Below are 139,872 nucleotides of genomic sequence, written 5' to 3'. Positions count from 1 at the left end.
ATTTCACTCTTTCTCATTGCCATGTAGTACTCCATTGTGTATATATACCACATCTTCTTGATCCACTCATCAGGTGATGGGCATTTAGGCTTTTTCCATGTTTTGGCTATTGTTGACATTGCTGCTATGAACATTGGGGTATACTTTCAGATACCAGACTATAACTTTATAATCTTAAGATTTTATAACTTTATAATCTTTAGATATAATTAAGAAAAAAATGTGAGCTTTATTTTTTTTTAAGTTTATTTATTTTGAGAGCAAGAGCAAGAGAGAGAGCACACAAGCAGGGCAGGACAGAGAGAAAGAGGGAGAGAGAGAATCCCAAGCAGGCTCCGTGCTGTCAGCCCAGAACCCAATGTGGGCTTGGTCTCACTAACTGTGAGATCATGACCTGAGTGGAAATCAAGAGTCTGTCGCTCGGGGTGCCTGGGTGGCTCAGTTGGTTAAACCTCGACTTTGGCTCAGGTCAGATCTCACGTTCGTGAGTTCGAGCCCCACGTTGGGCTCTGTGCTGACAGCTCAGAGCCTGGAGCCTGCTTCTGATTCTGTGTCTCCCTCTCTCTCTGCTCCTCCCCATCTCATGCTCTATCTCTCTCTGTATCAAAACTAAATAAAACATTAAAAAAAAAAAGTCTGTCGCTCAACTGAGTCACCCAGGTGTCTCTGTAAATTTCATTTTGATTTCACTTTTCTTAGTCATTTATTTATGGCTTAAATAAGCAAGATATTTTTAAATTTTTTTTTATGTTTTCTATTTATTTTTGAGAGACAGAAAGAGACAGCACAAGTAGGGGAGGGTCAGAGAAAGAGGGAGATACAGAATTTGAAACAGGCACCAGGCTCTGAGCTGTCAGCACAGAGCCTGAAGCGGGGCTCTAACCCATGAACCACGAGATCATGACCTGAGCTGAAGCCGGACGCTTAACCGACTGAGCCACCCAGGCGCCCCAGGAAGATATTTTTTAAAGGAGTGTACTTGCTGTGATAATCACCAGGTATTGTATGTAAGTACTGAATCACTAAATTGTACACCTGAAACTAATATTACATTGTATGTTAAGTAACAGGAATTTAAATAAAAAATTTAAAAGAAAAAATATCTTCTTGGTTTTGTTAATGTTAAAAGCATATATGCTTATAGAAACCTACTAAGTTACTGAAACATGAACTAAAGTGTAAGACTCACCCACAATTCCTTTACAGAAAGACAGCATATTCCTCTGAAGGCCTTTTTAAAAGTTCATAGACTTTTGGGGCACCTGAGTGGCTCAGTCAGTTAGCGTCCAACTTTGGCTCAGGTCACGATCTTTTGTGGATCATGGGTTTGAGCCCCACCCCAGGCTCTGTGCTGACAGCTCAGAGCCTGGCACCTGCTTCAGATTCTGTGTCTCCCCCTCTCTCTGACCCTTCACCACTTGCACTCACTCTCTCTCAAAAATAAATATTTAAAAAGTTCATAAACTTTTTTTACATATGAAATTGTATCACACAGTCTGTTCTGTCAACTTTTTATTTAATTCAATAATTTTTATTTTTTTGATTCCTATTGTAAATAACACAATTACTATACTTGAGTTTTATTTTGAAATTGTTCTTTTGATTCTGTCTTAACTCACAGCTTGGGTTGTAAAAAATATGTAAGATAATATAGATAAAACATGTGGAAACAAATCTGGCAATCAACAAAAAGTAGCTGTTATATCCCCCATCCCACGCATTTATGCAGCACCAAATAATGAGGTGCTAATCAAGAGACGCCAGACACAGATTGGCTAGAATTTAATAATTCCTTCCGCATGTGATATTAGCTATCCCTAAGAAATACTTTAATGACTTGTCAAAATTTCTAATATATAAATCTGAATTAGATACATTTCTTGACTCAACTAATTCTAATATAAAACATACCCATGTAGAATAAATAAGTTTTTGAAAATTGTGTTTTGACTAAATTGTGGGTCCTAAGATCAATTTTGTGAATCTTAAACAGCATTTGTTTTTAAATGCAATGGAATAGAACAGAAAAGGCCAGAGTGTGCACAGTATTTCAGTTATGTGTCTGTGGAGTCAGGACATAAAATGCATTAAAAAATTCTTTTAAATGTTTGTTTATTTTTGAGAGAGAGAAAGAGAGACAGAGTGTGAGTGGGGGAGGGGCAGAGAAAGAGGGAGACACAGAATCCGAAGCAGGCTCGAGGCTCTAAGCCAGCAGAGAGCCTGATGTGGGGCTCAAACCTACAAACTGTTAGATCATGACCTGAGCTGAAGTCGGACATTCAACCAACTGAGCCAGCCAGGGGCTCCTAAAATGCATTTTCAAAGCATGGTCTGTGGTCAGAAATTTTAAAAGATAGTGAAATAAAATCTTTCTTAGGTTACTAATAAGTGAACAAGATAACTAAAACTTTTGTTATTAATAATTCGGACTCAACCATTTATGTGGTAGGCAGAACTGGGAACCTGTGAATACGTTATCTTACTTGGCAAAGAGACATTTTAGATGCAATTAAGTTAAGAACCCTGTGATGGGGAAATTATCCTGTATTATTGGAGTAGGCCTAATCTAATCACATCGGTCCTTAATAGCAGAGATACGACTATAGAAGAATGGTCAGAGGGATGCAGCACTGCTAGCTTCTAAGATGGAGGAAAGAGATCATAAGCCACAGAATGTGGCTAACCTTTAGAAACTAAAAAAAGGCAAGGAAGGGCGCCTGGGTGGATCAGTCAGTGGAACATGTGACTCTTGATCCTGAGGTGGTGAGTTTGAGCCCCACATTGTGTGTAAAGATTACTAAAAGAAATATATAAACTAAAAAAAATTAATAATAATAAAGGCAAAGAATTGGATTCTCTGCCAGAGCCTCCAGAAAGGAATTAGGACCTGCAAACACTCTGACTTTAGTCTAAACGTCTAACCTAAAGAGACATGTGTTGGACTTCTAGCCTACAGAACTCTCAGATAGTAAACTTGTGCTTTTTTAAGCTACTAATAAATTTATGCTGATTGGTTGTTGGTGTTTGTTTATACTAAAGTATAATTAACACACAATGTTACATTACTTTCAGATGTACAATGTAACAATTCAACAATTCTCCCCATTTCTCAGTGCTCATCAAGGTAATGTACCCTTAATCCCCTTTCTCTCTTTCACTCATCCACCCTCCCTCCTTCCCTCTGGCAACCACCAGTTGGTTTTCTGTACTTAAACCTGCACATTTTTGCCAATTTGTTATGGCAGCAACAGAAAACTAATACAATATAAGTCGTATTAACTTAAATTTTCTCAGAAACCACAGGACGCAAAGTATAGTTCAAAATCTGGGGATACAAGAGACAAATAAGAAATTATAATTTTGTAGGTCTCTAAGAATAATTAACAATTTACTATAGTTAATACTAGAGGTTATGACTCTTACCATAGGTATCCATGGAATATCTGAAATGTGGGAAAAACATATTTACGTTCTTTAGTTCTTCCACAGTTAGGTCTCTGAACTTGTACTGAAAAGAGAAAGAAGAGAACCAAGTAAGAACCAGGCTACAAGCAGCCGAACAATTACAATAAACATCGCACAGGCACCACGTGCGAGGCCCCGGGCTCTGAGTTTTATAAACATCGAAAGTATGTGATTTACTCTTTTTAATAATGACCCCATGAAGTGGGCAGCAGGGCTTATGAATGCTCTACTTTCCAGAGATGAAAATGGAAGCTAGAGAATCAAATTAACTTTCTGAGTTAGACAGTTAAAGAGTGAAGCCAGAGCTCAAACTCTGGACCTGGGCCTTTCATCACTAAATCAGACTAAATCTCTAAATACCTCCTGAAAGCTTAAGAAACAGGGCGGAGCACCACCCCTGTCACCACTGTTCCAGATCCAAGACTCATTCTTGAATACCTCCCTCAAGGATTGAGACACCCTGAACTCCCCTCCTAACCCTCCTGGAGTTGCATCCTGGGTTTCAAAGGGAGAACAGAAAGCATTCAAGGGTTTGCGCTCAAGCTGAGTGAACTGCCTTCTCATTTGTCCAGATGTGCTCCCAGAAATGCTGCCTTGACAAAATCATTTAACGTCTTTGAACTTATTTCCTCGTTTGCAAAGAGAAAGAGCCTCCTAGACTTGTGCTGAGGATTAAATGAAGGAAAGAAAAAGTATGTTTAAAATCTATTATCAATCTCAAAATGAATTTGGGGAACAGTTGCATCTGCAATAGTATCAAAAAGAAAAAACTACTTGGAGATAATTTGACAACAAGATGTAAAACTTAGTGGAAAAACTAAAAAACATTGTTGAAATAAATTAAAGTATATCTAAGTAAAAGAAAAGCCATCCCTTGTTAATAGGTCAAAAGAGGGGCGCCTGGGTGGCTCAGTCGGTTGGGCCTCCGACTTCGGCTCAGGTCAGATCTCACGCTTGTGGGTTCGAGCCCCGCGTCAGGCTCTGTGGGGACAGCCAGCTCAGAGCCTGGAGCCTGCTTCCGGTTCTGTGCCTCCTTCTCTCTCTGCCCCTCCCCCTCTCATGCTCTGTCTCTCTCTATCAAAAATAAATAAAACATTAAAAAAAATTTAAAAAAATAGGTCAAAAGACTTCCTATTGTTAAGATGGCAATATTCCCCAACAGAATTCAACAATTCAGTAATTCAATAACCAACAATCCTTATCTATATCCCAAATGGCTTTTGTTTGTTTGCAAAAATTTACAGGCCAATCTTAAAATTCAAAAAATTAAAAACAAAATTACCCTATGACCCAGCAACTGCACTACTAGGTATTTATCCACAGGATCAAAAATGCTGATTCAAAGGGGCACATGCACTCCAATGTTTATAGCAGGGCTCCCAACAATAGCCAAAGTATGAAAGAGCCCAAATGTTTATCAACTGATGAAAGGATAAAGAAAATGTGGTGAATGTATACCATGGAATATTACTCAGCCATCAAAAAGAATGAAATCTCACCATTTGCAACAGCGTGGATGGAACTAAAGCGTATTACGCTAAGCAAAATAAGTCAGTCAGAGAAAGACAAATATCATATAATTTCACTCATATGTGGAATTTAAGAAACAAAACAGATGAACATAGGGGAAGGGAAGGAAAAATAAGATAAAATCAGAAAGGGAGGCAAACCATAAGAGACTCTTTTTTTTTTTTTTTTTTTTTTGAGACTGAGAGAGACATAGCATGAGCGGGGAGGGGCAGAGAGAGAGGGAAACACAGAATCCGAAGCAGGCTCCAGGCTCTGAGGGCTCGAACACAGGAACTGTGAGATCATGACCTAAGCTGAAGTCGAATGCTTAACCACCTGAGCCACCCAGGCACCCCAAGAGACTCTTAAAGGCAGAGAATAAACTGAGGTTTGCTGCTGGGGTGGTGAGGTGATGGGCTAAATGGGTGATGGGCATTAAGGAGGGCACTTGTTGGGATGAGCACTGGGTGTTATAAGTAAGTGATGAATCACTGGGTTCTACACCAGAAACCAATACTATATTAACTAACTTGAATTTAAATAAATAAATTTTTAAAAATTCAGATGGGAATGCAAGAGACCTAGCACTGCCAAAAACAATCTTGTAAAAGATCAGAGGAGTTGGAGGATGCATACTATAATTAAAAGACCAGGTATAATAAAAATACAGAAAATAACAAGTATAGGAGAGGATGTGAAAAAGTCAGAATTCCTGTATGCACAAACCACTGCTGGTGGATAAATGGTGCAGATGCTTTGGAAAAGTCTGGCAGGTCTTCAAAAGATCAAGCATAGAGCTACTGTATGACTAGCAATTTCTCTAAGTTATAGAACCAAGAGGAGTGGAAACATATGTCCACACAAAAACATGCACAATATTGTTCAAAGAAGCATTACTTCTAACAGCCAATAAGTGAAAACAAGCCAAATCTCCATCAACTGATTAATGGATAAATAAAATGTAATATATCCATAAAATGGAATATTCAGCCATAAAAAGAATAAAGAACTGATACATACTACAACATGGATGAACCTTGAAAACATTATGCTAAGTGAAAGAAACCAGACATAAAAGGCCACATATTATATGATTTGTATATGGAATATCCAGAATAGGTAAATCGGTGAAGCAGAGTAGGTTAGTGGGAGCATAGGGCTATGAGATTAGAAGGAAATGGGGAATGACTGCCAATGGATCCTGTTTCCTCTCGCTGAGTCTAAGTTTTTCATTTGCAAAAGACACACAGCTCCAATGCCTACCAACTTCAATAGGTACATATGAGGACCTTATGATTGACATATGGAAAAGTGAGATATTAAACAAAAACGTATACAATAGTAAGTATAGATAGGAAATGATGAATCCACATAAAGCATATATAAGTAAGGGAAAGGCCTCCGGCAACAGCTGTCAACAATTTGCATTAGAGTCTAGAACAGTATAGAAGGGGCGCCTGGGTGGCTCAGTTGGTTGAACGTCAGGCTTCGGCTCAGGTCATGATCTCACGGTTTGTGGGTTTGAGCCCCGCATCAGGCTTGTGCTGACAGCTCAGAGCCTGGAACCTGCTTCAGAGTCTGTGTCTCCCTCTTTCTCTGACCCTCCCCTGCTTGCACTGTTTCTCTCTGTCTCTCAAAAATAAATAACAATAATTTTAAAAAACATTAAAAAAATAGAACAGTATAGAAAATGAGAGGGAAGGGGAAAGAAAATGAGAGAGAAGGGGGAAGATCATTTTAAGATGGGAAAGAATTTGGCAGAAGAGAAAACCCAAGATTATTAACAAGTTGAGGGCAGGAATCCTCTCTTACTCATCTTTGTACCTCCCCCCAGCACTTAGCACAGGGTATGCCTCTGATAAATACAGGCTGACTGGCTGGGAGTTAGCAAAGAGGTAGATTTATATGAGTATGATCCTCAGGACTGGGCATCAAAACTAAGAACTGACCAGTATTAAATACAGCAGGGTGAAATGAGTCCCAGATTCAGGGTCCCTGACTCAGCGTCAACAAAAGTGAATGAAATCACCCCACAAATGTACAGAAGGTTGCACTGCTGTCAGCTGAAATATTCATTTATTATGAATGAAAACAATGTTATGTTTCCTACTTAAAATTATAAGCTGTTTTCTAGATCTTTAGTCCTATGAGAATGCGATTATTAAAGGCTGCGTAAGGATATATACCAGAATTGATTTAATTACAAAACTGCTATAAAAGTTTGTCAATAGAGGGCAAAAGCACTCTTCCTTAGGGCTTGAATACACAAATGTCACTAGTCATATATGTGATTTGCCTTTTTGACATCTAAAAAGACAGACCTATTTTATTTGTCCTAAAATTTTTTTTCACATCATTTTCACTATATATGAAAGAGTATATCTTCTTAGTGTAATATTTAGACATACATTCCATTACTGTTCCTATATCACCTAAAAGAAGTCTGCATAAATTCTCTAAGGAAATATGCCTCAGACAATCCCATGTGCTTTAAGGGCAGAGGCATGCCACTAAAGAGGAAAATTGGGGGCACCTGGGTGGCTCAGTCGGTTAAGTCTCCGACTTCGGCTCAGGTCAGATCTCATTCGTGGGCTCGAGCCCCACGTCAGGCTCTGTGCTGGCGGCTGGCTCAGAGCCTGGAGCCTGCTTCCGGTTCTGTGTCTCCTTCTCTCTCTGCCCCTCCCCCTCTCATGCTCTCTCTCTGTATTAAAAATAAATAAAAACATTAAAAAAAAATTAAAGAGGAAAATTGGCCTGTGAGATTCTAAAGCTAAAGCAATTATACTGTTATAAAAGTCAGTAACACTGAAAAGCTGAGAAGTTACTAAAAGTTTAGCTTTATCTGCTATACTACAGTATTTTACTTAGTACACTTATATTTATAAAAAGTACATAAAAGGATTCTTATATGACCTATGTTCAAATGTAGGACACAATGAGAAATACTTTGTGGCATCATGCCATTAAAAAAATGTTAACAGGGGGCACCTGGGTAGCTTAGCTGGTTAAGTATTCAACTCTCTATTTCAGCTCAGGTCATGATCTCACAGTTTCTGGGTTTGAGCCCCCCTTTGGGCTCTGCACTGCCAGTATGGAGCCTGCTTGGGATTCTCTCTCTCTCCCTCTCTCTCTCTGCTCCTCCCATTAGCTCTCTCTCTCAAAAATAAAAACAAAAATGTTAAAAAAAAATGTTAACAGGAAGGTATCTTACAGATACTAATCCAATCTTACTATTCTATGAGGGAGCAGAGAAAATGTAGGTTACCTGTCCAAGGTAACCCAACAAGGGATGTGGAAAATAGGAACTGGGGAACCAGATAATCTTTCTACACTTAATATTTAAAACAAAGTAAACAGTATATGCACATGTGTATACATATATAGATAGATAGATGCATACACAAACATACACACTAATTTTTAAGACTGAACACCCAAGCACCAACTCACTGACACATGGCTTAGAATAGTAATGTCTAACAAAACTGTCTGCTATGATGGAGATCTATGTGTGATAGATCTAATTTAGTAGCCACAAGCCACATGTGGCTACTGACCATTAAAATGTGGCTGGTGTGACTGAGAAACTCAATTTTTAATTGTATTTACTTTTGACAAATAGCTGCTTGTGGCTACTGGATACCATACTGGACAGCACAGACCTCTCCAACACCATTACATCGTCTGAGTCCTCCTCTCACCCATTCAACTGCATCTCCTGAATTGTATATTCACTTTCCTTTGCTTTTGTCTTCTGGTTTTATCATGCATGTGTGTGATCCCTAAACAACACAGTATTTAGTATTTATATTCATTGTTTAGTTTTAAATTTTAATTTTGTTGGCTTTATCAAAACATAATTTTGCATATAGCCTCCAATTTTTTTCACTCAACATCATGTCTCTAAGATTCGTTTGTATTATTGCATATTGTAGCTCACTCATTTTCACTGCCATATAGTAGTGTTTTCCATTGTGTGAATATATAACGAATTATCCTTTCTTCTGTTAATGTACACTTGGGTTGTTTCTAATTTTTAGTTAGAATAATTCAGCAAATATCTGTTGCTTCATATACTCTGAATTCTTTATGGTAGCCACCTTGATGTACAAGGAATATAAAACCCACATAATCAAATTAGCAAGGCCAACTTGTTCTTCAAAATGGTTAAATAACCATTTAACCACCAGCAGAGTGGTTGAGGCAAGTTCATCCTCCAAATCATCTGAACTATCTTAATATGCTAATCTAATGAGGGAAAGATTATGAAGTTCTTTTTCTACTCTCAACTTTAACAGTTCTTCCCACTGAACAATAAATACATCATGCTCCCCTTAAAAATCTTGATAGAGCGATTCTCTGAAGAGGAGACACAAAAGGTGTAATCGTAAGTAAGATACTTCTCTTCCTACAAGAGGATACATCTACACCTGTCACAGTAGATAAAATCATTCAAATCAATTAAATAAGCATTTCTAATCTTGAGGCTTCACAACCTCGCACAGATGTACACTGCCCCGACTAAGTCAAATCCCACAAAACCATACATGTATGGTTTCTGCATGGGGAAGTTTTAAGGAAGCATTAAGAGTCTCTTAACTAGAAGCTGGTGAAAAGGGAATTGCCTCAGAACATGCGTTGGTGGGGGGAAGTCAAAGAGACTGGACCAAAGAGCCTGGACTAACCTGGAAACTGGAGCTAGTCATGCCCTAGAAACGTAGGTTAGACATCTGGGTCACGCCTCCCGCTCAACCTTTTGAACATTAAGAGGATCTCTTCTGGGCCTTCAAGCCCTGTCTTCATTCCTGTATCTACTCAAGGCTTTCATCACTGCGGTCAGGCATAGTGCTAGGGAAGGGCCGTCAGAGTCCATCGCATTGAGTAAATAATTGTAAATAAATAATTACTCCACGATGTGATAATCCACACTTCTGAGGGCGAAGGCAAGCAGGGCGTGATTCTATCTTGCAGGGAGTGACACCTGATCTGAGTCTCAGAAAGGAAGAGTGCAAAGCAAGAAAAAAAGGGGCAGGCCAGGTAGGCAGAGAGAAAGGCGTGGTTAAAGGCACAGGCGCGAGCTGGGAGCTGATCCCGAAACACTGGTGGCGTGAGATCTCACACCTGGTGGAGGCCAGGGGGTTCGGTGTCGTGGGTGGAGCCACAGCCCCGGCCCCGGGGAAGCGGGGCTCCGCAGGGAGAGGCCCGCGGCCTCCCCCGGGCCACTCCCCAGAGACTGCTTCTGGTCAGCCCGCCTCCGCTCCAAACGCCGCGACTAGAATGGGAAACCTCAGGAGGAGATAGCCCAGTCCCGACACCCCGGACCCCCAAACCCGGTCCGGCGGGCTGCCTGCACCTTGCCCAGGAGCCGTCTGAGACCCTCGCAGTCGAACTCCATCTCCATCCACGTCCTGGACCCAGGTTGCGCGACCCGAATCCGTAGACCTCCTTCCGTGCGGGTTCCCGGACGGAGGCCGCCGAGGTCCAAGTCTCAGAGCTGTCCAAGGCCACGCCCCTTCCCAGGCTCCAAAGTCCGCCTGCGTCCAACGCCCAGGCTCCGCGGCCGCTCCGCCCGGTAGTCGAACCAGCGTCCCAGCGTGGACCCTGAGCGCCGTCGGAAAGGCGTTAGCGCCCGGGGGCCACAACCCAGCTTGCTGGAAGGAAACTTGGGGACATCCGTAAGGAGAGGAATAGGAAGGACCCGAGGAGAAGCAGTAAAGGAGGTAGAAGCAACTCGCGCTGTTTTGGAAGAGTTTCTAGAAGGGTATGTTAAATTCAGCGGAGTATCGAGAAAGATCAAGACCAAAAATTGTAGTTAGATTTAGGAAGGAAGAGGTAACGGAACTTCAAAAGCAAAATTTCAGGGAGCTAGAAAGGGAAAATGGAGTCAGGAGGAGCCTTGTCGAAAAACTGGGAGATAATGAGGGTTGGTGTAGCATGCAGGGAGGAGTTGCTTTTTTTATTTTTTAAGGTGGGCACCGTAACTGTTGGTGGGAGAGAGAGGAAAAAGGTCGGAAAGAGTTTGAGAACAAGAAAGGAGGTGTATACAGAGAGAAGGCGGAGAGAGGCAGTTTGCTGGCAGTGTCTGGTGTCCTTGATTTGTGAATTACTTACCTGCATTATCTCTGGCTTGAACCAGTGGGCTTAAAAGTCTCAGAAGATAGGTACTGAAACTGTCAGGAGGGTGGGTAAGCAGGACTGTGATTTTACTTACAGAGAGAATCAAAGGCAGGAATGCTGTGACTCAATTAGGAGAAGAAAATAGGGACTGGACAGGGTATTTATTCATTCAACAAACTTTTGCTCAGCATTGACTACTTGCTAGATATTTTTCTAAGTCCTTGGATATGGCAGTGAACAAAATAGACAAAAATATCACCTGTCCTAAGACCATCATTCTTTTATCAGGAGGAGAGCAAAACAATACATATAAGTAAATTAGACTGTGTGCTGGAAGGTAATCAAGTGTTGTGGGGAATAAATTTTTAAAGGCAGGGTAAGGAGATCTGGGATGTCTCCTTGAGAGGTGAAAGAGTAAGTGTTCTATATTACAGGGCATTCAAAGCAAAGTCCTAAGACAGGTGTGCGTTCAAAACAGCAAGGGGGCCCGTGTGGCTGAAGTAAAATGAAGTAAGAGGTGAGGAAACAGTAGTAGGCTAAGTCAGAGAAATAAGGGTGAAGCCACACATGGTGTAGGAAAGTGATTCTTCCAGTGTGGCTCCCAGACTCGGCCTCAGCATCACCTGGACCTTGTTAGAAAGATTCTAAGACTCCATCCCCAGACTTAGAGAATCAGAAACTCTAGAGGGAAGGGTGGGAGGAGGGGGGGGGGGGCTCAAGCAATTATTTTTTACAAACCTGGGTGATTCTAATGCTTAGTGAAGTCTGAGAACCACTTTGGTGCCTTCGTAGACATTTGTGACTCTTGTCAATGCCCTCCAGCCAGAGTGCATCAGGAACACACCCACACTTAAGCTGGTTGGGCTGATTACTCCTTGCAGTGAGAGCGGGGACACTATGGAAAACCCGCGGGATTGCTCTGTAAGGCAGTGCTAGAAGGACCTAGCATAGGATTGGGGCTTTGAGTCACTTGGGTGAGGGTTTAATGAAGTGACTTTTCACTCTGGATTGGGGGCTCTTGGAAAGCAGAGGCAATTCTGTGATTGAATATCTCAATAAATATTAGATCGGAAAACTGGATCAAGGATAAAGCAGTAATTGGTAAAGGAGTAACAGTTAACTCATTAGCAGAGAGAAGAGGATGTTTGGTATTACATGGGCTGCACAATGACCTTGATTTATCTCTGCTTAGAATTATGAAGTGGCCTTATTTTGTCTCATTTTATCATGGTCTGAGTGACCCTGTCTGATGTTTATGTTCTGTGAGATTGTTCTGTCCATCAGAAGAATAACAGCCCAGCTGTGAGTGCCAGCTTCTAGCAACACTGAGAGCTTTCCTAGCGGAGTCAGACCAGTTCCCAGATGTTGGGGGGCTGCTTTATTCTTTCTTAGGCTTTTACCTTGGGAGAAAGAGGAATCCACTGTAGGATTTTGAACAGAGAAGTGATATGATCTAAGTTTTAAAAGAATAGATCTGACAGCTGCATTGAGAAGAGACTGTATGTGGGGCAAGAGAGGAAGCCAGAGGACCAGGTGGGAAGTGAGAAAAAGAGAAGATGGAAAGATAAGAGACTTGTAAGAGCACTTCAGGCAGATCTAACATCGCTTGGAAACAATAGGACTTCCTGGGCCTCTAGGATCTAACAGATCTTTTCAGAAATCCATTAATCAAAGGAAAAGATATCACATTAGAAGTGAGGTTTGAGCAAGGTTCTTCTGTCTTTTTTGAAAAGAGCCCCTTATAGAGGACACCATCCATCCAAACAGCTAATTCTCTTCATTTTGTTACTACAAATGTCTTCTAAGCACTGTGAGCACTTAATCTCAGTGTGTGTACGTGTGTGTAGTCATCATTTCCTGTGTGGAAGGTACATTGCTAAGAGTTTTATGTGCTTTATCATAGTCAATCTTCACAAAACTTTATGACCTAGATAGAATCACCTCACTTCCACTGGTGAGGAAACTGATGTTTAGTGTTGTATTACCTATTTCCTTGTTTCTGAGATCCTGTTGAATAAGAGATGTATTGAGAATGTTCTAGGAGAGAAAATATTACAAAATTAAATACAAACGCCTATTTTAACACTTACACCTATTTGAAAAGAGCTAAAATGTGAAATGGTATATCCCTTAAAACAGAGGATATGTGGTATAATTGGCTCCATTTTACAGTTAGGGAAACCAAGACTCAGAGAGGTTAAGTTATTGCAGAAGGTGATGTCAGAGATCATGTCCCTAATCTCTGCATTTTGCAGCTTCTCTGTGTGTGTGTGTGAAATTGTGATAAAATTTTGTGATTAGTATTCTCTAGAAAACTGGAATTCTGTGCCTATTGGTACTTAGTCATAAGAGGAAGATTGGGTAGTGCAAACATTGGCTGACTTCTGGTAGAACCCCCTTCACATCCAGAAATTGTCATTGTTAGGTCCTGTAATCTAACCAGGCTGAAACTCACTTTTCCTCAAGCAATTGTATCTTCCTTGCTTTGTGCCCTAATGCCTGCCTGGGATATTTTATCATACCCAACTACTTCCATCTCCTCCCCTCTTTCTGTCCGCAAAGACTGTAAGATCCTGGCAGATAGCTGTCAATTCCCATTTATCTCTGTACTCCCAGTGCCTAGCATGCCTGGATTTATGCATGTCTTCATTCTTCTGATATTTGGTAAGTTGGCTGAGTGAATGAAAGTCTAGGGTGACCACACCCATAGGGAGAAGATTGTATACTGCACTAGTTCTCAGCCTTATTTGAGTTTCAGACTTAAAAAACATCCGTTGAAAGATACAGACTTGTACCCAGGAAAATGTAAATGCCAACATATGCGATCTATTTTGTGTCAATTTCAGGAATACTCATGGATTCACTGAAGCCCATTCCTTGATCCCAGTTTAAGAAACTCAAATGTAGTTGGTGGGAGCATACTTTGCTACAACTTTTGGGCAAAGTAATGTGACATACCTTTGACTCTATAACCTGATGTTGGGAAATTTGTCTTAGAGAAAAAAAAGTACTCAAGATACACATACAAAAATGTTAATTATATTAAAAGGAAAAAAAAGATCCCCAAACTAAGAAATGGGAAAATGATTATTCTGCATCTTTGTTTGCAGCTTGAGAAAAATCACAAGAAAGGCTTGTTTCAAATTAGTTTTTTTTTTCTTGGTGCTCTGCTTCTGATCTCTGTTTATACCCTTTGCTTTCATAGTTATTGGTCCTGTCAGACATACCGTTCAGGGATGAAACCCTGGTATTCCAAATATCAGACACATGTATCCTTACCATTTACTTTGATTTCCCCCATTTTTAAATTGTGATCAATACAAATAATGGACATTTTACTATCTTAACCATTTTAAAGTATATAGTTCAGTGGAATTAAATACATTCATAATATTGCCCAGCCATCACTACTGCTCATCTCCATAATGCTTTTTATCTTCTAGAACTGAAACTCTATATCCATTAAATGATATCTTCCCATTCTTCCCTCCCCTCATTTCTATTTTCTGTCTCTGTGATTTTGACTTCTCTAAGTACCTCACTAATAGAATAGACAGCCTAGAAAGAAATCCTTGCATATGTAGTCAAATGATTTTTGACAAGAGTGCCATTCAATGGGGGGAAGGACAGTCTTTTCAACAATGGTGCTGGGAAAACTGGATGTCCATGTACAAGAATGAATTGCACCCTTAATTTGGGACACCTGGGGGGCTCAGTCAGTTAAGTGTCCATCTCTTGACTTCAGCTCAGGTCGTGATCTCACAGTCTTGAGATTGAGCTCACATCAGGCTCTGTGCTGAGTGTGGAGCTTGCTTGGGATTCTCTCTCATTCGTTTTCTACCCCTTCCCACCTCCCTCATGTACTCTCTCTTTCTCTCAAAGTAAATAAACATAAAAAAAAGATGAATGTGACCCTTATCTAACACCATATGCAAAAATGAACTCAAAATGGATTGAAGACCTAAATGTAACACTGAAAACAATAAAACTCCTAGAAGAAACATAGGGGAAAAAAACTTTATGACAATTGGATTTGGCAGGGACTTCTTGGCTGTGACACCAAAGGCAAAGAAAAAAATAAGCAACTTGGACCTCATGAAAAATTTGTAAAATAGGTACCTCAAAAGCCAGTATCCTTGACTTAGATACATGGAGCTTTTGTTGTTGTTCATTGGCCTACACGGTATGCTGCATCTCAGGCGACCCTTCCACAGACATCTTCTGTCTTTGATGGCCCTGTTTTCATGACCTTAAGAAAGAAAAGAAATTGTAACCTTTCTTTCCCAAACAGTTCTCTTCTTATAAGGATTATATAGCCTCTCTGTTTTCATACTCTATCTGACCTGGCATAGCCTTTTTGTTACCTTGCTGCTTTACTGGTTAACAAATAAAAAAAACTGGCAATGCTCAAAGAAATTGTTGAAGGAATTTTGTTTAGCAATTACAGCATTGTGTATGGTGGTAGAAAATTGGAGAAAACCGAAATGGACGTTGTGCCAGTTATGAATGTACTGCCCTTCAGCTCCACATCCACCAGGTCCACCATTCACTGCTTGCTCTGCTCTACGAGAGCTGGACCTGGTAAACATTTTTTCCTTGCTAGTGGGCATGATACTAAGTTTTATCAATAGAGAGCCTTGGGGAGATACTACAGGAGGAAGAAACTTTTCTTCCTGGTTCCAGTGTGCTTTTGTTCTTGTGCTATGTGGCTGCCAGTGGCACATGGGGGCTATCCAGTGGTGCTGTTTCAGTGGTGTCTCTATGGACTGTTGAGTTGCAGTGGTGTCTCTATGGACTGTTTTCCATTGAGTTTCAATGGTACCCCTGCCACTGAAACAGTTTGCCATTGAGTTCTACCACCAGCACCCCACAGGGTGGCTTCCTGGTTTATTCTGCTGGCCCACTCAGAGGTTAGATTGTCAGAAGTGATCAGGAAATCTCCCAGAACCCTCTCTGGAGACTTTCTGGCCAAGTCCACCAGCATCTAGGGTCGTTCTCTAATTGCCCGGTCTGGCCTGCAGCTGATTGGATTTCTCTACCACCCAGTTGGTCATGGCCACCCCTTATTCAACAAGTTTTGGATCTCAGCCCTGGAGGTGAGCGACTCTTCCAAGTTTGTTTCTTCCTTGGGTGCTTTGCCTCAGCCCTAGCTGCGGTGGCTGCTCCTTAGATATGCTATTTCTATATTATGTGGAGCTTTCTACCTGTTTCTTAGTTAATAATTCTTTTTATTGAACTTTCTCTGTTGAATTTACCATGTAGTTTCTGTCTCTTGACTGATCTATTCATCGTTAGGAGAAAAAGGAAATAAATATGGAGTATTATGCAGGAATTAATAAAAGATAAGTTAGATTTCTGCTTCAGCCTAAGAAGGACCAACAGGAGTTGCCTTCTCTCCATAAGTAAGTCGAAAACTGCACAAAATCTATGAAACAATTGTTTTCAGATCTTGCATAAGAAACCACATAAGACCATGAACTTTGACAGGCAAGAAATAAAGGAGATGGGCCTTACAAATGCCCCAGCCTACTGCCTGGAAGCGGTTTTCAAACTGCAGCACAGGGGGGTTATCTAACCCGAGACTAGTTTTGCTGAGTTGTAAAGAAAGATACCAGGGTACAAAGGAGGCCAGAGTGCCAGGAATATGCCGGATGGAAAGGAGAAGGAGCTTCACAGAGAAAGAACTCTGGAGATCTTGGTAGGGGTTCTTGCAGTCTTTGGCTGAGTTGGTGCATAGATTGGCTGAAAACCCATGAGTAGGGATAAGAACCACCCAGAAATAGCAGCCAAACGCTTCTGGGAGCTCCCAAAAGTGCTAGGAGTTGTGGACAATGCCACAGCATCATGGAGAACACTCAGGTGGGCATTAGAGGGGTAACTCATTAGTGGGGATAATTACCCCCAGAGTAAAAGCTGCCCCTTGTCCACCATAACAAAGCTTCAAACAAGCCTCAGAAGAATCAAACTGACCCCAAGCATCCCAGAAGAAAGTCCCACACTGCTGAAAGTAATAAAATGAAGTCCAGCACACGGCCCTGTAAAATTCACCATGTCGACATGCAGCCAAAATTTACCAGGCATTCAAGGAAGCTGGAAAGTATCACCCATAATGAAAAGAGAAAAACCAACCATCAGGACAACCCCAGAAATGACAGAGATGATAGATTCACAGATGGAGTTCCTAAAATGTTTACTAGCAATCTTATAAAAATGTTCAAAGTTGCAAAGGGAAACATGAACATGATATGGAGAAAAATGAAAGAACTTTTTAAAAGACACAAATTGAAGACACGAAAAATACTACATCAGATAAAATGTGCACCAGATGGGGTTCACAGAAGATTAAGACACTATAGGGGGAAAAGAATGAATGAACTTGAAAAAGGCAGCAATGGAAACTATCCAAAATGAAACACAAAGAGAAACATAGACTCAAAAATGAACAGAGTACCAGCAAGCTGTGGGACACGTACATGGGACATGTATGGGAGTCACAGAGGCGGAAAGGGAGGCAGAAAAAATATTCAAAGAAGTATTAGCCAAATATTTTTCCAATTTGATGAAGACCACTAACCCCACAGCTCTGAGAAGCTAATCGAACCCCAGATAGAAGAAACTTGTGGAAAATTACAGTCACATCAAAGTAAAATTGTTGAAAACTGATGATAAAGACTTTTTAACAGACATGTACCATGTGATTTAAATACTCCTCCCGGTGTTTATCTTAGAGAAACTTAATGTTCACACACACAAAAACCTTTGCAAATACTTATAACATCTCTATTCTTAATAAACCCAAACTGGGAACAACCCAAATGTTCTCTGACAGGTAAATTGATGAACTGCTATGTCCATGTAATGAAACATATGTGCATTCAATAAAATAGGACAAACTACTGTACAACATGAATGAATCTCAAAAGTATTATTTTCAATGAAAGAAGCCAGTGAATGAGCTTATAATTCTCTTTACCTGAAGTTCTGGAAAATGCAAGAGCAGATCAGTGGTTTCTGAGGGGCAGGGAGTTCAGGAGGAGGAGACCAATTGCAAAGGGGTACTGGGAAATTGTTGAGATAATTGAAGTTTTTTGTCTTCAGATTGTGGTGGTAGTTACAAGATTGACGTATTTTTCAAAACTCATCAACTGCACACTAAAAAGGAGTGCATTTTATCATATGTGATTTATACCTCAATAAAGCTAATTATTAAAAAAAATGTGGTTAGATTTTTTTTTTTTTTATCCATTGACCCAAGAGGCTGTCTATGATGTATTGTTAACAGGAGAAAACCAGGTTGCATGGTAGCATAGGTAGTTTGATCACCTTTAAAAAAGCAACACTGAATAAACCCCTCTAAATCCCTCTATATGTGTACTCATGTTTGCAAGCTCAGGGAGAATTCTTTGGCAGAAGGCTTGGTTATGTCATGGGGATGGGATTTGAGGGGGGGAAGGGGGAAGGTTGTTAAATTTTTCTTATATGTCTTTGGGTGGTTCCATATTTTACAATGAGCACCTGTTATTTTTATAATTTAAAAAAGTGATGAAAATAAAGAGGATATAAAAATAAAAAATAGGGAGATGTGTCTGTAGGAAGAATTCTGGTGGAGAGAAGGGTCCATTGTGACAGTACAGGGAGGTCAAAGGGATGAAGATGAGGTCATCAGACTGGACAGAAAGACCTTTCGTAACCTCTGAGAGCATCTAAGTAGTGGTGTGGGGGCCAGAAGACATGGTGTGATATATGGAGGAAAGATGGAGATTGGGAAGAAAGGGCCACTTGTTTAAAAAAGTTTGGTCGTAAAAGGAAATTAAGAAACAAGCTAAGAAGGAGGTGTAGCATCAGTCGGAGGTTTTTGTGAGGAAAGGACAAGGATACTTGTGGCTTCTTGAAGGCCAAGAGAAGAGAACCAGCAGAGAGTTACTGACCAAAGGTATTGAAGAATGGTATAAAATGGTGGTGACAGAGCCTTTGAGATGATGTGGGCTTTGCAGGGACAGAAATAAGAGATGTCTCACTTTGCTAGAATTCAGTTTATTCCATTCACAGCTGTCATAGACCTAGAAACACACCAATCCCTGTCTGTAGTCTGAGGAGCCCAGCTTCCTAACAGGTAACTGGGCCCTAAGTCCTGGCCCTGATATGGAGCATCAGCTGTGTCCTAGTGCAAGTCACTTAGGCTCTCTACGCTTCAGTCTTGTGATTAGTAAAATGGACTTGCCAATAATACCTACTTCATGTTTTGCTGTGAGAGAATACATACAAAAAGTTTAGTTTGCTCCTCAGCCACTGGTCTGGGGGCAGTATCTCTGACATGTTATGAATCTGGGCCATATGACCAATGATGTCACAATGCCCTACTAGACTTCAACTTTTCCACTAGGGTGTTGTGGATCCTTTGAAGCCAAGGACTAGAACTGACATGCAAGACCTCTACCTACTGAGGGTTTCATGAGCACACTCCCTTGCCAAGATCTTGGTGAATAATCTTTCACTGTACAATTGTATCTTAGACATTGTTTTACTTGTTATCATGATCGTGCTTGGCTGGATGGTTTTTGTTGGACTTGCATGTTACATGGGCACATTTCCAGAGTCCATGGTAAGTAATGACCCTGCCTGTGAATCCCTGGTAGTAGGCAGTCAGTCCTGGCTCTGACTCACCCTCCCAGCCAAGGTTTCTGACACAATGGGAAACTTCATCACTAATTAGAGGTCAAGGTGGAGTAAGAACAAAGTTAGTTTCTCAGGCTACTTCTCAACCCATTGGGTATCTTTTGGTTCCACCCACTCCTTGAGTACATAACATTACTTATATCATATTTATAAGGGCTTTGCCGGAGACTGTGGATTTCAGGCAAAGTAGATCAGTGGTCGCTGGCTGGAAAGGGAAGGTGGGCATTGGTGGGACCTCCCAATAGCCACAGTCACGTACAGAGGCAATTACCTACTAGGCTAACAAGTAGAACCGCTTCTGCCTTTAAATTTCTTTCTGACTCAGCCTCCAACTCTGAAGTGGAAAGAGAATTGGCCTGTTCAGGAGAACAAGACACGACTGAGGAGCGTGACTTTGGATGAAGAACCACAACTATGAGTGAGTGGTCAGGTCTGCTGGACTCAGTCCCTCCCTGTCCAGAGAACATGACAACCCCTTGAAATCTCAGCGGGGGGTTATATTCCCCTGGGAAGCAATAAACTGTAGAAAGGGACGTGGTTTGAGATAGATGGTGGGGAAAGAGAATTTGGTGAGCACTGCTTTGGACAGCAGGCCAAGGCTCAAAGATTTGTTAAGCCCATCTCCTTGGTATTCTTCCCAAAGACTGTTCCCATCTATTAATTTATTTTCTCACAAATTCTGTAATAAGTTGGATCAGCATTTTTAGTACCCTTTGGGCAAATCCCAAGACTGGAGTTCAAGTCCTAACTTTGCAACTCACTAGCTACGTGATCTTGGGAAAGTTTAATCTCTCTAAACCTCAGTTTCTTCATCTGTATAATGGAGATATCTCAGTATCTTACTATTTTTGCAAGAATTGCATCTGGGAATTCACAGAAAGTATTTGATGCAAAGCATTTACTAAATACCAACTTAACAACTAAGCAAAATAATGAACCAGTCTCCAAAGATTTACTGGTGATAGTAACTTCAACTATTTACCCAAGGCCATACAAATCAACTCCTTTGAGAAGCTGGGATGCAAGCATAGTTCTCTGGACTTAATAGCCTCTTGCACTCATTCCACTAGACCAGCCTGCCTTTAGGAAATATGAATAGCAGTATCCTTTTAGCAAACATCCCCTAGGCTTCTCCTCACCCACTCCCTTTCACTCAGATCTGTGTTTTCTAAAGTGTTCCCATTGTTAAAGAAACTTTACTCTGAGAGTCTTAGTAATAAATGGATTGCAGGAGCAGGTTTTCTGGGAAGCTACTCTGAAAACCAGTGGTATCAAGTCCCAACTGCAGGTACACTGAGAGCAGGGCATGAGGGTTTTTCCCCCCCAACCAGCCCCAGAATTTCTATGCAAGTGTTGACCCAACTTGGCCAGACCATTGTTGGGGTGAGGATGTAGATGGAGGCCCTGGGCACTTGCTTAGCTGAGCCACTGCCACCCTGATCCTGACCAAGGCAATGGAAATGTTCTGTGCCTCAGTTCTCCAGCTGCGGAATGAGCACAACAGCCTGTCTTCCTCCTTTTTTCTTTCTGGGGAAGGGAACCCTATGTGATGAGGGTTTAACTGTGGCATTTCACAAAATGGAAGATTTTGTGTGTGCGTGAATAGCCAAACAATAGTATATGAAGTAATTGCTCATAGCATACCTAGCCGAGCCTCCCAATTAATCCAGGGTATGTTTTGTTTTGTTTTGTTTGTTTGCATAGCAATGCTTTTTGCATCTGATTGCATGAAAGCCGTAGTCAATATTTTGACAGGGAATGAGTTAATATTAAATTCTGATGCCAGCTAGATTCTAACCATGTAGAGTCACCAGAGAACAGGGCCTTTCTATTAAGGGTTCTTTGGCCCCAACACACCAGATATCCTGCCCAGTTGTCCCATAGTTACTCATTCTGATGGGTCCCTTCAAGGTGACAGGAGCTGACGTCACAATTGGTGTCTAAGCTCTGTCCCCTAAAATGGCCATGGCTAGCCATTTCAGTTCAGACTAGACCACGAAGCTCTTCAGCCAGGGGCTACGATGCTGGGTGATCCACCATCCGGTCTGGAGTGAAGACAGCCCAGCTCCCAGGACTCAAGGAATAGAACACCACACCTTTCAGAACCACCTGTTTCCCCCAGCACATACCATCAGCTGAGCAGGAAGCCCCACAATGATTGTTGTCTTATGGTTGCTTCTCATTGCAGGAACCATGTGGAAAGGATATAAGTATCCCCCTGGAGGGGTAAGTGTGCTTTCAACTTTGTTCTCTCTTCCTACTTTGAAATTTATCCCCCCAGATCAAGGAGCTAAGCATCAAAATCCAACTCTAGTAACTTTAGAAACAAATAGTTTTTTATTTATTAAGAAAGTGGTTGTAGCTTACCTACTTCTGTTACTCATGGAGAGTTCCTTCTTTCATGTCTTTCTTTTATACATATTTTCCTAAGAGTCTTTACTCTTACATTTTTCAGTTTCCTATAACCTGGAGGTATAGACGTAAAGACTCAAAGATATCTGACATGGGTGACCTAGTCTTGTGCTCAGGGGCCATTTCGTGGGATTGGCCTTAAGTACCATTTTTATTTTTTTAATTAAAAATTTTTTTGTTTTTATTTATTTTTGAGAGAGAGAGAGAGAGAGTGCTGGGGAGGGTCAGAGAGAGGGAGACACAGAATCTGAAGACAGGCTCCAGGCTCTGAGCTAGCTGTCAGCACAGAGCCCAAAGTGGGGCTCAAACCCGCGAACCGTGAGATCATGATCTGAGCCGAAGTCAGACATTTAACTGACTGAGGCACCCAGGCGCCCCTTAAGTACCATTTTTTAAATCAACCCAGACCAGTAATTCACACTTAACTCTCCTTCATCAAGTAAATGGTGGTCTATAAAATGGCTCTGGTGCTAGAAATCTTCTCTCTTCCTGTTAAACCTTGGATATTTGTCCTTTCTGTACCTTCTGTCCCCTCCCACATGTCTAAGCCCCTCTGGCAGCTGGGATCAGAGACATTAAGTAAGAGACAGAATTGGACAAAACCACTTTTGCCTGTCTTTGGCAAGGAAGGCAATCACCTCAGCCCCACACTCTAGCAAACACTAGATAAGGCCAAACGGACACACTTTTTTCCTCCCAGATCCCGGTGGAAGTAAGCAAAGATGATCCTGGAGAAGTTATGCAGCTCTGAAGCTCACCTGACCAGCTGTACAGTTCCTGTTGTTGGTTTTGCATAAAGTAATTGCACATTATTTTGTCACATTTTAATGTAAAAAGTTACTGTACTTTTTAAGACTAGTATTTAAGCTAGTATTGTTAGCTCTAAACAGGGAGATGGGCACGGGGGGCAGGTAGTTGGGTTAGACTAATGTGATTGGGTCCCCTCTGTTTCAGTCTAAGATACCTAGTTCAATTTGCCCCCTATTCTACATCCTTGATAGAAATTCTCTACAGCTCCTTAGACCTAGTTCCCAGATAATAGTCTTTCTCCTGTAGCTAGGGCCCAGGGTCCAAAATATGTTACAGAAAAGGCTAGAGAGTGCAGTGACTTTATTTTTATTTCTTTCTAAAAAAATTTTTGTGTTTTTATTTATTTTTGAGAGACAGAGAGCGACAGTGAGAGCCGGGGAGGGTCAGAGAGAGAGGGAGACACAGAATCTGAAGATAGGCTCCAGGCTCTAAGCTAGTTGTCAGCACAGAGCCTGACGCGGGGCTTGAACCCATGAACTGTGAGATCCATGACCTGAGCTGAAGCTGGACGCTCAACCGACTGAGCCACCCAGGCGCCCCTGCAGTGACTTTAAACCTATCTTTTGAGGATACTTCTCTGTGGCTTTTTCACAGCTGTTATCAAGAACTGAAGGCTTACATTGTATGGAGAAGGGATGTTATTTTAATATGGGGTGCTAGATGCTAAATTAAACATTTTAATTCTTATAAGCTTCTGAGTTGGGCACTAGCCTCATTTATCAAACTGGCACAAATGAAGTTGAGAGGCTCAAGGATCTTACCAGCTGCACAGCTCTGGGTAGGAGCCAGGATCAAGATCCAGGCCTTTTCCTTGGCACATGCCAAGGAAAGGAGCCAAACAAGAGACGGGACTATCCAAGATCTTGGCTATCTCTTGGCTCAAGTGCCCCCTTCACCTGAATATCCAAGAAGATACCTGATAATTCTCTTAGCAGTAACTGCTAAAACATGCATAGAAACAAAAGCTCAGTGCTCAGTCTTCAACATGATGCAGTTTGAGTTTGAGACCAAGTATGGAAGTCTAAGTGTAAGACCCATGCAATTAATCTGGGTATTTCAGCCCTAGGATATTCCTCCTAAGTTTGGAATTTTCTGACCTTAAGAGAAGGGGGAGTGTGTATGTGTCGGGGGGGGGGGGTGCGAAGAACCCAACAAGAGCAAGTACTTTTAAAATAAACTGTATGCACTTTTCCCATTCTGTGGATGTCCGAGTTCCATCGTTCATAAGTGCATCCTTACCACCAAAGTAGATCTTTTTGGTTATGTAGGTTAACATTTTGTTGAGGACTATTTAGCAGACATTTGCTAAACTATTTTTAAATGGCCCTGTGCATTGAATGGATTGCCTTTTTTTTTTTTTAATGAAAAGGAGTGAATTCAAAATCCATAAGCAACGCTGTGTAATCTTGAATCTAGGATACTATTTCTTTAAAAAAATTTTTTAATGTTTTATTTTTGAGAGCGAGCGAGCAAGCAGGTGAGGGGCAGAGAGGGAGACACAAAATCTGAAGCAGCCTCCGAGCTGTCGGCACAGAGCCTGATATGTGGCTCAAACTCACAGACTGTGAGATCATGATCTGAGCCAGAGTCAGACACTTAACTGAGCCACCCAGGCACCCCTAGGATACTAATACTTCTTACATGAGTGTGCGTGTGTGTGCACGTGCGTGTGTGTGTGTGTAAGGAGGCGAACCCCATCTCCAGTCTGACGAGTCTATGAGGGTTTCTAGCTGGAAAAATGTTCAGGGTGATGAAAGAAGGAATATCCGAGTTTTGGTAAATAAATGCAAACCAGTAAAAATATCAATAAAATATTTTTAATGCCTACAATTTCTTTTATACATAAATTGCAAAACTTTCATCTGTATATGCAAAAGTAGATTCTCTTGCAGGTCAACAGCACCAGAAAACAAGCTAAACTATGTAAATGCTTTTTTTTTAAACTTGATTTGTCCATTATGTAAAAGCCATGATGGATTTAATAACTTCAAAGAAATCTATATCCCGTTCTTCATCCTACACTAAACACCTGAATATTTGTCACATCCACTCACAAAATAAATAGTAGTCTAATATGTTCAGCACGCTGAAAATAAACCAACCAGTTTCTCTTCATATATTTATTCTCTTTCCAAACATGTTTTGGTCTCCTGCTATATCTCAGAAATGTACGTATAGCTGCTTTTAAGTTACAAAATACAAAACAGTAATTTCTTGGAGAAAATCTTGGGGTAACATTAAAAAAATGAAATGTCGAGTTCCCGTAGACTTTCTTTTTTGTTCACAGTCTTTGAACCTTCTCACGGCACACACGTAAGGCTGTCTGTGACATGTGGTACCCTGGCCTCCAAATGGACGTAATTGCATTTATAGTTTAGAGAAAATACAAAGACAAGTTTTGAAAGTAGCCTTAAAAGTGCCCCTTGCTTTGACACACCAACATCAAAAGCAAGTGGGACTGTGCAATCAGAGCCATAGGAGTTTTATGAAAACTACTTTCCTTTCACATCATCTGTCAGAGAATGCCACACCCATGATCATGTAACATTACAATCGTGAAATAACATCACTACATTCGTGAATTAACATTACCCAATAAAAGGCACATCTTCAGATATTGAATTAATAAAATCAAAACAGTAGAGGATACATTAAAAACCAAGCACTTAATTTGTAAACCTTGATAAAATAACAGCTTATTCCAGTTTCTTCAAAGGTTTGTGAGCTTTTTATAAGAGCAATCAGGAATTGCAGAACAGAATGGAAGACAGGATTTGGAAACAAGGCCAAGATTGATTTAAAAGACTTTCTCAAGACTTTCTTTTTAAATGAGCTACAGAAGTGCCCTTTTATAATGTTGATGCTGAGGAATAATAAAGTCAACATCTGTAGAAGAAATGCACTCAAAAGTGACAGATGCCTAAGGACACGACCTGACTCTTCCTATCAAGTTCTAGAACTTTTATCTAGCAGAGTGGTGCCTTTCTGTACAAATAACTGCACACTGAGTAAAGTGCTAGTAAACGTTAAGCCACCAGAAATCTTTCAGCTAGGATAAGCACTTGATTGTAATAGATTTTCAGAGTCTAAATATTGAAAAAAATATATCCAAGAAAACAACTTTTGTAGGGGTGGGGCAGGGAGAAGCACAGAAGTGACAGCAAAGGCAATGTCCCAGATGGTTTTAGGACACGGAACACCACACTGCTTTAAATCCATGTCACTGAGATGGGTGAGAGGCAGTCAATAGGACTTTCTGCCGGTGTTAACAGTTCTTTGTAGATCTACAGAAAGGGTGTTATTCCTAGTGATGAAGACCTCTTCCAGAGGATTCAGCTTCAAAGTTAAATCCTTGCATTTCTGAAATTTGAAACTCAATTCAAATGAGTCAGAGCCTTAAGGGACAGGGTCAAATGGCTGTCCCATGTAAGGAGGCTGACAGTAATGTATTCCACCCAAACTTGAAGAATAAAGAAAGCTTCATGGGTCAAAAGGACTCCACAAAACCGACTCCTGGAACTGTTCTTCAAGCTTACATCACACTCCCCCGCCCTCCATATTTAGAAGCAAGGACACTGCTCTCCGGCATCATCATCTCTCACTTTCTGTTGCTGACGTTTCCTGGAGACTTGGCTTCTCTCCAGCCAGAACCTAGGTTGGCCTGATTGGAATTGCCTTGATTTTGAGGCTTATGAGCTAACAAGTCTACAAATATGACTTGGAGAAAAGTGAGAATGAAGAAAGTTCCAGAGCCCAGTAAAGCACCAGTAGCAGGGAACGTCCTTTTCTACCTGGGAAAAAATCTCTTCACAGTGCATAGTTTGAAATGAAAGTGCAATATGGGCGAGAAGAGAAGGTGGTGCTCTCAATACACATGAATCTGCTTTTTGGTTTTTGGCATTAATTGTTAAAGAATTTAAGATAAAATGCAGTCATTACCATCAAGAGGTACACGGGCACCTTTTTCCAAAATATCTTTATAGAGAGGGAGGAGGGGAGTCTCACATGTCACTTTCTTATTTTTTAAACTATTACTCTTCCAAATCTAGTGTTTGAATAAAATAAGCATTTTTCTTCTTCAATATAAAAATGACTTTTTAGATAAAAATCAATCAGCCACAGTGACCTTGTCTACTTTATGCTACAGCCAACAGAACAGTAAATTTGAAAGGAAAATTTGGAAACGTATTTTTAAACTAAATGTCGTAACTCGTATTTTAATTGGAAAAAAATTTTGTTAATCGCCTTATCACCTAAATTAGTGAATAAGAATGCTCAGCATCCAATCCATGAAGAATGCAAAATACAATATAATTTATTCTACTTTTTACTTCAAAGTCACAGAGATGGCATCCATATGATCATTATAAAGCCTACTCTACATTTTCAACTTCTCAATCCAAACATATACATTAGGACAGGTCACTTTATTGCTGGCAACATTCATGGAAGGGCCAGGTTCCTCATTAAAAGACAAAGTCTGACTGGGAGCTGGGCAGTGCCTACTCACACATCAGCAGAACATGAAGTCAAAAGGCAATCCTTTTCTTTTTTTCTTTTCAAAGTAGCAAAGAAACAACAGAAAATTGGCTGACAGTGAGCGGCCCCCCCGCTAAGAGTGCATAGCTCATCAGGATCAAGGCTGGCACCTGTGAACCGTTAGCTTCATAAGCGCACTCCCCGGGCGATCTATCATCTGCATTAGATTTAACCCTGGAAAGTATCTGGAAATACTTTATGCTCCAATGACAGCCTGCAAATAACAGTGCATTCCTTCTCCTTGAGTACCAAGTATATACTAAAATCATAAAGGGGCTTCTTCATTCTGAAGGCAGGACCTCCTTGCAGCAGAGTGTCTCCAGAATTTCACAAAAATAAGAAAAGCAGCAGCTAACGCTTCTTCAGCTTCTTGGCCTTCCGACGCTTCATTTCTTCTTCTTCGCGTCTCATTTCCTCTAAGTCCTCCTGCATACCTAATCTTAAACTGTCAAAAAAAAAAAAAAAAGTATACATGACGTTACCAACTCTCTTTAAAAATTAAGAGTGAAATTTCAACTGGGAACCCATCTGGAACGTGCTGAGGCTTTAGAAACGCCTCAAGGCTTTGCCACTGAAAACAAACTAGCCAGGAATATTTTTCATTAGGAGCCTCTGCCACAGCCTCAACTTGTAGCAGAAGAAAGACCTCACATAAAACCTCAACACAAAATACCTTAACATTCCCATTAAAGTAATAAACTATAAATTGTTTATCACAATAGCTTTTAAAAATAAAAACTTATTCAATAAATAATATCCTATTCTTATCCCTTCCCATCACTTTAGTTTGATATTTTATGTAGTTACGGGAGGGGAAGGCAAGAGGGAAAAAGGTTTTTTATTCTGGGTTGAGGCTGAAGTGAATTATTTCACCAAGTTAACACTATAAGCAAAGTCATCCTTTATTACCCCACCCCAAGAACTTATCATTAGTTTTGTTATCAGGTAGTCAAATAGGAAACGGACAAAGAATTTCATATTCCTTCTAGGGTCCCCAAGGCCAGCAGTGGTACAGGTTAGCACGACTGAGATGTGTCTGATGTAGAAAGGGAATTAAAGATGGGGGACGAAAAACTAGGGACACGTGCCAGTGGGATCAGAGGAGACCTCCAGCACGGACTGTGCGCCCAGAAGGGTGAGGCCCTGCACTGAGCAACTTGTACACATTATCTAATACCTCACGGGTAAAAAGAGTACATTCTCATTTTACCCATGAGAAGACTGATTTAAAAACATTTTTTAAAACTTTATTTATTTTTGAGAGAGAGAGAGCAGGGGAGGGGCAGAGAGAGAGAAAAGAAGCGAATCCCAGACAGGCTCCACAATGCCAGCACAGAGCTTGATGCAGGCCTCCAACCCAAGAACTGTGAGACCATGACCTGAGCCAAAATCAAGAGTCGGACACTTAACTGAGCCACCCAGGGGCCCCAAGAAGACAGATTTAGAAAGGCTAAGGAATTTGTCTGAAGCTCCACAGCAAGTAACCAGGATTGGGATTCAGAACTGGGGGCCCAAACCCCCTGCTCCCAATGGTATAACTGAAGCAGCAAACGGAAAGGAATGATTAGGACATTTCTGCACAAATGTGTTACGTTCTGTGTTTACCTCTTTGCTTCTTCCTTCTGCTGCTCTTTCCAACTACTCTCCATGTAACGTAAGGCATAATCACTTTCATCTTTGTATCTGATAAGAGGAAATCAATGTTGTTAGGGGAAAAAACCCAAATTCCCAAATATTTAGGAACTGCATCCTCCTGTTTTAAAAATCAGTATCTTTGTAACTAATAAAAACACAGTTAAGATTACTCTTCTTTGTTCGGCAAGGAGTGACAGAGACAGAGGATGGGTAGAGGTGGATTTCTAAAGTCAAGGCAAATTAAATGAGCCCTTACTACTCCCTGAAGGCATTATTCCTGAATCTAATGTCAATAAAGGCACCTAATCCAACAATGCTCACTTACCTCAACTCTAGTCACAGAATAGTTTATATTAAAATCCTGACAGCTCACTATATATAGAAATTATTTTGTACATATTAATCTCATTTGAGCTTCATGAGAAAGGAAAGGACTTTACAACAGAGACAGAAGCAGGCAGATTAATGGCTTGAACAAGAACATTTACCTAGCTAACAATATTACTAATATTAGATTTTTATTTAAAAAAATTTTTAATGTTTATTTGTTTTTGAGACAGAGAGTAAGCAGAGGAGGGGCAGAGAGAACAGAGACACAGAATCTGAAGCAAGTTCCAGACTCTCAGCTATCAGCCCAGAGCCCAACACAGGGCTCGAACTCACAAACTAGGAGATCACGACCTGAGCCAAAGTCAGATGCTTAACTGACTGAGCCACCCAGGTGCCCCCATTAATATTAGATTTATCTGATTTTTATACTAATTCTTTTTACTACTAAGTATCCTTTAAAAAAAAAAAACACTTTTTCTCAGTATTGCCTTCTCATCTCTCATATCCATGGCTTTAAAGGAGGGGGCGATTTTCAGCTAATATGCACTATAATACGTTCCTTCTGTTTTACACGTATACTACCTCATTTAATCCTTCCAGATATCATCCTAAAAAATAATTTTCTCATGTTTATCCAGCTAGTAAGTGGTAGAACTTCCATTCAAACACTGATCTTTAATCTATACTAGTGTTCTCAAACTTTAATGTGCATTTGAACCTTATCAAGCTGATCTAGATTTGGGAGCTCTGAAGTGGGGCCTGGGAGCCGCCATTTCTTAACGCTGTGGTCGGATGATGTCAGTAAGGTTGGTCCCATACTGACTGCTATCCAGGGACCACACTTTTGAGCAGTAAAGCTTTTTACATCAAAGAAAAGCAGATACCAGATCAGATCAGCTTTCAACATAGGTCTGTGGATGGCTTTCTGAGTTCAAAGCCAATCTAGTTCTATTACACTAAGCTGCTTCACTCTTGTTAAATATACATCTTATAAAGGGAACAGCTTAAAAAGGTATATTTTGGCATGCAACTACACAAAAAATCCTGAATTAACTGTTAGGTGCCAAGAGAGTAAATCTAAACAATTATCCAATGATTTCTAATTAAGAATTTTATTTAATGCCTCTACTCTTAATGTTTGTTTTTCCCCCATAGCATGAGTCATTCTGTCATTTATCTAAACCGTCTATAGTCTTACTTTTTTCGGTCATAGCCAAAGATTTCTCGAATGTGCTTTGAGATTTCTTCCTGAGGTTCTCCTTCATCTTCGATAAAATCTTCCATTTCAGAGTCATATTCATCATCATCTTCCTCCTCTTCGTATTCTCGCTGCCTTTTGTAACCACTAGGGAAGGGAAGCCTTTGAGGAACTAAGAACAGAAAAGTCATTATTTATAGGAGCACTGAAACTGAAAATAGGGGCATTTGGGTGGCTCAGTCGGTTCAGTGTCTGGCTTTGGCTCAGGTCATGATCTTGCGGTTGGTGGGTTCAAGCCCTGCATCAGGCTCTGTGCTGACAGCTAGCTCAGAGCCTGGAGCCTGTCTTCAAATTCTGTGTCTCTCTCTCTCTCTGACCCTACCCTGCTCATGTTGTCTCTCTCAGTCTCTCAAAAATAAATAAAAAAACATTTAAAAAAGTAAAAAGAAACAAAATAGTCCCAACACACTTTTACATAAACTAGATTTTTAAGAACTCATTAAGACAGTACCCTCAAAAACCAGAGCCAGCAAACTGGCCCACAGCATGGAATAATTACTAAATTGTCCCTGGTGCTTCATGTTGTCTACAAGGCGTAGAATTTCTATTTATCCCAGGGCTTACTAGAAGCATCTGTCACATCTTCTAGCTTAGTAGTTCCCTTTCTTCTGGATTTAAAAGACTGGCAAAGTTACAAAAAAAAAAATTACAAATAGCTTACAGGATCACTAACTTTTAACTCTGCCAAGAAAAGACACCAAAGGTAAGAACCTACCATCTATTGCCACAATAATTTCATTATATTTTTATTTTATTTTTAATTTTTAAAAATGTCATTTATTTTTGAGAGAGAGAGAGAGACAGCGTGAGCAGGGGAGGGTCAGAGAGAGAGAGAGGGACACAGAATCCGACAACAGGCTCCAGGCTCTGAGCTAGCTGTCAGCACAGAGCCCGAAGTGGGGCTCTAACCCACAAACCATGAGATCATGACCGGAGCCAGAGTTGGATGCCCAACCGAATGAGCCACCAGGCACCCTTCATTACATTTTTTTAAAGTCCAACAAAGTATGAAAGATTCCCAGAATTTTGTGAGGCAAATGTGATAACCACTACACTACAGAAACAAGATTCCCAGAATTACAGATCATTGTTCAAATGAGTAAATCTGACTTAAAAAAAAAATCACTACATTATCCTTATTTTGTTATTTTGCCAAAAGACTAAAACTTTGCAAAAGACAGGCAGTGATCAATAGAGCAGCATCTGGAACAATGCTTTCTAGTCCTTGATGACAGACCCTCCTTTTGTTGATCTATATATAGTTGTTTTTAATATGCATGGCTTGTCTCCTTAACTCAGGGTTTCTTTCTCAACTTCTGACATTTAGGGTCAGGTAATTCTTTGTTGTGAGCAGTCTCTCCTGTGTGCTTTAGGATAATGGCATCCCTGGCCTCTATTTACTGGATTACCTGGGCCCTGTGGTGTCAGTCAAAAATCTCCAGTATCTCCAGATACTGCCAAATGTTCGCTGGACATCAAAATCATCCTTGGTTGAGAACCAATATTCTAGTTGAACTAAGAAGGCAAAGCAGGGAATTTTACCTAAGTAGATTCCTAAAGCACCAGTAGCTAGGGCCTTGATGTTGCCTACTATAAGGAGCAGAAACGCAAAGGCAGTTCCTGGTACATCCTGGGTACTTAAAAAGTATCTATCTGATGAGTAAACAATGCACCAAAGGCTTCAAGCTCACAAATATACTCCAACTTTTGAAGCAAGCTAGTCCTCATGAAAAGGTAAAGATAAATGAATTCTTTGAACCACATAAGGCATATACACTCATCTTGGCTAACAAATCACAGAGCCAAGCTTAATGCACTTGGAGACATTGCAGGGGTGAACACAGAGGGTCCTAGATAACTCTTTCTAAAGCCCTTCCCAAGCTATGATCAGTAAAGCAACTCAGGCACAGAGAGAGACAAAGCATCAGGATTCTATCAATACAGAAGTACATTAAAGGGCACATGGAAGGGTTCACAAGGTCTCGGTTATGTAAAGCAAAGTCTTCTTTCCAATTTCTTAGTAACAAGTAAATATCCTTAGGGTGAAGGACAGTTTTACCTTGGGCAGATCTGTATCCAGATAAGGAAGGCTTCATTCCATTCATCTGTCCATTGCTGGATCGGCTAATTATATTCTTGGAAGAAATTGTTTCTGAGACAACGGTACACTTGGGTTTTAGGGGGAGACCAGAGCTACTAACTGTTCGCCCAGGTCCCAAGCTGCTCACTGGTCTTCCCGGACCTGAACTACTGACAGCCCTTCCAGCTGGAACTGAGACACTTCCTGATCGCCCAGGACCACCAAGTGGCCGCCCAGGGCCACTGACTGGCCGCCCAGGGGGACCAGAGCCATTCACTGGTCGTCGGAGGTCATGTGGACTGCTCACAGGCCGCCCAGGGCCACCAGAGCTGCCCATAGACCTCCTAGAATCGCCTGAGCCACTGGTGGGTCGCCCAGGGCCACTTGAACTGTTTGCAGGATGCCCAGGGCCACTTGTACCACTGAGTGTCCGTCCAGAGAGATTTAAGTCACCGGCTGGCCTCTTGGTCCCACTGAATGATCGCTCAGGTCCTGAGCTGGAGCTGCCATTCTGGCGCCTGGGCACGGGGCCAGAACTAACTGTGGGCCGAGCAGTCCCTGTGCTGGGCCGCCCGGGAGCTGAGCTGGAGCTGCTGCCTGGCTGCCTGATGACACCTGGACTCTTAGCTTTATTGTGTGCGGTAACCACAGGCCCAGGCCGGGAATGGCTAGGATGGGGAGGAGATTTTTTGGCTTTGTGCTCAGTAGCAGATTTCTGAGGCCCTTTAGCAGAAGTCTTTGGGACACTTGGTGAATAGGTGCTGGAGTGGGGCTTTGCAGCCCCATTGAAAACAGGTCTGTCGTGGCCCTCACGTAGTAAGGGTTGGGAGCAATTGCCAGATCCCACTTTGGTCCTCTCTCCTGGCATGGATTTGGATGAAGACACACTTAAGTGTTTTTCATTGGCTGTACTGGGTCTGGGTTTCTTCTCAGCATGAGGAAGGGGTGTACCCCTGGAAGAAGGGTGCTTGCTAAGTTTTGTGCCCATAGTTTCCTTCGGAAAGGGTGCCTTTTTGGCTGGAGGTAGTCTTGCATCTGTCTCAGCTCTCCTTTTCCTCTGTTTCCGTTCCAGGAATTCTCGCTCCCTAAGTTCTTCTGCAGTCATAGGCCGCTCTTCTGTTTTCTTCACTACCTTTATCTCCACTGGTTCATACTGCTTTTTCTCAGCCAGCCTGAGTAGATCCGTGAAGTTCATGAGTGGTGGGGCACTTTTAAGGGGGACCTTTGGTTTGCTTTCAACTTTGGGAGGTTCTCGCTCCTCCTCATACTCCTGCTCTGACTCTGCTTGATTGTACTCTAAGAATTCATCTTCTTCTTCTTCCATCTCATACTCTTGTTCTGTTCCCTGGCTAGTGTGGCTTTCTGTCACCTGCCTCTTCTTTGATTTTTCCTCAACGGGAATCCCATTGTAACCATGAAAATTATCCTTGGTCCTCTTGGCCATTGCTCTTGCCTTTTTATCATGTTTTAGCTCAATTCGCTTTTTCACTAGTTCTTCTTTTCTCCTTTTCTCCTCTAAAGCTAAAGTGGAGAAAACAAGAGCAAAATATTTCAGGGTCTGGAGGTCTCAAGTATGTTCATCTGAAATCAGTAGGTGGCCAAAACACAGGCAACATTCAAGTTACAGTTTGAAGACATCTAGGAATCAAAGGAGGAAGTCCTTTCAACAAGTATCAGTTGAGTCATCTTTACATAATGAGTGGGTCACATATGGGCTTTTCAATATGACAAAGCAAGTGAGAGAATGGGGTGTTAGCTTTAAATATAGAAAATAATTCATACCAAATAAATATACCAAGTTAAAGAAACAGTAGGACCTACTTCACAGTCATTATGAACTATGAATACTTAAATGTATTAAATTAGCTTCCGTGTCATTTGCATGAGGTAAAACTACTGTTTGAATTTGCTGGTCCTCAAAAATTGTCCCTATTTTAACCTTTAAGATAGCATTCTTGATAATCATTTAAAAAAATAAAATATAAAATGTGTAGAAGCAGATTCAGAATGACGGTCAAAGAGCGGAGTTCTTATTGGGACCTAGTGTGGCCTACTGTAAGATATGGTCACTATCCCCAAAAGCACTAAGAGGAAATAAAAGATAATGTCCATACAAATGATCAGCATGAGAACATACATAATGCTCTAAATATAGCTGACTCAGACACACAAATCCATTAGCCTATTATGTTATTACAAGCATCCACTAGTTAAGTACAAGCTAGTTGTGAAGGTAGAAGACTTTATAATTGAGAATTAGGCTATAGATACGTACCTTTTTGCCTGAGTTCCTCTTCTTTTCGTCTGAGAAAAGCCTGAACGGCTGCAGACTGGACACCCTTAACTTTTGGGTCTTTTTTGGGAGGCCCCACTGCCAAACTATACCTTTTCTAAAAATAAAAAAAGTTTAAGTTAAAAGCAATCCAACTTTTTTTTTTTTGGTTTAAAACAATACACATTTATTTTTCACAGTTTCTTTTTTTTTTAATAGTTTATTGTCAAATTGGTTTCCATACAACACCCAGTGCTCTTCCCCACAAGTGCCCTCCTCCATCACCTCCACCTCTTTTCCCCTCTCCCCCCTCCCCTTCAACCCTCAGTTTTCAGTATTCAATAGTCTTTCAGGTTTTGCATCCCTCTGTCTCCCCAACTCTCTTTCCCTCTTCCCCTCCCCCTGGTCCTCCATTAGGTCTCTCCTGGTCTCCTGTTAGACCTATGAGTGCAAACATAAAAAGCAACCCAGCTTTAAAAACGTATTGCTATTAGGTGTAAGGCACTGTACCAAGCAACACAGAGGTTTAAATATTGACTGAAAAACTGATGCTGAATAATTAAGAGATCATATAACTCACATGGAAGCTTAGCTGTAAAATTTTGGTCTAAATATGATTGTGCGTGACTGCTTTTAGGCGCAGAATTTCTTTGTAACAGCCTAAATAATGTGTAAGTGAAGAATTCAGAGAAATACTATTTAGGGGTTATTTTCCCAAATAGGTACTTTGACTGGGGGACTTTTAAAAAGAAACCATCACTTACAATGGACTGTTTCAAAATTCTGAATAAAAAAAAACCACCCACCTTCTTTATAACTAAGCATGTCAAAATGTAACTTTTCAAACAAAAAAAATACTCAAATATTTTCTCTCCTGAGTACCTTATTCCAGACTGTTTTCTAGTAAGATTCACAGCTACACAGGTTACTTTGCATACAATATACAACACTGAGATTTTACTTTGACCATAAGGAAAGCTGGTGGCAAACCAAAGCTAAAAAAGCATTTCAAAGAAATCTAGGCAGCAAGAAGTGCCCAAATCTCTGTACCTTTAGCCACAGCTCTTATGTTCATTAAGTATTAATTTGTTACATAAACTGCTTTAAAAAGGTTTCCATATCACCCAAAAAGTACTAATATTATCCTGGCACAGATGGTATTTCTCTGGGTTTTGATTTTTATGTTAACTACACTGGGAAATGACTAAAGCCATAGTAATGTTCATTTGAACTACAATAGGAAAAACATTTCCACTGTTTAAGTATCTATCATTAGAGAAGTATGATAAACAATAACTCAGACTAGTATGATTCATCTCTAGGACCACTGCACATTAAATATATGGATAGCAAATAAGTTTTTAAATGCCCTCCTCTTTTGTTAGGCAGATGACATTCTTATCCACTGAACCGGTTGTTGCGCTAGTTAAAAAGGGAACACTAACCTCTGAGCACAAATCCACCTACTTAAAACCAAAAAAAAAAAAAAAAAAAAAAAAAGGTACTCCCAAAATGTGCATGAAATTCCCGGAGGAGAGCCAAAGGATCCACGCTTACTACATGGCTGGCAAATACAAGACATCCTGAAACAGGCTGGAAGTCCCAGCCAAGTTAGTTCACAGGCCCTAATCCAGCTTGAAAACCCCGCATGATAGCAATGCTATGACCTGACATGAAATCCCAGAGACAGTAAGTACCCAGACACCTTTCCCAGGCAGTCTGGCTGAATCCCCATAAAATCCATGAGTAAGTCCCATCTCTGTAAATTTAGTTGTAGACCCTTTCTGTTGTAGATGGGGGCCTAATATTTAAAGAAAAGGAGAGGGGAGGGATACTGAGGAGAAAGAGGACATTGCTTTACCTAACTACCTATATAAAATTGTCCTCATTTACAAGAATCTCAAACATAAGCTTTATCTACAAAGAGTTTATATAAGATCTATCCACACAGCCTCATAAGCAGAGCCACACACTCACTTCACTCTATCTAGTTCGTAAGATCTGTAAGAGGAAAGATGGATATTTTTTTTGCCAAGACGTAAGATTTTCCCGTCCTTGCCAACAACCTAGTCCCTATGTTCACCTGCCAAATCAAAGCTTATACAAAGTCCCCCCACCCCCGGCCCTCGGCCTCAAATGCCAATATACACGTTAGGGTTACCTTGAACAGTACTGGTTGGTTATCTAGATATTACAGCTATGAGCACTTCCTAATTTGATTTTAGGATTTCTTCCTAACCTTGGATTTCAAGAGATAGGTAATGGGATACGAGTAGCTGAAAAGCTACTCACGACTGAATACAGACAGCCAAAAGGAAAACAACAGTGTCAATGGGATACAGTTTACTAAGCTTCAGTCATTTGCATAACATCCGCATCATTTTTGCCTTTTTAGTATACCATCTACATTATTATTTACTAATTTTAAGAAAATATATAGACCGAACACTGCGACTTATTATTAAAGCTTTACTTCAGTAATATTCACGAAATGATTGACTTGAGGGCTAGTTACATTTTTGCAGATCATACTAAAATATAACCATTTATAAAACTACTTGTGTATCACCTAAGATCATGGTACAGCCAGAGCTATTATCCACTGCACTTCGGGAAACACCAATAAGGAACATAAAAATATAGGAAAGGCAGAACACAAAGAAGAAACAAGGGAGCAGAGTGTTCAAGCTCCAGATTCACGCAGAAAAGAATTGCAAAGATTACTTTTAGCTTTTTCAAAGTATCCACCTATTTCCATCTGTTCACATTGCCAATTTTAAATTCAGTGTTTTTGTTTTAGCAGCTTTAATACTCAAGGGTATTTATCAAGCCGACTTTACCTTTAACCACACAACTCTGCAGTACTTTTTGTCCTTTCCTATGATGTAGAAGGGATTCAATAGATCTATTAAAAGTCTCCCTTCATGGGTCTGCTAGGAAATAAGAGGGGCAAGGTCCTACTTGATGAGGCTTAATCTATTCACTGACATGAGCTGAGTCATAATGAGCAGTTTCTTACGTCCGCTGTAGCTTGACGCACTCAAAAGCAGATACTGCGAAAATATTAAATATTCTCTTAGGCAAAGTTTAAGTCAAAACCTAGAAATCTGAGGTTTAAAAAAAGGTGGTGTGGGGGGGGTCCTGTATCATCATAGATGATTTTCTTCTTTCTTAACAGTTTTATTGAAATATAATTCACATGCCATAAAATCCACCCTTTTAAAATTCTTTTAATTTTAGAGAGAGAGAGTGAGCAGGGGAGAGGGGCAGAGCAGGGGAGTGGATGGGAGGGAGGAAGAAGGGGAGGAGAGAGGGAGAAGAGAGAAGGAGAGAGGGAGGGAGGGAGGAAGGGAGGATCTTAAGTAGGCTCATTACTCCATCAACCTGGAGCCCAATGTAGCTGATCCCATGACCCTGGGATCATGATCTGAGCTGAAATCAAGTCAGATGCTCAAATGACCAAATCACCCAGGCACCTAAAATCCACCCATTTAATGTGTACAATTCATTGGTTTTTAGTATGTCTAGAGTTGTACAACCAACACCACTACTGGATTCCAGAACATTTACATTATTCCAAAAAGAAATCTCTTACCATTTAGCAGTCATTTCCCATTCCCTGTTTCCCCTCTGCCCCTGGCAACCACTAACCTACTTTCTGTTTCGGTGGATTTGCCAATTCTGGACATTTCATATAAATGAAATCATGTACCCAGTGTACCATGATACAACAGTATTTATCACAATATAAGGTAAAATTTACAGGCCACAGACAACTGGTTATATATGACTGATTATACAAAGTATTAAGATTTTTCAATTTTGAAAATCCTTATTGTTAACTTTCACTTGACTCTATTATTAGAGTGGAAAGTAGACCCCTTCAAAGGCCTAGAAAATATCTTTGAGAGAATGCTCTGTAAGTTAGTTCCTTACATCCCTGAACTGAAAATTTAGAATTCTTTCCCTAGCTTATGGAAAATTAAGAAACGATTAGTTTCTATGACCATTAAACGTTTCTGTTTCAGCACAGGTATCATTTTCTTTTGCAGTAAAAACAGAATATGCCTAGAACTTTAAAATGACAATTATGTGAGTAATACCTAAGTAAATTTAAGTTTAAATGGTGATAATGTAATTTTACTGTCATGTCAGTGTTGACTTTTCTACTTTTTTTTTTTTTTTTGCTCAAATAAAAACTTTTAAAGAAAAAAAGAAGCCCTACAATATGTGGCCGCCATGGCCAGCTCTACGTGTCAGCTGCGCTAGGCCACAGGGCTCAGGTGTCTAATCAAACACTAATCTAGTGTTACTGTGCAGGTGTTTTGCAGGATTAACATCTACAACCAGCTGACTTCAGGTAAAGCAGATTACCCTCCATAATGTGGATGGTACTCATCAGTTGAAGGCCTTAAGAGCAAAAACGGAGTTTTCTCAGAGAAGAAGGTGTTGGTCCTACAAATTTCAGACTTGTCAGCCCCCACAATTACGTGAACCAATTTCCTAAAAGAAGTCCTATTGGCTCTGCTCCTCTGGAGAGCCCTGACTACTGTGGCCTTTTGTATCTTGGTACTTTCCCTTGGTACAATGTTCTCAAGGTTCATGTTGTAACATGAACATGTTACATGTACATGTTACATGTACTTCGTTTCTTTTTATGGCTCACTATTTCACTGTGCTGATTTACCACATCTTATCTACTCATCCGTTGATGGGTATTGGTTTTACTTTTTGGCGATTATGAATAATGCTGCCGTGGACACCTGTGTTCAAGTTTTTTGTGTGAGCATCATTTCTCTTGGGTACAGGACTAACCAGACCTTTTAAAAAGGGGTTGCAGTCAGACTGTTCAATCGAAAGATCTGAGATTTGTTGTAACAGAACATTTTATTAGATAATCCCCTACGCCCACAGGGCTAGCCTGGCAGAGAACCATGTTTAAAGAAAATAAAAATAAAAAGCCTCAGGCTGGGATTACATTATATTTTATTTAATAAAGCAGAACTATTTGGCACTTTCTCCCACATCAGATGGTCACATTTAGCTCTAGCAGCAGCACATAGAGATGCACCCACCAAATCTGAATCTGATTCAAGGCACCAGGCTGCTTCATTGTTTGAGCTTCATGAAAAGCAGCTGGACAAGAGTTTCTTTTATCCTAAGTGTATCCATTTTATTATACTGCAAGCCAGCTCAGTCATTCTGCTGGACCTCAGTGAATGATCCACAGCAGTGAAGCTTATGCCATTTAAATACAGTGTCAGAGATTTTGCCAAGATTTGTAATTGGGAAGCCAAGAGACTCAAAAATATCAACTTACTTTAAGACATATGTGTTCCTTGCACTGAAACTATACTGCCATGGTCAGATTAAGAAAATAAGGAGTTTTCTGTTCTGGAAATATGTGTTAATCAAATATGTTGTGTTGGAATCAATAATTAATCCCTTCTTGAAAGTTGTTCTTTACTCAGGAGATAACATATTGTTGTGATTATGGAAAATATAAATTTCCTGATGGTTTTATACATGTTACAGATTTATTATTAGTTAAGAGTTAGGACTTCTGAGTAATCAAAGAATGTATCTTTTTTTTTTTAAATAGTTGTGCTTCTTTTTTTTTAAATGTTTTATTTATTTTTGAAAGAGAGAGAGAGAGACAGCATGAGCAGGGGAGGGTCAGAGAGAGGGAGACACAGAATCCGAAGACAGGCTCCAGGCTCTGAGCTGTCAGCACAGAGCCCAACGCGGGGCTCAAACCCACAGACCGTAAGATCATGACCTGAGCTGAAGTCGGCCGCTCAACCAACTGAGCCACCCAGGTGCCCCAAAGAATGTATCTTTGAGTTTAATAATAGTACAAAGTTTCTAAAGTATTTGCAAAACATCATAGTCTGGGAATAAATGCAGGCCTGGAAAAAGAATGGTTTGCATTAGGCTTGCTTAGCTGGGTGGTTAAGAGAGCGAAATTAAACAAACAGCATGTTATTCAGGATTGCTATGGGGTCAAATGTAAAACTTACTAGTACTGTGTTGATAAAAACATACCTGATTATAAAATGTAGTATCACAGAGGTACCTCAGAGTCCCTAGCCCAACCTCTATATTAAAAGTGGCCCCAAAAGCACAAGTGTGTATTAACTAGTTGTCACTCACACAATTTGTAACAGTGTGAATTAGAATCTAAGTCTCCTGACTCAGGTCCAAAAGTATTCCCACTACATGTCTCACTTCTAACTTAATCCCAACACTTTCATCCAGCTCTAACCTCAATTTTTATTTGTTTATTTTGAGTGAGTGAGAGAGACAGAGAGAGAGAGAGACAGAGAGAGAGAGAGAGAGAGAAACTGAGGGGGGACAGGGGAGAGAGAATCCCAGGCAAGCTCTGCACAGTCAGCGCAGAGCCGGACACAGGGCTGAACCCACAAACTGTGAGATCATGACCTGAGCCGAAACCAAGAGTCAAACGCTTAACCAACCAACCCAGGTGGCCCTCTAACCTCAATCTGAAACACCCTTCTTGAATTTCCATCTGCCTTTTTTGGATGGTGCCAGGATCGCAAACAGGTCCATCACAACTTTACCCTCTCTCACCCTCAGACTATTTCTGTCAGCCACGCTGGCACTCTCCCAAACAGGCTGTAAATCTCTCTCTACCCACCAATTTCCAAATGTTGGTTTGCCCTTTCAATTTCTCTCCCATCAGACTTTACTGTACATTGAGGAGACATGCCATAAAAACCAACAGCTACTGCCTAAGGCTATATTAGGCTGGAGGTGAGGGTAGGAAGCTGGATAGGTTCAGGCTTTCTCAAGTGACAACCTTCCTCACATCCAATACACTCTTAACACAGGGTCATGAGCCAGTCAGCCTGCATAAAATTCTCTGCTCTGCCATTACTAGCCCTGTCACTTACTAGCTGTGTCACTTTAGACAAGTTTCTTCATCTCTCTAGGCCTCAGTTTCCTTATCCATAAAACAACCTTCCTTATATGGTCATTACTGTGATTGAATTAGTCAATGTACATAAAGTGCTTAGAACAGTGCCTGGTGCCGAGTAAGCAATAGAAATGGTAGTTGTTGTAATTATCATTATTATTCAGAAAGAGATTCTCTTAGGTAGTGATGGGCAAGAAAAATAACAGAATCTCTGTGGTAGTAGAGCTTTTAAAAGACCCTCTCCCTGCTGAAATAGTTACTGCTACTGCTCCTCTAGGCTAGCAACCCAAAGCTACTTCAAGCCCTGGCAAACGCCTCTTCAGATCCAGTTATAACCAATAAATCCAAAGTTGCAAAGTGATTACTTGCAGAAACATTTTTGTCGGCCCATACTGTTCTTTAAAAGGAAACAGAACTACTATAACACATAATGGGCTTCTTTCTAATACAGAGCTTGCTTGGCACCTACCATTTTATATCCAGACTACTTCAAGAACGTACATTGTCTACCTGGCCCTCAAGACATCGGAACCTGCCACCCCAGTTAAAGTCCTTGAGCAACTTTTCCGGTACCCTCAAGGGATTATCACTGCCAAACCCTTTTATGTCTAGTACCACACGAATGCTTTGTCTTTACTTCTTGATCTGAGGATCACACCAGAGCGACAGTATCTTGTCTGGGATGATTTTCACAGCATGACTGTGAGAGAACCACATACCTTGTCTTATGCACCACAAGTCATCGATTATAGTTACTTAGACCCTACAAGAACCCATATTCTCAGCACTACCATTCTATTAAATCAAGACACTTGCTCTTCACTAGAGGAACCAGGGAGAAAAGTTTTAAGTGCAGAGTTACCAAAAATATCTTTTCTCCTTTAAATATAAACAGAGCTTGCAACGGTAACTGGTTACATCACCTCCATCAGCTGTTTTTTAAATTCAGTTTTCCACTGGGAAATGATAACGTGCCTAATACTGCTAGGCATGATGCAATCCTTCCTTTGTTTTAATAAAACATCATAAAGATAACTATTTCTCCTAAAAAGAAACAACAGAAAAGAATTTGCATTACAGAAATGTTCACTGCTTCTCAAAGCAGACACAATAGATACCTCTTAAAAGCGAGCCCTGTGGGGGGGTCACCTGGGTGGCTCAGTTGGTTAAGTGTGAACTCCTGAAGTCGGCTCAAGTCATGATCTCACAGTTTTGAGATGAGTTCCATGTCAGGCTCTGCGCTGAGAGTGCAGAGCCGCTTGGGATTCTCTCTCTCTCTCTCTCTCTCTCTCTCTCTCTCTCTCTCTCTCTCTCTCAAAAATAAACAAACTTAAAAAAAAAAAAGTTTAAGTGGCTGTCCAGGTGTTTTATATTTTGGCCTTCCTTGGAGTTAATCAGTGCTAGTCACCGTAGTTCCTTTCCGTAGCAAAGTTTGACACAGGCACTCTGAAGACTGAAATCTCAACATCGGCTCTGATAAGACTGAAACGGAAGGTGGGGAAGATGGCTAAAAGGAAAATATGAACCGAGCACTAGAGAGGAATGGAGTTACACTGTCAATTACTGCAAAGCCTCTGTGGTTTTCAGACCATCAACCAACCAAATACATCTTATGTCAAACATGGGGTGCATGTGCATGAGCTGTTTCTTGACTTGGAAGATTGTTTACAAGGATACCTGCTTTGCAAGTCTGCTTCACTGTACAATACATATTTCACAATTGATGCTGTGCTCTCAGAGGCTTTATTTACTTTGAGTTAATAAAGTAACTTAGAATAATTAGATAAACCAAGTAAAAGCAAAATCATGAATTAAACTGAACTGTCTTGCTCTGCTCCTCCATAGTTTCTTTTGTGATACATTCATCTGATGTAAAAAGATAAGGATTATAATGCTAATTAAATCAAACTTAAAGGCTTTCTAGCTTTATGTGGGGGTTGAGGGTGGGGAGGGGAATGTATGCTTTCATAAAATATATGCCTACATTCATTAAATTTTAAATGATCTCACCAATTTGTCTTTTTTGCTTACAATCTTTGTTATTTAATAATAGATCTGTTGAAAATGTACATATCTTAAAATATACACAGATTTTGAAATCTTCTGCTCTAGTAATATCTGCTTTTCTCCCAGCAGCTATTGGTTTTTAGAATAACTTAGTTCTGATTCTTCCTCAAAATACTACTGGGTTATCAACGCTAGTATTATCTATTTTTGACCTCCACTCAAAGTCAGGAATATCTAGAATAAAATATGGCCCTAATTACGCAAAGATGGTTATGGGATTCAATACTGACTTTTCTAGGGAATTTACAGAATTTGCACAAAGTAAATTCTGTTGTTCAAGGTTTCAGTGGTTTAAGCCCATAAGTTCAACCTGCAGATCTAATGACTCATGGCTTAGGGGAATGATTATTCAGAGTACTTTGGATGGAGATGAATATATGGGAATTTAATAAATATTAAACTGACAAATGCCAGTTTTATTTACCAATTATTTTACTATCTTCAGATCAATATTTTTCAAAAGGGCAAAAAGAATGGGCCAGCCTCAGAAGACAAAAAAAGTGCAGAAATGGGAAAAACAAAACACTGCAAATACACAAAAATCTAAGAAATGCAGAACACATAGTGAGGGCTCAATAAATTCCAGCTGGACTGACTTTAACAGAGAACTGTTCATTCGAGCTCTACACCTCACCGCTCAAACCGCAGGTATCACAATGCAATCTGTCGGTTTACAGCTGTGCTGTGGGTACCATCCGAGGATCCAGAAATGATTAGTTTATGCAAAACAGCTACACCTCGCAGACCCGGCACTCTCCACCACTTCAGCACGTAGATCTTAAAAAGTGTTACATCGCTCGGTGAATGTTGCCGAGTTTGCAAAATTATGAGCAAATGGGACACAGATTTCAAACAAAGACAAATCTGGAAGGCCACAAGTAAACGGAAGTTGAAACTAGCTCACCCATTCTGTTAGCCAAGGATTTCGTGGAATCCGCTCAACTTCTCTTACCAATACAAAAGGTATTATTAAACCTTTGAGAGGTTTTAATGTAATCTCATCAGAGAACTTGTTCGAGAAATCACACAATGTTTGACCCCATCTTAGGCAGGAAATCACCCAAAAGGCTATCAGGCTACGTCCCTAAAGCCCCTAAAACTCCCCAACATACACGCTTTCTTTCCAACCTTTGGGCTGAAGTTTATGCCAAAGCCAGAAACTACTGGCGCTGGATTCCACCATGTACCAGGTACGGTTTCACTCACCAGCCTTCACACAACTCTGAAACACCCGCACTGCAAAGTCCACGTTGCAGGGGTGACTAAGCCGGCGAAACCTACCCGCCGGAAGACTTCCACTTCGCACCTCAAGCCCCTTTTCAAACCCATTCCCCAAGAATGCACGCCCAAGACAAGCAAACAAGGCGTCCAGGTCTTTCCTCTCCCGGAGGCGATAGGCGGATGCCTGGAAGTTCCACGGGCCACAAATTCCAAACTTCAAGATTAGGGTCTCCTACATTGGCGCCCGTCTGGTACTCACCGGCACAGTGTTGACACCTTGTCCTTTGGAAGCTATCAGGAGAATTTCCCTGAAATCCATGTTGACAGTGGCGGAGACACTGGGCCAGGTTCTCGGAAAGAAGTGAAAGTATGCCTTACCTAGGCGCCCAGCTACAGCCAAGTGAACAGCCTGGCCCACCCCTCTCCCACCCCCTCCTCAGCACGACCACTTCCGGCGCCTTCCAAAGCCGTCTGCCCGCCCTCTTTCCTCTTGTGGCCTATATTCTTTCAGGTCCGCCGCTCAGCTCGCGAGTCCCTGGCGTAACTTCCGCCTTTAGGCTCCAGACACGTACAAACGTGGTACGTGGCTGCTGGCGTCGGCGAAGGGGCGGGACTAGGCTCTGCAAGAACCAATGAGACGAGGCCTATTAAAGCGAGGGGTGTGGCCAAGGGAGAGAGCCACTTCCCGGGAGGCAGCGGCTGGCGACTTCACAATAATGGTGTTACTTGTGAGCTCACAGTAGGGAAGGCGAGCGGGCGGGGAGTTACCTACCAGGCCTGGGGTCGCTGGGTGTTACGGGTGGGCGCTCGGGTCCGAAACGGCGGGGCCCCAGCAGCTGAATCGACAAATCTCGAGCAGGGGGTTTCAGTTACCGGTTTCTAGGTACTCACAAAATTGCGCAGGCGCACACGGCAAGGACTAGTCCTCTGTCTTGGATACACGTTACTCATCACATCCTGGCACGTGGTGTGTGCTCATCTTCACAGATGCATGTATGTCGTTTATAGAGGCACAGGCTTAGTACTTTTGCCCTATCTAGACGATAAGCTCCACGTAGTGGATGAATGAAGGAACACTTTACAGACAGACCCAGTCTGGACATACTTGACCCACTAACGAAACACATGTATGGCCCACATTCATATTAATTGGGAGTCCAGTATTGGGTTCCTTGTATCTAGGGACTGTAAAGTCTCATTTAGTAAAATACACTAATTAGATCTGGGGTGGGAATAGGCCACGATTAGCTGCTAACTAACGGCAGATATTTTTAGTGTGATGGAAATCCCGTTCTAAAACTGGATTGTGGTGATGATTGTGTTGTAAATGTACTGAAAGTCATTGTACACGTAGAACAGGTGAATTTTACAGCATGTAAATTATATATCAATACAGCTGTTTAAAAATATTGGGCAAAGCTGCTTGGTCTTCCTCTGTACAACTGAAGTTTTAATCCTGAGTTGTAGCCCTGACTACATTTCTGCATTTAAGGGTGCCCAAACAACAGACCAAGATAAAGTCTTAATCTGATGGCAGACCTGGAATTTATAACTTCCCTATTCTCTCCGAGGAGCCCAGCACAACATACAGCTCACCTATGCTATACATTTTTTTCAAATACATGCCCACCTACTTTAAGTAGTTCACATTGCAGGAGGCTAACTCGACAAATATTTCCCTCTCATAGATTGGGTAGAAGCTTGAGTGTAATGTATTTCATAGATAAGGTAGAAGCTTGAGTGTAATGTATTGAAAAAACTAGCAGACCTTGGGACCCTTAAGTGTAAAAAATTAAAACTAAGATTATTGAATTTCCTTCAAGTGATCCTCTATTCAGCAAGTAGAATCCTTTTTCAATGTTTTCTGATTGTTTTTAGGATAAAGACCAAAAGTTTAATCCTAACCATGGCTTGTAAGGACTGCCATGATGTGCCCTGGCCCACTTCTGTAACATATCAGCTGTCCTTTTTCATTTCTTTATATGTGCCAGCCTCTCTTCCACTCCAAGTCCTTACCCCTTTCTCCCTCTGCCTGGTGTGTGCCCTCTAAACTTTGCTGGGCCAGCTCTAACTCATCCTTTAGCACCATAAGCCTTTTGTGAGTGGTTATCTGGGTTTGAGCCCCAGTTCTGTTGATTTCTAGGTATTATATGACCTTAGGCAAGGTTTAGCCTCTCTGTACATCAGTTTAATGTATAAAATAACAAGGATAGGCCTGCTGTAAAATAACAAGTAAGGACTATAGATTAGTACCTGGCTGTTATGGACTCAATTCTGTGCCCCCAAAATTTATATGCTCAAGGCCAAATCCCCAGGATATCAGAATGTGATCATCTTTGGAGATACAGTCTTTGAAAAGACAAGTAAGTTAAAATGAGGTCCTTAGAGTGGGCCCTATTCCAATATGATGGGTGTCCTTATAAGAAGAGGAAATATGGATGTAGACAGGTACAGAGGAAGACTTTGTGAAGACACAGGGAGACGATGGCTATCAATGACTCAAGGAGAAAGGTCTCAGAAGAAACCAACCCTGCCTACACTTGATCTCGGACTTCTAGCCTCAAAAATGGTGAGAAAATAGATTTCTGTTGTTTAAGCCACTCAGTTTGTGGTAGTTTGTTATGGTAGCCCTGGCAATCAAATACAGTGGTATATGCTGAGCGTTAGATAAACGTCAGGTATTATTTCTCAATAAAGGTTTCTTTGAACTAGTTCAGGACCCCTTTTGTAAATTCTTATAGCCCCCTGTGTTTTCCATTGCGGAATCTTTTCATGGATTGTAATTAAATATTTTTGGGGTTTTTTTTTCCCCTAACTCCATGGTTATTGCTCATGCTAGATGGTAAGATCTGTGAGAACAGGGACCACACCCATTTTACCCACTACTATTCCCATCATCAGCACATCCTCTGCTCAGGCACATAAAAACATGATGCATATTTAAAAGTTGTTAACAGATCTTAAAAGTTCTTATCACACACAAAAAAATTGTAACTATGGTTACAGATGTTAACTAGACTTACTGTTATTTCACAATATCTACAAGTATTGGATCATTATGTTGTACACCTGAAACTAATGTTATATGTCAATTATACCTCAATAAATAAAACAAAAAGACCTACCATCAGAAAACCTTCACATTTTGGGACCAAATGAATGAATCTTTAAATGAAAAGCCTTCAATATTCAATGTCATAATAGCTAACATATATGGAGCCCTAACTGTATACTAAGTGCCTGGTCTGGATATCATCTGGTTAAATCACAAGTGCCTGTAATGAGGCACTTCTTTTTACTGTTTCATTGATGAAAAAAATGGACTAATATTGTACAATTAGTCAGTGGAGAAGCCAAGGCTTAAATCTGTTGAGACATTAGCTACCACACTAGACCACCTTTTCATATTTCAATTAATCCGTTTGAACTGGTATAAATATATACAGATAAAATTATAGAGAATCTAAGAGGGCTTGGACGAGATAACTAATATATAGCTACTCAGAATCTTCAAGAACATTAGCTGGAGGTGGGAGTGAAATAAGGAATGAGAGGAAGGGACAGTTTTCCCATACCCAAGTAAAAGAAAATGTGTATCACTGGATTTAGCAAGTTCCTGAGGAACTACTGTGTGCTCAGCCCTACACACAATACAGAGGAAAGACCCAGCCCTTGCTGGTCAGGGCTTTCATTCTTCTATGAACACAGGTAACAATGATGTACTGACCGCATTAGGGTACAAGGTACTGGAGATAGGCTTGCCAGATTTAGCAATAAATAAGATATCCCGTTGAATTTGAATTTCAGGTAAACAATAAAAACACTAGAAACAATCGTTTATCTGAAATTCAAATTTAACAAGGTGTCCTGTATTTTACAGGGCAAGCCTAGAAGTGATGAATTCCAGTCTGATCATGAGCAAAGACAGAGAGGCAGGAGAGCATATAAAAGGGTTCAAAGAGGGCGCCTGGGTGGCTCAGTCAGTTGAGCATCCAACTTTGGCTCAGGTCATGATCTCATCACTCGTGGGTTCGAGGCCCGTGTTGGGCTCTGTGCTGACAGCTCAGAGCCTGGAGCCTGCTTCAGATTCTGTGTCTCCCTCTCTCTCTGCCCCTCCTCCACTCACTGTCTTTCTCTAAAAATAAGTAAATGTTAAAAAAAAAAAATTAAGGGTTCTGAGAATAAGTAGGCGATGCGTTTAGAAGAATTCAGAAATAAGGATAGGAAATAAAGTCAGAAAAGCAGGTGAAGTCATGTTGAGATCTTGAGAGCCATGGCAGGAGAGGAGGAGGAAGAGGAACCAGTAAAAGACCAGTTAGAAAGGCAGGTAGAGAACCAAAGGTGTAGAGTGCAGCGTTCTGGGAAGCAGCAGAGAAGACTTGCCCAGGAGAAGGGGACAACCTGACAGGTCTAGTCTTAGAATGCAAACGTCAAATGCTCCAAGGAGGGTCAGTAGGAATAGGAACCATGAAGGTCACTGAATTCAGCAACTGAGTTTATCATCATATGAAAATTAAAATCACAAGGAGATACGTTTTTTACCCATCAGGTTAACAAACTTCAAAACGTTTGAAAATAAGCAGTGTTGGGTAGTGAGGGTAAGGGAAATAAGACACTATGGTGGGAATAAAAATTTTTAGCCTCTTTGAAGGCAATCTGACTAAAATATAATACACTGAAGGCCAGTGTGATGTGTTTACTGCACACCAGGTGCTTTTCTAAGCAGTTTTTGTGTATTAATGCATTCAGTTTTCACAGCAACCCTCTGAGGGAAGTACTATGACGATGGATGGGGAACTGTGGCCCAGAGTGGCTAAGGCACCTGCCCATGTTCACCCAACAGGTAGGGGCAGAGCCAGCACTTGGCTCCAGGCGGTGTTTTATATTATACTGGCCTTCTCCATCAAAAGTCTAAAATATAATCATGCTCTAACACAGAAGTTGCCTTTCTAAGAATATGTTCTACCAGAATATTTGCACATGTGTGCAAAGGCAATTGAACAAAGTTATTAATTGCAGCATGGTTTGAAAAAAAATTTGAATGTCCATTAGTAAGAGACTAATTAAGTACATACTCGGAGCGCTTGGGTGGCTCAGTCGGTTGAGCATCCAACTCCTGATTTTGGCTCAGGTCATGATCCCAGGGTGGTGGGATCGAGCCCCCTGTCAGGCTCCGCACTGAGCATGGAGCCTGCTTAAGATTCTCTCTCTCTCCCTCTGCCCCTCTCCCCTGCTCTCTATCTCTCTCTGAAATAAAAATTTTAAAAAGTACATATTGGTACAGCCTTAGAGTGGAAAACTATGCAACTTTAACAAATAAGGAAGTAGATCTATATGTATGCATATTTCTGAGATATACAGTTATATCTGTAACCCTATCTGTAAGACCCTACCCCCTCGGGTCAAACTGGACCCTAAAATACCAACCATTGTTCGACTCACTCACTCCCACTCTGGTAAATAATTAAAGGTTGAGCAACTGGGCTCTGGAAAGACCCTAAGAATGTAACTTGATAATGAACATTGTGACCTAAAGTTTAACTTGTTTTTCAAGATTCTATTAAGCAACCCCACCTTTTAATAAGACCTGGCCAAGGCAAAGTCCACAGGTGAAAGTCACCTTGTCACTCCCCCAGGGTATCTTAGGTGTCTTACTATGATTGGTCATTTTAAAAGACTGAGAACTTTAAATTGATAGGTTCCCACCCAAACTAACGTCAGTGTATTACAATGTCATTGGCTATAATGAAATGCTATAAGTTGTAATTGGTTAATTACATGATGACCCATTTTGTCTTGACAAAACCCTTAAAAACTCTTGAGCTCCTGTTCAGCAAGGCTCTCTTCCAAGGACTTCCAGCTACTGGGGAGGGGCCATTCGGCCAAACTAAAATAAACCCATTAACCGACTCCATTTGTATTAGTGAATTTTACTCTCGGTGACTCGCACTGGGGAAAAACAGGTCTAACAAACTAATCAATATCAATCTCTGAGCTACATGGTTAGGTGAAAAAAGCAAGATGTTGAGCAACATGTGCTACTGAGGCCGTTAAAAAATGAATATAGATGCACATGCACACACATCTATGCTTGTACATATAAAGATTATCTTTGAACAGAAGGGTGCCAAGGCGATCCAGAAAACAGTCAATTCCGTGGAAGGGAGTAGTCAGGGGCAAGTGGGAGGGAGAGAGGCTTACTTTAACCTCATTCCCTTTGGGGCTGTTTGAATGTATTTCCTTGTGCATGCACGGCCTTTCCAAAACAAACCAAGTTTTTTAAGTTTTGAAAAAAGGGATCCTGGCAGCCAGTGGTTTTGTAAGCACTCCCCACTGGGCACTCACATGCATGATTTTTTTTGGATCCCCAGTCTTTGAGGAAAGCTTTTATTTACTCCTTTCTGGAGAGTCGTTTTACAGACATGAAATACTCCAATCAGAGACATCCTTCTGGAATGGCCTCTCTGGACCAGCAGAGCCCCCCCCCCCCCCCCCCCCGGTAATTAAGCAACATCAAACCTGACTGCAAGGCTTTTATGAGCAATTTCTGCAGTGTGGTTTGAGGAGAACAGAGTAACTAGGGGTTAATGGAGGGGGGTGGGGAGGAATGGAGAGGAAGGACTGGTGACTATGGTCTTTGCAGACATTTGGTGAAGAAAAGGAGAGAGACATGAGGGTGGAGAAGTGCAAACTCAGGGAGACTGTGTGACCAGTCATTAATGGATTTGCCCATCACAGGTCTAGGCTTTTATCTTAGCTCTGCTGTGGAGAAAGCCATGTGTCCTTAAGGTAAGTTACCTTTTTGTTATTTTTTTAAAATATACGTATTGCACAGTATTTGAATATAAGTCTTGATGTAAAAGAATTTCATGCAATATGAATAACATAAAAGCCCCATCAGTCCCACTCATTTTCATGTCCCTTACCAAAGGAATCTACCATATCAGATTGCTGTGGGTTCTTGTGAGATGTTTTTATATGCACAGTTGTGTCTAAGGTATTATATATGTAGTATACATATTCTACGTATGTGCTTATATATGTACATATGTACACGTTATTTTTTTTGGTTTAAAATATGTCTTGGAACGATTTTCATGTCAGTACGTATTGGTGTGCTTTATTTTTTATAGCTGCTGCATAATACTCCATAGGGTGTATTTAGCATAGCTTATTCAACCACACTACTGTTAATAGTTGCAAGGCTTCTTTTTTTTTCAAAAATTTTTATGTTTTATTGGGCCACCCAGGCGCCCCAATAATTGTAAGGCTTCTTATAAATTTTTACCACCATGAACAATGCAGCAGTCAACATCCTTGTACATGCTTTTCTGTGCAAACATCCCTCATGTTTTTCTCCGTTACTTAGATGCCTAGAAACTGGATTGCTGGGATGAAGGGTATGCACAATTAAAATTCTGATGGCTACTACCCAATTGTCCTCCAAAATATGAATACTAACTTAGATTTCCACCAGCAATATATTGGAGCATCCTTTTCTCTATATATCAGCTCTGGATATTATCAAACTTAAATTTTTGCCAATTTGATGAGTGGAAAATACCTCATTGTTGTTGTTTTTTTCCTGTCCTCAATCACTAGCCGGCATCTTTTCATATGCTAATTGACAATTTGTTGTTCTTTTTCTTCTTCTGTAAATTGTTCACATCTGCAAAGGGTATTTCCATTATTTCACTGGCATCTGTCCCTTTCCCTCTACCATTGGATCGCAGAAATTCCATCTGGGTGGGACAGACCCTATTCCCAGCTCTAGCGAGCGCCATAATCTAATCAGAACGATCTCGCCTTCATTTCCCATGTTATTGAATTAAAAGCCCTGTGGATCCAGGCTTAAATCAATCAAGCAGGAACATGTATTCCCCAAGTGTAGGAGGCACAGTGCCGAGGGCCCACAGTCTTTTTAAGACTGAAGAAAATGTGTTGGGGCCGCTGGTGGCTCAGTCAGTTAAGCATCCCACTTAGGCTCAGGTCATGATGTCACAGTTCATGGGTTCTCCCCCATGGAGCCTGCTTCAGATTCTGCGTTTCCTTCTTTCTCTCTGCCCCTCCCCTGCTTATGCCCTTTTTCTCTCTCAAAAATAAATATTTAAAAAAAGACAAGAAAATGTCTTCATTTTTTCTAGAATCTAAAGGAAAAAAATGAACTTTTAGGTTAAAGAAGAAGTTTTAGTATTGGTTGTGAACTGAATTGTGTTTCCCCCAAATTCATATATTGAAATCCTAATCCCCAGTGTAATATAGTGTGACTATATTTGGAATAGGGCCTTTAGGGAGGTAATTAAGGCTAAATAAATGAGGTCATAAGAGTGAGAACCTAATCCCATAGGACTGGCATCCTTCTGAGGAGAAAACGGGATACCAAAAAGTTCTCTCCATGTCCACACAGAAGAAAGGCCATGTGAGCATACAGCGAGAAGGTGGCCATCTGAAAGCCAGGAAGAAAGGTCTTACTAGACCCTGGCCCTGAGAGCACCTTCATCTTCGACTTCCAGCCTCAAGAACCATGAGAAAATGAATTTCTGTTGTTTAAGGCATCTGGTCTATGGTATTTTGTTATGGCTGCCTCAACAGACTAATATAATATGTAGTATCCGTTATTCCTCTGTACCACTAGTGCAGCCATATAATAATGTAATTATTATTACTCTTCTCCTTCTTTCTTCTTCTTTTTTTTTTTTTTTAATGGAGGAAGGGGCCCATAAAGGCAAAAGTGTTTAAGGCCCATGAAAGTCATAACTGGCCCTGCAGTCAGGCCTCGGCATTCTCTTGGAACAGGCCTTTAGAAGAATGGCAGGGAAAGAAGACTGCTCTGGGTTGTGACGTGCGTTAATGTGAGGCTTGGCCTGGCTGCAGCCACTTTGCTATTACAGGGGAAGCTGATGCACTGAATAGAGTGGAATAAAGGTCACAAGAAATGCAGTCAGAGCTCTGAGATTCCTACCTGAAAAACTTAAAAAAATTTTTTTTTTACCAAGTAATGCAAACATGCATTCCACTTTAAAAGTTAAATAGAAATTTTATCTATAATAAAAATAGTCCCTGGGGCACCTGGTGGCTCAGTCAGTTAAACACCTGACTCTTGATTTCAGCTCAGGGAATGATCTCACGGAGCCCTGCGTGGGTCTCTGTGCTGAAGAGTGGAGCCTGCTTGGGATTCTCTCTCCCTCACTCACACTCTACCCCTCCCCTTCTCATGCTCCCTCCCTCTCTCTCTCAAAAAAAAAAAAAAAACTTAAAAAAGTAGTCTTTTATCCTACCCCTTTCCATATCCCCCTTATCTCTTCTGGATGCCTCCACAGTATTCATGTGTCTTTATAATTGCTGTGTTATTTTTTTTACTCTAATTTTAATAACAGGAACTGACACATGTAAAGTGCTTAATAAATGGTAGCTTTAATGTCAGAAATCATCAAAGCAACCCAATGAGGAAAATATTACTATTCTTTTTTTAATTTTTTAATGTTTTTTATTTATTTTTTTGAGAGACAGAGAGACAGTGTGAGCAGGGGAGGGACAGAGAGGGAGGGAGATACAGAATCCGAAGCAGACTCCAGGCTCTGAGCTAGCTGTCAGCACAGAGCCTGACGTGGGGCTCGAACCCACGAACCGTGAGATCATGACCTGAGTCTAAGCCGGACGTTCAACCGACTGAGCCACCCAGGCGCCCTTTTATTACCATTCTCTTGATGAGGAAATCGGAGCTCCAGAGATGTTACTTTCATGAGATTTCACATCTTGTAAGTGACCAGAACCAATGTTCAAATTCAGAGCCAAGGTCTTAACCACAGTGATTTAGGTATCATCTGCAACCATAATTTTGAAAACTGCCAATTTGGAACGTGGCATAGTAGAACTTGCTGAGAATAAAGAGGTAAGGCGTGGTAATGATGGGGACCCAGATTTAGTGGGAGGCCTAAGAATAGGGTTGCCTGAGAAATTACGCGACACCTGGTTAAATTTGAATTTCAGATAAAGCAGGCATAGTTTTTAGTAAGTATGTACCAACCAAAAAGTTATTTGTCATTTATATGAAATTCATATTTACCTAGAGGCCCTGCATTTTTAAATTTTTTGCTAAACAAGAAACCTGGGAGCCAAGGCTATGATTCCAGTGGGAAATCAAGCCCCCAGCGAGGAGCCTCCAACTAGAGCTTCTGCAAGGGACTGTGGTAAATCCAGCCCCTGTCACTAGGCGGCAGTAGAGAACTGAGCAGGACAGGGAGGAACTACTGGTATGTGGAGAGCAGGCCTAGGGAAGGGCCTGGTGACTGCCAAGGATCTCAAGTCAAACCACAAAAGAAGGAACAGGCAGGTCTCAGAGAGAACAGCTTATGCATGACTAATAGACATGAAAAGAGACTGAACCCCATTCATAATTAAATAAGTAAACCTAAAATAAAATGAGAGATATGAGGCATTCTCCACCTCTCACACTGGCAAAATAAAAATACCGAAATATCCCGTTTGTGTGTAACAGAGGGGAGGGATGAGACCTGTTTATAAATTCATTGAACGTTTTGAAAGGCTATCCAAGAGACCATCCACGGTGGTTCTCCTTAGGGAGGGAGGCAGGGGTGCAAGATGGGAAGGAAACTTACTGTGCACTGTATAGGTTGTTGTTGTTATTATTTTAACCACACGCAGGTATTACCTTGGAAATTTAAAATAAAGGAGTTTGAAAAGAGAATGTCAAAGTCAGACTAACAGGTAGAAGGACATGTATCCAAAAAAATAAGACGGGACAAGAAATGGATTTAGCCTCTGGGGTCAGGCAGTAGCACGCTGGGCTGGTCTGTCCAGAACACAGAAAAAAAAAAAAAAACCTTTGGTTTTCAGGATGCCTGGTCCGGCCTCCCTGGGCATTAGCTGGGGAAATGCTCACAGTCTCAGGAAGTACTCAAGAAGCTGCTGTGGGTGGCCCCTGCCCACTGGCCCCTTCTTGGGCAGCTCAAGGATAAGATGACATTCATAAAAATCGTAGGTGAGTGAGGCCAGCACAGGGCAGGGACTGAAACCTCTTCTCACCCGGGGACTTGACTTCAACTAACACAGTCGTAGACATCACATTTTAAATTTCACGAAGGGCTTGTGGTCAGCTTAGCCAGTCAGGCTAGAAGATGAACAGTAGTAAGAAAGGCCGAAGGGCCTGAGGTAGCGGTCGTGCTAAGGGAGGGAAACAGGAAGAAGTTCCATCCAGGAGATAGAGTACAGAATGAGAACAGTGGTTCTCAAAGTGTGTACTCCAGACGGGGCCATAAACATTGAAAAACACAGATTCCACCTCCTACCACCTAAGTAATTGAGAAATAAAAAGGTATATGGAGCACCTGGAAGGCTCAGTCAGTTAAGAATCCAACTTCGGCTTAGGTCATGATCTCATGGTTCATGGGTTTGAGTCCTGTGTTGGGCTCTGTGCTGACAGCTCAGAGCCTGGAGCCTGCTTCAGATTCTGTGTCTCCCTCTCTCTCTGCCCCTCCCCTGCTTGCACTCTCTCACTCTCTTTGTCTCTCTCAAAAATGAATAAATGTTTAAAAAAAAAAAAGTATGGAAGTCCATCAAAGTTCTGAATTTTCCCATTGTGATGAGTCTGATCTTTTAAATACCAAACAAAATTATTTTCTAATGTTTCTGCTTCCCTTATTTGCTGAACTTGTGCTTTAGTCTCTCTACTGGATCACTCCTCACTAACTGCAGACTACCGGGATCACAGATATCTGGCTTTTTGAAGGCTACGTCAGTGCCACTAAGTGGGAAGCTCTAGTTTTAGCCAGACGAAGAAATAAGAGCAAGAATAAATATGGTCGTAGCTGGTCTCCAAGGTGGCTCTTATGACTTTCGCCCCCTGATAACCACACCATTCTCTGGTTGCCTCCCACATTGTACTGGGGTGAGCATATGGCAAAAGTGAAGCTATGTCACTTCTGAGATTAGATGATGAATGATTAAGCTTCTATCTGGAGTGTCCACTTTCCATCTCTTGAATCTGTCACTCTGGGGAACCCAGTTTCTATTTTGTGAGCCACCCTGTGGAGAGACCCAAATGGCAAGGGTAAGTAGCATCTGTCCTGTGAAAGACGAATAAAGAAGATGTGGTGTATATATACAATGGAGTATTACTTGGCAATCAAAAAGAATGAAATCTTGCCATTTGCAACCATGTGGATGGAACTAGAGGGTCTTATGCTGAGCGAAATTAGTCCAAGAAAGACAAATATTATATGACTTCACTCATGTGGAATTTAAGATACAAAACAGGTGAACATAAGGAAAAGGAAACAAAAACACTATGAAAACAGAGGGGAACAAAATATTAGAGACTTTAATACAGAGGACAAACAGGGTTGCTGGAGGAATTGTGGGTGGGGGGATGGGCTAAGTGGGTAAGGTATCAAGGAGGGCACTTGTTGGGGTGAGCGCTGGGTGTTATACACAGGGGATGAATCACTGGATTCTACTCCTGAAATCATTATTGCACTATATGCTAACTAACTTGGATGGAAATTTAGAAGCAGCAGCAGCAGCAGCAGCCTCTGTCCCACTAAGAACTAGAACCTGCCAGCAACCAGATGAGAGTTTGGAAGTATGTGATGGGTCTTGAGATGACTATTGTCCCAGGCCACCAGGTAACATCTCATGAGAGACTCTGAGCCAGATTTCTTTATCTCTGCTAAGCCACTTCTGGATTCCCGATCCTTGAAAACAGTGAGATAATAAAGGTCTATTTTTTTAAGCTGCAAGTTTAGGGATAATTTGTTAAGCAGAAATAGATACCTAATACAAGTACCATTTGTTGAAAGCTTATACGTATCATGTTCTCTTCCAGGTGTTCAACAAACTTTATTCGATATGAATTTCCCATCATGTTTGTGAGGTAGGAATTATCAGACCCGTTTTACAGGGGAAGAAACTAAAGTTCGACACAAGGGTTGAGGTACCACAATTGTGGATATAAAGCTTAAAAGAGAATATCCAAAATGTTAAGGGAAAATATTACAAACCAGTTACCCTAACTATAAATATATATGTATGTCTGTGTGTATTTTTTTAACCAGAACCGTGCTTTGGTATAATAATTATCAGAAAAAAATTGTATTTATTCCAAAAAATGCACTCCCAAATATTCTCAAAGGAGCTGAATTAGTTGACCATAAAGCATAATGTTTTTCACTTAAATTTTGGAGAATTCCTGCCAAATAAGTATTTTAAAATTTAGGCACAACTAAGGGGTTTCGGGGTGGCTCAGTAGGTTAAGCTTCCGACTTCTGCTCAGATCAAGATCTCATGGTTCAGGAGTTCAAGCCCTGCCTCAGGCTCTGTGCTGACAGCTCAGAGCCTGGAGCCTGCCTCAGATTCAGTGTCTCCCTCATCTCCCACCCCACCCCCACTTGTGCTTTCTCTCTCTCTCTCTCTCTCTCTCTCTCTCTCAAAAATCAACATTAAAAAAATGAAAAATTTAGGCAAAATTAACACAAAGGCAGCCTTTCTGACAATTAATTGTCACTAAAGTAGTTTCCCTCCTTTGTGAGTCTGTTTACTTATTTGCATCTATAAAATCATGCCATCAGCACAAATGACCAAAACAAAAATGAAAGGTTAAGAGAATGTAAATGACTTACATGTATTCTCACAGCGGCTAGTTGACTTGCTAAGCCCGGACTGGAGCCTGGACCTCTAGACTACCTGGACTGGGGCCATTCCTATAGCTGGAGGTTTTCGCTCTTTCCCTTGTGAAATCCTTTCCGGTTCCAGACCTTCCAGTCATACCAGCAAGGTGGAGTTGGGTTCCGGTCCTGAGGGTACCTTGGAGGCCGGTGTAGACTTTACCAGCTGTATGACTTGGCCATTGGGAGGACAGAGGGGAAGCACTGGCTTAAGGAGCCAAATGTTATTTGACACCCCCCCCCCCCCAGCTTGCTCCTCCACCTGTGCTCCTTTCTGCCGCCCTGGGAGGCAGCCGTAGAGCAAATCTAGAGTTTTAGAACCGTCTACACCTGATAGCAAATGCTTGGTCTGCCAGTTACTTGCTGTGTGATCTTAGACCAACTTGGCCTTTCTGTACCTGAGCTCCTTATTTTCATGAATTAATTAACCCTTTCATTCAATCACATGTTTATTTAAAAACATTTATTGAGAATTTACTAGACATAGAATTACATAGTGAACAAAGTTCCTTATCTCCAACAGCTTTCATTCCAGCAGATGTGGAGGGTTGTTGAAAAGGCAGACAATAACCAGGAAAACTAATAAATTATGTCACACGGGGATGCTGGTAGGTGTCATAAAGACAATAAAAGAGGGTAACATGACAGAGTGACCAGGGGTGCCACTTATCTGTAAACGGAGATGGTAATTCCTACTTCACTGGGTTGATATAAAGATTATATAAGATGTAACATATAAAGTACTTGGCATTATGCCTGAGACAGAGTATCAGTAATGGTAACAATGACTGAGACCTTGTTATGTAATAGACATTGTTCCAAGTAGTAAAGATATATTAACTCACGTAAACACCCGGCTTTAGGAATGAGCTGAGGCACAGTTATGTTGTATTACTTTCCTAAGGTCAGGTTGTAAAAAAGATGGTAGACTTGGAACATGAACCCTAACATTTGGACCTCAGAGCCTATGTTTTTAATTAACTTGCTAAATATTAGTGGCTCTCTCTGCCTTCCAACACTTGATTTATGGAAGATGGAGGGACCCAGAGTGGGGCATATTCAATTTTGTTGGAGGTGGGGGGAAGTAAGCCAGGTGGGACCTAGGGCAGCTTGTGGAGCAAATGCAAGGGCATCTGGAAAGTGAGGAACCATGTGACCTGGTGATGCAGCTAGATGACAAAGAAGTTGACAGTTGAGGATAATAGTCATGAGATACTGGGATGAGGAGGCTTAATTAGCTTCAGCTGCTGTAACACACGACCATAGACTGGGTCACCTAAACAATAGATACTTCTTTTCTCACACTTCTGGAGGCTGAAGTCTGAGATCAGGGTGCCAGCATGGTTGGGTTCTGGTGAGTCCCCTCTTCTTGGTTTGCAGACTGTTTGTTTTCTTGCTGTATCTTCAACATGGCAGACAGAGAGCAACCTCTCTGGCCTCTCCTTATGAGGGCACTAATCCCACCATGATAGGCTTACCCTCGTGACCTCACCCAACCCTAATTACCTCCTGAAGGCCCCATCTCCAAATACCATCACGTTGGGGGATAGAGCTTCAATATAAAACTTTGGGGGATGCACACAACCAGCCTGTGGCAGAGGGGATGGACAAGACCTAGATCCACCAAACTTTCATGGGCAGGAATCTAACAGAGAGTAAACATAATAGGAAAAAGGCCAACCCCTGAATTTGATGCAAAAAATTGCAAAGTCGAAGGATGGAAGAAAATATTTTGGATTTAATTAACTACAAGTTCAGCCCAAACAGATAGGACAATGTGGCCGCCGAAAGAGTTGACATTTCTCCTCTGGTCAGATGGGACAACATTACATTTGGGGACTCCTACAACACAGTGCTAGGATGTTTTAGGAAGCTGTAGTGTGGGGTCTCCCTGCCCCGTCCTCTCAACACAAATCCTTCCATCTGCAAACCTTTCCCCAGAAATTTTCAGACTGTCAGCTCGTTACTTGTCGACTTTCTGAAATGTTGACATATTAATTTTTAACTATGTTACATAATGTACCACAATATACTAGGTCTTTGTATAGATAACAGACAGCAGGGATGAAAATTTAAGAAAAACACCTGAAATTTTATTTGGGAAAATTAAAATTAAGAACAAGCCGAGGCTTATTTTATTTTAGTGGTACGAAACTCCTTGCAGGCCAGCTCACAGAACATTAAGGAATCATGGGAGTCCTGCAGGAATACTGTTTGAGAACCACTATTTTAGTGTACAATCATCTCTATTCTCTTTTTTTAATGTTTATTTTTGAGAGAGACAGAGACAGAGCATGAGTTGGGGAGGGGCACAGAGAGAGGCAGACACTGAACCTGAAGCAGGCTCCAGGCTCCAAGGTCAGAGCCCGCACTCAGGAACTGTGAGATCATGACCTGAGCCGAAGTTGGACACTTAACCGAGCCACCTAGGCACCCTTAATCATCTCCATTCTTGTCAACTACTTCCTGCTTCATTAGCTGTCAACTTTCCCCCTCTGGCCACAATATCCAGTCCTTCCCCTTCTCCCCCATCATCATTCCCCCCCAACCCCCACTGACCTTTATAATTTCTAGTTCTCCTCTTTCCACAGGACCCCGACAGGCCACATGGCATGTATAGTCAGACATTCATTCAGTCATTCATTCAGCAAATATTTGTGAGAACCTGCTATGTGCCAGACTCCATGTTAAACACTGAGGATACAATGATGGCCAGAAACAGGCCCGGTCTCATCTCCTACGGGGCTTCTAGTCTTCTCGGGGAGAAGACCACCAAGTCCAATTAATTGTGCTCATGATCATAAATTGGTAGGACATCTACAAAAGAACAAATTGAGGGGCACCCGCATGGCTCAGTGGGTTGAGCGCCCGACTTCATCTCAGGTCATGATCTCAGTGCGGAGCTCCTGCTTCATTCAGATCCTCTGTTTCACTCTTTTTCTCTGACCCTCTCCCACTCACACACTCTCTCTCTCAAAAATAAAGTAACTTTAAAAATGACAACAACATCAACAAGCCATCTCTCCGTAAGTGAATGGAGAAAAGGCAGCACAGCCATAAATGGAGTGTTATTAAAAAAAAAAACCAAACAATGAACAAATTGTGGCAAAAGGGCAAATACCAAAGACAATGGCTGGGGTGCTGCCAACAAACGAGTTCGGTCACCTTTATTAGTAAAGTTGCATCATCAAGGTAGAGAAGTCATAGGGAGGTAATTATCACAAGTTGATGGGTGAGTTCAATGTCTTAGAATAAACACAGTATATAACTTTGAGTAAATAACCCAATTCCACAACACAAACATCGTAATAAAAGTAGTTTGTTATAAATATATTTATGGTCTCTAGGTTGTTAGTCAGCAGTCCTCGGAACCATTAAAACCAACCTGTCCTATTATAAGGAAGTCATTTGATACTCTTAGTAAACAAAAAACTCAAGTTTATAATGACAGGATATAAATAAATACAGGTTGAACAAATTTTATGGTAACTGAGACATCAGTATTCTCTAAACTTTTCATTATCCAGGATGTAAGGCCAGCCGAGCACTTTATCTCCAAGTGTCTGTGTCCACTGTCTTATTCAAGATTCCTCTTCGGGTGGCTCAGTCAGTTAAGCATCTGACTTCAGCTCAAGGTCATGATCTCATGGTTCATGAGTTTGAGCCCCTCATCGGGCTCTCTGCCCTCAGCACAAGAGCCTGCTTTGGATTCTCTGACTCTCCCTCTCTCTGCCCCTCACCTTATGTGTGTGCATGAACTCTCTCTCTCTCCCCCTCCCTCCCTCTCTCAAATATAAATAAACATTAAATTTTTTAAAAAATCGGGGTGCCTGGGTGGCTCAGTTGGTTGGGCCTCCGACTTCGGCTCAGGTCATGATCTCACATTGGTGGGTTCGAGCCCCACATCAGGCTCTGTGCTGACAGGTAGCTCAGAGCCTGGAGCCTGCTTCAGAATCTGTGTCTCCCTCTCTCTCTGCCCCTCCCACTCATGTTCTGTCTCTCTCTGTCTCAAAAATAAATAAAACATTAAAAACATTTAAAAAAAATATACAAATATATAAAAACTTAAAAAAAAATTTTTTTTTAAAGCATCTCTCAACCCTCTATGGCCACTACGCTAATTTGCATCTTTCCCAACTTCCTCCTGAGCTACTAGTACACCTTCCTGACTGTTCTCTTTGCCCCCAGTATTCACAGTGCCATCCCACTCTCCATACTGGTTGCTGTCAGAAATGAGCTTTCTACAGTGAAAATCTGTTTGTTCACCCCCATCTGCAAATCTTCACCCCTCCCCACTGGACTTGATCATAATTTTAAACTTCTTAGCAGCACAGGTCCACCAGAATTCAGTACCCAAACCTATACCTCTTCCTGCTTTATGTCCTACCATTTGCCCTGGAATCCTATGCTCCAGACATAACAAGTCACACTCTTTCCCTTTATGTCTTTTATGTCTTTGCAGATATCCACTCTTCCGCCTGATAAACCCGATTTATTCTCAAGCCTCTTGAGACATCAGCAGCTGCGGGCAGCGTAAGTTACCCTTTGGCAAACCCTTTCTTTGGTGCCTCTTTCATCACAAGTAGCCGTGGCTATTGATTGATTTCTGTGCTTGTACCCAGCACAGAGGTCCTCGAACTTCAGTGTGCATATGAATTCCTTGGGGAGCTCGTTAAAACACAGAGGCTGGAGTCTCACCCCAAAACTACTGAGGCAGAACTCCTGGGTGAAGTTCCGTCATCTTAATGTTTACGGAGCTTCCCAAGTGACTCTCATGCACTCCAAAGCTTGGGAGTGTTGTGAAGTCCCGCTTCTCTTCAGAAGAGACTGTTGCCTACGTCATTGCAGGCAGATAACCACCCGCCTCCTACATGAGAGGGAGGCAAACACTGTACACCAGCACTCACTTGGCATCAGGTGTCATAGTTTGGTGCCTTATGCATTTTTCTCATTAAACTCCCACAAAAACTCTCTTGAGGGAACTACTCATTTCCCCAAAGGAAATGGAGACTCAGAAAGATTCAATCATGTGCCCAAGAGAAACTGGTGGTGCTGCTGGCCTCCACAGCTGCTCCTGTGACATCCTCCCTGCCATGACCAGTGCCTCTCTGTCTCTCTCTGTGCCTCATTTTCCATAGTGCCCAAGTACCTGTTGCTGGCCTAGGAGAACTGGGAAAAATAAAAGTAATATGGCCCTTTTCCCTAAGCTAGAGTCTAATTAAAGGATTGGCCTTGGGGCGCCTGGGTGGCTCAGTCGGTTGAGCGTCCAGCTTCGGCTCAGGTCATGATCTCACGGTTTGTGGGTTCAGGCCCCACGTTGGGCTCTGTGCTGACAGCTCAGAGGCTGGAGCCTGCTTCGAATTCTTTGTCTCCCTCTCTCTCTGACCCACCCCTGCTCACGCTCTCTCTCTTTGTCTCTCGAAAATAAAATTTAAAAAACATTAAAAAATTAAAAAAAAAAAGGATTGGCCTCAATTCTAAGATCCTCTTTTTACATTTTAGGGTTAGGATTTTTTTTTGTTCCTTTATAAAGTGATGGGGATAGCATTTGTTTTCCCTTTTTTAGTCTTTACGTGGCAAAATAAAAAAAATTGGCAACCCTAGTTCAGTGTCCTTTTTCTGAAATTAGACTTGTTCTGGAAATCCTTAAATGTGGTATGGCTGATTTTAATGCAGTCTTCCTTCTACGGTGTGAGCCCATTTCCTTGGCTCATTCAGCAGCAAGTGGAAATCACTCATAACATGTCTCTCTGCACAATGGAGCTTTAGATATTGTTGCCCAGTGGGGTGTGTGTCTGCGTGTGTCTGTGCTAGTAATGGAGAAGAAAGGGCAGGTTTTTCAGGGGTGGGAGAACTGCTCAGCATCTCCACTTGATTACAGCATTCCTTCCTTTTCTGAGCTTGGCTAAGGGTGGGGAGCCATTGCGGTGGGGGCAGGGAGAGGGGTATGGTCACAATTCCTGCTCTGTTTCTTTTGCAGTTTAAACCCTGTTGTAATATATGAGCACAACATGCTCCTGGAGCCTTCTTTTGTCCTGATGGGAGGCAGGAAGCTGAGCTGGAATAGGAAGGGGTTTGGAGAGGGCTGAGGTAACATAAATAATTCTCCTTGCCCTTTAGGAGAGTGCCTCAACCTTGCTGCCTTTGCTCTGGTCCCATGAGGAGGAATCTCCTGGAGAAAGTCCATCTAGTCCTCATTGTCCCTGCCCAATTTTCTGGTCTTGGGAGATCTGAGGAGAGGAGGCAGCATTCAGGTGGGAAGCTGAAGTCATGGTCATTATGTTGGCCATTCCCATAGACTGTGAACTCCATGAGGACAGGGAAGGTCTGTTTTGTTCATGTCTGTGTCCCAGATACAGCCTGGCCCATTGTAAGTGGTTAATAAAGAACAGTTACACGAATGAATGGTTGTATCTGAGTGGAGTAACAGAAGAAGGGCCTGGGCAGGGGATATCATCTGTTTGGGAAGATGGGGTCTTTGAGAGGAAGAGACAGGAGGGTCTGCTCTGGCCTGTTACCCCAAGACTCATCTTTAGGCACTGGGATTGAGGGGATAAGTACTCATCCAGGGTTCTGGGACTTGATTAGTGGAATCATCTAGGGTTGTTTTTTTTTTACCCCCAAAACCATCCTCTTGCTCAAACTCCAGATAGTTCTCCTTTCTTGTTTCTACTTCCTCATATTAACATCCCAACACTGAAGAAGGAACAACACAAAAGCACAACCCAGAGAGCGTAAGGTCTGAATGGAGAGGGAAGGTGATGGACTGAGGTTGGTGAGACAGCTGAACTTGGGTGACCTCAACATGAAGACTGACTAAAACATTTGAACTTCACAGAGCTAGGGACTCTAGAAGCTTAGGTAATGAGAGATCATCTGATCCCACACACCTCACTGAAATTAGAGATCCCTCCTGGGGCATCTCTGGTATTGAACCCCATTAGGAGCCCCTTGGTTTGGTAACTTTATAGTCAGAGAAATCCATTTAGGTGTCAAGGCCTCATGATGCCCTTGTCAACAGACAAAGGAAAGGAAAGAGAAGTAAAAACCCAGGTGTGTCTGGCCCCAAACCCAGAAATCAACCAAAGAGCCCAAAATGTCCTTAGGGACACTGACCCACATACTATCTCAAGACAGCATTAAAATTTAGCCTGAGCATCTGGAGAGATGAGTCCTGATAAAATCTTTTTTCCTAAAGGCTCAGGAGCAGACCTTGGCTTGTAGCATCATTGGCTACACCAGCCTCTCCAGGGCCCACTTGCCAGGCCCAAGTGGGTTCCAGCATTGACAGAGGCATTCTGGAATGGGTGTCTTCACGGGATGGGTGACACTGGGATTTTGTATTCCTAGGCTGATCCCTGTAAGCAGAGAGGGGCCTGTAGGGGATGCCCTGGGCTGGGATCGGGGGAGCTGAACCTCATACAGACCATGAGTTGATGAACCCCACAGTCAGGAATGGAGAAGGGTCATTGTCCTCTGTCTTCAAAGCTTCTGACCTACCACAATGGGGAAGCAGAACTACCATCTGTCATGTGTCCTAGAAGGAGGTGACCAAATAGAAATCCCACATATCATCTGTGTCTGGGTGTGTCATCTGTCTCATTCCTTGTGAGTATACTTGGCCCTGGGTCTATCTGGATACAGCCAGATACATCCTCAGCAGATCTTTTTAGCTGTGTATTTGTTTCCTTTCTGGTTCTCCTTTTTCCCCCCTCTTACATATGTCCCTCGGGGCTTGGTCTGGCCCCTTCTCTACTTCCTCAAGACCTCTCCCTGGTTAATCACATCCACATAGTCTTCAGTATGACTATCAATTCCAAATCTATATCCCTATCTTCACGGTGGTCCTGAGCCCCAGATTTGTATCCAAGTCCTCCCAAATATGCACATGGCTGACACACATTCAAGTTGCTTCTAACAACTCACCAGTGACCCCACAGTGTTCTCAGAACTTCTGAACTTGTCACACCCTCCTGAACACCCTTTCACTTATGTCTAAGTTTCCTCCCTAGATTTACAGGTGGGACAGCAGTGGGATGAGGTGTGGTAGTGTGGCTCTGAGAGTTGGCTAAAAGTGTTCTGGGGCTCAGAACAAAGAGAGAGAAATTAGCTAAGATCCATCCAGCAGTGGGTCAAGATTAACAATTTAGAACGGGATTACAATGCCAAGAGGAGTAAGCCAGGTGAGAACAAAGGGAAAGGCAAAACCACAGGGATCAGAGCTACTGGTTAGAAGAAGCCCCACAGGAGAAAGTGAGGCTAGCCCAGAATGATGGCTGGTCACCATTTCTATTCATTTTCCATGTATCTGGTATGTAAGAGCTGGGAACAATCAGAGAAGCAAAGGAGCAGAAGACACCTAGCTTACTGTCATCTGTAGATCAAGACCAAACTCCTCAGCAGAAAATTCCTACCCTTGGTTCCTTGACCATGCTTCCTCCTACAGGCTCACTGTTTCCACTTTCCAGCTTATGCCAGCATTACAGGCATTTCCAGGAATTCTGTGTGTCTCTCGTGCTCTTATATTCATGTGCAATTCCCTCTGCCTAGAACATTATTTCCATTGATATTTTACTCAGTAAAGACTAACTTATCCTCTTAGAGTCAGCCCCAGCTTCCTCAATACCTCCAGGCACAACAAATGGTTCTGACACCTTTCTAATGTCACCTAAAACATACCTTTACACCTAAATTCTTTCGATTGCCACACTACATAATAATCACTTACTTGCCTGCCTGAACTGAACTGTGTGCTCTACAAGAACAGAGCCTATTATCTTACTGCGGTTTTTAACCCCCAGCATCTAAATAGTGGATAGTACATACCTGCAGCACAGTAAACATTTGTTGGATGAATGAGTGAATGGGTGTGTGAATGGACTTTATGGGGGAGACAGACAAGTAAAGATTACCACGCTGTGAGGAAAAGACCATGCTAACAGGTCATTTGGGGTACATAAAAGAAGGAATGCCTGATTTCAGGCCCTTATCCCACTTTTTTTTAAAATTTTTTTTGATGTTTTATTTATTTTTGATACAGAGAGAGACAGAGCATGAGAGGGGGAAGGGCAGAGAGAGAAGGAGACACAGAATTGGAAGCAGGCTCCAGGCTCTGAGCTAGCTGTCAGCACAGAGCCTGACGCGGGGCTCGAACCCACGAACGTGAGATCTGACCTGAGCCGAAGTCGGAGGCTTAACCGACTGAGCCACCCAGGTGCCCCCCTTATCCCAGTTTCTGTCCCTTGTAATATGCAATTCAACATAAAAACACTAAACACTACAGTAACACTTTAATTAATTAATTAAGTAGGCTTCATGCCCAGTGCAGAGCCCAATTTGGGGCCTGAAGATCAAGACCTGAGCTGAGATCAAGAGTCAGATGCTTAACTGACTGAGCCACTCAGGCGCCCCTAAACTTTTATTTGTGAAACCAACAAGGGAATCTTATCCATAGACATGAAATTGCATTAGCTTTTTCTTTTCAGGAGGGGGCATCACCTTCGCTTTGTTGGAGACTGTATTAGTCCAGGTGCTCATACAGTTGGGAATACAACAGAAGAGGGGCACCTGGGTGCTCAGTTGGTTAAGTGTCTGACCTCGGCTCAGGTCATGATCTTTCAGTTCATGAGTTAGAGCCCTGCATTGGGCTCTGTGGTGACAGCTCAGAGCCTGGAGCCAGCTGTGGATTCTGTGTCTCCCTCTCTCTCTGCCCCTCTCCCACTCATGCTCCGTCTCTTTCCTACTCAAAAATAAATAAACATTGAAAATTTAAAAAAGAAAAGAATATGACAGAAGAGAATGCAATGACTCTTAGCAGAGATGTGGGCAGGGTTAAGGAAACCAGTTAGGGCTGGAGAGGCACCTACCTAAAGACTAAAGGCGGGAAAAGGCAGGAAAAGGATGCCATCCCTAAGTCTGAGGTCCAGTGCTGGAGCCTGGAGCTGGAGCCATGGAGAAGCACAGCCATTGCCAGAACTTCAGCTCAGCGCAGCAAGCTGGTGAAAGGGAACCCTACCCATGCTTTCCTTCCAGCTTCACATTTGCCTTTGACTCTCATGAGCCACACTCAGTCAGAAGCCAGAGGGCAAGTGAGCCTTGGGAATACAGTTCATAGAGGTCAGTCTCCAGGGGTAGGGTAGAGAAGGGCTGAGAATGGAACTGGGTGGTGAGAGTACAGAAAATAACCAGCACTGGGGGACATGCTGCTGCTTAGCACATGACCTATATATGTGATTATTGCCTACTGAGTAATCAAACATTGGCTCGGGTCCTGCAGATTACAATTCTAGGTCTTATGTAATTGGGTATTTATGTATCCAAGGTTATTCAAATCTATGCCAATTAATTAGTAGGTCTGGGGTTAGGACAAGGGTATCTATGTTCTTAAAAAGTTTCCCAAGTAATTTTGATCGGTCTCACTTGTTAAGAACCACTTTTATCGTCCCATTCCCTCATTTTTATCACAGGGAAACTAACATCCAGAAAAATGAAAAGTGCCCTGATCCTGCCATGCTCTGGGAACTATCCCTTAGGTGACAATAAAGGACTTGGCTGGAAAACAGAAATGTTTGCACATATCCTCCATCCCTATTTCTCCACTTTCTGATGAGGAAACACAAGCTCCAAAGATGGAGTGATATGCCCAGCTTCATAGCTGGTCAGTCACAGAGATTAACATAGCTAGCAAATCACTAGCACTAAGTACAGTATTTGTAACTCTCAATCTAGTCTTTTTGTCTAGCCAGGACACTGTAGGAAGGTGTGCGTGTGTGTAGCACCAAGACCTTGGGTAGCAATTCTAGTCTCCCGTTCTGGCAAGGTAGGTCTTCCCCACAAACCCTGACTGGGGATAAAGCAGAGCAGGCAGAGTTCACTGCCTACTGGGGTTCTATGCAGAAGTGGCTGGCAGGGGATGCGGAAGGCTCTGGGTGACCCCCAATCTCGAGTCTTGATTCTCACCCTTTGCCCCTGGCTCTGAATCTCTGGTTGTCAATTCTCTCACTGAAACAGGGCTCCTCCCCACTCCAAGTGGGTGTCAGGTCAGCACAGGCTTTGGGGAAAACTGGGCAGGTCCCAAACAAAAAAGAGGCCCATTGTGGGAGGGGCTCACAGAAGGTAGCCTATAGGCTTCTCCTGGCCCAGCATGAGGTTGGGGTCTAGCACTAGGGCCTCAGTGTCATTCCAGGATGTTTAAAACTCCTTGTTGGCTACTAATAAGGGCTAATTAGGACTGCTTATTCCCTTCCACCCAACCTCAATTCCCAAAGCCTGGCACACAGCTACTTCCCTCCTACTGCAGATCAAAGCCAACTGGTCATACTTTAAGAAGTATCTGAAATCTCTGTCTCCAGGAAGCCTCCTGGACTTTGATTTCCTGACACCAGCAGCCTGCTCTTCCCCATCCTACACACATGTTGGGCTTGGGAGGAACCTTACAGATTATGCACTCATCTTATACACAGAGAAATCAAGGCCAGAGAAGGGAAGTGATTCACCTATCTCACAGCTTGGAAGTGGCAAAACTGGGACTAGATTGCAGTCCATTTGCGTACCAGTCCACCCATGTAATTCCCATGATTCTGATGAGGCTTGGTTCCAAATATGCCCGTGTACCTTTAATCTGTGTAATATAGATATTAAAGTTGCTTAAGCTCGATTTTTGACAAGGTTAGTTCATACTCCTTGGGGGTCTTTAAGTATGCTCTTAAATGCCTCTTAAATGACTGCCTATCAGTCATTCCTGGTATGTTCTTGAGTTACTGTCATCTCTGAGCTATGAGAGGCATGTGTCCAAGAGCAATTAAGTCTCCGTGATCCAGAGGCTGCTGCGTGCCTGTATATGTATCTGTGTTTTTATGTTGAAGGATGTGTGTCCAACTGTGGTTTCTGGGTTTGTGTCTGAGTACTTGTATGATGCCTAAAGGTAATTGTGATTCTGTACGTGTTTGTGAGTCTATGGGCTGCTGTGTATCTATTTGAGTGTCTTTTTTCATGTTGAAGGGAATACGTACACTGACCATTGCGTGTCCTTTGGAAGTGTGTTTGTACACAGTGAAGGCTGTGGGTCTAATCGTAACTATGTCCGTGTGGGCTGCGTACTTAAAGACTGAAGGGAATCGCCTTGTATATCCGGGTTATGGGAAGATGTGTGTAGCCAGCCGCGTGTACACTACAGGAATGTGTTTGTCTCTCAGTCAAGCTCTGTCCTCACCCAGGGACTGGGGGAGGGGGGATAGTGGTCACGGTCACGTTCTGGGATGCCCTGGCACAAGTTCCCGGAGGGGCGGGGCCTCTAGCGCCCCCCCCCCCATTCCAGCCCGCTCATTGGCCGCGGGCGCTATGACGTCGTGGGGATCGCAGACAGAACCCCCAGCGCCTGGCGAGCGGGAGGTATTGTCCGTCACCCCAGGCTTTGTTACGTCTTCGTCTACTCACCTGGCCGCGGGCGCGTCCTGGCCGCTGCAGCCCGGAGCGGAGTGCCAGCCGCTGCCGCTGCCGCCGCCGCCGCCGCCATGGTGTCCCCAGTCACTGTGGTGAGTGAGCGAGCGAGCGAGCCAGTGTCCGGCGAGGCCGGAGCCCACCGGCCTGGGGACTGGGCTGCGGCAGGCCAGGCCGCCGGGGGCCGAGGAAAGGCAGGGATCTCGAGGCGGTCGGTGTCCCCAGGGGGGAGGTGGGCGCTGTCAAGACCCCCCCCCCTCCCCGGACCCGCGGCGCCCCTCCTCCACGCAGCCCCTGCCCGCCTGCTGGAGGGTGGAAAACAGTGGGCACGTGACTCGGAAGCGTGACTTTGTTGATGTCTGTGTGTCTGACGCCGGTCGACGTGGGCTGGCTGCCGGGGAGAGGTAGAGGATAGCAGCTGGCCGGCGTTTCTGCGTGGGCAGACGACAGGGAGGCGTGGGAGAGGGCGGGGGAGGGCAGGAGGGTGACTAGGACCTCCTGGGAATCCTGGCCCAAATTTGTTCCCTTGGTTCCTTATCTCATAAACAAGCCTGGGGCGGGGGAGGGGATGTCCCTGAGTCCAAGCAGCATTGGTAATGTGCTGAAGGAAAAGGGGTCATTCTCTCTTGACATTTCTTCCCATTCAGACTTTCTCAACTCGAACCTTTGTCTCTTTTCCCCACCCTTCCTCTTCTAGTGTTGGATTCTCTATGATTGTCAAAGTCTCCCCAGCTACTACTGCTTGTTTCTCCTTATAGGAAATATGGGGCTGGAGGACTGGGACGGAGCAGACCTTGATGCTTCCCAGGGGCTGGCAGGTGGCTGACGGGGAGAACTGGGGACTGTGTGGTGGTTCATCTCCTCCAGTCTCCTCCTCTGCCCATGCCCCTGCCCTGACGAGCCTGCATAGGAGAAATCTCCATGGGAAGGGACTTAGTCATCTTTTCTCCCTGCTCTCACTCCTCTTAGAGCAAGGGCAGGCTTGGACCCTGGACCTACCCATCTTCCTCTTCCCAACCTCCTTCATCACAGTCTGATCAGCCCTCAGGTAACTGGCAATCTGGAAGTCAGTATGTTTCCAGAATCTTGTGCTGGACAGCTCACCCAACCAGAGGCACAATCATTTTGGGCAGAATGTGGGTAGACAGGGAACCTCAGCTGTTCTGAATCATCCACAGAGACCCTGTACCAGAAGCCCAAGGAAAGGATCTTCAGGGTATCACAGATTCAGAATGTCTGCCGTAGCCCCCTCCCTAGCTTGGAGAGTACCTGCAGTGGCTTAGACACACCTTTCTTTAGCTGTCCTCCCGCCTAATCCATCTGAGGCCAAGTCAGCTGCTGTTACTTCCCCCCTCTGTTCCACATCTCCTCCCAGCCAGTCTGCTGGCTCCAGTGCAAAAGCTGGAAAGAGAACTCCTCCCCCGCTTCCTGCCTCTCTTTTTGATGAGCTATTGAGTTGCTCTTGTTCTCTGAGAAATGAGACTGACCCGATAAACAACCCCCTGCAATGCCCCAATCCCTGAAATCCTCTAGCTAGCATCCCTATCTCCTCTCTTTGCTCCTGATAGTACCTTTAGGCTGATACCTTTAGGGGCAGCTGGAGTGGAGGTTGAGGAGCAGACTGGCCAAGGAGACAGCCCATGGGGGCTGAGGTGCTCACCCTCACACATTCCTGGCACTCACCCGATGTTGCCAGGGCCCTAAGCCTGTGCCCTGGCCCCAGTGCAGAAGATCACGAGGTGGCTAGTTGTGGCGTCTCTGTGGTTTCCTGCTGACTTCACTCCATTCCAGACAGCTGGTGGCTGATGGTGGCAGAGAGGGCTTCAAGGGATTTTGGAGGGTCAGGGAGGGGCCAGGAAAGGAGAAGCATTGGCCTGCAGGAGGGGACTTTATCCCAAAAATCTGTTTTCTGCTCAGTGAGTGACCATTCTGGTCCTGCCCTAGGGCCAAGAATCGACAAGGGCAGCAGGAACAGTGGAGCCCTTCCCCTACCTGATCAATTAAGCCTCAGGGTGATGATGGGCATGTTCACACTCTGCTGGCTAATTGGGACAGGCAGAACTGGATTTCGGTGTGCCCATCCTCCCTACTTGGGGGGTGGGCCTGGCTCTGGGGTATATGTCTGGGCCGAGGGTGCTGGCTCTGAACACCTCTGTGATCTTCTGAGCTCCTAAGTGCTGAGTGCTTCCTTGTCCTATGTCCTCCAGGTGAAGAGTGAGGGACCCAAGCTGGTGCCCTTCTTCAAGGCCACCTGCGTGTATTTTGTGCTCTGGCTGCCCTCGTCCAGCCCATCGTGGGTCAGCGCCCTCATCAAGTGCCTGCCCATCTTCTGCCTCTGGCTCTTCCTTTTGGCCCATGGCCTAGGATTCCTGCTGACCCACCCCAGTGCCACTCGCATCTTTGTGGGTCTCGTCTTCTCCGCTCTAGGTGATGCCTTCCTCATCTGGCAAGACCAGGGCTACTTTGTGCACGGTCAGTTGCCACAGTAGCTACTTGGGAGGAATCCTGGGGCTGGGCACTTGAGGGCCTTAGGTGGCCAAGGAGTGGGAGAGGGAGCTTTTGAACAAAAGTATGGGGCATCTGAGGGGTTCTGAGGCTAAAGACCGTGGGGCCCTTATTGGATGATTTCCTTGCAGAGGATCTGGTGATCAGTTCTGGAGTCCCTCAGGGGAGGGAGGTGGTATCTTTACCTTTGTGCATTTCTTCCCACCCCGATGCTCCCCAAACAAAGTTCCTGGGTTATCCCAAGCACCCCCTCCCCTCGTCACCCCACTTCTCATTACTCACCTGAGCCTGCCCTCAGCATCCCCTCATCCCCTCTCACTCCCAGGTCTGCTGATGTTTGCTGTGACCCACATGCTCTACGCCTCGGCCTTTGGCATGCGGCCATTGGCTCTTCGGACAGGTCTGGTGATGGCAGTGCTGTCGGTCCTGTGCTATGCTCTTCTCTACCCAGCCCTCTCAGGTGCCTTCACCTACCTGGTGGGGGTCTATGTGGCCCTCATCGGCTTCATGGGCTGGCGGGCTGTGGCAGGATTACGGCTGGTCGGGGCAGCCTGGCGCTGGACTGAGCTGGCAGCAGGCAGTGGTGCACTGCTTTTTATCATCTCAGACCTGACCATCGCCCTCAACAAGTTCTGCTTCCCTGTGCCCTACTCGCGGGCACTCATCATGTCCACCTACTATGCTGCCCAGATGCTCATCGCCTTGTCAGCTGTTGAGAGCCGGGATCCAGTGGAAGACTACAGACTGAGCAAGGCCAACTGAGAAGCCAGGGTCTGGTTACCCCTCTCTCCTCCTGGGGCAGGGGTCCAGAAACTGCAAGAACTGGGACAGTATGGCTGCAGGACTGACCTCGGGCAGCAGATACCACTCGGGAAATGTGCACGTTTGAGGGGGTAAGCAGGAAAAGGATCTCTCTAGCAAAGCTGGTGGTCCTGAACAATGCTGAGAGCTAAAGAGCCAGCCTAATTCTCCTTGCTGGAGCCAGAATTAGACATCTCCCCACCTCTAACCCCGTAGGGGCTGTCAAAGCCCCTCTAGAGGGCAATGGTGCTCAGCGTCTTGACCTCCCCTTACTTCTACTAGATGGAAGAGTCTGACTCACCCCACTCCCACTCTTTCTGATCTGCACAGAGTTGAGGGAAGAGTGGAGAAATCTGACCTGAGATGACCCAAACCCAGGGGTTGAAACCGGTTTCACAGGCCCCTAGGTGAGAAGATGGGAGGAGGATGGAGTCTCCCTTTCCCTCATCTATCCTTGTTACTTGAACTATCTCAGTTTCTAAGTGGTGGGTGGGAAGGTGAAGGGGTGTCTGTCCAGGTAGGGAAGACTGGGGGCTTCACTGGCCTAGGAGTTGGGGCTACCAATGATTCAAGTTGGTCCCCTCTCTCTCAGAGGCCAGCCCAGAGCTCAGGCCCACTGCCGCCACCACCACCACCACCACCACCCTCAGACCCTATACCCAGGGTTAGGGTGAACTATGCCAAAGGAAGGGGCCAGCCTGTATGTGTGTCGGTGTGTGTGAATTTCTGTATGTGTGTGGTCTGTCTCCCAGGCTGTCTATGTCTTTCTGTGCCATCTGTCTCTGTCCTGCTGTCTAAGTCTTATAGGGAGAGGGCCTCAGGGAGTTGCTGAGGGGGTGCGGAGCCTGGCTTACAGATCTGGGACCCCATCCCACCACCATCAGTGCTTTCTTCTCTGCCCCTTCTGCACTGGGAGCAAGAGGAGGGGGCTCCAATGACATTCTAGGGTCATAAGACCTAAGGCACATTCAATGCAAAAGGAGCAAGGATGGGACAATTCCGTCCTTTGCTGTTCATGTGAAAAAAAAAAATAAAAACCAAGGGCCATTGGCTGCCTTGCTTGTGTGCTTGTGTGGCATGTGCCCATCCTGGAGAGGAAGGGGTGGGGGCATGATGCCAGGGGCCCTGGGTGTCCTTACAGACTGGGTCACAGTCCTGGCCAGTGCATCTTGGCGCCAGGCTGGCTCCCTGGCTCTGGTGACATGGTGCTTGTTGGAGTGGGTCTCACTTCCCTGGTCACGTGTATGGGTGTGGATGTAGTTCAGGAGGGTGGGGGATGGGCAGTATTTGCCACCATCTAAATTTATCTTTGATATATTCCCTGTGCAGGGGCACCTAGCACCTTTGGTGACTCTTAGTTACCCAGTGTTCCCAATGCTGCCCACCTTCTCCCAGACTTACTGCCTGCTCCAAAATGATTCAGATTTCCTTCAAGTGTTTCCTCTCTCCTTGAACTCAGGCTCAGTCAAACAGTGGGGAGGAGTGAGATTAGATTAGGTGATTTGTACTTTTAGATGGGCAGCTCTGCCCAAATAATGTGTCACTCTGCTCCAGCGGCATTTGTATCTTCCTGGACAGTGCCCTGACCCAGATGCAGAGAGGGAAGCTTTGGGTGGTGGTGAATATGCCATTAGTAAAGAGGTTGTAGAGTTGTGGGGGCAGGAGAGAGGCGGCTCAGTCCCATTGGATGGTGGGTGAATTAGTGATTTTCAAACTGGGAGTTTTATAGAGATACTTGATGGGAGATTGCAAAAGAATAAGTAGAAGAGGGAGGCTGGAGACCTCCCCACCCCCATCCTTGTGTGAAGTCCAGTAGCTTTTTATGATTTTTTTAAAAGGGACAATGTAAAACCTAAGTTTGAAACCTAGTAAGCTGGATGACCAATCGTTTCTAGCTTTGGGGTGCATTAATTCTCAAATACCAGGAATACTAAAGAAGCAGGGCCCTGTTCCCTTCAAACCCCAAACTCTGAGGACAGACCTACCTGGTGAAAAAAATGCAGGGTGGGGGAAGGCCAGGGAGAAGAATGAAGCCTATAAGACTTGTCCTCTGCTACCCGGAGGGGAGGGGAGCATGCAACGTGGCTGCAGAGGAGGGGAAGGCAAGCCAAGGCCCAGTCAAAAAGGGTCGGGTTACTCCCGATGTGGGTGGGTTTGGACTAAGCTCTTGGAGTATGTGTCCCTGTGTGTCCCCATTCACTCCCCAGTCCATGTTCTTGGTCCCTGCTCCATGCCACCCTCAGGAACAGGCAGGGGTTAGCTTAGTCAGTTTATTGTCCCATGCCTTCACCGACTGTTTACATTGACAAGCACCAGGGAGCAAGCTGTGCTGCCCTCCCTGGGGCCACACACAGGATGGGCCCCCAGAGACCACCTAGCACAGCATCCGCCTGACGCCTGGGCTGGGCCGGCGCTCACATGAGGTACTTGGACTTCTTCTGCAGACTCTCGGTGACTGATGCTAGAATTGACTTGTCATCTTTGTCTGAAAGAGGAAAGCAGGTATTGGTCAGTGTTAATGTTGCTGGGGGAAGGGCAACTCTAAACTGCTGGACTTGTAGTTAAGGCCCCCGCTTCCCAAGGTCGGCTGAGTGTGTGCGGCCAAGAGCTGCCAGTTACTCAGCAGTTAATATTTGCCAGGCATTGTGCCAGTCACTTCTGTGCACTATCTCACTTAAGCCTCAAGACAGCCCCAAGAAGCAGATGAGCAAACAGGCTCAGAGTGGTTTGCCAAGGTCACACGGCTGGACAGTGGCAGAGCCAGGGCCCCAGGCCCACGTGCTTACAACCAGAATGAAGCTGTCAGGGACTTCTCTAGCTGTGGAATGAGAGCTGGATGTCTCTCACAGTGCCTTCCCCTGGCCCAGTTCTGTCACACAGTCCAGCAGCCACTCTGCAGGCATCATCTCAGTGCCAGATGCCTAGCTGAGTACTTGAGAGACAGAGCAACAGATTTATGGTCTTTCCCTGAGGAACGGGACCTCCAATAGGACTCCAGTGGACTACCACAGAGACTTCAGGGAGCAGCGAGAAGATGAGGCTGGAAAGGTAGATGTGGGGAACAGGGAACAGTGTGGGGAGTCTTGTCGCTTGGGGTTTCCTCAAGAAGATCAAGAAAAGTTAGGGAGTTTAAGTAAGAGGGAGCAGGACAGGTCAGCTCTGCATTTAGAGAGTTCATGCTACTAACTGTGTAGTTGTGAAAAGAGTAGAGTGTGTAGGAAGAAATAAAGCATTTCCCCTGCATGTACACACATGGGCAGAGGTGTGGCACACCTGTGCAGAGGAAGGGTCTCTAGGTTCCCGTCAGTCATCCCATTTATGCTTCCCACCTGTCATCCAAGACCAGTAGCTTTCAATCTTGGATGCACATCAGAATCACTTGTAAAATCTTGTAAACATAAAAATTCCTTCTAGAACCCTGCCACAGAGATTGTGACTGGCTAGTCTGGTTTAGGCCTAATCAGCAGTATCTTTTTCAAAGGCAAGTCTAGGCCCACTAAGGGTTGCAAACTACAGTCTACTGAGGGATTGCAAACTCCCAAGTTTGGAGGGGTGAGACACGTAACAAATGACATCGAGAGGATGGGAGAGAGGCCGGCACCAAGTATGGCCAGTTGGTGAGTGTTTATACCACCTATTGGCAGAGTAAATGAAAAAAGGCACCACCAGAAGGCCGTGTTGCACCTCGGGCCCGGATGGGACGCAGGGGCTCTGCGGGTGCCCTCACCGTAGACCGTGAGCGTGCAGCTGCTGCGGTCCTTGCCCAGCTCGTTCTCCACCAGCACGCTGTACTCCCCGCTGTCCTTGAGCGTGCAGGTGGGGATGACGATCGTGCAGACGCCGCTGGTGGAGTTGTACCAGAACTTGGAGTTGGCCGTGATGTTGACGTCGCCCTTGTAGAGGGTCACCGTGGGCCGCGGGTTCCCAAGGAAGGCGCAGGTCATGGTGCAGTCCTGGCCACGTAGCACCGTGTGCGGCTTGAGCGGGATCAGGAAGCGAGGTGCATGGCGCCAGTCCTTCTGCTCATACGGCTTCAGCTTGGTGCTCAGGTCCTCGACTGCGTGGGTGGGACACGGTGAGCTGTGAGCGTGCCAGGGACCCCAGCAGAGGCCTGCGGGCTGAGAGCTCCAAAGGCTCCCCGGAGACCAGAAGGCCTGGACTACATTCCCAAGCACTCTCACCTCTGAAGCCCTGACCTTATGTGGGCGCCCGAGGTTCCATTCAGCCACCCTCCCACTCCCTTGTTATTCCAGGGCTCCACTATCAAAACCCAGTCTGTGGGATTTTACGCTTTTCCAGACCCAGGAGTCCTAACTTCTATCCAGCTGCCAGCTTCTGGATCGAGCTGTTAGCCAGCTGTTAACTTCCCATCCGAGCTTTCTCCAGCATCATCTCAACCTCCATGGTGTCTGCTGTCTCCACTTAGCTCTTCATTTCAAACTTCCTGATGCTATCTCCACCCCAGCCCCTTCCCTCCAGGGTTCCTGGACATCTTCAGAGACCCCCCTGAGCCCTCACCCCCGTGACCCCTGGGCTCAGAGGACCATGTCTTAGCTCAAACAGCCCGGCCTTCCTTGTCATCCCTGCCCCCAAGGGCACCCCCCACCTCCACTGTCATCCCTGCCCCCAACGATGCCCCTACCTTGATGTTAGTTCCCCCCCCCCCCCCCCCGCCCCAGAGTACCTAGAAGATAGCTCCTCCTCCTGGCTTCTGGATCACTACTTCTCTTCCCAGCATCCCTGACATTAGCCTTTTCCGCCTCAGTGGTTCTCAGATTTTATCTCAGATCCTGGGTACCCCTGGCAATCCCTACATCATCCCTGCCATCAGGGATATAACCCGAACCCCAGAGTTCCCTGACTCACTCTTGTCCTTGTTGACGAGCCAGGTATCCTTGGAGTCAAGTGGGTCACTGTCACCAATTTCATTTCGGGCCACCACTCGGAAGTAGTACTTCCTGCCAGGGAGTAACCCAGTCACCGTGTACTTGTTGCTGAAGACGTGGTCCGCTGCTGTGAACCAGGTGGGGCTGCTGGCATCGCGCTTCATGATGACATAGTGGGCCTCACTATCCTCCTGCACGTCAGGGCTGTGGTTCCAGGTCAGGGTCACGGTGTTGGGGACCTCCTCAAACAGCTGGAGGTTTGTGGGTGGCCGCGGAAAATCTGGAACAACCACAAGGTCCATCATCCACCCCTGGGGGCCTGATAATTATGCCCCACCACAGCCTACTGCCAAGCCCTATGGAAGATGAGATGGGAATGTCCCTTTGAGTCTCAGGCCGCTGGTATTTTGGAGTCAGAAAGGACTATTTACTATTTACCATTTACCAGCCCTGTGAACTTGGGCAAGTTACTTATCCTTTTTGAGACCTGTTTCCTCATTTTCAGAATAAGGCTAACAATAACTATCACAGAAATGTTGAGTAAAGTGCTTGGCACATAGTAACTATTCAATAAATGTTTATCCTTTGGGGATTTAAGGCTTTATTATATAGCTTCTAGCCCTCACTATGAGGTCACTTCAATTCAATTTTTAATGGACTCATTTCCATCTGTCCCTCCTGCCTCCCACTCATTTTCTGCTCTCTCTCTGCCAACCATACTCTGCATATGCCTCAAACCTCATCAGATATGCGTGCAGAACCTGAACCAAGGGTTTGGTCCTAGTTCAATGTCTCTAGGGCTTCAGGACATTGAGAAGAAGTGGAAACAAATCTCCCCATTAAGGCAAAGGCCAATGAAGTCTTGTTTTGTGGTGCCAGACAAGACTTCACCTCCTTAAGGGCTGACTTTACAGTGATTGGAACTTGAGCAGCAGTGGGGAGTTATATTTTGGAGTGTATGCAAGCATACCTCCCCAAGGCCCCTGCCTACTGTCATACCTGCCACACGCACGTGGATGTCATAGTATGCCTCTCCAAACTCATTCTGGAGCAAGATGCGGTACACCCCTGAATCAGAGCGCTTGGTGCTGTTGATGAGGAACTGAGAGTGGTTTTTGCCCTTGGTGATGGTTTCCCTGCCCTTGGTGGGGATGCCGTCTTTCTGCCAGATCACGTTGGGTGGTGGTGAGCCCTGTGTGGTGACAGGAGATGGCACTGCGGTCACCCAGGTGATACTTGGGGGTGGGCCCTCTCCCACTGTTGAGGAGTCTCCTGCCAGGCTCTTGTGCCAGGGTTCTGGCAAGGGGCCAAGACAGGGACTATGACAGCTGTGGCCACCATCTTGGTGGGCATCTGGGGGCCAAGGTCTGGAACAACTCACAGAGAAGGCAGCATGGATGCAGAGGGCTGTCCCAGCACGAACCACCATGTGATTCTTCAGCCGGGCGCTGAGGTCAAACTTGGGGGCAGCTGAGAGGGAAGAGATCAAGATGGGGCCATGGACCTCTTTCTCTGGAAGACTCAGCTTCGAACCTCCCCATCCAGAGCCTTTCCCAACCTCCTCCATGCTCTCATGTCCATACAGACAGCTAGCAGCCCCAACACTGGGAAGCATTTATTTGTTCCTTGTCTATCTTCCCCTATTAGTATGTTTGACTCTAGGACAGGTCCTGTGTCTTATTTGTTTCTATATTTCTAACACCTCCCTTGGCATACAGTAGATACCATTTAGCATACAATGAGCGGGGTTTTTTGGTGGGGGCAGGTCACCCCTAGCTCTGTCCAGGCACAAGCTATGACTTCTTGAGCATAGAATCACCCAGATTCCCTTTGTGGGATGAGGTCCGGGGAAGGAAGGTATGGAGCTAGGATGTTGAGGCCTAAGCCCTCGCTCTCTCCGTGTCCTCACCTGGTGGTGGCATGGCCCGAACCCCCTCATCCAGCTCCACAGGCTCCCCAACCCCAGCCTCGTTCACAGCCCGGATTCGGAAGAAGTATTTCTGCCTCTCGGTGAGGCCTCCCACCGTGTAGCAGGTGCCCGAGATGGGGATCTTTGTGCATTTGGACCACTCCTTAGTGTCTTCAGCCCGCATCTCAAGGATGTAGCCAGAGGGTGGGTCTCCCTCTGCAGGCTCCCGCCAGGCCAGGGAGATGCTGGAGTTGGAGGAATCAGACACGTGCAGACCCTGCACCAGGCCTGGGGGTTCTGGGTGGCAGAGACATCCAGTGAGCCTTCTGACACAGCTGCACTCAACCCCCTGCCCAGTTCCCACACTCAGTACCCCTAAAACCTAGCTTTCACCACTTCTGTCTCCAACTCCCACTTAACACCTTCAACACCAACCTTGCACACTCAACAACCTCCAAATTCAGTTCTCACTGGCTCGACACTATCACCCTCAAAGTCATTCCTCTCCATATTCTACATACCCTACAGCCTCAGTCCCCTTATAGCCTAAATTCCAGCCTTTAGTCCACCCACCTCTACCACATCCATTCATGTGCAGTACCCCCACCTCATCTTCTAAACTCAGCTCCCTCCCAACCATCCACACAGTATACCCCTACCCAATCCTCAAACATGCCTCTGCCACCTCACCTAACCAGAAATACTCAAAGTTTGATAACTTTTTTTCTACCCTGCCTCCTCACTGTCCCTAACAGTCAATATTTATTTGCTGGTTTTCTCTTGTGTGTGAATCCTGTCCCTCTATTAGGCTGGCAGCTCCCAGAGAGTGGAGACTGAGTGTAGGGGTCATCCTGTTTGACTTTCCAGAGAAGAACTCTGCGGTCTATCTTGAATGAGATAATTCTACTACCTGTTCGGGTTTGGCAGCCCCATACTCACTGACAGGATCCTTGGCTACCACTGAGTTGGATGCCATACTGGGCTGTCCAGGGCCTGCCTTATTCACAGCTATAACTCGGAATTCATATTCTGTGTCTTCCAGGAGACCATCCACTGTGCACTTGGTATCTGAAAGGGAAATTTGGGGGGTCCTGAGGCCAAGGGGTCCATGAGATGGGAGACTGTAGAGTGAGAGGGCATGGATTTTGAGGGTTACGGGATGCTATTAAAACCCTCAAAGGAGTTGGGGAACAGTATGTTCAGGGCAGCAGGGGTACACAGGTCCACCCAGCAAAGCCTCGCTTGGTCCTCCTGGGCCTCTCTCCCTAGCCTCTCACCTTGGATGGGGTCCTTGTTGACTGGGACCCAAAGGTTACTGCCTTTCTTCCTCCGCTCCACGATGTATCCGAGCACTGGGGCTCCCCCATCCTGGGTAGGGGCATTCCATGTGATGGTCATGGTGTCTTTAGTCACATCAGTCACTTGAGGCTGGGAGGCAAGACCAGGGGGCTCTGTGGGAGGCAGAGGGCAGAGGTTAGGAGAGGGAACATGTAGACAGTTGCCCAGCCCATGCTGATCTCTGGCTAAACCAATGATTCTTAACTAATGTCTGGGTTTTACCACCAGATAGTTTAATTTAATTGGCCTGGGGGTGGAAGCCAGGCATCAGCATGTTTTAAAAGACATCAGGTGATTCTGTAGAGCCAAGGTTGAGAATTACCAACTTGGATCTTTCAACCCATGTCATCCTCAATGCCACAGTTGCTAATATACTGTCTTGACACATGGAGACAGTTGGCAAGAGGGTAGCCAGAGGTTAATTAGCATTCATAATTAAAATATCCATATTCTCCAGGGGTGGTCTTTGGGGAAAAGTTAGAACAGATTCAAGGTTATCTCTAAAGTAACACTACTCTCCCTTGAATCTGGGGTGATTTCTGGAATGGAGAAACAAGTGGAGTCATTTCCCTGTAATTGAATGAGGTTCTGGATATACACACGGGAGTGTGTGGTGCATGTGATCTGACTGGGAAAAGTAGAGAATTCCTGCCCAAGATAATGTGCTGCTCATACTCTGGATTCCATCTGTCTCATTGGATAGCCACAGAGGTGACCCCATGGAATTCCCCCCAGACTAGCATCCCTCACTGTCTGAAGGCCTCCGTCCTGACCCCGAGTGTCCCGCTGAGCATGGGGCTATCTCACTGACCAATGGGATTTCCTGCAAACACTTCATCTGTTTCCAGCGGGTCGCTCACGCCTTCTGAATTAACCGCCAGGATACGAAACTGGTAGGCTTTTCCTTCTTCTACCTTGTTGGTGGCGAATTTCGTGAGTTTGCTGTCCACCTCGCCTATCTTAATCCAGGACTTCTTGCCGACCATCCTCCGCTCCACTATGAACTGGGTCACAGGCCGCCCACCGTTGTCTTTGGGGGCCTTCCACTTCATGTGCACACAATTACCCGAGAGTTCCAGGAATTCCACCCGGCCCTGGGGAGGCTTTGGGCGGTCTGAGGACAAAAGATAGCATCACAATGGGGATCAGAAAGGCTTTATCCCACTTGCCAGAGGTCCAGCCAAACTGGGGCATAAATTTCCCTCACCCTTGTCTGTATTCACTGAACCTCCTTGTAAGACTTGCTCTAAGAGTTTGATCTTCGGCTACCTGAGACTCACTTGCCTAGGAACAGGTGGACTGGCGACCTGAGGAGCCCCCATCTCAGCTGATTCTCCCCTTGTCCCCTTCCAGACAAGATCTCCCCCTCCTCTCAGCTTCCAGAACTCCTGTGCTTTGTGATATTATAGTTTATCTTTTTATAATTACATGTCTGCCAGTTTTCATCCCTTTTGGGGTGAGAGACTGCTGCAATACTTCCACCTCTGTACCCTAAGTGCTGAGAACACAGAAGAGGGGTTGTCATACTGTTGAATTGAATCAAAACCCAAACCTCACTCTACAGCTTGATGGCATGGTGTGTGTGTGTGTGTGCTGCATGTTGACTATGAGCTCACTAAGGTCAGCTCCTCATCTCTTACATTCTGGCCCACTCCTACCCCCTTGCATCTTTCCAACTTCACTTTACCCTCAACCCTATCTCACCCACCCTCACTTCATGTCACTTCCAACCTCAAAACTTCCCCACCAGCCCCACCTCTATCCCTACATGCCCTCTTTCACTTCATTTCTATCTTACTTCCAACCATGTCCTCATCTCCAAGTCAGTAACACCGGAAGGTCTACTTTGTGCTGTGCACCCTGCCACGTGCTTTAAACTCACTTGAAATAGATACTAAAAACAAAACCCTCAAAACAACAACAAAAAACAAAGCCCACCCCAAGTCGCCCTGTTGCAGATGAGAAACTGAGGCTTCAGAAGACTCATTAGATTGCCCAAGGCCACCTAATTAGGAATTTAGAAAGTGGGCTTCCTGTGCGGAGCCAGCACTCCGATTCCATTCTTAACCCCCAACTCCGGCTCTCATTGCCAGCCTGCCTCCCCCCTGAGGGCAGAGCAGCAGATGCCCTCAGCCAGCCCAGCCAGGGGCCAGCCCTCACCCAGCACGCTGAAGTGCAGCGTGGCTGTGGCTGTGCCGTGGTCATTCTTGAGCTTGAGCAGAACCAGGCCGCTGTCCTCACGCACGCAGTTGGAGATGGTGAGTAGTGCCTGGTCTTCCCCGCGCTCCATGGACACGCGTTCCTCCTCTGTCACCTCCATGCCATCCTTGTACCACGTCACTTTGGGCAGTGGCTTGGCCCGGAAGGGCACCTTGATGTTTGCCGTGTGGCCCACCTTCACAGTCACGGGGTGTGCGGCCAGCGCCTCCAGCACCGACGGGTCGATGGTAGGTGGATCTGTGGGGCGGAGGTAGGGCAAGCTCGCCCGTTAGGGGTGGCGGGTGGAGCGGTGATGGATGGAGGAGGACCCCATGGGGGCGGGGGAGGAGCCCTGAGCACGTGGGCTGGCCGGGAGGGGTCGAGTCTAGCCTACAGCGGGAGGCGACCTTACCAGCAATGAATACGGAGGCTTCACTCTCTGCGCCCTTGGCCCGGAATGTGTACTTGCCCTCGTACTCCGGGCCCATATTGGGGAAGATGAGCTTGTGCACTGCACCCTGCTTCACGATCTGCACGCCCGGCAAGTCCTTGATCTGGGAGGCAGGGGGTGAGGGGCGGTCATGAGTGCGAATGTATGTATGGCCAGTCGACCCCTTCCTCCTTGGTCCCCTTCTCTAGCCCTTGCCTGGATCTCCTTGCCATCCTTCAGCCACACGCCCTCCACCTTCTCGTCGTTCAGCACCACGCACAGCTCTGCCGGGCTCCCTGTGGCCGCATGCACATCGGACAGCCCGCTCTTCACCGTGGCCAGACGCTCTGGGAGAGAAAGGGAGCAGAGGCTGGGTTAGGGTGTGGGGTGCAGTGCGGGGTGCAAGGGACTCACGTGCAAATGGCTCGTGGTGATGGCCATGGGAAGGGGTTGGGGTGCCTGTCTGTCAGAATAATTTATGATGAACAGGAGGTTTGGAAATGGTCAATGGGCAACAGGGGAATGGTCGGTGAGGAAACTGGAGCAAGGAGGTGGGAGGTAGGGGAAAAGACCAATTAGCATTGGGACATGGCTAATGGGGGCCTGCTCATTGGAGGATGGCCAGTGGGGACCTGGGAGGCTCAGCTGAAGAAGGGGAATAGATGGTGGGGATGCAGATGGTTGGCAGAGTTGGGAGGTTGAGTTGTGGTTATGCTAGACTGTGGGATGCCCAGGGTTTTTAGGAGTTGAGGATAGACCAGGTTAGTGGGGGCTGGTCAGGGTTAGTGAGTAGCAGCTGATCAAGGTCAAGGAGGATCAGATGATCAGGGCTACTGGGGCTGGTCAGAGTCTGGAAGTGAAGGATGGATAAAGTCAAGAGATTTTGGATAGAGTGCCAGAGACAGAGTATAATCAGGGTGTAGGAGATAGAGATGTTCAGGTCTGGGAAGTGAGAGATGGTGAGAATTTGGTAGATGAGGGTGGTCAGAGTGGGAAGTCAAAATTGGTCCTGGTTTGAGGAGGGCTGGAGGCAGGAGGGGGCTGATCAGTGTCCATGGTAGGGAACTGTCAGGGTTGGGGGAATTGGTCAGTGGGGGCTGACAGGGTGAGCATGTACCCTCCACGGTGACTATAGCAGTACTGTAGTATTCAGTGGGGTCTCCGTCCTGCATGGCCACCACGGTGTACTCGCCACTGTCACTGAGCTGTGCATCCTCAATGATCAGCTCTGCTCGCTTGCCCTCATGGCTCATGCTGAACTTGGTGCTGCGCTCCAGCAGCTGCCCATCCTTCTTCCAGTGCAGTGTCACGTCCTTGGAGGTCAGCTCACACTCAAGGCATGCCCGGCTCCTCTCTTTCACACGTACATTCTTTAGGGTTCTCACAAACTTGATGGGGATGCCTATGGACATAGACTTGGATCTGCATCCAACCTCCTACCTCCCTTTTCTGCAGCTACATGCTGCCCTACTCCTCTTTTTGGTACCAGAAACACAGGAACGTGTGACATTGAGTGTGTTTGTGTGCAACAGGTGACCCACAGAGGTAACTGGCAGAGAGAGTCCCAGCTCCGCCCCTGATGTGCTAGCTGACTATATGCAATGTATTCACTCTCTGGGTCTCAGTCTCTTCATGTGTAAAATGGGATAATTTTACCTCCGCACAGCACTGCAGTCAATATGTCTAAGGCCCCTTTGGACCTGCAGCCATAATTACATTGTCTTTCTGGTGTCTGGGCCTTTATATACATGCTATCCCCTCTGCCGAGAATTTCCTGTCTTCTCCATTTGCTGAAAGCTGAACTCCCACATCCTTTCTGACATCACCAAGTGGTGCTCCTTTGGGTTCCCACAGCCTCTGTGTCTCCCACCATCACAGCCATGATGATTTCATTTTACATGTGTCAAGTGCGATTCCCATATGTGACATACCTCATGTATAACTCTCCAAACTAGTTCTGACTCTATGAAAGCAAGTGGTTAAGAGTGATGTGCTATAGTATATAAGGTTACAGCCAGAAAAGCTAATCATTTCTTGACCCATGATCTCCCAGCTGATAATAAGACCCCAGTGTGTCTTGACTTTTTGCTTGGGAACTTGTGTTTCAATTCCATTTTCACACCTGCCTCCCCCACTCCACTGGGTGGATGGATGGGTGAATGAAGAGGTGGGTGGGTGGATGGGTGGATGGATAGGTGGATGGATAGATGGATAGATGGATGGATGGATGGGTGGGTGGGTGGATGGATGGATGGGTGGATGGATGGGTGGATGGATGGATAGATGGATAGATGGATGGATGGATGGATGGGTGGGTGGATGGATGGGTGGATGGATGGATGGATGGGTGGATGGATGGGTGGATGGATGGGTGGATGGATGGATAGATGTATAGATGGATGGATGGAGGGGTGGGTGGATGGATAGATGGATAGATGGGTGGATGGATGGGTGGGTGGATGGATGGGTGGATGGATGGATAGATGGATAGATGGATGGATGGATGGGTGGGTGAATGGATGGGTGGATGGATGGATGGATGGGTGGGTGGATGGATGACTGCCCACATGGAGGTGGCTGTGGCATGAAGCCCACCCCTTGAGCTCTGGCCCAACCACTCACGGTCAATAGTGAGCCGGGCCTTCTGTACCAGGTCCCCCACCTCAGCAGAGAACTCGCCGGCATCACTGAGTCTGGCATCTTTAATCTTAAGTGTGTGGGTCAGACCATCCTCAGACACTGTGATTTCATACTTTTCATCCCTCTTCAGCTCCTTCCCATTGAACTTCCACACAAAGTTGGGGACTTTCTTGGAGAGGCGGATCTCGAAAACGGCTGTCTGGCGCTCTGTCACCTTCATTGGTGCCATCTCTCCCAAGAACTTCAGTGGCTCATCTGTGGAAGAGAAGGAGGGACAGTCGCTGGGCTATAACCCTGGTCCCTCCCGAGGGATGGGGTGATGACAGGGACATGGAGACTCAGGGGTCACTGGCCTTTTGTAGCCCACAGCTGGGGAAAGCATCCCTTCTTTCGTTCTGCTTGTGAATCCTGGAGTCCCTCCCATGATGTTCATGTGGTCTCCTCCCCAGGAACGTTAACACAGCAATTTTAAAAAGCATTTATGTAGTTTTAGATATGTGCCAGGCACTCTTCCAGGCAATTTGCACATACTAATGCATCCAATTCCCATATCGATAGATTTTACTATTATTCCTCATTTTACAGATGGGAAAACTGAGGCAAACAGTAGTTAAATAACTTGTCCCAAGTCACAAGCTCATAAATGACAGAAGCTGAGATTTGAACCCCAGGAGTCTAACTCTGGAGATGGTGTACTTAACCATGATACTACACTGCCCTTTGGCACTTACTGTCTCATAATTTTCTCCCTAATGCCGCATGTTTCCCTCCTCCATTAAAGTCCATCCCCATGCAGCCCTCTTCTGCCTGGTCCTGCCGTCCTCTCTCCCACATCCCAGGCTATTCCCCCCTCGATCCTGACTGTATCCTCCTAGTTCCCCCTCATGCCCACATTCATACCCAGCACTGTGAGCTCTGCTCGCATCTTCTTGTCACCCACGGACAGGCTGTAGGTTCCTGCGTCATTCATGTTCACATTGGTAATAATCAGCATGTACTTGGTGCCTATCTGCTTCACATCGTACTTGCCTAAGGAGTACTGGATCCTCAGTGGCTCATTACCCTGTCCAATGAAACAGGTAGAAAAGCTGATGAAGGAGTTTAGGAGGGGGCTTCTGGAGCTCCCCATCCCCCGAGGCCGGCCTCGGCCAGAGGCCCCTGAGATCTCTTTAGCCACATCATCTAGGTCAGCGGGACAGAGGGTCCCTGCCTCCCCTGAGACCTGAACTCTTAATGTGATCTTCAGGACCACCTAACTCATCCTTTTCAGATGGGTAGACTGAGGCATGGAGAGAGGAAAGAAACTATCTCAAATCAAAGAGCAAAGTGATGGAAGAGCTAAGGATAGAGCCCCCCAACTCCCAGTCAGTTTCAATCACACCAGGGGGCATCATCCTCTTGCTGGGATAGAAGAGAGGACCTGGTTGACGGATAATGAGAGTGTCTGTGAGGGGAGGTGCAGAGAGGAAATGATATTGTGAGGGAAGGCCCTGCCTGGGTGTCCCCTCCCCACCTTCATCCATGTCATCTTGACATTGGGGTCCTTCAGCTCCATGATGCAGTCAAAGACCACAGTGGTGTCAATCTTGGTCTCTATGTCTTCCAGGGGCTTCAGAATCCGGATGGTCTGTGGGATGGTGATAATAAAATGGCAGGTGTCAGGGATATCTGAAGCCTGCCTTGTCTGTTATCCCAATTCTGGAGGAACCCCTTAAAGGTCTGGGGAGAAATGACTAGGCTGATCGGATAGCTCCAACCTCCTGCCACTAATCACCTGCAAGATTTAGGGGCAGACAGATATGATGGACCATGAGAAAGGAACCCTATTCATGGAACAGTCACCATGTACCTGGGCTCATTATATAAATCCTTTAGTTCCAGTGTAGATGCTTAATAATTGAGTTGGTTGAGTGAATGTACGATGATGACACAGAAGCATATGAAAGAGGAAAGTAGACTTTTCATTTTGCAAATGAGAAACTGAGGGGCAGAGAGATGCCCCATTCACACAGTTAATAAAGCAGAAGAACTGGGACTTGAATCCAGGTCTGTCTGACTCTAAAGCCCATGCAAGCACCTTAGGGGGTAGTGGGGAGAGAAGAAGTAGAGATCCTTTCTTGTTCTTGCCTTTGAGCATGTGTGTACAGGATGGAGAGACCTTGTCACTGGGAGACACACAGCACTAGCGTTTTTGGAGAGACCCAGACCCCTGCCTGCAGACCCCTGCACTTGTATGGTCACTGACCTCCACCTCCACTTTCTTCATCTCTTTGAGCTTCTTGAGGAGTCCCCGGAAATCGGTGAAACCATACTCCATGCAGACCTTCTCAAAGTCCTTCTTGGGCACCTTGGACAAAATCTCCAGCATCTCCTTCTCACCTATTCCCTTCTTCTGCTTCTTCTTGGGAGCAGGGGGTGCCCTGGGAGGGGGTGGGTACCAAGCATGGACATAGCACCTTCCTATGAACACAGAGGGAGGCTCTCCTAACCTTGAGATCCCCCTCCCTAATTCATGGGTTCTTGGAGCCTAGGTCTTAAACTCAGGACCTCAAAGCCCTTTGAGAGGTTCTGGCCTGGCGGGTGGAGGCACAGCACTCTGGGGAGAGGGGCCTCCCAGCCTCACCTCTTCTTCAACATCTTTTTGAAGTCCATTTTCTCTTGACCTGAAGACAGAAAGGGGGACAGGGTGAGAAAGCTGAGTCTGGTACACATGAGGAAAGGCCAGGAGGAGGGAGCTGCTCACCTTCTGTCACCAGCAAGGACACAGTATAGATGGCATCTGCATGGTCATTGCTTGCAATGCACTTGTAGTTGTCAGAGTCGTCGGAGGTCAGTGGCTCCAACTGGATCAGAGTGAAGCCGTTAGTGGGGGAGGGAAGGGGACCCCGGGGTCACTTTCTGTGAGAAGGGAAAGGAGGGCATTTTGGGGGGGGGAGTGGGAGGGCGGCTGAGTGTCGGGGATATGTATGGAGGACTGAGCAGCCTCCACGATTTGGAGGTTCCAGGCAGCCATCAGTGTGTGTGTGTGTGCTTGTAGCCCAATTCTGCACAGGATTCCTCCTTTCAGCTGTGAGCTAGAAGACAGGGAATTCCTCTGAGTTATAACTGTGTGAAGTTTCTGCCACTGGGCTGAGTGTTTCTTTAACACATATTTACTCCTCTGTGCCAGGTGCTGGACTGAGCCTGAGGAAACTGGTGACGAAGGCTGCCTTGGTGCCTCAACATGGCACTCACAGCCCAGTGGGCCTCATAAAGTGCTTGCTGAATAAATTTGTGTAAGGGGTGGTCTGTAGGGGGACCCCCGAGCAGTTTGTGTGTACTGTGTGGGGCTGAGGGTCCAGTAATGGAGCCACTGGGAGGAGAAGGAAAGTCCTGTCTGTTGCGGAGAGGGGAGGCTTTTGCCTTTCACCATGGTAAGTCCCCGCAAAACCAACGGGGACAGCTTTCCCCATGACACATCCCTCCTTCTCCTCAAGGGTCTGGGGCCAGAGGTTGCGGAAGCTGCTTAGATCTAAGCATGATCAGTCCTTGGCTAGAGTCTTCTGGAAGCCTCTCCTACAGAGCCCAGGAACCTGACCTTCACCCCTACTAGGATCTGTTCCTTCCTGGGTCCCAGGCTGCCCCAATTTAGCCTGGCTCCACCCTCACGGCCCCACCCCTTGCTAGCCACGCCCATAGCTTTGGACTCCCTTCTCTTTTGGCTCTCTCACCTTCTGGAAGAGCTGGATCTCCTGCCCCTCCTTGACTTTGCCCTAGCTCTGACTCCCATCACCCCTAATTTTGGTCCCCTGCCCACTCTAGCAACGCCCCAGCTCCTGATTCGGCCTCTCTTATCCTGCCCCTCCTCTAGGGCAACGACAGCTTCTTTTACCACAGCGCTTCTTAGATTGTGCAGTTGTGGCTCTCTTGTGCCTGAGGGGCCGGTCAGCATGCCCTGGGGTCCCTGCCTCTGGCCTTATCCGTAACTGGATCTCTGTCTCAGGTCCCCGCACCTTCAGAACGTGCTCCTTGTTGATGCTGTCGTAGAACATCTTGGCTGACTCCTTGATGGGGATGCCGCTCTCTCTCTTCCAGGAGACGTTGGGTTTGGGGTTCCCCTGCACCCGGGCTCGGAACACAGCTTTATCCCCTGCAGTGGGCACGGGACACAAGTTCACCTCTTAGCGTCCAGGTCGGACCTTCGGACCCTGCCTTCTTCTAGGGGTCTCATGTCCACCCTGGCAGGGGAACGACCCTGGGCCTGGGGCTGCCCGTGTTTTTATGCTGGGGGACAGCGGGGTCGTGGTGCTGATTGGGGCACCGGGAGAAGAACAGAAAGCAGCCAGGGGCCCGGGGACACACGGGGAGTGACGCACCCTCAGGCGCAGTGACCGGGTGAGGCTTCTCCACGAACTCCGGGACGCTTTCGCCCGCAGGGATGTCGGTACTCCGGGTCACCAAGCTGAAGAACTCTACAGTGCTTGAGGACTTACTTGTCACGACTTCCTCTGTAGCGACAGGCGAGAGGTCAGAATAGGCTCAAGACTGGAGGGCTGACCTTTTCTTGAGGGGATGGTGGAGCATTTTAGACCAGCGCGGAGACTGGCCAGGAAAGGAGGACCTTTAGAGTCAGTAGGTCGTTGTGTTATGGCACATTTCAACCACCAGGGGGAGCGAACTCCTCTTCCCCGCCTCAGTGGTCAATCACCTTTATTGGGCCATGTTACTGGGTCCCAATTTTTTTTCAACCTTTTTCTTTTTTAAAAAGGAGATTTACTGGGGGTGGGGGCGGTTCTTGATCCCTTGGGCTTCTCTCCTGGGAATCCTGGTCCCCCAGGAGTCTTAAGAGGGGCCTGGTAGCTTAGTTGAATTCTGTTGTATGCCTTCCCCTAGGCCATCTGCGGTTCAGCCTTCATTGCTATGGGAGTAGTAGTGATTCTTGAGGCACAGGAAACATTCCCACTCCTGAGGGGCTATAGGTGGGAATCTTCTTATCTGAGAGAGGATATTCAATGGGGTAATGTAATTTTATTTTTGGAAAATGAAAACTGTTTTCCAGTATAAACTACAGACATCTTGTTGGCTGGGTGAGCTGACAGTTAAAAACAATTTCTCTGATTCACAGAGCACTTTCCTTGTGTCAGGAACTGTGCTAAACACATTTCGGAGATTATTTTATTTAATCCTCACAATACTCCAGCGAAGTAGGTGCTTTTATTATCCCCACTAATCTGAAGGACTGAGAAGAAAAAAAAGCGCTAAGAAGTGCTACTTTTAAGTAGTAATCAGAGGTCTCAAACAAGAATTGTGCAGGCTGCATGCACCCTGCAGATGTTTAATGTCTACAATGAGATTAACATCTAAAAATTGAGAGATTCCACATAAAAATTCACATTTCTTGATTCTCAACACTGAGCTCACACTCCCCATGGGACTGCTCAGGGGGCAGTGAATAGTGGCTGCCTCTGTAGGTGGGGTACGTCCTCTGTGGTTCACCTCAGTCTTTTTTTCTGCATGTATGTTCCCTGCCTATATTCCCTGCCTGAACCCTGTTGGCCAGTGTTTTTAAACTCTGGCTACATGCTAAAATCTCTGGAAAGCTTGAAAAATAACCAACCAACCACACACACACACACACACACACACACACACACACACACACACCCGGTTTAGCAGTTGGGTGAGGCTTAGCGTGGTGCTATTTTTTTTTTCATTCTCCTTTCTCTCTCCCCGCTACACTAATAGAATCTAATATGCTGGCAGAGTTGAGAATCACTGCTATAATCATCTAAGTTTACAACTTCTCGTCTTGAGCCCCAGTGCTCCACTTGCCCTGCCTCACTGCCCAGAAAGGGGTGGTACAGAGTGTTCGTTTGGCCCTGACCTCTGTGCAGGGAGCACTCTGAGGGAGGCGCAGTGACCAGGAGGAGATTTTGGATATTCTGGCCCCCGACCATCTTTTAATCTCTTTTCACAAGAGACAAGACTGAAACAATCTGTTCTGCTCTGGGACCATTTCTCAGCTTTCCCTTGGATCTGCTTTCTCCCAAGTCCGGTCCCCAAGCGCTGAGATCCTGGAAGCCTAGGTCACTTGTTTATGTGTCCATCCTCTCCACTGGCAGCTCCAAATCTCCTATTTCTGAAGTGGAGCACGGTCAGCATTACTCATGTCTAGATAAGATAGCTACTTCCCTAACATCCTCCATGTCTGAAATTCTGCCATCTGAGATACATCCATTCGCTTAGGGCTCTGATCTCCTCCAGCAGTTAAGTTCATCATTCACTCACACACACGCATGTGACTGACTTTCCTAAGCTGTTTTCCTGGAGATATGATCTGTGGGTAAACATCCCACTGGCTGAAGCTTTATCAAAGCACAGCTTAGAAGCACAGGTTAGGAGAGGGTTGTCCTTTGTAGACTGGGCTCCTGAAGGGCCCAGAACTCACAAAGGCTGGGGCCCCCCAGGCTAGAAGAAAGGCTGCCCTTTCCTGGTTCCCCCTCCCATCCACTCTACTTGCCTCCCACGATCTTGGTTGTCTGGGAGAAGGTCTGCACGTGGGTGGTGGAGCTGGAGAACTCCATGGACACGTGCTCCTGCAGCATCTGCTGGTGGTGAATGGTCGTCATGGTGACAGCAGGCGTGGGCACTCACCTGGGAGGAACGAAGGGCATAGGAGGGAGATTCAGAGATGTTCTTCCGTGTGTGGAGGGGGGCGGGGGAAGGGACGGGGCAGGTGGACACAAGGGGAGACAACCGTGTACAAGGGAGGGTAAGGAGAGGTAGGGCAGCAAGCCTCTCCTCTCCGGCCTCTCTTTTCTTCCTATTGGATCTCACCTTCCCAGGCTGGCGACAAGGACCAGTGGGCCTGTCACCCACCAAGTAATCCCAAACCACTGCAAGTTTTCGGGGGGGAGAGAACCTAGGGCTTAGATTTACCCAGGGAACCAAGGAAAGCCCAGGGGGAGTTGATGCATATTGATAGCTACACAGAACCAGGGAGGCAGCATTAGCTATTTCCCAGGAGGGAATGAAGTCAGACCTAAGAAGGAACTTTCTGACTAAGCCATTCTACAGTGGGCCTTGGAAGGAAGCTGAGCACTTCCCTCCAGTGCCCTGGGGACCCCTGGCCTTGGTGAAATGCTAAGACGGGTCGATGACAGTATGTTTCTACAGCTCTGCTTTCATGAGTGACTCAGTAAAGACAGAGGCTGAGGTTTTATTTCATGTACCTTTTTAAAACATCAGTAATTCAATCTCATGGTTAATAAGGAAAACAATCCGAACATGTATATGAAGAGGCTCCCTCCTGAGCCCCCGTCTCCCGGCCCTCCTCCCCCAACACAAACGAGTGCGGTCTCTCCAGGGGCTCCTTCACGCAGAGACAAGTATCTTTTTTTGTCTTCATCCCCTCTTTATGCTTCATGTGGCCGATTCTACACACTATTCAGCCCTTTCTTTTTCACTTAATCCATCTTGGAGATCTCTCCGTGTCAGTTCATGAGAACGTTCCTCATTCTAAAGCTCCACAGTATTTCAAAGAACGAATGTTCCTATCATTTTTATTTAACCAGCATGGCTGTTTTCCACCCACACTTTGTGTATGAGGAAACTGATGTGTGCAAGAAATAACCTGTCCCCGGTCACCCAGCCTGGAGTCCCAGCCTCTTGACTCCCCGCTCACCGCCCTTCTGCGAAGGGCCAGGCCGTTCACGGCTAAACTTGCCTCTCACCCCACCCCATTCCCCTGCCTGGCCTGTTTCCACCTCTGGGTGCTGACACTGTCACCAGCTAGACCCCAAGAGCTGACATTTACTGCTCACCTGCCTGTTCCCACGGACTTTTTTCCCACATTCTTTCGTAAGCTCTTCTTTCCAGCTTCTTTCTTAATTCAGGCAAAAGACCTGAGGGGCAAACTATCCTGTGATGGAAGCTGAAACTACCCCTTGGGCAGTAACAACTGCCTGGACTGGAGCTCTGGTGGCCCAGACCACCCAGTCCAGTTTAGCTTAACACCTACCCTGACTCATGCCTGCGCAGGTGGAGAGACAGGCAGTTACCTTTACCTCCTCATAATACTAAAACCTCCACAACGAGCCTCAGCCTCATTTACATAACATACAATGTACATATAGGCATGCTTCCTTAAGGAGCATGTGTGACCTGATGCTCAGCTCTACATACGGCGATGTGGCTAAATGTCCATCCTAACCCTAAATGAAAGAAACCCACTCACTCTTGTTCAAGGAGTCACGACTTTGGAAGATTTCCCCCAATCTCATTTGCTGCAAATAAAGTTTCCTTTGGGGGACAACCACCTGTCGTTTCTACCTGGGACCCCCTCCCCAGGGGGGTGGGGGTCCAAGGTAGCAGGTTTTGCGCCCTTCTTGAGGAAAGAGGGGAGGCTTACCTTTGCGTGACTAGTCCCTCCTAACCCTTGAATGCTGTGTCCACGGCTTTGGGGTGCAGTTCTGCCTGGGCTGTAGGCTGGCAAGTGTCCTTCTTTTGCCCCAACAGTGGAGTCACTGGTTCCTTAAATGTCTGGCCCCTTGGGGGCGATCCGTTACTGAGCCTCCACAGCTGCCCCGGCTAGATTGGCATGTGGCTTTGGTGGGGGAGGGGAGCAGGGGAGAGGCTGGAGCGAGGGCTGGAGGAAATGCTGGGGACAGGTGTGTGGGCAGGAGGCTGAGGGTGGTGGTCCAGGCTTACTTGTCCTGTTCCCTTTTGGCAGAGGATTTGGTTCTTGCTGCTGGTCGGTGGGACCTCCTGAGCTGAGGGGCTCAGGATGGCGCATGTGTGCGTGCACACGCACATACATACACATATGTACATGTGTGCACAGTCCAGTAGGGCCGAAGTCATGGAAGTCTGCCACTTCGCATGCATCCAGGGGGCACGGTCATGTTGGACTCTATGTGTGGTGCCCGCATAGCTTAAGTGGCCTCCCAGGGCCACCTTGGAGGAGGAGATAGACAGGTTAGCTCCCCTCCCCCTTCCCGCTCCTACAGCTCAATCCTTCTAATCCAGGAGAGGGTAGGAGGGCCCACCCTGTTGCAGGATGGCTGGAGAGCATGTCCCCCTGCTCTGGGACCTTCATCTCAGCTGGCCCAAGCCCCTCCCAGTCCTTTCCTTATTGTCTGCATGCTTGGACACGCTACCGACCCACACAAGGTTCTGGTACTGTGTAAGGACTCACTGGCCGGCCAGCAGCCCTGCCCTGGATTCTCCCCTGCCCTGGAGTGACCCCCACCTGCCCATAGCAGCATCATCGAAGCTACTTTTGCTGCATCCCCGAGGGCAGGGGTAAGAATAGAGCAGTGGTGTCCCAGTGGCTCAGGATCTGACCCCGGGGCAGAGTCCCTGGGCCCTCTGGAGGAGGGCCACTGTCAGCCCAGGCCTTATAAGGGAAACATCCAGGTTGCAGCTGCTGTAGGGACCTGTAGGGCTCATGGGGCAAGTGGGCTGGCCGACAGGGAGGAGGCTGGGTGTGACCTAAAGGTCTCCCTGCCCTAGCCTTGGCCTCTCTGGCCCATCTGTCTGAGCTGGTGGCCCTCCAGACGCTGTGCCTTGTCTGAAAGCCTCCCATACCTGTCCTTGAGGCTCCTCATGGCCCAGGCCTCCTGGACAGGTTAGGGGTGAGCGTGCAGGAGAATTCTGCCAAAATCAGATTTGGTCAGTACTTCCAATCTCCATAGGGGGCACTAGAGTATGTGAGTGTGAGTGTGTGAGTGTGTGTGTGTGTGTGTGTGTGTGTGTGCCTGTGTAGAGGATACACAAAGACCAGGCACTAGGGAGCCTGAGTGTGTGTGTGTGTGTGTGTGTGTGTGTGTGTGTGTGTGTGTGTGTAGAGGCTGCACAAAGACCAGGCACTAGGCAGCCTGAGGGTGTGTGTGTGCACATGTTGTGTAGACCAGGCACTAGGGAGCCTGAGGGTGTGTATGTGCGTGTGCGTGCAGAGGGTGCACAAAGCCCATGTTACAGGGAGGCAGGGAGGGGAGAGGCAATTACACGGACGCAGGAGGCTAGTTTTGCTCAAAATGCTCCGTTTATTGCTCTATTCAATGACCACGAGCAAATTATAAAAAGACACCAAATGTCTCTGTCTGCCGTGGAATAAATATTTAAAGTCAGCAATAAAAACACGTGGCTCCAAGATAACACATGTTGCCAAGAGTCATGCACGCCCTGCTGACGGGCTCTCCACACACACATGGACACAGGGGCACGCGCGGGGCTACGCACAGCGGGACTCCCGGGAGGGCTCTCCCACAGTGACACAGAAGAGCGCTCCGCACGGATCTGGGCCCACCCCACCCGACCCCCAGAGCTCCCCCTTCTCCCACCCCCACCAGGGCCCAGGTCCTCTGGGCTCACAGCCCCCCTCCGTCCGCTGCTTCCTCAACGCCTCACAGGCTGGTCACTGCCCCCTGACGGCAACTGACAGCAAGAGGTCACCTGGCTGTGACACCCCACCCCACCCCAGCCCAGAGATCTCTCGCCCAGCTGAGATCTCTTGGCCAGTTCCTCAGGCGCTCCTCATCCCGATCCCAGTAACTGGGGCAAAACACAATCCGCCAGGTGGGAAGTGTGGGAGGGGACCCAGGCAGGCACCTCTGCCTAGGCTACTTTGGGGCTGGAACTCATCACCCCTTTCCCCGGGCTGAGGAGACACAGTGTCCGGTACAGACAGCAGAGACAGACGGACAGACAGACGCGCTACAGCGGGACGCTTGCGGCACAGAAACGTTTTGGATCAAGTAGCAATGGAACTATCATTAAAAACTGAGGCCCCAGGTCTGCATGGTGTGGGACAGGCTCCGGGGCCCCAGGCCTGGCCTGGCACATCCCTCCGCCACCCTGCCCCGGTCCCCAGTATGTACAGTGGGAAGAGCTATGTGGAGGGGCCAGGGGCCAGGCCAAGGCTGCCGGAGGAGGGAGGAGGGAAGGCAGAGTGAAGAGAAGGAAGCAGGAGGGGCAGAGATAGGGGGCAGACGGGGACCCGAGGCAGGGCCTGCATGTGACCGGGGTGAGGGCCCAGACTCAGGTTGGGTGGTGCCCAGAGGACCTCAGGGCAGGAGCACAGTCACTCTGGGGACTGGCGTGACAGCTGCTTCTCGTAGAGGCTCATGACATGGTGCACAAACTGGTATTGCTCACATGTCTGGATCATGCCACCCCTGCGGGCAAAGATGCACAGCGGAGACGGGATTGTTGAGAGATGATGGGCTGCGGGAGGGCACCCCCAGCCCCTAGACTACCAATCACTCCTGAGGGGCCTTGCCTTTGTGTGGCGTGGAGGGGTCAGCCCTTGCCAACCATGCCCCTCCCGTCCTTCCTGTCCTGCCCAGCTCTGGCACACAGAGCAGGGACAGAGGCGACGTGCCCCACCACTTCTCACTCAGGTCCCTCTGCTCACCGGCTGGGTTTCTTTCCCCTCCTCATCTAGCCACCAGCTGTCCGGATCCAGGTCCTCTCCCCATCTGTCCCCTCCCCTCCCTTCCTCATCCATAAGCCACACGTCCTCCTGCCCCTCAACCGTGCATGCCTCAGTTTCTCCCCATGCGCCCCCGCCCCCCCCGTGCGTGGGCCGACCTGTCCTGACGGAGCTGGCACGTGGTCTTAAGGATGTCCACCACTCCCTCCTGCCGCAACTGCTGGCAGCAGATGCTCGTGGCAATGAAGCAGCCTGTCCTCCCGATCCCTGCGCTGAGGGCAGAGGGCACGGTGGGGGTAAGGGATGGGGTGGGCTGGGGCGCAGGGAGGCTGCCCTACTGAGCGGGGCGCTGGGAGGACCCACCTGCAGTGGACGACGATGGGGGCGCAGTGGGGGCCCTCCTGCCGGGCGGCCTCCTCCACCTCCCGCACCAGGTGCAGCAGCGGGGGAGCCCGGTCTGGGGTCTTCTGGTCGGGCCAGGACGTGAACCAGTAATGCTTCAGGCCTCGCTCTTCAGTCCCGCTCTGTCCAGGAGACAGAGACCCGCCCCCAGATACGTGAGAACTCTTAGAGCCCCTGAAGCAGCCCGAAGATGGGAGGGGAGCGGTGAGAACACACTGGGGAGGACCCCGGGCGTGTGACCCGTGGGCTCTGCCATCTACACTGTACTGCCCGTATGGCCCTGTGGCATCCGACAGAGACCCACAGCCAGCTTGGCAGAGGAGGCCGCAGAGTGACATCAGCACGGGTCTTCGCTGCTCCAAGATCATCTCAGAGAGGCAGAGAGTCCTGATCCACTCCGCTCCTGTCCTCTGGTTCCTTATCTTAAACAGCCCGGTCACCCCTCAGTCCCATGACCCGGAGCCTCGGGACTCTCCCTGTCACATCACTACGCTTCGTGTGCCTCCCCCACCGCAAGCCTTGTCAGTGTGCTCTCCTCTCCACCAGCTCCACCTCCACTTTGCCCTTTATCAGCTCTCCACCATCTCTCCCTCCTCCCTGACTGCTCTATCTCCACTCCACAGTGGCCGAGGCCGGGCCGTGTGCAGCCCAAATCTGGACACGCAGCTCTCCTGCTCAGAAGCCTCCACTGGCTCTCCTTGTTCTCTGAATAAAACCCACTCTCCTTAGTCTTCACTCTAAGTAAGACACACGGTGCAGGATCTAGCCCTTCAGGCCCATCTCCTATCCCTGAACACTAGTACTCAACCTGGAGTGCTCCTGCACTCCAGATGGTTTGTACATAAAATCTGCTACACACACACACACAGCTATTCTATCTTCCATGCCTTTCTTTTTCACTTTTTTCTCAGCCTGGAATGTTTTTCTCACTTGTTTGCCCCCGGTCCACTCTTACTCATCCTGCAAACTCCATTCAGCACCACCACTTCCAGGAAGCTGTCCCTGAACACCCTGACATAGAGTGTCCCTCTATGTTCTTGCCAATCTCTCTAGCTTGGTACTTACCCTTACGGGTGCTCCTTTAGGAGAGAGTCCAGGCTTTGGACAGTGTGCGTTCCCAGTACCCAACCCAGAACCAGGCTTAGGGAGGCCGCTTGTAGAGACTCATGGGCACATGGACAAAAGTAAATACCCCCATGGCAGTGTGACAGAGGCAGCCCTGGTCTCACCTCGGCCTCTCTTTCTGGGGAAGCAGAAAGCTGGCTCCTTGGGCCCCCAGGTTATCGGGCTGTTGGAGCAGCCAGAGCCTCTGCCCCCTGGCCCTTTCGTGTCCTCCAGCAAGGCCTGCATCTCGGAGCTGCTCAGGCGGCCCTGCCCTCCGGGGCCTGAGTGTTCCTTGCACCTGCCTTCCGCCTTCTCCAGTGGGAGAGGGCAGCTCACAGGAACAAGTGTCAGGTTCTGAGTTTGACTCTGTGGCTGCCGGTGTCGGCAGACTTCTGGCTGTTTCTGGATAGAGTATCAGCTTCCTGGTACTTGGCTCACATCTCCCAGCCTTTGGGGTTATTACATTGGGCTCTACCTTCCCAAACATGGGTCTTACCATTTCTTAAAAACGGAACCCATTAATGCCAATTCCAAAGGAACAATCTCCTCTATGATGCTGAGCCTGGAAGAAGCACAACTTCACGGCGGGAGGATACCCCCCACCCCTCTTTTGGGCTGTTTTGTGTTGCTCATGTTTCATAGGTCTTTTTGTGTAACCATGATTTTACAGTACAACCCAAATGCAGCGAGGAGTGTCTGCCCTCTGGTGGGCACATTGCATACTACAGGGTCTCAAAGTTCTAATGGGCCTTCAATTCTAAGGACCGGAAGTTGTTTGGAGATCTCTTATCCAGGCAGTCCTGGACTTGAGTGTATCTGAAGCACAGTTGGAAGGCATTATGAATGGCAGTGTGGACAAAAACAGGGAGCCCAGGAGCATGAAATACAACTGAGGTTTGGTCCTGCCTCTGGCCCCCAAGTCCATTCACCCCTCCCTCATCCCTCCTTATCCTGAGAGCGATGCAGGCGTCAATTTCAGCTACTGTGGACTCTTGGACCCTGTTATCTGTGGAGCCCCCCAATTATGGCCCTGTCCCCCATCCTCCCAGCCCAGCCCAGCCCAGTCCCTGGCCTCACCCTGAGGGAGATGAGTCGCAGCCGGTAATCCTCAGTGTGTATGACTTTTCGCACAGTGATCTCCACGCCGTCGTACATCACCTGCTCCTCCGGCCAATACTCAGTGCACTTCTGCAGGGGCCCAGACCAGGCAGCAATACACTCCCAGTCCCACCCCTGGTTTCCCCAGTGTCCCACCAGGGCCAGCAGGACCAGATATAAAAGGACAACAGGGCAGCTGAGCGTTGACTTCGGCTCAGGTCATGATCTTGCGGTTTGTGGGTTCGGGCCCCGCATCGGGCTCTGTGCTGACAGCTTAGAGCCTGGGGCCTGTCTTCAGATTCTGTGTCTCCCTCTCTCTCTGCCCCTCCCCTGCTCACTCTGTCTCTCTCTCAAAATAAATAAAACATTAAAAAAATTTTTTTTTAAAAAGGACAATAGGCTCACAGTTAGAGGGTTCAAATCTCAGCTTCATAACCTGTATATTACTTCCTTTTTTTTGAGCCCGTTTCCTCATTTGGAAAATGGAAGTAATACTCTTTGAAGGAATCTAATGGGGATTCGTTTAAATGGGCTATTATTATGGGTAAAGAAGCAGCCAGAGTGGGCCCCGGATGAAAGGGAGGCAGGATCCGTTTCAGATCAGAGGCACTGGAGGTGGAGAGGGCAGGGCCTGGACTTAACCTTGCTCAGCCTTCCATTTCCTCACCTTGGCAGCAGAGTGAACGCTGCCAACCCCACAAGACTGTTGTAAGGATTAACATGGAAACAAGACGCCTGGCAAAGGGCACAAAGCAGTGGACAGCTGGTAGCAGTATGGGGGGCCTACCTCATTCATCTCCTCGATGTTGGTGATCATGACTATGATGGGCGTGTGCTCCTGCCACACCATGCGCCAGAAGTCGCTGACGGTGCTGACGATGGGTCCCTGCGTGGCGATGTACACCTTCTCCTCTGCACCATAGCCCTGCGGCCAGCCAAGTCCAGGCTGTCAGGATCAGACGCAGTGCCCCCTGGGCCCCGTCCCCACACTCGGGCCCTTCCCGGGGGCTGGCAGGAGCCACGGTGGCTTAAGGACAAGCCTGGAGGACAGATCCTGTTGGCTCGGGCCTCCCTTTCAGGGAGAGTTCACTGGGATGGGGCTACGTACCCGGATGTAGTTGGCGTTGATGTAGGAACTCAGAGGGTCATCAGGGTCTGGTGAGGTCAGACACACTCTGCTGTGGGGGTCTGGGGTGCAGGGAGAGACAGGTGAAGCTGGGATTAGACAGGGGCAGCACCCCTCCAGTGCAGGGCCCACCTTATCTGGCCCGCTTCAGGGCACCCACATTTCTTCTGGGACTCCTCAAGCTCCTCCTCCCCCTACCCACTAGCAAAACACGGGCCCGTCTCCGTGGCCCTGGGTCTCCACCTCGGCAGCATCAATGCCTGGCCCCTACCTGTGTCCCTTAGGCTGCCCTGGGCTCACTGTGCCTCCTGCTCTGGAGAGGAGAGAGCTAAGAATAGAAATTACCTGGAGTACACATCCTGGTTGGCAGGGGTGGTAAGAGTTTTGGGTACACACTCACTGACATGCTGTGTACACTTGAAAAGGACACGTCCTTCCTAAGCCTCAATTTTCCTATCTGTAATATGGGATAGAGACGCCTACTTTCTAGGGAAGACAAATGAGAAAACAGCTGTGAAAGTGCGAGGTAAACTGTCAAGTACTTTATAAGGAGCTACTAAGATCTGGGGGTAGAGAGCCAAGGGAGAGCCCAGGATGGAAGGGGTGAAGGCTTTCATGTCTACCGTGAAACAGTAGGGTCCCAGCAGCAGACGCACATGTGCACAGAGGATTATGTCCTTTTTTTCCAGTCTATTCCCGTGTCAAACCCCACAGCGACAGATTCTCACAACCTCCTACTCCTCTTCCTGGAGTAGAATCATTTTGTTCCAGCTGCGGCCTCTCTGAATTGACTATCCTGTCGGCCCACAGAGGCTGGGGCTGGGGCATGTGAGGCAGGAAGTTGGCCGGGGGCCCGGGGCCCTAGCTTCTGGTCTGGCTCTGTCACCTGCTTGTGTCTTAGCCCTTCTCTGGGCTTCGGTGTCTCTCCCGAGTAGAGAGGGCTGACCTACAGGCACACCAGCACCCAGTCTGGGGCTCTCTGAGGCAGTAGAGGGGGGCCAGAGAGCGGGGCTCAAGTCCTGGCTCTGCGACTTGCCATTTCCTTGTTTCCTTGGGCCGCATCTGTAAACTGGACATCCCTTCGTCGTGGCCCCAGTCGTCTTGTACAAGTAAAAGCAGTGAATGGTAGCCGGTCACCCTCAGACCAGTAACAGCCCAGCAGGCCCTGTGCGGCATAGCACACAGCTGTTATCATCACCGTTATTACAAGTTCCCTGAGGTGACCAGGTCGAGAGGATCCCAAACCTGGTAGAGAAACAGGAGGCCACACTCACAAGCCTCCATTCTCCAGCCCTTTTATGCCCAGTGCCATGGCCCAAGGCCCTGGCAGGTGACGTGGGGGCGGGTCCCTTATGGAGAGGGGCACAGAGAGGTTAGGGGCCGTCTTCCTCCTCACTGGCCCAGGTTAGGTGCTGGAAGTGGGCACCCCTCTCTTTGACCAGACACCAGGGCCTCTGGCATTGAAGAACCGCTGTGGGAAGAGTAATGGTCCTACTGACCCCACTGAACACGGCCTCTGAGCCTGGCACTGTGCCAGAGGGCCGGGACCCCTCGACAAACAAGACACCGTCCCTGCCCCTGAGCGCCGGCCAGGCAGACAAGCAGTGTGTGGTCTGAGGGCATGCAGGCTGGGTTTGAAGGCCCCGTAGGAGTAGGAGTCAGGAACATTGTTCTGTCTAATGCCAAGTGCACAGGGCCAGGTGGGGGATGGTGACATGAGGGGGCGGGGCACCCACGGACAAAGTGTCTTATAAACCACATTTATAAGGCTGACCTAAACTGGAGGATTATAAAGGTGTCAATGACAGGGTTTAAGGAGGAGAATGACATGACTGGACTTGTGCTGTGCACCATTTCTGTGACAAGGGTAGATGATGGACAGGAGGGGAGAGCAGTCAGAAGCCTAGAGCCTGGCACAGCCCCACGGGCATCATGTCAATGCAGTCCATGTAAACGGCACCCTTGGAATTGGGCAACAGATAAGTCCTGACCCCCACAAAAGTCATTTGGCAGTGAAGATGGAGAGGAAGGGCTGATACGAAAGGTCCGTCCTTCCTTCCTTCCTTCCTTCCTTCCTTCCTTCCTTCCTTCCCTCCTTCCTTCCTTCCCTCCTTCCTTCCTCCCTCCCTCTGGCATTCAAACAAGGGCAGGATGTCTACTATGTGTCAGGAACTATTTTGGTACCTGGGACACAGTGGCAAATGGACCAAAAGTGCTCCCCTGAATCTTGTCCTCAGTGCTGCCAGCTAGGTTACTGGTCACTTTGCACTATTAACTGTCCCTGGATCTGGTTCTCCAGTTAGACTATGAACTCCCTGTGTCTCATTCATGCCTGAAGTCTCAGCCTCTGGGGCAGGGGCTCAGGAAACGTGTGCCAAGTGAATGAGAGAACAAGCCTCAGGGTGTTCTGGATCTGGCAGGCCTCTGCCAAGCCTGTGTGACGTGTCCTCTGTCACACACCCCCGTGCTCGGATCCCGGGCTGAGCCACAGGGTCAGTTCTTGCTGGCCACAGGGGATTCTCTGTTGAGCGCCAGGCCCTGCAGGCTCAGAGCACAGCGGAAATGGCTCAGGGCCTCTCAGCAATCCAGTGGGGACCGTTGGATGGACGGCCTGGCTCCCCCCCCGCCTCCCCTACAGTCTGAGTGGCCAGCAAAGCCTTGGGTTCTTAGGTACCTGAGCCCTTCCCTCCACAGGGGGCTGCTTGCTTGGAGGGTGGCAAGATGAGGGAAGAGGTGAGCAACCCTGAAGGATTCATCCTGGCCTTAAATGGTGCTTTGTTTAACCGGAACTACCTAGAGACTGTGTAACCATAGCAACCACAAGTCGATATTTTAAAAGTTAAAAATAAGTCATGACATCTTACATGTTGTTGGAGATGCTGATGGCAAAACTGCTTTTTTAAAGCCTCGTTACTCCACACGCTGAGCGGAGTAGGTTGGTGGGGATTCACTTTCAACAAGTCACCCCCTGAGCTAGCCCTGGGGCCTGGGGCCTGAACTTGGCAGGGGTGACAGGCAGAGAGGGGCTTGATGAAAGTTATCCGAAAATGACACCCCGGGGCTGAAAGAGGAACATCAGTTCAACTGGTCTAACTGCTCTCAAAAGGCGCACACCCCTCTCAGCCCTGCCAGGGGACTGACCATGCAGCTTCACTTGAACACCTGGAGTGACGGGAAGCTCACTCTGACAGGCAGCTCATTCCCTTGTGGGGTGGCTCTTCCCATTCCAGGACTCACAATCAGACCAAACTCAACTCAATGGAGACAAAAGAGCCCAATTCCAAGGTCAGTGAGGCCCCGTTTGAAACTTCCTGGCTGTGTGACTGTAAATGAGCCAATTAACCCCTCTGAGTCTTAATTTCCTCCCTTCAAAATCTTCCCACTCTGAAGGGCGAAAGAAGGTGAAAATACTTTTCAGTCAACCAACCTCTGCCCTGAGCAGGGAGACTGTCCCTTCACTGGGTACTCCCTCACCCTCCTTCCCTTTGCCTCGTGACCCTGAAGGCCTCGATCTGGGGCTGAGGCCTTCCTCAGGGTGAGGGGCGCCCAGGTGGGGGCGAGCATGCCCTCGCCTCCCGGTGCCCTGAGTACTCACTGGGAAGGATGGTTTTGTACCGGTTCTTCCGCACCAGCCCAGGGATGTCGTACTCCTTTGGGTCCACGAAGTTCATGGGGATTTCCTGCAAGAGGAGGATGTGGGGGTGTTAGCAGCTGTGGGCTGGCTCTCACAGACATTTGAATCCAGGCACGGGTGTGGTCCTAACCTCTAGTCCAGACATTTGCTTGAATGCATGCCTTCATTCAGTAAACATTTACTATTCAATGATTCATTGCACATAAAAAAGCATTTAGAATAGCGCCTGGCACGTAGTGAGTGTATAATAAATTATTACAGTTGATCAAGGGCCAGCCTGGCATATAGTAGATACTCAATTATCGAGTGCTGAACAAGAACCATAAGAGAACCAGTGCCCTGCCAATCACACTCCCCAGGCTGCAGCCGACCTGAATGGCTTGGAGCATCCGTGCTCCCAGCCAGGGCATCCCCACTTCAGGAGCTCAGGTCGTGGTGCTCTCCTTGTGGTTAACGTCCACCTCATCCTCTATACTGTCCACCTTAAATGCCATCTCCTCCAAGAAGCCTTCCCCGATTATCCAGGAGGAAAGGAGCCTCCTTCTGCGCTCCCAAGGATATGTTTGCACCTCCCAATCACGCTCTGTGTCAAGAGCCCCAGGTTCACTTCTCCGTCTGGCCTGCGAGGTCACCCTGTATCTGGTCTTCGTTTACTGAGGGTTGTTCTCAGTGACCTGCTCGCTAGTTACAGGCTGGTCTCTTCCCTGCTGTGAATACGCCCCCTCTCCATCCCGCTCCAGGTCTGAGCTCCCAGCATGCCTTTCTGGCTCTGCTGGTCGAGAGCAGTGGTCCCACACCCTCCACCTGTCCAAACAGTTCCTGGCCAGTAAGTTCTCCTCTCGCCCCCTCTCCACTGTTCTTGGGGATGACTCCCCAGTGCCTCGGGCTTCTTCACTGTCCCTTCTACCTGCCCCCGCTGCTCTGTGCCTGACTACAGTTTCACAGTGTCCACGGTTTTTCGACAGAGTAAGGATGGGCCTTATGTATTGAGAAAGACTCACTTTCTAGGGTTATTGTGAGAATCGGAAAAAAAAAAAAAAAAACCAACCAAAATAAAAAACCAGTGTGTACAAAAGTGCCCATGGAGTGAGTGTGTAGGTTGTGTTCTTTTCTCTCTGAGCAAAATCAACAACAATCTACTGAACGGGAAACACCAGAGAGGATTCAAGGCCCTTCTTCAAGGGGAGGTGATGGTGGGGGACACAGAGCAGAACTGAGGCTCAGGTGGTTAAGGAAGGCTTTCTGGAAGCATCCAGTGGGACGATGATGCGAGTACAGGCATAGGAGGAGATGCCCGGGATCGGGAGGAGGTGGTGATCCAGTTTGAAGTGGACAGTCCTGTAAGGGTGCGGTAGGGGCAGAGGGCTGAACAAGGAGGCTGGACTAGCCCATCGTGGGTAAGACGGGCCATGCCCAGCCCTGCAGAACGTCGAGCACGGGTCAGAGGGCGACAGGGGTTTTCACAGAGGAAACAGCCATCCAGCCCAGGCAGGAGGCGAGGTGGCCTGGACAAGGGGAGCGGAGGGAGGCACATGGCTTCCCCATCCCTCTGGCCTCTCCCAGTAGTGATTCTCCCCAAATACTCAAGGCCTTTTTCCCATTCCTGCCCACACTGGCGCATTACTGGATGGGGTTTTGAGTGAGGAATAGGCTTTTGAACCCAAGTCCCTTCCTTCCTCCTCCTTTGGGGACCCTCCTGTAGAGAAAGAAATATAGGGGTGGTCCCCATGGGCTGAGGGGTGCACCACTTGGGGTGGGTAGAAAATTTGCAAATTCTGGAGGTCAGTATTAGAAAACTCACTATTACTATGCACTGAAGCGTCATTTCACACTTTGCCTCTATCAACAAAAACACAGGGGATATGATATGGTCTTAGCTAATGATTGGTTGTGTGCTCAGGCAGGTAAAGCAGGGACATCATTTATCAGGCCCCTCAAAATCCAACAGGAGGCAGCTGGACCAGGCTGTTGCAGAGGGTCTAGAGGGGAGGTGACTGGAGGGATGTTGGAGGACGAACAGTGCCTGGTGATGTCAGCAGGGAGAAGGGAGGGAAAACAGGAAGTCAGAAGGAAGGCTTTCTATGACTTTCAAAGCATAGTACTGGGCAGTAAGGAAGTGGGGATGCCACCAAGCACCAGTCACCCAGCTGAGCCCTCTGCACACCTTTTATCCTTGCCACACTCCTATGATTTCTACCCCCATTTCCAGATGAGCAAGCGGAGGCTCGGAGGGGAAGGAGCCTGCCCAAGATGGCGGGAGAGCTGATGAGGAAATGACAAATCTATCAGATGCTGGGTTATGGGGACCCATGCCACTGCCTTGCTAGGTGCGTGATTGGTGTGAGCAGATCCCACAACAGGGGGCCGACCGCAAGGGAGGACTCACAAAGAATTCTGCCTGCAGCAGGAAGGGGTCCAGGGCCTTCTCGTGAAGCTCCTCGGCCTGCAGGACACGGGAGGCGCTGACCAGGTACTCGCGGGCTGACTCCTCGCGTGGGGACACGAGATAGCCAAAGCCCTCCTCATTGCAGCCTGGTGTGCACATGTCCAGGGTCAGGGAGACATTGGAGCCCCTCCTGGAAGGGCCGGGAAAGGGGGAGTGAGTCTCAGGGGCGGGGAGGTGAGGAGGGAGAGATCAAGGGTGGGGGCAGGGTGGCAGTGGGAGGAGTGGGAAAGGAGCAGCACCAGTCTCAGCTCCAGAGCTTAGGCCTGACTCCCTGTCTCCTGCCCCGTGCAGTGGAGATGCTGAGGTGGCGGGCTTGGGGCCCCCGTTCCAGAGGTGCCACCCAAGGCAGCCTCAACGCAGCCCTCCCTGGACTCTCCTCTGTCACTGCCAGAGGCAGGTCCCAGCCCTGTGGCCCCAGGAAGCTGATAAGAGAGGGCACCTGCCTAGAGCAGGGAATCGAGGCTCTACCCTCTGCGTCTCAGCCTTGGTCCCACCAGTCCTGGATGGCACTGCCAATGAGTCATGGAACTCTCACCCAGGAGAGGCCAGGCTCTCGGCGGAGGACGGGACCTCGGGCTACACAGTGGTAGCAAAGATGTCTGCACCGGACAAGCTTTAGACCCCGTTCAGTGCCTAACGTGTCCGAAGTGTCGACAGAACAGTTGGAAGGCCCCGATGCACAGAAAGGGAAACCGAGTCCCAGAGAGGGGACAAGAACTGTCCAAGCTCAGACAGTAAGGAAATCGAAGAGCTGAAATGAAAAGCTAGGTTTTCGGACTCCCCATCCACGGTTTCTTCCAAGACATTTCATGGATAACTCAACCCCAGTGTGATCTGGCTTACCCAACTAGGCTCTGAAAAGGTGTTGATACCTCCCACAGTATATTCTATAGAATACTATGTGACACTCTATAAAAGTGGGTATCTGTGGTCAACAGACTTTGAGGAACTTCACAGGCTACCCATTTGCTGATTAACAACGAACACAAGCACGTTATAGGCCCTGCCAAGTCCTGTAATAAAGGAAACTATCGAAACTTACTTGAGCACAGGACTTTGTGTGTGACTGTGTATGCACATATACCTGTAAATGCTTATGTGTTCGTGTGCAGTAACACTACTTCTCGGCATTTACCTTGGGGCACTCTGATCTGTGTGAATCAGACCTGACAAGCATGTGTCTACACTGGCTAAACTGACCAGCTCTATCCTGGCCCCTGAGAGTCAGAGTCAGAGTCAGGCATCTGCCCTTCTGACGGGGAGCCAAGAGCTCAAGAGCCCGTAGAGCCCACCCCTCCTCCACTCCTCCCACCTTTCCTGTAGACCCATGGCCTTGACGGTGAGTGAGGCTGGATCGGCTTCTGGCTTGATGTCCATCACGCAATCAAACACAGGAGTCTCAGGGACGGGGTCCAGGTCCAGGAAGTCATCTTCAACCTTCTCTTCCATCCACTCGGAGTAGGTGAAAGAAGGCTGGCGGCTCACTGACTGGCGCCTGTCCTCAGGGCCCGGTGGGGCGGGTGGCTCTGGGGGAGCCCTCAAGAGGTGCCACACCTAGTTGGGAAGAGACAGCATCACAGGCCTGGACCATGTCAGCTGACCCGAGAGATGGGGTGTCCATGAGATTGTCTCCTGCCCTCAGAATGTCTAGGGCAGCCCTGCTCTCCTGGGAGCTGTCTGCATGGCACTGCCCTTGCCCTCGACGGGAGTTTCCAGCCCCCACCTAACTCCCTGCCCCCCACCCTCCCCTACCCCTCAGTTTCCTGTGGACTCAGGTCTTCCTGGTGGGGTGTGGAGCTCCTACATCAATCAGTCCTCTCTGGCTTTAGTCCTTCCTTCAGCCAAAACATTGCAAACCCATCTTCAAGAAGGTGTCCCTCAGCCCAGGCTGGGCTCACGGGGGAAGGGCACATATACCCTCTCCTTGCCCTGACCTGAAACCTCTAGCTCGGAAATCAAGTGCGAGCTGGTGGGGATGGGGCCTCAGGGTCAGAGGAGGGATGCACGGAGGTCAGGTCAGGAGGCACCTTACCAGGGTGGTAATGAGGATCACAGACAGAGTAACCAGCAGCAGATTGGGGACTTCCCAGGTCCTAATGCCCAGCCAGGCCTGGGGAACATGAGACAGACAGTCACCACAGGGTGGTGGGGGGTGGGGGGGCAAAGTTCTCATCCATTCCGACAGCCACAGAACTGAGGCTCTCAAAGCTGCTGACCAGGTCTGGGTGGGGAGCAGGGAGATGGGTTTCAGGAAGGGCCTGGAAGTATCTTCTGAACTGAGAGAAGCCCCATGCAGGGGTCGGGGGGGTGGGGTGGGAGGTCCCCAGTCACTCCCTCCTACCTTGGTGCTCCCTGGAGCCTACTCACCATGGGTCCCAGCTGTTCCAGTAGCGTGAACAAGGAGGAGATGAGGTCTGTGGCATTCTGTGACCAGATGGGGCCATAGCCGCTGAGCCAGAGCACCCCGCAGGCAAGCTGGGGCAGCCAGGGGGAGTGGACTGAGTTTGGGCCCTGGGCTCCCAGCCCCCATAGCCCCCCTGCAGAGCTCACCTGCAGCCTTAACCTGGCCCCCCAAGGTCCAGGCTGCAGTGCTAAGGGAAGCACCCAGGTTCTGTGTGCGCAGAGAAGGCCTCAGGACTCTCCCTGGAGAAAAGCTGACTGCAGGGAGCCAAGATAAAGCCCTTCCCAGAGGGGACCCCCCCCTCCCAGGGGCCCACATCAAAAGAAAAGTTTCCCAGAGATATATCTCCACAGATGGGAAAGCCTCAGAGAGACCCCTGCAGGCCTGGGGTGGGGGTGGGGCCTGAAGTCCTGCTTCTTGGGTTAGGGAAGGCCGGCTGTGAGGAAAGGCCTCAGCTGTTGAGGCTGCAGCTGAGAACTCCAGCCTCCTCTCCACACCAGCCCGAGGGCTTGGAGTCGCTGAGGGACACCAAGAAGGCCTCTCATCCCCCACGATCCCCAGGCGGCCATCCTGGAGAGGACGTGGAGGGCCATCCCTCCACCTGCCCCGTCAGGCCCTTGGAAGGCCTGTGATGTCCTTACCAGGAACTGGGAGGCAGCCAACAGGCACAGGCTGCTCCTGACAGGGAGGGAGTGGCTCCCGGCGCCCCGAGGTGGTGGCTTCGGAGCCGGCTCCGAGGGCTGCGAAGGCGGCGGGGGCGGTGGCATTTCTCTCTGCGGGTCCGCGAGCCCTTCGGCCTGGTCGGGCGCCTCCATCACTACCGGCTGGGGGAGACCTGGGAAGGCAGACACGCGCCCGCTGACTCGGGTCCTGCCGACCCGGGCGGGCCGCTCCTTCTGGGGTTGCTGTGGCTTCCGCTCAATCTGGGATCAGTCAGCGTGGCTGCACTTCCAGCCGTCACCCTCGATTAGCAAAGCAATATTCACCTACCTTCGTCAGAAAGAGCTACGTGTGGGTGGACAAATTATTTCTCTTTTATTTCTCCAGTAACAGAGTTAAAATGGCAGGAGGTTTTTCAGGGCGTTAGCATCGCTGTGTTTACACAGTTCCATTCTTTTCCATTTCTTAAGGAAACAAAAAACAACCACCTCAAACTCAATTAAAAGAGAGAGAGAGTGAGGAAAAAGAAAAGGCACGGCCTAACCAGGCCGTGACCCTGAACAGCTCTCCCACGCCTGCCTTCCAGATTTTTGTCTCTTGTGGTCTGTGCCCTGACTGGGGCTGGAGGCTGGACCCTGGACAAGACCACAGCCACGTGGCCCTTGGCCACCTCAAGGCCCCATGTGGGGGTGTGCAGGAACATCTTGGTGTAGTAGAATTGGTATCAAAGGTCTAGTTCTGGGTCTGTCCCTTGCTGTGTACTGACCCTGGGAGCGTCATGCCCTCTCTGGGTTTTGTTTCCATACCTGGGAAACGGAGGTTCAGCTCAACCCTTGGATTTCCTCCTGCTTTATGGAGCCCTAGCGTTTTCCCAGGTGCACCAGGCCTTCCCCAGTGCTCTGAGTCCTCAGTGTGGAAACTCTGCCAGTCTCCGTTCCACACCCTGGCTTCCCTCTAAGGTTATTCCTTTTTTTTTTCTTTAAAATTTTTTTAAATGTTTTACTTATTTTTGAGAGAGAGAGAGAGAGAGAGAGAGAGAGAGAGAGAGAGAGAGAGAGAGAGAGAGAGAGAGAGAGAGAGAGAGAGAGAGAGAGAGAGAGAGAGATACAGCATGAGCAGGAGAGGGTCAGAGAGAGAGGGAGACACAGAATCCAAAGACAGGCTTCAGGCTCCGAGCTAGCTGTCAGTTCAGAGCCTGATGTGGGGCTCGAACCCACAAACCATGAGATCATGACCTGAGCTGAAGCCACATGCTCAACCGACTGAGCCACCCAGGCACACCGCACCCCCTGCCCTCCCCCCAGCCAAGGTTACTTCAACACAGGGCTCCACTACTACGAACAGTGAACACCACTGGCCTAGACCTGAGGTGCTGGCTGCCGGGGAGGGATTCTATCAGCACCCACTTCGGGGAGTCCCAGATGTTGGAGGCCCTCCTCTGAACCCATCTGGTTTAATGTGCTGCCCAGAAGAGAGGGACTAGCAAAGTGGATGTGTGGGGATGGGGATGTCCACACAGCCCTGTATAAATGGGACACGGACTCCTTTTCTAGTTGGGTGATAAGAGAACACGCACAGCCATGACCACGTGAGGCCCACAGCTTTATAGGCCATGTGCTTGCTCGCTCACTGGACACGTACGGACCGTCTTCCATGGCCCGGCTCAACGGTGCGGTGCAAGGGGTCCAGGTCCTGGTGACAGCTGCATGTGTACCTATCACAGGTCCCTGGGCCCTCCTCCTGGATGCTGACCTGTCACGGCTCCCCACGTTACGTGTTCTGGCAACACTCCTTGCAGTTCCTCGGGTGAACTCACCTACCTGCCCTGCTCCCCAACCCTCCCCTTGTGCTTTGCAAACGCTCCTCCCTCTGCCTGGAACACCCCTCCAACATCCTGTTCCCCTCCCCTGCCCACTCCCCACGCTCTGCCAAGTTAATTCCTATCCACCTCAAAGAACTCAATCAGATGTCATGTGCGGTAGGGCCTCCTGTGTCACATTTGCTGGCACCGCACGCCTCTCCACACCAGCAGCAGCACGATACGTCTGGAATGTGCAAGGCCCTGCTTTGTGTACCTCATGCATGTGGATTCATTCACTCATCACAGTACTCATGGGAAGTCAGTATGCCAGCTGTCCTTATTCTACAGAAGAGGAAGAGGAGGTGCAGAGAGAATCCAAGACTCTCTCCAGGTCACTCGGCTAATAAGCGGTTGACGTGGGTTCAAACTGAGGCATATAAATGGGTTCTGGGCTACACTGCACCGGCTTTCGTTTGTAAAAGTCCTTGTTGAATATCCTCTCTCCCACTCGTGTGTAAGTCCCATGAGGGTGAGGGCGGCGTCAGGTTTGTTCATCACGACTGCCCACAGCATCTAGCAAAGTCTGGCATGTAAGACTGTAATAAATATTTACCAAATGAGCGAATCATGGTAGGCTAGTGCTAATCTTCCACTCAGTTTTCTTACCAGATAAATGGGGATAACCACCTATTCTTTGAAAAGCTATGATGAAGATGGTAAACACTGTAAATGAATCACTCCGCATGGTACCCAGTGTCCAGCAGGTGTTCAATAAATGTCAGAGGACAGTAACAATGTTAACACATAACCCCTGTCTTTGCAAGGCTCCCAGTCTCCTGGGTAAGACAGACCAGTGGATACATGCCCATCATTCAGAGCATTTAGTGGAAAATCAAAGTGCTGGTGGAGTCACTTTTGAAGGTTATCCACTTTTGCCCACGAAGGGCACCAATGCCTACATGAGCAGATGGCTCAGATCCTGGCCAGCAAGGTGAAAAAGGAAAAGCCGCTGCTAAGAGACGGATCATGCAGGAAGCTGAGAGTTTCCTCTAGTGACAAGCAGAGGTTTGATGACTCAAGTGGCAAGGACTCCACTCGCACCCTTAGAAAATGCAGTCAGAGGGTGATGCCAAATATGGAAGGGTGGGAGGGGTTGGGGGCCCAAAGGTCAGCTGGCTAGGCTCTGCAGTCACACTCCATGGGCCTCGGGCAGTCCCTTCTCCCTGTGTCTCAGTTTCCTCATCTGTAAAAAAAGGGGCCCGAACTAGAACTTGGTGCTTCTCAGATGTTTCTGGCATCCTCAGAGAGGGGACATGGGTCTTCAGGGAATAGCCAGAAGCTCACGTGACATTGGGGTTTGCTGCTGTAAAATTCCTGGCGCTGTGTTCTATACTACGGTATATCTGTACTTGTTTTGATATGAAAATAATGGGCTTCCCCCCCTCCCAAAGCTTTGAATCAAATTTCTCCTTCAGGAAAATGTGCTGCAATTTATCCTGTGGCTTTGCCCTCCGGGGTACATGCACCCCAGTCTGGGAAGCACGAAACCCGCCTGCAATAAAACATCATGCTGCTGCTACAAAAGATTCTGTAAATGAATATTTCATATCATGGAAAGAAATGTCGATGGTAGGGAGAAAGGCAAGGTGGCAAACCAGTACGATCTCCTTGGCCTTCAAAATTAAGCAAGTATAAATGCACATCTAAAAAGGTGGCAAATACCCACTGTAAGATTAGAAGTTAACATGAGACAGTGCTCAGGGAGCATGCAGCGCAGCAAATGCGTGGCATACAGTAAGTGCTCAATAAATGCTGTGAGCAGTAAATGGGAAGAACAGAAGCCAGGGGTTAACAACAGTCCTTTGGAGGAGGGGGAATAAGAGGTGATTGTTTTTCACTGTTTATAAATTACAAATTTCCTCCAAAAAATAAGTGCATGCAATGGTACGTAGATAAATATATGCATATACAGACATATACAGATATGTACACAGTTACATTTATCAAGAAAGAAACATTTTTAAAAAGAGATTGCTGAGTTCAGATACCATGAGGCCTAGGTAATATTCCTAGGTTCTGGGCCCCGTCACACCTGTCACACGTAAATGTACAAGGTGGGACACAAGAGAGTGAGCGAGTACACACAGCTCTGTGACCCCCCAGCAGTGCAAGAGCCACTTGGAAGACAAACCGCCGATGATGCATGGATGATGCATGATGGGTGATCATCACTTTTCCATATGAAGGTGGCAGGTTAACTGCCTTGCACCTTGGTGGGGGGGCACTGAAAACAGTTGCAAGCTAGTAGGGCCCTGTATGCACATCTCAGAGAGAAAGGTGAGGCTGGTTTTTATTTTGTTTTGTTTTGGTTTTAAATCCAGAGAGCACCTGGCTGCCCTGGAGGCCAGATGATGGGTAGTCACTGAGCACCTGGGAGATAGATGTTCACCTTTCAGAGCAGAGTTTACTGAGACATTTTTCTGGGCAGAAAGTAGATGTTTAATTCAGGAAGATGCATTTTTAAAAAAATGTTTATTTTCAGAGAGAGAGAGAGAGATTGAGAATGAGAGTGGGGGAGGGACATAAAGAGAACAGGAGAGAGAATTCTAAGCAAGCTTGGAATCGAGCAGGGCTCGATCCCATGAACTGTGAGATTGTGACCCGAGCCGAAATCAAGAGTCGGATGCTTAACTGCCTGAGCTGCCCAGGCATCCCAGGAAGACAACATTTTCAAACTCACAGAATACTCTGCATGTAATTTTGGAGGGGATCCACAGACTTCAAGTCAAGAAGCTCTGATCTCGGGGTTGGAGAGCAAAGGTCTGTAAGCAGTGGAAGTAGGGGAGATAGAGAACCGGTCTGGGAACTCATCTCTCTTTTAGCCTCTGTTCATCCAGTCCTGTGAGTCCAACACACACTTATTGAGCACCAATTATATACTTTGCCAAGCCCTGGGCCAGGCTCCGAGGGGTGGGGGTGGGGGCCAATAATGAGCAAAACAGTCGCCACCAACAGGAACCACCATGGTCCTGGCCCCATTAGTCATTTTGGCCTCTGGTCCCTCTCCTAGCGATCAGGTCAGCTCTTGTCCCTGCCCTGCCTGCCCCTCCCGTCGCTGTCGGGCTCTGTGAGCGATAAGGCCACCTCACCAGGCAGGCTCCGTGTGGCTCCCTACGCGCTCGGCTTCCCTTGGCAGCCCTGTGAGGTAGACACTGTCATCATCAGCCCCGTTTTGTCGGTGAGAGGCGGCTGCCTGTGTCAAGGGCTGGCTTTTCAACGGTTCACAGCGAGGGAGCTGCTTTGCCACGCATGAAACCCTGACTCAGAGGCAGCTTGCTGACAGTGATTTAGCACTGGGCTCCTCACGGGCCTGCCTCTTGCGCAGGGCGAAGGGGAGTTTCCAGGCATGGAAATCGAGGCTTACTGAGGTCAAATGGCTTGTCAACGCTAAGTGAAGATCTGAGATTCAGACCCAGGGCTTCCTGACACAGGCTGAGCTTTCCATTTGGCCATACTACTGATCAGGAAGGGTCACTGCAGCAAGGGACAGGTGGTGACAGCCTGGGAGGGAGTCCCTGTGTCCGGGGAACATCCTGAGCCCTAAGCAGCTGCATGGGGGAGGAAGTGGGGTGCAGCATTTGTGCCCAACCCCCAGCTGATGGGTCTTCAATGGCTACAGGGTATGGAAGGAAAAAGCGCTGGAAGGCGGGCACTCACTGTCCCAGGCCGAAGCTCTACAAACCCTGGGTGAGGCTTGCAAGCCTTCAGATTTTACCGGGGGCTTACGGAAGCACTCTGATCCCTGTCTTGTCACCCAGCACCTGCATCCCAGCATTCAACTCTGCAGCTACCGTGTGCCCTGGGGCTGGCGCCGCCTGAGCTCCAGAACCCGGGGCTGTTCCTGCCGGTGACTCATCCTTCGAGCTCTCGGGCTGCCAGCCCACCGGAACTGGAACAGAAGGGCTGTTCCTGTTTACATGACGAAGGAGGTTCTGTCCCATTCAGCTTTTCTTCCTTGCCCAAACATGGCCACAAGTGACCTCTCGGCCATGCCCACACACTCACCAGGGGCCCTGACCAGCAGAACATCACACCCAGTCCTGACCAGGCTCTTAGAACTGTGGATGGTCAGAGCCTGACGGCCCCCCAAGGGGCATCTGGTCTAGTGGATGCATTTCACACAAGGGAATTCAGGACCAATAAGGAAACAGCTTACTCAGGGCCACGGAGCCAGGAAGCAGCAGAACTGGAGTTTGAACCCAGGTCTCTGGAGCTCCGCTACCCATGATCTTTCTGCTATTTCGCAGAACGATCTGGAAACCCAGGAGAGGATGAGGCAGGGCAGGCCACTCGGGCCTATTCTCAGGTTTTGTTTGGGTAAGCCCTGAATGGAGAACTTCTGTTAGGTGGACAGAGAAGGGGTGGAAGAGTCTAGAAGGAAGACAATCAGCTATTTCTGCCGCCACAATGATCCCACTCCCCAGCAATGCCCTGGGCTGGGAGAGGGACAGCCTGGCCTTGACGGGCATGGGCACCACGATGGGCTCTGTCTTCCCTGAGAGAGGCCAGAGTGGTAGCCTCCATTTTCTGCCTTTTGGTGCGGGCTGTAGCAGGCAAACTAGGAGTCAGAGGGGATGTGGTGGAGGAAGAAGATTACCCAAAACAATTATTTTCACTTGACAAACATTCACCGAGCACCTGTTCGAGGCTCTTGGGATGTTACGTGCCTCGATTCTAACACTGACCAGCAGGACTCCTGGGCGTGAGAATGGCACTGGCAAAAAAAAAAAAAAAAAAAAAAGATTCTAGCCTCTCGGGGCAAAGGCAAACTGATGGTGGATGTGGGGTTCTGGAGGTTTGCCCTGGCTCCCCACAGCACCCCCACCTCACCAGTCCTGCTGATCAGCAAGATGACAAGAACTCAGGCTGGCAGCGAGTTAAGTGCTCTTGGATGGGAAGCTGGCCGCGGGCTCGGCCCACGTCTTGTCCACCGCTGCATTCCCCAGCAGTGCAAGCAGGATGGCTTGGGAAAAGGAAACCGATTTTGGCCTAAGAAGATTCTGGAATAGGACATGGGTGCTCACCATTTATTAGCTACATGACTTAGGCAGGCCGTGTAACCTCTGTGTAACTTGATTCCTGTGGTGGCTTTCAAATGTGTCTGTGAGTCCCTCAGCATTCCTCCCATCGATGGGAGTGGGGTCTGTGTCCCCTCCCCCCGAACTGGATGACTGCCTTGAAGACGGGAACGTGGCCGAAGATGAAGAGTGACCGAAGAAGAGACACGCTGCTCCTGCTGCCTGTCTCTGGACACTTGCTCTGGAAAGCTTCAGCAGTCATGTAAAAAAAAAAAAAAGTAGCTACCCTGAGGCCTTGTGGGGTGGGGTGGTGCGGAAGAGAGAGAGAGAGAGAGAAGAGAACTTGAGAATGAGAGAGGCTGAATGCATTAGCTGCAGTAGGTGCTCCGAAAAATTTGAATGCCGAAAAGAAACCATCCGCCTTGACCTTCAGCACACAGGCCAATGCAGCAAGAGGGTCCCTGCACCTTAGCCCCCTAGGGTTTGATAAGCCAACTCCCACGTATGTAAAGCTCATGTTCTAGGAACTCACCTCAAGCCAGGTGAGCACTCTGTACCACAAAGCAGGGGCTGGACAGCTGTACTGTTCTCCTTCCTGTCTGATGCTGAATTCTCCAGAACTTTCCTCAGTGACTTGCCTCAAGCTAGGGACCCTGGTTCTCAGATCAACACAAAGTGCAAGCCTGTGGGTATGAGATTTGGGCTAGACAAGCCCCGCTTCCTCCAAGCCACAGAACTGGAGTCTGTCCTTGCTCTTAACCAGCCTAGCACGGCACAGTGTTTAGCGTCTGATGACTGCTTTACAAATACCGGCTCGTTCAGGCCGTGCGGCCACCATGAGTTGGTGAGAGGACTGTCCTCTTTCACAGCCAGGATGGCAGGAGTTTAGGAGGCAGAGTGACTTGCCCAAGGCCATCACATGCCCTCCAAATTCTGTCTTCCTGACCAGACCCTGGCTGGGCCTCCGTCGCTTCTTCCTCCTGCCCGTCAGGGGAAGAGCCCCAGCCCGTTCCAGGACAGAGGGGACAGGGACCACCCCAGAATGGAGGGGAGATAAGCACCGTCACACCCCAGCAGGGGGGCAGCCTCGGGAGTGGGAGGGGGCTCTACTAAGGGCAGGCTGGGCAGAGAAAAGCAGGATCAGGATGCCAATGAGGGGCAGAGGTCTGGGAACTCAGGCCTCCCTCTGATGTTCAGTCCGGAGCAGGGGAGGTGGGGGTGGGGGCGGGCAGGGGTGCTAAAGGCTGTCTGCGGACACCTGAGAGGCTGTGCTAGGGGAGGGCATACATTAACAGGCAAGAATAGGACTCATGAGTGGAACGCTCTCAGTAGGCAGATTTAAGTAACAAAAAAATATCTCCAGGACGAGGCCCTGTAGCTCTTCCTATCCCCAAAAAGCGGCTTCCTATCCTCCCAAAGCAGCTCTTCGTAGTGGCTTGTGGCAAAAACTTTGGAGTCACACAAATGTAGGTTTGATGCCCGACTTCGCCATTTGCTACCTCTGTGACTTAATCTCTCCTCTGGATAACAGATATAATAAGACTTGCCTGTTGGATTTTGAGGATACCATAAGGCAAAACATGCAAAGTGCTTAGTCTGGTGCCCAGTACATGGTGAATGTTCAATAAATAGTAGCAGAATTTAGAAAGGAGGAGGACGAGGGGAAAGGGAAGGGAGAGGGCAGCAAGGCCTTCCTTTTCTTCTGCCAGGTGGGCCCCTCAGGAGGACAATGGCTGCCCCGCTCCCTCAGAGGCAGGGGCTGCGAGGCTGTAAGCCCGCAACTGGAGTTGGTGGAGGGAGTGGGCATGGGCTGAGGGTGGCAGAAGGGAGGCGGGCAGCTTTGTCTCTGCCAGTTAATTAAATCCAGAATGCTAACAAGCTTTCAAAACAAAACACAACTCAAGTAATCTTTGGACGGGATATAATAAAATGGTTCTATCTGAAATTGCAAACAGCTTTGTTTCTGCAAACAAAGCCACAGTTCTTTGTGCCTCTCTGCAGCGGAGGCCCAGAAGCACAAGGGTGAAAAGGGTCAATGAAACCATGTGGGTGCGCTCCTCCCTCCCCCCCCCCCCAGCTGCCCACGCTGAGAACTGAAAGAACTGACAGAGAGGCCCTGGGGTGATGAGGGACCAGAGGTCCTAAGTGCCTGAGGCTTAAACACAAATGCATGGTGAGGGAGGGATGGATTTGAGAGTCTGTCTACCACCCATTTCACAGATGAGGAAACTGAGCTTTTGACAGTCAGAGGCAGAACCAGGATTGATGTGTCTTTAACCCTGTAATTCGGTGCTCGCTCGTGAAACCAGCACGGGAAGTTTCCCAGGTGCTGCCAGTGGGTATCTGAGGGGCTGAGGCCTAAAGGTCCCAGGGCAGCAGAGGCCTGAGCCCTGGCTTGGGGTTCTTTGGCAGGCCCTGGTAAGTGACCTTACAAGTACAGGAAGGTCCGGGTGGTAGGAAGGGATACTCTCCAGGACAGCAGCACCCACAAATCCCAAGCCCCTAGAGGTGCCATCCTGGGGTAGGGGTGGGGGGCCTGCAACTGGGAAGCCTCACAATGTTGGTTGAGTGCCAAGAGGCCGTGATGGCAGTCCTAGCTCTGCCTCTGGGCCCGGGGCTTCCCCAGGGCCTCTGAGGCCTTCTATAAATTCAAAAAGTGTGACCAGGGGTCTTTAAGGGCACTTCCAGTGCTAAAAGCACACACCTATTTTTTAAAAAATAAATCTGAGGGGCGCCTGGGTGGCTCAGTCGGTTAAGTGTCTGGCTTCAGCTTAGGTCATGATCTCACGATTCGTGGGTTTGAGCCCCAAGTCGGGCTCTGTACTGACAGCTACCTCAGAGCCTGGAGCCTGTTTTGGATTCTGTGTCTCCCTCTCTCTCTGACCCTCCCCTGCTCGCGCTGTCTCTGTCTCTCGAAAATAAATAAAAAACATTAAAAAAAAGAAATAAAAAATAAAAAACAAAGCCAAGCTTCTGCTTAAATTCAATTGTTTTCCCTTGTTCTTAGGATAAAGACCAAACTCTCTGTCATGGTCAACACGACAGCCTCTACTCACCATCGTCCTCCTAGTTCTCTCTGCTCTAGCTTCTTCCAGACCCTCTACTGGAACTGGCCTGGGAAGCAGAAGTCTAGAAACCAGTAGTTCTGCTCCAAGAAATCCTCGCCCAGTACCTAAGGGGGCTGGTACACCTATTCTGTCTGTGGTGGGGGTGGGAGAGCTGGGGGCATCTGCATGCCCTTGGCTTGGGGGAGCTGGCAGGCCGTGTCTGGGGACGCGCTGGGGAGCACTATGCAGTCCTTAGGGGCCAGGGGTCAGAGCACAAACAGCAACACACCAAGAGTCTCAGAAACAGAGCAGTCAGAATGTACAGAACAAGATCTAACGCAACCCAATGAACACAGATTAAAAACACATGCCCACAAAAAGATCACGGCCCATTCTGCAAGAGTGCACAGAGGCACGTGGAAAGCATGCACGAAATACCTTGGAACACGTTAACCGCGGGGAGCAGTATGGCCGAGGGAGAAAAAAAGAGAATGGGTAAGTGAAGACATCCAGACAGGAGCCTCCTGTAGACCACTGAGGATGGCAGGGCTGTGCACCCGTGAGTGTGACCGACGACATGCTACTACCTGAAACCATCATCACCTGCCTCCCCCAAGGAAGCTTGAAACAAAACCACCACCAAGTTGGAAGCTGGGTCAAGGCCCAATGGGGAGAGAACAACGGCCGAAGGAAGGGAGGCCGGTCAGCCGGTCTGGGCCCGGGACCTGGGAGGGCTGGAGAGAGGGCCATTGCTCTTCGGGCTCCAGGGCAATTTCTGGCTGCCTGGGAATCGCTCCCCTCTTTAGGGGGAAAGGCTCACGGACTCAGCTGAAGCAGAGCCAGCTGCCAAGGAGACCCCTGAGCTTCTTTCTCGCTGAGCTCATTCACCAACGTGATATTTGAGTCGTTTTGTGGGCCTTCTCCAGGGAGGGGGGATTCCAGGGCATGGCGACTGTCTCCACAGATGCCCCCACAGGATTAACTAGCCCCCATTAAGATCCCTGGGGTTGGGTCAGCCTGAGATTCTAGTCTGATGAGGCCGAGCAACCCACCCTAGAGGGCAGCGACTCACCCCAGAGAGCCTCCACTACCCCAACTACCACTCTTGTCTGAAAAAAAAAACCCTTAATAAAAACATAAAGGAAACTCAAGTCATCCATAATCCTACCTCACTGAGAAAGGCACTGGTTTCCTTGTGACATATTTTCTGGTATTTTTTTCTTTCTTTGTGGGTGGATTTTTTTCCCTCATAAATCATTCTGCATAGAGGCATATCCTCAGAATATGCTTCTTTGGATTCTGAGGGTTCAACTTGTAAGCAGTATGGCAGACAGCCTCCAAGGTGCCCTAATGATCCCTACCTCCTGGTATTCACATTGAGGTGAATGACATGCAAGAAAAGTTTTCTTGGGGCTTCTATCCCAGCCCAGCAGCAGGTGAAGACAGCTGAGTGAGTGACGTCAGCTGAAGCCACATGTACAGAAGAATCCCAGCATGTACCAGGCCCGCAAGACCCCCTGAATCACGAGCAAGTATGAGGTTGTGGTTTTAAGCCACAAAGCATTGAGACCATTTGTTAGGCAGCAATGGATTTAACCAAAACAAGAGGCTGGGACTTGAAAAGAAGAACTGCGCTTGAGTGAAAAGACAAGATTTTTTTTTTAAGGTATAAAGAACTTCCTGGGAGCTGGAGTGATGAAACCCTGGGCCAGGCCAAGGACAAAGAGGCCCGCATCTGTCGATGCATATCTTAGGGATCCCATGGATGTCCATTTGTTTGAGAGGTCTTTAGCATTACCTGTAGGGAGGCAGACAGCCTTTCTTCCCATTCTGAAGACTCTGGTCACATCACACATCGACGTAACTCTCTAGAATAGCAGAACCATTTCTATATGATGGAGGACAATGGTGATTGTCCTTCCCTGTAACCCTGGCCCCTTTCTCCTCCTGACTCTGCCAGGAGACAGTGCTCCCCCATGGGTCTGGGCTGGTCCTGTGAGGTGCCAGGCCTGTGGCGGCAGGGGGTCAAGAAAGACCCACGAAGCTATACTGTCCATTCCAGTGCTGAAGGACTGGCTGGGGACTTGATGCCTGGGCCCTGGGGAATATGCGGAGGATTTTCTGTTCACGCTCCATATCCTGGAACAATCCTCACCACCGTTACAAGCCTGCATTTACAGAGCACTCAGAATGCATCCCCTTATTTAACCCTCATGAGATCTCTGTAAAAATCTCATCGTGGTACCACCTCCTTTTAGAGTAAAGGATATGGAACCTGAAGCAGTCAATTAACTGACCCGGGGGGATGCTGCTGGTCGGTGGCAGAGCTGGGATTTGAACCCAGATTGGTCTGCTTCCCCACAGCATCCCAAGATGCAGCTACATGGGTTCATGCCTCCATATCTGCCCTAGTATCTGAGAAGTGTTATCCTATACTGTCACCGACCCGTAGCACCTGGGTTGATATTTCTTATCTCAATACAATGGTATCATTACAGAACGCTCTCCAATTAGGGTTCTCAGCGCATCCAAATGCTGTTTTGTTTCTCTTTTATTTCCATTCTGAAGACTCAAGACAAAGACAACTCACTGTACCACTAACCACAACGAACCATCCCAAATGCATTAAAAATTTTGGTTGAAAACAGAAGTCCAATTATACAAAGAAATAAAGGTCAACAGAACCTAGGCTGCTGTTGATAGGCACAAATGACCCCTCAGCATGAAACCATATCCCCCCAGGCCTGTCTTCTCTGTTTTTCTACCTGGGCTCCTGCACCTGCTCCTAGACCAGTGGGGACCAGACTGAGGTGAGAATAAGGGATAGTAGATGGGAGACACGGCCCAGTGTGAGGTTAACTTGTTCCTTAAAATGCTTTGATAGCTGGTTCCAAATGACACGGACAAGGACGAGGACCATACTCATCCTTCAGGTCACAATTTAAAGGCTGTTTCCTCTGTGAAGACTTCCCCGACCCCACAAGATGAGGCGGCATTACTGGTGCGTCTTTCCAGGGCGCTCTGCCCCCTTGAGAGCAGGAACCAGGGTGCATCTCGCTCCTCACTGTATTGCCAGCACCTGGCACAGCCTCGGGCATGGAGCGAATATTCAATAAAAGTTTGTCAGATGGATAAAAGGGCTTCTCAACTGGCCCTTGCTGGTTTCTGGCCCAAGGCCCTGTCTGTGTCATGATGGGACAGCTGTGAAAGCTATAAGGTGACCCTCTGTGATGGCCAGGGGCGTCACTGCAGGTTAGGGTAATGAAGGTTTCCTCAATAATGACAACCCCTTTACTGCATAAAAGGCCACCCAGGATGGGCCGTGGGCCTCTAGCTCTAGCTGAGACCTAGACATTGTCCCCTTCCAAAGAGGGTCAGCTTGATATCCATGATGATTCAGAACTTAGCTGGGCAGAGGGTAGCCTTTAAGGCACTGGGACTTAGGTGGGAGTCAGTACGAGAGTCACCAAGAAGCCAGCTGGGCAATGGCCCACTTGGGCCTTCAGGGTGTCCTCACAACCTGCACAGAGCTGGTTAACCATGACATGCTCAAAGCCCAGGGTGGCAGTGACTGTCACGGCTCCAGCCATCTGACGGCTGTGGGATGCTGTGGGAGCACTTATTTCTAAGAGCAGAGCTGTCCTCAGACCCAGGCTGAGCCCCTTCTCCTCTGGCCATGCCAGTCCCCATGGGACAAGGAGTCCAAAGGGCCCAGTGGGTATGCCCACGCTCTCTCTTCCAGCCCGTGTTCTGGCTACTAGGACTCCAGAGCTCCCTGCCCAAATAGCCTTAAGCCTGCATGGTGCACTAGGCCCTCCCATGGGTGGGCATAGCCTCCTGCTTGGGCACCTTTAGGTGTGAGGGGTTGCCAAAGGGCTGCAATCGAGTGGCGTGTGGCCCATGTTTGCACCCACAGACTGACGTCCCCACAACCACACAAGGGACTCAGCAGAGGGCAGTGCGCCACCAGGGGCCTCTCCTGCAGTCTGGCCTTGGTCCCTGCAAATGTCAGGAGCAGGCCCGCCCTGGGCCCTCCCTCTGGAGACAGTGTGAGCAACACCTGGTGATGTCGTGCTACCACTGGCACCTGCTGTGGCCTTATCCACCGCTTTCCTGCAGCCCGCACCTCAAAGGAAGCTGCTGGTGCCAGGCTGGGGCTGCAGTGGCGCTGGCTGGGGGAGTGGAGGCCCCAGCATCAGCGGGGTTGCGTGGTTTTTTGCAAATATGAACACCTACACATGGGGGGAGGGGAGGGTGAGTTTGAATGTATAAATGTGTTTGGGTGAATGTGAGCAAGTAAATGAGCAAGCAAGGAGGAGTGAGAGAGAAGAAAGGGAGAGTGACCATGTATGCAAGTGTGCATAAGGGAGAGGAAAAAATCTTGTGCGTGTGGCACACGCACAGAGGAGCGGAGCGGGGCCACCAGCGCCTGGGATTGTGCACAGCTGAGGGCCTGGGCAGAGGGTAGAGGACGGGAGGGAAGGAGCGTGCCCGCTAGTGTGTCAGTGTACGTGGAAGGGGCATGGCTGCGGAAGGAAAAGGGACACCTGAAGCAGGAATGACAGCAAGCCGATCAGTCTGGAGGACGGCACCACGGAGTGAAGAGATCCTGAGTGCGCGACAGGAAGGAGGCTCCCGGGTGCGGGGGCTTCAAGTGGGTGTGCGCCCGTGGGGCTGCATGAGGCACAGAGAGGTGGGGCGTGTGCCCGGGAAGCTGCGTGTGGGTAGGTGCACGTGCACACACGAGCACGGGGCCGGGACAAGTGAGGACTAGACAATGTGCCAGCGCACGCGGGCCGTGCCCCTGGGGTGTGGGTGAGCGAGCCTGTCCTGCCTCAGCTGCGGGCTGCCTGGGCGGGCTGGCGATGCCTGAAGAGGTCTCCCCCCCCCGAAATCTCCATCTGGGAGGTCTCCCTGACCTGCTGGGTGCTGCTTCGGGTCCAGGGGACGGTGGCCCGGCGCGTTGGCCATGCAGCCCCTTGTGGGCGGTGCGTGTGGGAACACGTGAATCACTCAGGCACTGTGAGCCCTCACTCCACCTGTCTGGCCCCGCTGGAAGCCGGCTGGGAGGGGAGGAGATTACTGGAGGGCTGTATATTGACACCATCATTATGCACTTGCAGTGCCGGTGAGCTCATTCTGAAGGCCTTGCCCCCCGCCCCCCCCCACTTCTCTTGGCCTTAATAAGCCCCTTGCCCTTTTATGTCCAGGTTGCTCCTCAGACCAGTGGTTCTAACTGATGAGCATTTATGGAAGTCTGCTCCTTCCCAGGTTCCAGGACCACCCTATGTACCATGCCAAACCACGCCCAGGTCCTTTCTCATGCCTCCTTCTTGGCCTTAATTTTCTCCACAGCACTTACCACAATCAGCCATACTAAATGTTTTACTTATTTATGTTACTCATTGTCTATCTTTGTCTAAAGAGCAACTGCCTATCGATCACTTGCTATGTGTCAGGTACTGTTGTGAGCTTTTCATTGCTTTGTGTGATCCTCCCACAACTCTGCATGGTAGTGAAGAGAATTCTTGATTATATTTTGTAAATGCGAGGCACAGAAAGGTTCAATGGCTTGCCCGTGATCGTCCCAGGGGTAAATGGTGGAATCAAGCCAAGGTCCGGAGTCCCTGCTCTTCCTCAGCGCACAACAGGGCCCTGTGAGTGTAGAGACTTTCTGTTTGGTTCACTATTGAATCTTCAGCTTACAAGAGTGCCCCGTGCAGGTAGGTGCTCAATGAACAGTCATTCAATGAATGAAGAAATGAGTGAATGAAGGCTGGTCATGGAGGACCAAGAGAGGCATCTGCCTTCAAAGAACTCATGGTCCTGTGGAGGAAACACACAAAACATCATTGCCATCCTATGACATCACGAGAGTCCAGAGGGGCACAGAACTTGCCCAGCTCTTGGACAGCAGGGCTTTAGAGAAGAAGGATGCAGATGGGGACAGGCACAGTGACACTGCCCATGTCCTGCAGACTCCTCCCTGGGGACAGACACACCTTAGCTCTTCCAGCCTCAGTTCACAGGGCGCCAGAAAATGATGGGGGCTCTACAGTGACAATGGAGGCAGAATGGGGAAGTGGCCAGGAGCATGGGCTCTGGAAAGAGGCTCCATGAAGCGAACCCTCTCTCTACCAAACCCTAGCTAAATGACCTTGGACAGACTCTCTCACCTCCCTGGGCCTTGGTCTTCTCATCTCTAAGATGGGGACAGGAAATGATATCAACTTCTTAGGGCAGTGGACAAGATCACATGAGATGTATATGTGAGAGAATTTAGAACAGTCAGCTCCGACGGAGATGTCCAATACTCCTCTTCCATTCTAAGTTGGTTGCTGGCTGTCAGGGAAGGTTGGAATTTACCATATTATTATTACTGTAGTTTCTCTCTTGTGGTTCCACCCCATTTTCCAGAAGCAGCTCACAGTTGGGCAGGGACTAAGTCTGTTTTATTCATCACTATATTCCTAGCACCTAGTATAATACCTGACACATAGGAGAGACTCTAAAAGCATTTGTGGAATGAATGCTTGTGTGATTATATTTATTTAATCTCTGTATGGATAAATATTCACATTGCTGTGAGGATAAATGCTTGTATTGCTGTTGTTTTCATTTGCAGATGAGGACTAGAGGCCCAGCAAGGGTAAGGGATTTGTCCATAAACATGGAGCCTAAAGCCAGATTCAAAGTCAAAGCCGTGCCCTTCCCTTCATACCATGCTCCTCTCTGGACTCCTATACATCATGTCCTATTTTCCGTGGATTTTTTTCTAGCCAGCGGGCGATCCCCGGTCGTAGAATCATCCCTGAATTCTATGACTCATATCTGAATCACAGGACGTTTAATAGTTGAAAGGGACTTTTGATGTCATCTCGACCTCCCACCCATTGTGGAAATTTCCTCTCCGCTGTCTGTTCAGACAATACTTGAATGCCTCCAGTGATGGAACACTCATTTTCCTCCTCTTGAATTTTCCAGCTCGACTACTGGACCACTTTCAGAGTCAGGAGGAAAGTTCTGCATCCCGTGGGCCAACAGGCCTCACTTTAATTTCTCTGTATCTGGCTGCTTAAGATACGCAGAATGGATCTGCTGCCCTCTCCACAAAGACATCATTTCATATATTCACAGATGGCTCTCACATCCCTTGGGAGAATTCTGTTCCTCAAGCTAGTGGTTTCAGGTCCCCAAAAGGGCACCTGTAACAGGAAACCCACCTAGACCATTTCAACATGCTTCCGAAGTGTTTTTGAACAATGGCACCCCCTACTGGATAAGGCATGAACTGCACCACAGGGCTCAATCCTTACCTGGAGGCCTGAGAAAGCTTCTTCAGCAGCTGGGCTACGGGCTCATGGTGTGAGTAACATAACCACTTATTTTAAAGAGTCATCGCTTTAGAGTCATACCTCGTTGTTCTCAATGTCTATCCTAAAGAGTATCACTGAAGATTCCACTCTAAGGTTCCTCACCAATCATGAGGTTTCTGACAAGCTACAGGTTTAGGACTTCCAAGTCAGCATCCCAAAAGGCCTTTTTTTGAACAAAAAAGGTTTGGAAGAAAAGATGAAAATGTACTGTGTTAGGGGATTATGATACTCTTTTTTCATTTGTCTAGTTTTCTATTATTTCTACAATAGATATTTGTTGTAAGGAAAAAAAAGACTTTTATAAAAAGAAAAAAAATATTAAAAACTCCTCCTGTTCTCCTTTATTCCCTCCTCAGCCCGGGTACTCGGTCCGCAGCTGGGACAGGCCACCACCCCAAGAGCAAGAGGGCGGGCCTTGGCAATGCCTCTGCAGTGACCGCGAGGGCCTGTGGTTCAGTCGCCCAGGTCCCCCCACAAGCAGGATGGGCCAGACGCGGGGGGCACGATCGGACGCTCGCAGCCGGCTCTCTCCGCAGGGCTGCTGGCTGGTTTCTCCAGTTATCCAGCCCCGCCGTCAGTTCATGCCACACGTGGCCTGTGTTTCTTGACCTTACCTCCAGAAGCCTGTCCTGCACATGGCCGGCGGCGGTCATGTCCCCAGCAGCCCTGGCCTCCCCCGCTCTTCCCCGTTCCCTCCGCCCCCCCCAGCACACCCTCGGTGCCTGCTCTTCCCTCCCCTGGAGCCCTGAGCAGCTTCATACGACAGCAGGTCAGAAAGACACCAGGAATTAGGAAATCAAACCCTCATCTAAACGGAGACCTTGTGACCAGCCGAGTCACTCCTCTCGAGCAAGTTCACAGCTAAGCGGGCCCGTGTCATCCGGGGCTCTCTCCCTGCATTTGGAACTCTGGGGGTACCTGGGTGCGGGAAGACTCACCCGGCAGCCTCTCGCTGCAGCACATGTCCAGGGCCCCTCCCTCGGAGTCATCAGAGGGGTGCTTCCGTCTCTCACTCCTGCGCAGATGGAGAACAGGAGATGATGCCGTTGAGTTGGGATCAAGGCAAAACCCTGAGCAATGATAAAAAGGCTTCTTGCTTGCTTTGCGTCCCTCTGAAGAACTCTATCCCAGCGGGGGACCTGAACAGAAGGACCGACCTACAGAAGGACAAGCTGCAGAGGCAGGAGCAGAATGCTGCATTTTCCCTGGGGAGTAAGCAGCAATAGTATTCCCTTCAACCTCACCAGCGCCATTCCCTCTGCCACGGAGAGAGGGCTCACTATGTGCAAAGCACTTACAAACCTTATCACACTAAATCTTCAACATGACCCCATGGATTAGGGATCAATTAACAGGCTCAGAGAAGTTAAGTAACTTGCCTGAGGTCACACAGCTCTTTGGGTAGAGTGGGGCAGGAGATTACAGCCTAGGACTCCAGGCTTAGGCTCTCACGGTTGTGCTGCTCTGTGTCCTAGTTCCTGTGGGTGTGAACCACGGGTGAGCAAGAGGAGGGGTCTGGATAACGCACAGTCTATGTTCAGTTCCTCAAGGCCTGTAAGGACCTTGTGCCTCAGGCAGTGCAAAGTGGTCTGCAGAACTCTTCTCCAGAAATAGTTAGGAAACATAGCTGTGTATTTTTTTTTTTTTTGCATATTCTAAGTGTTCTATTTCTTTCTGACATCAGAAAGCTCTCTTTCTAGCCAATCAGGGCATTTTCCAAGACTATCATAGGGGCCTAGCTTTTCTCCTTTACCCCATAAACTGGTAAAAGGTTGGAGATCAGCTAGACCCCATGAAGTGTTTGCAGAGTAGGCACGTCCCAAGGGCAACTGTGCAGCTCACAGGGGTTCCCCGATTTGGGGAATGGCCTGACATCAAATATGGGCTCCAGTGGCTGTCTGCCCTTCATGTTCCGATCCCGGGCGGCAGCTGACTTATCAGGGCTGGACACGCCGACCAGGCTGGGTCAATCAGATCCTCTCCCCTGCACTTTGCAAATGCATTTTGGAGGGCCCGGGGTCTGCAGGCGCTGGCTCTAAATCATGGTAGCCACGGTGCCCTGGAGAGAAGGTCCAGAAGCCGCTGCTGCTGTGGGCCTTGGGGCTGCTCCATTCCTGCCCATCCTGAGTCCTGAGTGGGCACCATGTCTGTCAAAGCCATGAGACGCCCCACAATCCTTCCAATAAATTACAACATTTTAGCTTAAGCCAGTGGGAGCTGACTTCTGAAATTGGCAACCAAAAGAAACTTTAATAGAGCACTGCCAGCATAAAACTTCCATGAAGTCCAAGGGGTCAGCTGCCTCTCTGCCCGCGCTTTCTGCAATCCTGACTCTCGGACTGGTCCTAAGGCCAGTTTCAGGCCCACCTGCAGATCTGAAACAATTAAGGATAGACAGACAGGGTTAAGGGTGACCCCTTTCATTCTGACTTCTGCTCTCAACTGGCACTGCATTATTTTATCTTTTCCTCATTCTGACCGGCAGGGTCTCTGAGAGTCCCAAATTTCAGAGCCTAGCTCTCCCGCAGAGAGAAGGCTGCTATCTTCAAGGCCCTTTACATGTCTCTTGAATCTTTCTGCTTTTCTTCCTCTCCACCACCTACATATTGGTCCAAGCCAGCCTCTCTTGCATAGATTACTTTGGCAGTCATTTAACTGGTCTCTGGCACTCATTCAGGTTGGCCCCTAAAACATTCTCCATATGGTTCCAATACATATGGCTTCATCGTTTGTGCAGTTTACAACTTGCACAAACGGATGGGGCAGGCCTGAGCTAGACTCAACTGCTTAAAAACTCAACATTTTATTATATAACCTTTTTAAAAAATACATTAATGGCATCCAAATGCACTTAGAAGAAAGAAATCCTTTAACATGCTTTACTAGGTCTTGCATGATTTGACTCCTATTTATCCCTCCAACCTTATCTCATACCTGCTTTCCTTTTGTCCTCTGTACTTAAGCTGCACTGGACAGGCTCTTTTCTCCACAGTGCCTCTGCACAGGCTTTTCTCTCTGCCTCGAGAGCTGCCCCAGCTCTGCTTCCTAGTACTTTTTACTCATAGAACTTGACATCGTTTGAAATTTCATTTTCAGGGGTGCCTGGGTGGCTCAGTTGGTTAAGCATCTGGCGTCAGCTCAGGTCATGATCTCACAGTTCGTGGGTTTGAGCCCTGCATTGGGCTCTGTGTTGACAGCTAGCTCAGAGCCTGGAGCCTGTCTTCAGATTCTATGCCTCCCTCTCTCTCTAACCACCCCTGCTCACGCTGTCTGTCTGTCTGTCTCTCTCTCCCTCTTTCTCTCTCTCTAAAATAAATAAAACATTAAAAAATTTTTTAAATTTCATTTTCATTTATGCCATTATGTGATTGATATTAATTAGATGATAAGCCATATGAGGACAGGGGCCACCATTGCTGTTTTATTCACCACTGTATCTTCAAAACCTTGCACAGGGCCTGGCTCATAGCAGGTGTTCAATAAATAAATAAGTAAATAAATAAACAAATAAATAAATAAATAAATGATCACTCGCTGAATACGTGGATGTTGCCCTGACCTTCTTGGAAGAAGCATCAGGAACCTCACACGCGGCCATTACTGCGCTGTCTTGTGGGCAGGTCTTTGAGAAGCCACCTGGGCCCCGCCTCCACAGCTGCTGTCCAGACCAGGTGCAGAATCACACACCCGGGAAGCCCCTCATTGAGAAGAGGAGGAAAATGGAGCACAGAGTCGGGGTCTGACTAGGTCCGGGTAACACAGCAAGCTGGGGGCCATGAGGATGGGGATCCTGAGCTGCTTCTTTTGTAGTAAAGAGCCCCAGGAGCACAGGGGTTGGCTCCCAGCTGGGTGCAGAAAGGTAACCGAGGTGTCCAGATACCTCTGGAAGGGGACCCATGTGTGACTCATAGCTGCTTTCACACCTTAAGCCTCCCAGGCCCCGAGCCGTGTTCAGAATAGCTCAGTGCTGCATGTATGCAGTGGACTCTATAAATAAGCTTCCTAGAAAATGACTAATTTCATAATCAGAAAAGCAGAAAGAGTAGCACCTCTCATCTGTAGAGGGAAATGGAGCAAGAGCCTGCGGCTCAGCCTTGTCGCTGAAGGACTCCAGGCAAACGCAGGCAGAGCCTGCGCAGCTAGGCTGTGCAGGGCAGGGTTTTAATTAGATTTCTGAAGAGAAGGGACGGTCCGTTCAGGGAGGATGGAGAAGCCCAGTCTCTGGGCGCTGCCCTCTCTCCTCCCCGCCAAGAGCAGAAATAGCTACTTGCAGTAGATTACTGCAGGCTCCTTCTCTCTCCTTTTCCATGTCTATGAGCTGGGCAAAAGGAGCAGAAACCCGGCCTCCTTTGACAATGGGCTGGCCTCCTACCGCTGCTCTTAGAACCAGAGAACCCCAGAGGGAAAAGGACTTGGAGATCACCCCAGCCTGTCCCTCCTTCATTGATGGAGAATGTCTGGGCGGGGACAGAACCTTCCCAAAGCCACTGCCTCATTCAAGAAGCGTTTGCTGAGCAGGGCCTGTGAGCAAGGCGCCAGGGCTGTCCTAGGAATACACTGATGAGCAAGCCAGGCCCCTCCCCACACAGCTCCCAGTTGCTTTTGGAAGACACACACACACACACACACACACACACACACACGCACATGACCAATCGCACTGACGATGACATATTCACTAGACACCTTGGGGAGCTCAGCTCTGCTTGTGGTGAGGGGGCGGACTGTGTGTGGGGTAGTCTTCTGTAAGGGGAAGATAGGAGCTGGTTCTTAAAGGATGCTTCTAGGGGTGCCTGAGTGGCTCAGTCGGTTAAGCGTCCAGCTTCGGCTCAGGTCATGATCTTGCGGCTCATGGGTTCGAGTCCCATGTCGGGCTCTGTGCTGACAGCTAGCTCAGAGCCTGGAGCCTGCTTCAGATTCTGTGTCTCCCTCTTTCTCTGACCCTCCCCTGGCCGCACTATCTCTCTCTCTGTCTCTCAAAAACAAATAAAAAATATTTTTAAAAATTAAAATAAAAGGATGCTTCTAGATGCACCTGGGTGGTTCAGTCAGTTGAGCATCCGTCTTTGGCTCAGGTCGTGATCTCACAGTGCATGCATTTGAGCCCCATGTCGGGCTCTCTGCTGTCAGCACACCCTTCACTGCTCACGTTCTCTCTCCCCCAAATAAATAAAACAGTTCTTTTTTTTTTTTTAAAGGAGCTTCTCCATGGACGAAGAGTCACGAGGGAAAGAACGTCTTTCACAGTGCAGATAGCAAGAGCAAGGCACAGAGTCTGGGACGTAAGGAACACCTGGCACTAACTGGGAGCAGGATGGGTCAGCGGGGCGGGGAAGCGAGGGGCACGCGATGAGTGAGAAGCAGGCCCCACCACAGGAGTCCTGCCTTCCCGGTGCAGCAGCTTTCTTCCACCTGGGGCTTCCCTTGACCAGAGAGATGCCACAGGTCCCCACCCCTGGCCTGGGCGGGGAGGTCTATAATAGGACAGGGGACCAGGAGCATGTGTTAGAGGACTGGACGTCAGACGTGGCCAGTGGCATTTGATCCAGTCCCAAACTACTCCTTTTTACAAATTATGCTCAGGATTGCCTGGGTGGCTCAGTCGGTTAAGCGTTGGCTTCGGCTCAGGTCATGATCTCACAGTTCGTGGGTTCGAGCCCCGAGTCGGGCTCTGTGCTGACAGCTAGCTCAGAGCCTGGAGCCTGTCTTCAGATTCTGTGTCTCCCTCTCTCTCTGACCCTCCCCTGCTAGCATTGTCTCCCTCTGTCTCTCAAAAATAAATAAAAAAACATAAAAAAATAATAAAAATTATGGTCAAATATATATAAGATAAAATTCACTATTTTAACCAATTTTAAAGTGTACAATTCAGCGGCACTTAGTATACTCATGGTGAACCGCCACCACTATCTAGTTCCAGAGCAATTTCGTCACTTCAGAAGGAGACCTCATACCCATTAGGGAGCCCCTCTCCATTCTCCCACACCCCAGCCTCTGGCGACCTTTCATCTGCTCCTTTTCCCTAGATTAGCCCGTTCTGGGTATTTTATATAAATGGAATCATATAACATGTGGCCTTTTGTGTCTGGCTTCTTTCACTTAGCCTAATGTTTTCTAGGTTCATCCAGGTTGGAGCACATATCAACATTTCCTTTTTATGGCTGAATAACATTTGACTGTGTGGATATACCACGTTTTATTTATCCACTCATCAAGCAACAGACATCTGCGTTGTTGCCCCCCTCCAGCTATTATGAACAGTCTGCTATGAACCCAACTTCTCCTTTAAACTCAGCCTCCAACACACTTATGACTTTGGGGGAACCTTCTCTCACCCCGGGCCCCTGAAGCCTCATGTATAACACAAGGTGGTCAGACCCCTCGCAGCCTGAGGGCATCGCCGTCATCTGTTTATGTGAAGGTAGTGTGTGCCCGACAGCAGTTCCACCACTGCTGGGTGCTGGGGACAGGAGCTGGACCAGCCCGCCTCATCTTGCTGGAACTCACAGCCGGTGGGGGAGACACAGGACAGGCAGCTGCTGCGGGCTGGGTGAGTCAGCGTTATAACGGAGGCCTGTCTGGGATGGGCCCGGAGCACCTCATCTCTGCCTGGGCAGGGAGGAGGGAATGGTGGGTGCTGATAGGAGGGATCCTGGAATAGAGGCCAGCATTGCCCAAGACCAATGAGGAGAAATAGCTCTGAAGTTTGGGGAGGGAGGCAGAGAGGGCTGCTTCCTCTTCCTGGGTAGCTGAGGGTCCACGTGGCACTAGGGTGCTAAAGCCTGATTCCAGGGCCCCAGCAGCTTCCAGAACTACCCTGGGGCTCCAGGGCCCACAAGACACCCTTCACTGTCAATGTGGAGCTCCGACCACCTTCCCAGAGCTCTGATACTACCAGACCTTGCTATTCCCTGCCTACTCCTGCTTCCAGGCCTTGCTTACACCCTTCCCTCAACCTGAAGTTTCCTTTCCCCCTCTTGGCCAATGTTACTCATCCTCCACATGACCTCTTTCATGGAGCACGCCTTGATCTTTTGGGGAGAATCAAGTTCTCCCATGTCGGGGCTCCCCCACACTCCTGGCTCACTACTTCTCTCTGCCTCTTACTTTGTTCTGCTGCTATAGTTAGCCGTTGATGCACCTGCTCCCCATCACCAGCTTTCCAGCCGCTTAAGAGCATCCCCACCCCCTCAGCCACCTCTGCATCCCAAGTGTTCAGGGCCCGAGCCAATTGCTGTACACATTAGAGGTCAAGTGGAAGGCAGTGTCTTAGGGTTAATGGCTTTAGGGGCTCTGGGAAGACAGACTCTAGCTAGGATCTTCCCAGCCTGGAGAAGACGGCCAGGCCACGACCAGAAAGAGGCCCATAATGCCATCTAGATGCTCATCAGTGCATTCAGCATCCATGGGCCAAGGACATGCTGCATCATGGAAGACAAATGACTGGGCTGACTGCTTCATGCAAATGAGTCACATGTCCCAACGCATGCACATGGAGAGGGCTTGTCCTCCTCCGTGGGGTGAGCAGGAGGGGAGCCACACGCGTCACTCACCTGGCTTCCTCATAATTCATTCCCAAGGTGTCTGGACGGGGAAAGGCGCCATTGGGGGCTTCAGCGAAAGGCACACTGGAAGTGTGAATGGAGAGAAGCCAGCTTTAGGACACCCAGATGGGGGACCGAGGCAAGAGAGGTTAAGTGCCCTGTCTCACATCACACAGCGCGGACAGCTGTTTTCAGAGAGCTAACAAATCCAGATGTCCTTTCGGGAGATACCACTCTCTTCCGCTGACGCCCTGCTTACCACTGCCACAGGGACAGCCCAAGACCAGAGGTCTGTTCCCTGTTATTCTGTGTCACACCTTCCTGCCTAAATGGCTCAGAGTCAGTTTCTGTTGCTGGTTACCAAAGAATTCAGACTGATGCGTGCAGCGAACTTGGGGAACGGACAGGCTCTGAGCCCCGGGTTCCCCATGCTTAGTTCACTGCTATTTCCATCAGCCAAGCTGCTGATCCTCCCTGCCCAGCTGTCCACTGTCCAGCCATCTGTCCCCACGTCTGAGCAGACTGCAAACTTGGAGTGTTCTGGATCCCAAACACAGGGTCTGAGTGTTCTCTGCTTGGGATATGCCCAGATAAATGATGACTTCTCCTGCCTGCTCTGTTGGTGGGAGACTGTGGTGTGGGTGTGGCAGAAGGGAAGGGAAGGGAAGGGATGGGAAAGGAAAGGGAGGGAAGGGAAGGTGGAGAGATGCTGGAGAGGTACAGCCTATGCAGGGGCTTGGGCAACACAAAGTTTCCCATCTTTTGTGTGAGTCAGATTCAGGGACTAGAACATTCGCTTGTTCAACAAGTGTTTACTAAACAGCTCCCCTGTGCAAGCCGTGGTGTGGACTCTGGCTCAAGGAGTAATGGGGGACTGCAGGTCAGGGAAGGCATGGGTGACCCAGGCGGCCAGTGTGATGGAGAAGTGCAGGGTGCTGAGGGGGGCACGAGCGAGGCCCCTGATGAGGCAGGGATGTCAGGAAAGGTTCCCAGGGAGGGATTTATGATGTGAAGGAGGAGCTGGGGTCAGCAGCTATGGATTGTGAGAGGGGCAGGTGGGGTGTTCCAGAAAGACGGAGGGCATGGGAACAGATGTGGACTTAAGGGAAAGCAGGGTGCATACAAGAGACGGAGAGAAATTCTGTCTGACGGGGGGAGAGTGAAAATGGAGCGTGACGTGGGACGGGGACCTTGACGGAGATGCTCATTCGTGGAACTCTTCCCTCTGGTTTCCCACCTCCCTCCCCTTCTTTCCAGAGAGGCGAGACACACCTGAATTCCTCAAACAGCCCTAGGAGGAACAGACTTTCATTACCTGTGTTTTCCAGATGAAACAATGGAGATTCAGAAAAGTGAAGTGACTGGCCCCAGGCCCACACAGCTAGTAATGACAGACCTGCCCCTCCCCACCCAGATTCCTAAGCCCTCTTCTGGCCTTCAGCCTTGGTTGAAAACAATGCTCTGAAAATAGGAAGACAGTGAACATGATCGCATCAGCGTACCTCAGCAGCTGTGCTCTATATGTTCTTTGAAAAAAAAATCCTCACTATAGGTCTATGTGGCTGCAGCCTGTTTTACAGATGAAGAAACTAAGGCTTGGGGGTGAAGTGACTTTCAGGCTCACACAGTGGGCAGAGAGGTGGACTGCAGCATGCTGTCCTCCTGCCCAGGGCCCTGAGGGAGCTCAGTGCTGAGGGGCCATTGGCTCTGTGTGGCTTCCCCAAGTCTGCCCTGACTTGTGGCCTCAGGTTCCTCCCCATGAAGAAGCAGCCCAGACAGGTCGCCTTGGGAGACTGGTTTGGGTGACCAGTGTAGGTGATGGTGGCAGCCATGTTCATTACTGGAGCAACGAATGCACTCACAGCAGGCCTGGGCTCTAGTCCGAGGCCACCTTGTGACTTTGGGCCAGTCATTTCCTCTAGTCTGAGTCTCAGTAGTGTCAAATGAAAATCAACAGAATCAGATTTAATGACTTTAAAGGGCCTCTCAAGGTTGAGTTCAACTTCAGGGCTGTCTAGGTGGATTTAAGGAGGCGGAGGGGCAAGGAACCAGCAGAGGGCGCTCCCAGCAGCAGGGAAACAAGGCCTTGGTCCCTGGAATCCAGGCAAAGGCCGCCCAACCTTCAGGTGTGTGGGGCAGATCCCAGCCCCGCCAGTTACGGACAGAGGCCATGTCCAGTTCTGATGATTAGTATCTGCTGTGGATAGGCCTGTTTGTGTGGTGAGCCCCACAGAAGATCAGTCAAAGATTTCAGAGTTCAAAGGTCATCTGGCTTCACCCGTTTCCCAACACTCTGAAAAACACTCATTCTGCTCCCTCTCTCGACACCTCCCAAGTCCCAGCTACAGCGTTTAGTGTACAAGGGGGAAAACAGGCCATCACCAACGTGAAGGCGTGATCATACCTCTTGTGAGGGTGTTTGGGCATCTCCACACCTACCTGTAACACTTCGGAATATACTTTTCCCTTCACTAGAAAAGCCCCTCCTTTCCCTTCTCTGCGTGGAAAACTCTCTAAGCCCCTTTTAAGATCCTGCTCAAATGTCAGCTCTTCAGCAGAACCGTCCCTGACTCCCTTAGGAAGAAC

At 47.5% G+C, this 139,872-nt stretch overlaps 6 protein-coding genes and 1 long non-coding RNA gene across 16 annotated transcripts in view; 3 read left to right on the top strand and 4 right to left on the bottom strand.

Annotated features, from left to right (window-relative positions):
• UEVLD (UEV and lactate/malate dehyrogenase domains) overlaps positions 1 to 10,434 on the bottom strand; it is a 40,838-nt gene extending 30,404 nt beyond the window's left edge. For all 5 annotated transcript variants that reach the window (XM_029914649.1, XM_029914650.1, XM_029914651.1 and 2 more), the window contains exons 1-2: positions 10,328 to 10,434; positions 3,424 to 3,508 (exon numbers count right to left, since the gene is read on the bottom strand). In XM_029914649.1, coding sequence (XP_029770509.1) covers positions 3,424 to 3,508; positions 10,328 to 10,375 — 133 coding nt within the window. In that variant the 5' untranslated portion in view covers positions 10,376 to 10,434. The remainder of the gene's footprint in view (positions 1 to 3,423; positions 3,509 to 10,327) is intronic.
• Positions 10,435 to 18,765: 8,331 nt separating this feature from the next.
• Positions 18,766 to 22,991, top strand: SPTY2D1OS (SPTY2D1 opposite strand). 2 transcript variants are annotated; one of them, XR_003915292.1, is made up of 5 exons: positions 18,766 to 19,024; positions 19,475 to 19,693; positions 20,093 to 20,197; positions 21,956 to 21,993; positions 22,880 to 22,991. XR_003915292.1 is itself a non-coding variant. In XM_029956613.1 (5 exons), exons 2-3 carry the CDS (start codon positions 19,625 to 19,627, stop codon positions 20,183 to 20,185), a joined length of 162 nt encoding a protein of 53 aa, XP_029812473.1. In that variant the 5' UTR covers positions 18,774 to 19,024; positions 19,605 to 19,624; the 3' UTR covers positions 21,956 to 21,993; positions 22,880 to 22,991. The 2 variants fall into 2 exon arrangements, 1 of the variants encoding a protein (XP_029812473.1); XM_029956613.1 differs by having other exon boundaries at positions 18,774 to 19,024; positions 19,605 to 19,693; positions 20,093 to 20,185.
• Positions 22,992 to 24,787: 1,796 nt separating this feature from the next.
• Positions 24,788 to 45,868, bottom strand: SPTY2D1 (SPT2 chromatin protein domain containing 1). The gene is made up of 6 exons (XM_029956612.1): positions 45,588 to 45,868; positions 35,107 to 35,221; positions 32,811 to 34,352; positions 30,692 to 30,863; positions 29,134 to 29,211; positions 24,788 to 27,973 (listed from the first exon to the last, which is right to left on the bottom strand). Exons 1-6 carry the CDS (start codon positions 45,645 to 45,647, stop codon positions 27,880 to 27,882), a joined length of 2,061 nt encoding a protein of 686 aa, XP_029812472.1. The 5' UTR covers positions 45,648 to 45,868; the 3' UTR covers positions 24,788 to 27,879.
• Positions 45,869 to 46,790: 922 nt separating this feature from the next.
• LOC115271861 lies at positions 46,791 to 65,411 on the top strand. 3 transcript variants are annotated; one of them, XR_003900125.1, is made up of 4 exons: positions 46,791 to 47,897; positions 58,173 to 58,220; positions 63,473 to 63,543; positions 65,131 to 65,411. It is a non-coding gene; the product is annotated as an uncharacterized LOC115271861 (long non-coding RNA). The 3 variants fall into 3 exon arrangements; XR_003900126.1 differs by lacking the exon at positions 65,131 to 65,411 and adding an exon at positions 63,638 to 64,216; XR_003900124.1 differs by lacking the exon at positions 65,131 to 65,411 and adding an exon at positions 63,633 to 64,216.
• A 5,997-nt stretch (positions 65,412 to 71,408) lies between these two features.
• On the top strand, positions 71,409 to 75,806 carry TMEM86A (transmembrane protein 86A). 2 transcript variants are annotated; one of them, XR_003900123.1, is made up of 4 exons: positions 71,409 to 71,543; positions 73,656 to 73,920; positions 74,279 to 74,846; positions 75,085 to 75,806. XR_003900123.1 is itself a non-coding variant. In XM_029914834.1 (3 exons), exons 1-3 carry the CDS (start codon positions 71,523 to 71,525, stop codon positions 74,713 to 74,715), a joined length of 723 nt encoding a protein of 240 aa, XP_029770694.1. In that variant the 5' UTR covers positions 71,409 to 71,522; the 3' UTR covers positions 74,716 to 75,806. The 2 variants fall into 2 exon arrangements, 1 of the variants encoding a protein (XP_029770694.1); XM_029914834.1 differs by having other exon boundaries at positions 74,279 to 75,806.
• Positions 75,807 to 77,010: 1,204 nt separating this feature from the next.
• Positions 77,011 to 94,764, bottom strand: IGSF22 (immunoglobulin superfamily member 22). The gene is made up of 22 exons (XM_029957254.1): positions 94,656 to 94,764; positions 92,512 to 92,643; positions 92,149 to 92,285; positions 90,900 to 90,999; positions 90,780 to 90,819; positions 90,402 to 90,576; positions 89,670 to 89,783; positions 89,057 to 89,219; positions 88,139 to 88,411; positions 86,634 to 86,918; positions 85,733 to 85,863; positions 85,499 to 85,634; positions 85,048 to 85,344; positions 83,699 to 84,001; positions 82,827 to 83,000; positions 82,489 to 82,617; positions 81,550 to 81,846; positions 81,022 to 81,110; positions 80,640 to 80,832; positions 79,621 to 79,920; positions 78,482 to 78,811; positions 77,011 to 77,239 (listed from the first exon to the last, which is right to left on the bottom strand). Exons 1-22 carry the CDS (start codon positions 94,762 to 94,764, stop codon positions 77,169 to 77,171), a joined length of 3,978 nt encoding a protein of 1,325 aa, XP_029813114.1. The 3' UTR covers positions 77,011 to 77,168.
• A 3,721-nt stretch (positions 94,765 to 98,485) lies between these two features.
• The window catches only part of PTPN5 (protein tyrosine phosphatase non-receptor type 5), a 54,747-nt gene continuing 13,360 nt past the window's right edge, over positions 98,486 to 139,872 (bottom strand). Inside the window, exons 2-15 of one of the 2 annotated variants that reach the window (XM_029915237.1) lie at positions 137,296 to 137,370; positions 130,681 to 130,757; positions 112,422 to 112,615; positions 111,747 to 111,854; positions 111,412 to 111,489; positions 110,692 to 110,933; positions 109,320 to 109,509; positions 106,895 to 106,979; positions 103,282 to 103,361; positions 102,961 to 103,098; positions 102,153 to 102,263; positions 99,933 to 100,093; positions 99,728 to 99,841; positions 98,486 to 99,312 (exon numbers count right to left, since the gene is read on the bottom strand). In XM_029915237.1, coding sequence (XP_029771097.1) covers positions 99,219 to 99,312; positions 99,728 to 99,841; positions 99,933 to 100,093; positions 102,153 to 102,263; positions 102,961 to 103,098; positions 103,282 to 103,361; positions 106,895 to 106,979; positions 109,320 to 109,509; positions 110,692 to 110,933; positions 111,412 to 111,489; positions 111,747 to 111,854; positions 112,422 to 112,615; positions 130,681 to 130,757; positions 137,296 to 137,315 — 1,692 coding nt within the window. In that variant the 5' untranslated portion in view covers positions 137,316 to 137,370 and the 3' untranslated portion in view covers positions 98,486 to 99,218. The remainder of the gene's footprint in view (positions 99,313 to 99,727; positions 99,842 to 99,932; positions 100,094 to 102,152; positions 102,264 to 102,960; positions 103,099 to 103,281; positions 103,362 to 106,894; positions 106,980 to 109,319; positions 109,510 to 110,691; positions 110,934 to 111,411; positions 111,490 to 111,746; positions 111,855 to 112,421; positions 112,616 to 130,680; positions 130,758 to 137,295; positions 137,371 to 139,872) is intronic. The other variant, XM_029915238.1, reaches the window with a different exon arrangement.

The sequence above is a fragment of the Suricata suricatta genome, chromosome 11 (assembly GCF_006229205.1).
Source record: "Suricata suricatta isolate VVHF042 chromosome 11, meerkat_22Aug2017_6uvM2_HiC, whole genome shotgun sequence".
Lineage (NCBI taxonomy): Eukaryota > Metazoa > Chordata > Mammalia > Carnivora > Herpestidae > Suricata > Suricata suricatta.
Note: the sequence above shows the minus strand (reverse complement) of the source record. Positions and strands in the feature narration are given on the sequence as shown.

Bases quoted from the DNA above. Each gene is read 5' to 3' on its own strand.
- SPTY2D1OS (XM_029956613.1), top strand. From the start codon at position 19,625: ATGATCGTGCTTGGCTGGATGGTTTTTGTTGGACTTGCATGTTACATG. The intron at 19,694-20,092 runs GTAAGTAATGAC...TTTCTGACTCAG, and splicing joins GCACATTTCCAGAGTCCATG to CCTCCAACTCTGAAGTGGAA.
- SPTY2D1 (XM_029956612.1), bottom strand. From the start codon at position 45,647: ATGGATTTCAGGGAAATTCTCCTGATAGCTTCCAAAGGACAAGGTGTC. The intron at 30,864-32,810 runs GTAAAACTGTCC...TTCTGTTCTTAG, and splicing joins TGGATACAGATCTGCCCAAG to TTCCTCAAAGGCTTCCCTTC. The intron at 27,974-29,133 runs GTAAACACAGAA...TTTTTTTGACAG, and splicing joins CAGAAGGAAGAAGCAAAGAG to TTTAAGATTAGGTATGCAGG.
- TMEM86A (XM_029914834.1), top strand. From the start codon at position 71,523: ATGGTGTCCCCAGTCACTGTG. The intron at 71,544-73,655 runs GTGAGTGAGCGA...TATGTCCTCCAG, and splicing joins TGGTGTCCCCAGTCACTGTG to GTGAAGAGTGAGGGACCCAA. The intron at 73,921-74,278 runs GTCAGTTGCCAC...TCTCACTCCCAG, and splicing joins CCAGGGCTACTTTGTGCACG to GTCTGCTGATGTTTGCTGTG.
- IGSF22 (XM_029957254.1), bottom strand. From the start codon at position 94,764: ATGACGACCATTCACCACCAGCAGATGCTGCAGGAGCACGTGTCCATG. The intron at 90,820-90,899 runs GTGAGCAGCTCC...TTCTGTCTTCAG, and splicing joins GTCCTTGCTGGTGACAGAAG to GTCAAGAGAAAATGGACTTC. The intron at 82,618-82,826 runs GTGAGAGGCTAG...TTTCCCTTTCAG, and splicing joins CAACAAGGACCCCATCCAAG to ATACCAAGTGCACAGTGGAT.